General features: G+C 43.0%; 1 protein-coding gene and 1 pseudogene across 5 annotated transcripts; both read left to right on the top strand.

Moving 5' to 3' along the window:
• The first annotated feature begins 6371 nt into the window (after nucleotides 1-6371).
• Atg4c (autophagy related 4C cysteine peptidase) lies at nucleotides 6372-77224 on the top strand. Of its 5 annotated transcripts, none has more exons than XM_075944901.1 (11): nucleotides 6372-6744; nucleotides 27058-27192; nucleotides 32200-32283; nucleotides 34280-34513; nucleotides 37176-37506; nucleotides 38949-39019; nucleotides 39590-39726; nucleotides 52175-52253; nucleotides 52908-52984; nucleotides 58706-58825; nucleotides 75732-77224. In XM_075944901.1, exons 2-11 carry the CDS (start codon nucleotides 27117-27119, stop codon nucleotides 75897-75899), a joined length of 1377 nt encoding a protein of 458 aa, XP_075801016.1. In that variant the 5' UTR covers nucleotides 6372-6744; nucleotides 27058-27116; the 3' UTR covers nucleotides 75900-77224. The 5 variants fall into 5 exon arrangements, with proteins under 5 accessions (XP_075801016.1, XP_075801019.1, XP_075801017.1 ...); XM_075944904.1 differs by lacking the exon at nucleotides 75732-77224 and adding an exon at nucleotides 67606-67685 and having other exon boundaries at nucleotides 6406-6744; XM_075944902.1 differs by lacking the exon at nucleotides 6372-6744 and adding an exon at nucleotides 16390-16477 and having other exon boundaries at nucleotides 75732-76889.
• Nucleotides 77225-120033: 42809 nt separating this feature from the next.
• Nucleotides 120034-123029, top strand: LOC142833286 (E3 ubiquitin-protein ligase RBBP6 pseudogene; annotated as a pseudogene).
• Nucleotides 123030-125397: the final 2368 nt, after the last annotated feature.

Below are 125397 nucleotides of genomic sequence, written 5' to 3' on the forward strand. Positions count from 1 at the left end.
AACTAGAGTTACAGACTGTTGAAAACTGCCGTGTGAATGCTGAGAACTGGATCCAAGCCCTCCACAAGAGCAGCCAGCACTCTTAACAGCCGAGCCATCTCTCTACAGCCCATATCTCTCTCATGGAAAATAAAATAATAGGGGCTGGAGAGATGGCTCAGAGGTTAAGAGCACTGGCTGCTCTCCCAGAGGTCCTGAGTTCAATTCCCAGCAACCACATGGTGGCTCACAACCATCTGTAATGAGATCCGGTTCCCTCTTCTGGCATACAAACATACATGGAAGGAATGTTGTATACATAATAAATAAATAAATCTTTAAAAAAATAAATAAAATAATAGGGGCTGGAGAGATGGCTCAGAGGTTAAGAGCACTGGCTGCTCTCCCAGAGGTCCTGAGTTCAATTCCCAGCAACCATGTGGTGGCTCACAACCATCTGTAATGAGATCTGGTGCCCTCTTCTGGCCTGCAGTCAGAACACTGTAGACATAATTAATAAATAAATAAATTAAAAAAAAAGAAAATAAAATAATGAAATAAAAAGCAGGTGAAGTCATTCACAGTGGTAATTCCAGCCTTTGTGAGGCCGAGGCAGGAGGATCTTGCATTTGATGGCAGCCTGAGCTAGACAGCGAGACAAAGAAAGCAGACTCCGTATGGAGACTCTTCAATGTCCATCCTCATTTTGTGAAGTAGATTGGTACTGCCAGGAGCAGATAGATATGTCTCACTGTCATGAAAAGCCCCATTATTAAAACATTAAAGGGCCATATTCTGTAAGTCTCTAAAGCACTTAAAGATCACATATCTATCTATAATATATTTCTGTATGACCTTGAAAACATTCCTAACAAGACTGCAAGTTTGATTGTTATGACTACTAGCCTTTATTTTTTATTATCCTAAATAGCTTTTAAGGACTAAAACTTTACATTTTTAAATGAGCTGCATAAGTATAATACCTTAAATAAGAAATAAAAACATATAATACAGTAAAACAAAGATAACCTTAAATTTGTATCACTATACAAAAAGCCATGCCAATGTAAAATATTTAAGATTAGTTGTTGTTTAAAAGTAGATTCAACAATCTACCTTTTTATCCCATCATTTCTACATTATATTCTCCTTTTTTTCTTTCAGAAAGAGATCCTTACATCTAATCTCCTTTGTTCAGGTTTTTTTTTTTTGACCATGGCTAAGAACAACTTGTAACTAACCCCTAAACAATGACAAACATCCATAGTACACCAAATGACCAAAACCAACTTACACCCCACTTCTTGGGAATGTGGTCACTGTGATTTCTAGACTACTTCCTGTTGTTTGGGGGCACTGTCATCTTTGGGGGACCCTGAAAAAATTAGGATAATGGTTAAGTCCTGGCTAGAATAGTCTATGAGGCTGGACCATCTCAGCAGCCTTGACGCTGTTCTGGATGCAGAACACTGAGGAAGCTGCAGCAGAGGCACTATGAGAGGCTGGATCACCTGGGCTACCCATTTTCTTTGGTCCCATTGCTCTGAAAACATAAACTTTCAAAGTTAACATACATATCTACAGTAACACACATATGGGCTATGTATTGTACACAAACCAGCCAAAGATGATCTTTTTTTTTTAATTTTATGATTGAACAGGTAAAATATATGCCACCTGTCTTGTCTTTCTTTTAGGTTAATTTCTTTATGTCTGTAGTCAGCATTTTCAGGGGGTCTCCCCCAATCAAACTTGATTCTCTTTAACCTTGAATGAATTCACAGCCTTTTGTTTTCTGTGGGAAAAAAAAAGCATAACCTTTTCCCCAACATAATATTTTTTTGACTTTCATTTTGAAGACATTTAAAAATATACAGGCTGGTTTAATTTAGTAATTTTCATAATATGATGTCTCTTAGCAGATATTGTTTGCTCATCAGCAATTAAAAAATTTAAAGTCAATGCAACGCCATAAAGGATCCAGACCCCCTGTGCATTTTCATCTCTATATGACTTATTTTTATATCACTGTACTTCTCTCTTCCAAGACTTCACTTTATTATTTTTAAACTATCCATTTTTTCTATTACCGTCTATATCCTTTTTCTTTTTTTCTTAAGATTACACACATTTTCAAATACACTGTAATGTGTTTAGAGGTTTTTTTTCTTGTTTGAGTCTGCTTTGCTACATATCTGTAGCCTTTTCTGTCTGCATGAGCAAAATCTTAAACCAATGTACAGCTCAGCTCATGTTGTGCTGACAGGGCTCATGCTGGCAGCTCAAGCCCGCAGGCAGCGGCCAGCAAATGTCTCTCTGTACCATGACCATGCTTGGCTCCATTTTTTGTGTGTTTGAAACTTTTTAAAAAGCTTTTTCAGATCTTAAATGGAAATATGTGCCCCATGTTGGGCACCATTTGTTGATGAATTTTTCTTTCAGCTGTCAGCTCACAAAAATCTACACAGAGGCTTAATATTAATTATGAAAGCTCTGCTGATAACTTAGGCTTGTTCCTAACTAGCTCTTATAACTTAAACTAACCTATTTCTGGTAATTTATGTGCTGCCCTGTGGTTCATGGCTTGTTACCTTTCCTGCATGTCTTGTTTCTTCTTGTCTGCTGGTAACTTCTGGCATCTCTGCCCTTCTTCTTCCCAATGTTCTCTCTGCCCTGAAAATCCTGTTTAGCTATTGACTATTTAGTTTTTTATTAAACCAACTACAGAGACATATATTTACTCAGTATATTGGAATATTCTATAACAGTAGATAAAGAGAAATAGGTTAATTTAAGTTAAAAGAGCTAGTCAGAAATGAACTAAGACCAAGCATTTAAAACCAGTAAGTCTCTATGTCATGGTTTGGGAGTTGGCTAGTGGCCCCATAGAAAAAGCCAGATACATCACTTGTAATTTTTTTACGACTACTTCCTGAACTATGGGAGTCCCACTCATAGCTACATGCTTTATTTGTGGGTCTCCTATTCTGCTGGTCTCTGCATCTGTTTTTATGCCAATATCATGCTGCTTTTGTTCCTGTGGCTCTATGGTATAATTTGAAATTTAGTATCATGATGTCTCTGGGAATGCATATTTTTCCTTAGGATTGTTTTGTCTACTTGGGGGTCTTTGCACCTCCATGTCAATTTTAAGATTTGTTTCTAGTTTCGCAAAGAATATCAATGAGACATTGAATGGGAGTATACTGAATCTCTAGATTGCTTTTGGTCATATGGATTTATTCACAATTTTCTATCTGTCCATGAACATGGGTGGTACTTTTATTTTCTAATGTCTTCTTCAACTTCTTTCTTCAGTATTCTAAAGTTTTCACTGTAGAAGTATTTAACTTTTTTGTTAGATCTTATTTATTATTTTGAGGTATACATGTCTGTGTACATGCCAGGGGACACACATGGAGCTCAGAGGACAAGCTATGGACTAGTCCTAAGCTGATGCATTTTTATTCCTGAGTATTTCATTTTGTTCCCTGAGAGCTATTGTGAATGTGAGTGTTTTCCTGGTTCCTTCCTTAGCATGCCTCCTGCTATAGAAAACAGCAATTTATTTCTGCACATCAACTTTGTACCCTTCCACCTTACTGAAAGCCATTACTAGACCTAGGCACTTGCAGATAGAATCTTTAGGGTTTTAGATATATGATCATACTGTCTACAAGTAGGAATAGCTTGCGTTCTTACTTTCTCATTTGTAGCCCTTTCCTTTCTCTCTCTTGCCTTATTAGTATGGCAGAGAATTAAAGTCCTGGGTTGATAAGAGTTGAGAGCGTGAGCAGCCTTATCTCATTCCTCATTTGAGAAGAAACACTTAGCTTTTTCCAAGTTGATATTCTGTTGGTGATGTATTTGTTGCATGTAAACTATTATATTGAGGTCTGGTCCTTCTATTCTTTCTTTTCTTGAATGTATGCATATGTGTATGTATGTTCACATGTGTGTGTGTGTGTGAGAATGCACCTGCCCATGTGTGCCCACATGTGTGGAGGCCTGAATTTGACATCTAGAGTCTTCTCATCCGCTCTCCATTTTATTTATTTAGTCAGGGTCTTTCACCAACCCCAGAGCTTTCCAGTATGACTAGTCTAGCCCGCCAGAGAAGTTCAAAAGGCAATCCTTGCCTTTTAGAAGGTAGATCAGCTAATAAAGAGTTATAATTTAACAAACGTTTAAGTGATTATTTGTTCAAAGTTATATACACTTTTTGTTTAACTTTCTAAGAGAAGAAGCTCTCATTTTTGTCCTTCCCCCTTGAAATTTCTCCTAGTTATCAAAACTAACCCTGCTTCAGGAACAGCTAATGGTGCGTTGTCCCTAATCTGCTGAACTGAAACCAACAGTCTGTCCAGTTTTAACTCTTATGTATATGGCAACTGGATGAATTAGATAAAGACATTTGCAGGAAACTTGTGCCAAATGCTGCAGCCCTAGGAACCTCTAAAAAGCAGTCTGTTACATAAATTATGTCCTTTTAAACCTCTGTGCCGTGTTCATTTACACAATTGATCATGGAAACTGCTTTAGAAATGTGTCTTCCAGAAATGCCGCATATTTACAAAGCTTCCTTAACATCACTGTGAAGTGGGAGCAACTTAGTGTTTATTTCCTACAAACACCAATGAATCCCACTTCTCCCAACCATAGTTCATCAACCTTCCCATCAGATCATTGCTGGAAACGTTCTCTCCCACTGCGGTCCCCGTTTGGTGCATGAGTATGGAAAGCAGCAGACTGTTTTCCGTGATCATAGATTTTAAATATTTACTTGCTTGTGCTGCATAATTTAGCACACCGGAGTTGGAAAGCAGTTTCTATGGCAGCTGATTCCACGCCAGTGTTGGAGAATATAAGGCCCCTCCGTGGCTCCTATGCGGAACTGTAAAAACGAAAGGCATTCTCATTTCCTTTTCTAACCAATTAGTTTGTTTTACTATAAATCTGCAGAAAACCTATGCTTGCAGTATACACAGAATAGATCATTGTTCTATATAGCTACCATACAAACCCAAGCACTGATTCTAATGGCTTGTTAATATAGTATTCAGAAAATTTAAAAAAAAAAACCAGTCATTCTGGTAATACAAATTGATGGCTAATCTTGGTGGTCAATTTGACTACATCTGGAATTAATTCAGACTAAAGCTTCTGGGCACTATAGTGAGGAATTTCCTTAATCAGATTATTTGAAGCAGGAAGACCCACTGTACGAATGGATCACAATTTCTGGTGGCAGTCTACATAAAAAGACACGGAAAAAGGAACTGCTTCATGCCCATTTGGCCCCACTTTCCCTGGCAAATTCATTTGTCCTGTTGCTGCCAGTACTGAATCCAGCCTCTTTGGGATTCAAATGAAGAGACAGCCCTCCAAGAATCTCCCAGGACTCCAGTGCTACACTGGGCTTGCTGAGACCTTCAGCCTCACGGATTTAGCAACTACTAGAGTCTTTGCCTTTCCAGCATGAGACTGCCATTGCTGCCCAGACTTCATTCAGTCTAATAAATCCCCTTCCTGTATATATTCATTCTATCAGTTCTGTTCCTTTAGAGAACCCTCATACAAGTCCCTACAGAAGTTATAAAAGGCCCCGGGATAGCTTGTGAGATACAGACATGCTACCTCCTCTAAGTCATCAGAAAGTGTTCGGCATCTCAAAATAGGAAATAAACTATCCAAGTAGATAAGGGAGCAGATACTTAGTTATCTATGCTAATAAATCTTCCATTGGTTGTCTTGCCACACCCCTCCAGTGATTATTTGACTGTCCCATGTGAATGGTGAATATATCAATCTAATAACTCCAGGTAGCTGTTTTCATGAGAAGAACATTTAAAATAATTTTCCCAGTGTCATAGTACAGGTCTCTTATTCCAGCACTAGAGGGCTGAGAAAAGATCACAAGTTCTGGGCGAGCTTGGCTGAATTGCGAGAGTCTGTCTTAAAACCAAACATTATCGAATTATAATCGTGAAACACAGTTGAAAACAGAACATATTTTGTATGTTTTCCCTTCATTCTCTTGCGGTCCAGCTATTGTATTGGCTAGCAAAGACTCCCCCCCCCCTTCTAGTTCCTACTCTTATTTCTTTTGCATTGCTCCAACAGTCTGCGTTACTGAAAACGACGTATTAGTAGAATTACATTTTGTCATTATTTGGTATTTCTCTCCACATTTCTTAAGAGCAAGATCCTGTATTTCAATCCCTGACAAGAATCTGAAAGTGAAAACAACGCACACATCCCTAGATGCTCCACCAGGATATAATCTGCACCTCTAACCACAATTTGCCTTGGTGTAGAGATCTGAGTATTTTTATCCAAGAAGGTTTGGTCATAAGGACCCAGAGCTCTATGCATGCTGGATCTTGTAGTCCCGAGGCTGCAGACGCTCGCTGTGCGCGACAGCTGGTAGCTTAAATACAGCAGTTACAGCTGCGGGGGACAGCTGTAGATCCTAACACGGGGCTGCCGCTCACAGATGCACAACTCTGAGCCCTGAGCTTGCAGCCCGGGTACTTAGAGCCTGGGACAAGATTGCCGGCAGGATCGCGGCCTGCGGAGGCGTCGGCGTCCAGTGCTACGGTGGCCGCACAAGGCCCTGCCCCGTACGTCCCGCGGTGAATACGCGCTGCTCGCCGTGGCTGCTGGAGCCGGAGCGTGCCCTGGTGTGAGAACTCCTGTGCAGCTGTACTGTTATCCAGTCCTGTGTCGCAAAGGGGTCGGCTTGAGTCTGGCGGAGTGGAGAAGGTTGGAGCTTGGTGTTTGTAGTCTCCGAATGGCCTGTTCTCCGGGGCCCTGCCTGTGGTGCAGACCCTGGCCAACTGTCTGGGTTCCTGGAGGGTGTCGGAGCTTCTTTCGATTCTTCTTTCTCTTGCGGGTCATCTCCCAGTTCCCCCTCGCTCTTTGAACTGTAAGCCTTCCACTGGCCAGCTGTTCTATCCTTCTTGGCCAGACCAGGAGCTGTTTTATTCCCTAGCCACCTCATCCCACTGACTCTTCCTTAAGCCACTGGTCTTACTTCCCCATTTTCTTTCCATTTAAAAGAAAAAAGTGCGAGTGTGAAATGTTAGATCTCAATCTGCCCGTCTATAGCCCCATTACCCCTTTGGGAGTGTTTGTAACTCCGATCTGTACCACTCTCTGCTGACTTCACTAGTTTGGCGTTTCTCACTCGCACACGAGGCTTTTTGAAGTTGGTAACTCACTATACCAATCTTCTAGGTGATGACTCGCTCACCATGGCTTTGCTTGAGTTTATGTTTCTCAGGGTTTCTTTGTCTTACATTTTTGTTTTTTAGTGATTGCTTTCCCACATGGAGTTCAGTGCTTCCTTGGAGTTAAGAATACATTGCCTTATGGCTTTTTAATATTTGAATTACTTAGGTCGGGATTTTCTTCTGTTTACCGTTTCTGACCCTGCATTCCCTTGCAGTTTTGGATTGATTTTGTGTCACCTGACATAAGGAGTGATCTTTCCTGCCAGCTGCTTGTAATTTATAGTTTATGAGTCTTGGAAAGTACCCAGAGGGGCTGGAAAGACTTTTGAAATGTATAGTCTCTGTATTTTCTGAGTTTCAAATTTTAAAGCCCAGACAGGGAAGAGTCCTAATTAGTCCAATGTCAGTAGCTAATTGACTGGTTCACCTGCCGTAAGATTTTGAGAACTGAAGTTAAAAACTGGGCAATGTGAGGGACTGTATAATTTAGTAAAAAGAGGCTAGAGGCCACTTAATTGATGCTGTTTCTATAAAATGGGATGCATACATATTTAAAAATAATATTTTTTATTTCTTTGTGTGTTTTTCTACATGTGTCTGTTCACCATGTGTATGCCTGGTGCCCCTTGAAGTCAGAAGAGGGCGTCAGAACCCTTGGGACTGGAGTTACAGATGGTTGTGAGCCCCCATATGGGTGCTGGGAATCCAACTGAGGTCCTCTACAAGAATAGCCAGTGCTCTTAGCCACTGAGCCAACTCTCTAGCTTGGATGAAGATGTACTGAAAACTGTTCGGAAGCTTTGCTTGTTCTGTGTAGTCTGATAGCTTGGGTCAACATTTTTGTATTGCTGTGTGCTAATGCTACTCAGATATTTTGCCTCTTGTTTTCTGGGAACCCTGCAATTTAAGTGACTTTTGTGGCTCCCCTTATAATTACTGTGTTACAGAATTTCTGATAGGTAGTTTTCTTTCTTTTTTAAAAACAGTCTCACCATGCTGCCTGGGCTGGCTCCTCCATCTGTCTTCCCATTTCAGGGTCAGAGTGCTGGGTTTAGAGGTGTATGTCCTGTGTCATTCTTTAAAGGATACAATATGTAACTATCAGCAAAATTGAAACATACCCTTCCAGGTTGAGAATATTCCTAATTAATCTGAAATGTTTTCGGCTATGGTTAAGACTATAAATGTATAATATTTTAGAATTGGTGCATGCCTATAATTCCAGTGCTCAGGAGGCTGATGCAGGAGGAGTTCTGTGAGTTTGAGGCTAGGCTAGGGTGCCTAAGTTTGTTCTAGGTCAGCTTGGGCCATACAGTGGGTCTGTCCCAAAAAACATAACAAACAAAAAAATCCTAAACCACCCAACAAACATATGACCTCTTCAGACAAACAAAACCCAACATTTTTATTTTCAGAATTAATTATGCATGGAATTCTTTATTGGAAAAAAAGGCAAGAAGTTACATAACTATTATATATATATTTTTTTCTGAGAGTTTTGAGTTTCAAGATGACCTTTTCCTGAGATTTTAGTCATTTCCTAGGCATTTATTGGATTCTTCCTGTTTAAAGAAATCATGGCATTTGTTGATCAGAACACCCTGCTTTCAGGACTCATCTCTGTACTATATAATTTCAAAACATCGTCTCCACATTATGTGAACTCAGTGAGCAGTTATTATTGATATTTTTGCAAACGAGGACACTAACACTCGGAGAGTTTAAGTCCAGTTCTTTTTGATGCTTCCTGATACACTAAAGGGGCAAAGATTTGTTCTTTATCTTGGAGTGCATAGAGTGTTAACTCGGTAAATATGTGCAAAGCAGCCATTTTATATCTGCCCATATCTATCTATTTTATACCTATTCATCTGTGCTTATGATCTATCATCTATCTGTACTGCCATGTACCTATTTTATATGTATTTATCGTCTGCCTATCACCTATCACCGCCTGATGTGATTTCCTCTGTACCTTCTATGGTGTGAGGAAAGCAATTCCAGGGGGAAGCACAAAGTGAACCACAGGTTCCTGAAGCTGAACTGTGGAGGCTCGAGATTAGGAAGACACTCGTGGACAGTTCTGTGTGGGCAGTGTAGTGCACTTAGCAGGTGTACAATGCCTGCATTGGAAGAAAAGCTTTTGGCTGAACCGATGGTCACTTCAGACTGAAGCAACTGAGTTTCATAGATCCTGAGTTTAAGAATGGAAGGGATTTGAGCGCCATTAGTGAAGGAACCCTTGGCAGGTTTTTGCTATTGATCTGTGGCGTGGGCTCATAGCTTAGAGAGCTGTTAGGTTTGAAGGAAGCAGAGCAGGTAGATGACCTGTAGATACACCTGTCTTTTTTTCTGTTTTTTAAATCAAATCATAGGATTAAAAAACTTTCAAAATTCACTACTATCTCTTGAGTTACTGCCAGTTAAACAGTCCAAAGTTGTCAACTATATGATGTATTTCAGTTTCAGAGTAAGTTGCAAAATTCTGTTACCAGAATTTATGTCAGTAGGTACTCCTCATGTTGCCAATTGAGTCTTATAACTAATGTTTATTTTTAGGACTGTTTATGAATCCATTTGTAATCTTTACCTCACGTGTAACTTTTATTTGTTAACTAGGGATTCCTGTAGGTCCCACAGATAAAGTAGCGAGTGTCCTTGTCAGGGTTTCTGTTGCTGTGATGAAACACCATGACCAAAAGCAATATTGGAGGAAAGGGTCTGCGTGGCTTACACATCTACATTGTAGTTCATCATTAAAGGAAGTCAGGACAGGGATTCAAACAGGGCAGGAACCTAAAGGCAGGAACTGATGCAGATGCAGATGCAGAGGGATGCAGGTGGCTTGCTCATCATGACTTGCTCAGCCTGCAGTCTTTTAAAACCCAGGACGACAGCCCAGGGATGGCACAACCCGCAAAGGGCTAGGCCCTCCTCCCTTGATCTCTAATTAAGAAATGACCTACAGCTGGATTTTATGGAGGGCTTTTTCTCAATTGAGATTCCCTCCTTTCAGGTAGCTCTAGCTTGTATCAAGTTGTCATAAAACCAGCCAGCACAGTGAGTAAAATAGTACATTACAGTAGACTTTTCTGTGTACTAGAGAAGGCAGAACTATACCAGGTAGTCAAATTTGAAGTCAGCTGTGTCAAACGCTATTACAAAAGGACTCGATGCTCTTTTTTTTCTGAGGAAGAAATGTAGAGGGGAAGAGTGAAGCCGGGAGAGTGGTAGAACCCAACATGTGGGGTGAGACTGTCTGGAGGGAGAGGCGAGGGAGAAGACGCGACCACCCAGGTAGTTAAGAGACAAAGGTCTTAATAGCTGGATGGGTTGTGCTGCATGCTTTGAGACAAAGAACATTTAAAGATCAGGTTTCCAGGGCTAAACCTTTTTATTAGTATTTTTGTTGTGGCAGTGCTAGTAAAGATGAATTTTCATTATTAATTTATAATTAATTTATATTAATATATAAAATTTATATTTTTCTTGTGTATCATTACCTTAATGTGTGTGTGTGTGTGTTTGTATATAAGACAGTATGTCATTATGTAGTCAGGCCTGGAACTCACTGTGTAGACCAGAATGGCCTCAAACCCGTGGAGATCCAGCTGCCTCTGCCTCTTGAGTTCCTTATATTTGAATAATGGACTATCACTCAGATTCTTTCGGTGGGTTTTTATTCTTGAATGCAGAGGGGTGGAGCTGTAAGTGAGAGCATCTGAAGATGTGTTGGCATCTCTTCTGAGTCTACATGTGACTATGAAACTGCTCACGACAGTGTAGCTGAGTGTGGTGGTGTGAATGGAAACGATCTCTCCCGTAGGCTCCTAGAAAGCGGCATCATTTGAAAGGAGTAGGACGTGTGGCCTTTAGGTAGCCGTGCCCTTGTTGGAGGAAGTGTGTCATTGGGGGTGGGCTTAGAGACTTCAAATGCTCAAGCCAGGACCAGTGTTTCCCTCTGTGCCTGTTGCCTGTGGATCCAAATGTAGAACTCGCAGCTACCTCTCTCTCCAGCACCACGTCTGCCTGTGTGCTGTCATGCTTCCTACCATGATGATAATGTATACAACCTCTGAATGTAAACCGGCCCCGACATATAATGTTTCCCTTTACAAAAGTTGCGTGGTCATGGTGTTTCTTTATAGCAATAAAACCCTAATTAAGACACTGAGTGATACTTTATTAAATAACATTTTAGTTTTTTTTTTTGGCTCGAGATTTGGCAGTAAATAGGGCATCTGGCTAAATTCTAACTTTGCTTACTTGGCTCCTATATTAATACAAATGTACATAGAGGAATGCAGACAATCTACTTTCCTTTGGCTTCCCTCACTTGTGTGATTTCTGATGGGTACTGAGTCAGTACAGTCAGTTTAGATTTCGTATTTCACAGTGGTAATAATTAGAGTCTATGACCAAGTAGCTGGACTCTGAAGTCAGGACGTCTGAATTCAGGGTGTCTTGTTACTTTCTGGAATACAGACACACAGAGTTGTGCAAAGCAACGTAGACTCTGAGAATGGGAGAACTCACTTTATCCTTGTCATGAGGCTCAGAAGAGACAGTGCGCGTGCACAGGCTCCCCAGCGTCCCTCCCTGGTGCGAAGTTCCCGTGACTGTAGTTAGGAAGCGGACTCTGAGGTCATCTGACTTGGGTAACAGTGCTTTAGTTGTATTGCCTGATAGCTGTGTTTGGCTTGGGAGAAAACATCATCTAGCTTAGCTTGTTGTGGTCGTTGTGGTCCCGGGATGAGTTAGCAGAGTCCTCAGGCGAGTCTGGGAGACTCCAGGTGGATCAGAACACACACAGAGTTAGTTGGCAGTGGTTACTTATCAGTTGTTAGAATTATCACTTCTTTCTTTAATCTTAGTGAACTTTAGAACGTTGCATTCCTGTTAGCCCGTATGGGTAGAGGAGGAAGTAGTTAAGCTGCTCTGAGGTCAACTGCTCTCTGGTCAGTTTCCAGCTTTCCTTCCAGCCCAAACTTAGATCGCTAGCCCTCAGCACTAGCCCTCATTTGAGCTTCTGTTGGTTACTGTGGATGCGCTCTAAACACACATAGACACCTTTTTCTTACTGAGCTAGTTGAAGGTAAGATGAAGCCATTGTGACGCATCGCTCCAAGTACTTCCTCATGCAGGTTTTAATCATTAGCTCGTTTTCCCACAACCACGCCACCATTAGTATACTATAGTACTTTAACGTTTCTGTTTGCATTTAATAATTGCTCCGTGAGGTGACACTTGGAAGTCGTGTGGCTGTTCTATTGCCTGGCTGTTTTGTATGGTTTGGTAGCCATTCACAGTTTTTGCCCGAGTGCTGCTGTCTGTCTCGGCAGTATTTCTGTCTGTTAGTCCCTTTCATTCTCTGGCATCCTCTTAAAGGAGACATTTCCCATCCTGGTGACAGCCTGTCTTTCCCTCACTGTCCTTTAGTGTGTAGTCTTCAGCCACAGCAGCCTACTGAATGCTGGGATTGTAGTCAAGGGATGCCACACTCTGTGTTCTTCCTTTTTTTTCTCAGTACTATTACCTAAGAATTCTTAATTTTTATTTTTTTCTCTGTGTTATAATATGCTACCATCATTCTCCTTTTAGATGAACTTATTTTTTAATTTTATGTGTCTAGGTGTTTTGCTTGCATGTCTGTCTTTGCCCATGTGCATGCAGTGTCCTTCACGGCCAGAAGAGAGTGTGAGGTCCTGACACTGCAGTCACATGTAGTAATAAGGAGCGGCGGCAGGGCTGCGTCCCCAAACACCCCAGCCGCCTGCCCTGCCCGGCTAGCTTATGCCCCGAAATAATTACACGGACACTGTATTCTTTTAAACACTGCTTGACCCATCTCTATCTAGCCTCTTCTAGGCTAACTCTCGCACCTGGACTAGCCCATTTCTTATCATCTGTGTAGCGCCCCTAGGTGCGCTTACCGGGAAGATTCTAGCCTAAGTCCATCCTGGGTCGGAGCTTCATAGTGTGCGTCTTCCCTGGAGCAGGTAGCATGGCGTCTCTCCTGCATCTGCTCCGGAGAGCAGAGCTGTGGAGTCTGACCTCACTTCCTCTTCCTCCCAGTGTTCTGTTCTGTTTACTCCACCCACCTAAGGGTGGGCCTATCCAATGGGCCTAGCAGTTTCTTTATTGCTTAGCCAATGAAATCAACAGATTGATATATGACACTCCCACATCAGTCACAGGTGGTTGTGAGCCACCATGTAGGTGGTGGGAATCCAGCCTGGTCCTCCGGAAGAGCAATCTGTGCTCTTAAACAACCAGCCGTCTCTCTAGTCTCATCATCCTTTTGTTTTGTGTTCTTTTGATGATAAGTTATCTCAGATTGGTCAGTGGTGATCGCTCAGCTGGTTCCTCTTTCCCATGGGTATTCCCATCAGCTGTTGAGTGCTTTCCCACACATCCGTGCTCATCTGGTACAGTGTCTGCTGGAGATCCGAATCAGCCATTTCACCCTAAAGCCTGCTTTGTTTACTGTGAGATGATGCTTAGGAAGCAAGACCTAGGCATTGGATATGCTAGTGGGTATTTTTGTTTCTAAACATTTTAAGTAGTTCCTACCCAGCCACCCATGTGTGCTTTTAAGAAAAGAAACCATATCAAAGAATACTTTCTGTTCAAGCTCAGCGTTGAAGGGTTCTCTTCACGTCTCCAATTCATCTCTTTCTCTGTTTTTTTTTTTTTTAACCACAGGGAGAATTGAGGTTCTCAACCATATCAACATATCTACTTACCCATTCTATCCTATAACACACACAAGCTTTTAAGATTACTAGTTCTTAATTGTGCCCAACAACAAATCTACCAGATAAAAATTACTTGGCCATTTTACAGCCTTAGAGTATATTTCACTAAAGGTATTGTATTCAAAATTATTTGAAATACTTTTTTCCCCATGTGGTTATGTTATCAATTTAGCAAACTGCTTTTTAATAGATTATAAAATCAGTCAGCCATAAAATTACTATAGTAGACATGATAATGTAAACCTTGTCATAGTGTGTAGTTACAGAGAACTTGGGCTTATGTCTGCTGAAGAATGTGTAGTTTACAGGGTTTTTTCTTTTTAACCTTTGTTAAAGGTTGTGGGTATATTTTCCAATTGCTGTAATATTATTTAAAATTAAGAATGACTAAAAAATAAACCAAAACCCAAAAAACCCAGACAATTTCTGTTTGTAAGTCAGAGTGATTGTGTTTGTGTCTGTTGTAAACAGTGCTCTTCTTTGGGGTGGTGATCTGACTTAGCCATTACTCTTTCAACAATAGATACAATTGTTGAGAACACTAACGAGTTTCTGAGTGTTCTCTGTAGTGTTCCCTGCATTATGTTCAGAATAGAAAGATGCATTTGTGTGTCCTTGGTCTTTGTGTCTGAACAGCACAGTTGTAACTGTGTTGGCCTTGTAATACCGTTTGTGTGTAACGCCCTCACCGGGAAGGGGAACTAAGCTTCACCTGTCACACTTTGTATCTGTGTTGTGATACATGACTGTTCAGTGGTGTGCCGTTAGCATATAAGGTGGATGAAGGCAGGGACTGAGTTTCATGGCTTGCTTTAGCTCTCTTAGTGCCTTGGAGAAGGAGCATGATATTTTGTGTTTAAATGGTACGTAGTTACTACCTTTAACGCCAGTAAAGTTTTTCTTGGCAAAAGTGACTAATGAAAGTTGACTAGGGAAAGAGTTTAACCACTCTTGTTACAAACTTCAAACTCACTGTCTAATTTCACTTTAAAAACTCCTCCCTCCCTCTCTCCCTCCCTCCCTCCCTCTCTCCCTCCCTTTTGGGGATAGGTATTTTGCCTGCATGTGTTTCTGTGTACCACATGTATGCCTGGCCTATGGAGGTCGAAATATGGTGTTGGATCCCTGGGATTAGAGTTACAGATGGTTGTGAGCTGCCATGTGGGTCCTGGAATCCCCTGGGTCCTCTGCAAGAGCATGCAGTGCTCTTAACCATTGAGCCCTGTCTCCAGTTCCTCACTAGATTTTGTTTTTAATTTAGCTTCTCCATTTAGTTTCCTTGTTTCTGTTGATGTGACCATTGTCCTCCTAGATGCCACATTTCAAACTACTGAATTATTTAGGACTCTATCTTGTGTGTGTATACCTGCGTGACACGTTCTTGCCATGTTGCCGATCCCACTGTTTGAGCTTTCTGCAGGTATCCCCTTTCCAATCCCTTACCAGTACCATGGTTAGGTCTTCATTATTACTCATCTATAGTCCTCCAATCCATTAATGGGATTGGTGTAGTTTATACGGAAAAGAGAAGATTGGAGGGGATTGAAGAGATGTTTTAAGATATCTTTTGGGGGCCAGGTGTGGAGGCCTATACTATTAGTTCTATCACTGGGGGGCAGAGGTAGGTGCAAATCTTGTGAGTTGGAGGCCAGTCTGATCTGCATATCGAGTTTCAGGACAGCCAGAATTACATAGAGAGACCCTCTCTCAAAAAACCAGCACCAGCACCACCACCAACAGCAAAAAAGCCCAAACCAAACAAAAACAATAACAACCCAAAGCATGTACATACACACACACACACACACACACACACACACACACACACACACACCACACACACACACACGCACACCGGATGGGATTTAAAATTAAAGGATTAGTTTCTAAGCACCAAGCACAGCTGGTTATTGGAAATCATAGGGAAGAATTTCGGTTCCGTATCACAGGGCTTCTGGAGGTTGAACGGAAGTTCTCTTCCTTGCCAGGCTTTATGGATGGAACCATCTCCCCAGCCCTTCATATACCATCTTTTCAAGGAAATGTAGTTGTTAAACATGAGCACATACCCTGAAGTTAACATGGATTCTCCAGAACAGTTCCCCGGAGAATGAACAGTTTAAAACATTATCAGGCTTTTACAGTTCTAACCGGTACTTTGGGCTTACCACAGTACTGACACCCTTGTTCTGGAAGTGTCCAGCTAGAGGCTGAGGAAGTGTGGTTGGCAAGAGTGTTGCAAAAGAGCTCTCATCCTGTGGGTTCAGGCTGGGTCCTTGATTAGGGTAATGGCTTGTGATGGGTGTGTGTGAACCAGAACGCAGATTGGGGTTTTCGCAATTTGAATGGAATCTATTTAAAACCCTTTTTACTTCCACATTTTCTTCTATGACTCCTCTCTAGCAAACATTGTTGGTTAAGAGAAGTCACTGATGGTTTGGAGTGTATCGTACAGGACACACAGGTCCAGTGATCAAGATCTACTCATGATTTTAATGCCGCCTGGTTAGTAGATGTTCTGTAATTCCTTTTCAGTCTGGAGAGTCAAGTAAGCTTCAGTTCTTACAATGTTAATTTTTGTGTATAGACTCAATATTTAACAGCTTGGCACATTTCACTTAAAAGTATGAAATCTCTATATAATTTTGGTTGACTTGAATTGATCAGAAGCTACTGAGATAACATTTATCAAAATGTAGTAAATAATATATATTATACATATATTAGAGTAATATATATATATATATATATTAGAGATAAAATCAAGACAATACAGGTGCTATCTAGATAGTCCAGATATTAACTCCTTTAAAAGTCTTTATTTTATGTGTATATGTGTGTCTGCTTGTTTGTATGTGTACCACATGCATGCGCCTGAAGAAGCCAGGAGAGGGTGTTGGATCCTCTGGAACTTGAGTGACAGGTGGTTGTGACCTTCCCAGTATGGGTGCTGGGAGCTAAACTTGGGTCCTCTGCAAGAACATCAAGTACTCTTAACCACCGAGCTATCTCTTCAGCCTCCTCAATAGTAATTCTTACAACAATCGTCAAATAATCATGAGGTTCATTTAACCCTTGAGGCCCATGCAGGGTGGTTATGGTGATGGTTTACACAGCCTGTGAGATGTACTGTACCACGTAACACAGCTGTGCACTTGGGTCACAAGGCAGGTATGAAGGAAATGTGTGTCTGCCCGGTACTTAGACTCCTCTCTAGCTTTTGGTTTTAAGATAATGTTTGAGTGTTCCATTTCATTTAGGTCATCATTATGAAATAACTGTGTATCAACATACTGTTTTTAAGTGGAGAATGTGACCCTGAGGAGCCTTCAAAATGTTTAGGAGCATTCTTGGGGCAAAACTATTATACCATTCCTTTGCTCTTGGTCCTCCATTGTTTTCTAGCCTTGTTCAGAGAATACATGTCCTCCCTGACTTGTGTCCCTGTTTGTGTTGGAATTGTTTTTCTTTCTTTGTCTTAGTGCCCTCAGCTTGACCAGGAGCTCTAAGAGGAGACAGCCAGTGTAACTGTTAGCACCCCGGCCTCTTTTATGCATTTAAGGAGGGTTTGCATTTTCTAGCGTATAAGTTTAGTGACAATAAATGAGTGGCAGGCGGAGGAGGAGCAGAAGTGAGTGCAGCGCATGGATATAGAGCTGACACGGAGAGATATTAGAGAGCATAGGTGATCGCTGATAAGGGACTGATTTTTAATAAAAATATAGGCATGTAGGGACTAAAGAGAGGGCGCGAGAGTTAAAGTATGTCCTGATCTCTCGGAGGACTCTCAGACAGCCCCACCACCTACACTGGAGAGCTCACAATTGCCTGAAACTCCAGCTGCAGGAGGATCTGATGCCCCTGGCCTCCACTGGCTCTCACTCTGCACATATGTGTGTGCACACTCTCCCATTCCCTGCAGAATAATTAAAATAAAACAGCTTTAAGTGCAAGCATACGAAGGGTGATAATGAATGAAAAACTTAGAGTAGACTTTACTATTCATTTTATTTACTGGCTTAGCAAAAAGCACGTAAAATTCAAGCTGAGAGCTGGTGAGGTGGAAACCCGATCTGAGTGATCCCAGAGCCCACCAAGAACTGACTCCCCAAAGTCCTCCTGGGACCTCCCCCTACACAGTGCATCCCCCCACCTCTCCCTCTCTCCTCTCCTTGTCTCCTTCTCCTTCCCCACAATATTAATAAGTAAAATTTAAGAATTCTGAAGCAATTTTTATATTTCATTTTGCTACAGAATACCAGTTAAGGAAGGAATCCAGGCATATGCATTTGTACACCGTGACCAAGATCTGTTTTGTATTGTCTTTCCCTACAATTCTGTCTGCAGCATTCTGCCTTAAATCCTCAGTGGATAAAATATTCCATCTATTGCTGGATGGGAGAGCCTGAATACCTTCACCTGGTCTTCAAGGACCTTGACTTGAATAACCCTTTTACTTATTAGTTTGTAATTTATAACTATCCTAATTCGTAGTTACGGACAGAAAGATTACTCTGAAAAAGACCATTTTCCGGAAGAACTCTGCTTAGTCATCACTCCGCGTTACACATCATTAACAGTAACGTTTAAGAGTGAACTCCATCTCGCTCGCCCCCTTAATCTGTATTCACTGAAGTACAGTCCGAGTTCTCTCCTTTTTCATGTGATTACCCTCTAATTGAAAATGGAATTGTCACCAGGTGTGGTGGCATGTCTTTCATCCCAGTACTGGAAAGCAGGGACAGGTAGATCTCTGTGAGTTTGAGGATAGCCGGGGTACATAAGAGAGAGACTGTTTCCAAACAAACAAGCAAACAAACAAACATGCCTAAAAAAACAACAAAAGGATCTGTCAGAATGTAAATAGTGAGCATATATGTAGAGAGGATGGATCAGTTGTAGCAGGTATTAAAGATAACTATTTGAAAAAGGATTTACTGATAACCATACCATTTAAACTCTAAAAAACAGACAAACAAAAAAGAAAGAAACCATGCTTCTAAGAAGAAATCTGGTAGTTTGAGGTTTGTTATGTTGATGTTTTCCCATGCTGAATTTGCATAAAATAAAAATCGGTCTGATCATAGGGCCAGTCAGGCCAGGAGGTTTAGATACTAGGGGGATTGAAATACACTGGGAAATGGCTATTACCTAGACCCTCTAAGCCAATGGAATAATTTTCCTCTTCTTTAAATCAAGGTTTGCTGAGTAGTCCAGTGCAGCAGGTTTTCCAGATGACCAGGACCAAATCATGGCATGGAGACTTCTTATTGGTTATGAATGCTCAGCCTTAGCTTAGGCTTGTCCCACTAACTCCTAGAAATTATTTTAACCTGTTTCTCTTTATCTGTGTTCTACCTTAGGCTTTTCACCTTTCTTTCCTTCTGTAGGTACTACTGCCCTGCTTGCTCTGTATCTGTCTGTTTGGCGGTTGCCTGGCTGGCTGGTCTCCCTCTCTTTCTCCCTTGTTTTTGCTAGAACCTAGATTCCTCCTCTTACTTAATTCTCTCTGCCTGCCAGTCCCGCCCATCCCTCTACTGCCTACCTATTGGCTGTTTAGCTTTTTATTAGACCAATCAGGTACCTTAGGCAGGCAAGGTAAAACATATCTTTACATAGTTAAACAAATATTCCACACCATGGTTATTATGAATAAAACTGGTATGAACTCAGTTGAGCAAGTGCCCTTGGGTATGATTGAGCATCTTTTGTGGATATGCTCAAGAGTGGTTCTAGCTGGGTGCTGAAGTAGATCAATTCCCAATTTCCTGAGAAACCAAGTCAGGCTCTTTTTAAAGTAGTTGTCTATCTGATATTGATCTTGAGTTCTGTTCATCCTGAAGGCAGGGATGGGTGAGACAGTATGGGTCCAGAAGTGGTGTGATCGTGGCTAACCCCAGTTTGTTGCCCACATCAGTTGCCTAGCCACCTGTGACTGGAGTAAGCTGGGGACAAGTTTGGCAAAGTCTGTCTCTGATATCAGTAGGAAGACTGAGAAAACAAAACTGTGAAATCAAGTGGGATGGCTGCCTCCCATTGTGTCCCCAGTAGAAACCCTCCCATCTGGAAACACCTGTCCACAGTCATGTGGTCACAGTGGTCACAGCCTTTCTGTACTGCTGCTTGACCTTCATCCCAGTGGCTCCACTTTAAACTACTGCAGCCCAGCTGCTGGGACTGTGTAGTCTGGGGATTCTGGTCCCCAGACAATGGCTCTGTTGCTGCACTAAGGGTAGCTTTAACTAACTCTTTATCTTTCTAATATAGCTCAAGATTCAAAGGCTAGGTTAAAAACCTGGGAGCTCAGAGAGTTAGAGCAGGAATCTAGCCTCCAGAGAGAATGAGGGAGAAAGAAGGAGCTGCCTGGGGCCAGTCAGCCGGTCACACAGAGGAAGCAGGAAAGTAGGGCATAAAGAATGAAAGGAAGGTAAATGGCCCTGAGGCAAAACGTAGATGAAGAGAAACAGGTTAATGTAAGTTATAAGAGCTAGGGGACAAGCATAAGATAAGGCTGCACATTCATAGCTAATAATAAGTCTCTGTGTCGTGATCTGGGGACTGGGGTCTGAGATAGCCTGCTGCATTTGGCACCCAATGCGGGGTACCATTTGCATTTGGAATTTTTATTTGGGAGCTGGTTGGCTGCCCTAAGAGAGCCAGTTGGCTAGCTTCTGTCTACTAGCCCATGTGGCCCTTTCTGTCTCAACCTCCAGAGAGGCAGAAGCTCTAGCTGCGTGTAACTTGCCTTGAAGCTTACACAAATTTGCTGTAATTAATTAACTTTTAAAACCCTGGCTGGGCAAGGTAGCACAGGCCTGTCCTCCTGGTACTCAGGAGGTCGAAGAAAGAGGGTGGCAAGTTTCTAGTTAGTCTGGATTCCGTATTGTGACTGTCTTGAAGCAGATAAGACTTATGGATGTTTCCGGAAAGAGAAATGGAAATAGTGAGGGGAGTTCAGAATTTTATAGTGAGACAAATATTCAGTACTTCTCTTTAAAAATTATATAATACATATTACATAACATAAACATGGTATATTTATATGTTGTTATTTTGTGTGTGTGCGCTCGTGTGTATGAGATGTATATATCAAGAGACCAGGTGTGTGTGTGTATGTGTGTGTGTGTGTGTGTGTATGAGATGTATGTATTGAGAGATCAGGTATGTGTGTGTGTTTGTGTGTCTGTATGTCTATGTGTGTGTGTGAGAGAGAGAAAGAGGGGGGTATGTTTTGAGAGTGCATGTGTGTGTGTGTGTGTGCTGTGACTTGTTTGTAGAGGTCAGAAGAAAGCTTTGGGAAGTTGGCCATGGTGCCTGGGGATCAGGCCTGCAGGTTTGCCCAGCAAGCACTTGTACTCAGCTACCTCACTGGCCTCGCCCACCCTTATATTTAAGGTGAAACTAAGTTAGTGAATTAACAAAAGAGATCTCTGCGTAATTTTCTTTAGTCAAAGCTGTCATGGGAGTTTAATTAAGGAGGTGGTGTCTACATGACTGAGTAGCTGAATCTGACTGACTGTCTAGAAACTCGGTAGTGTCTTCGCTGTAAAGCCATGAAGGCGCTTCTGGAGAAACGGTGGCCACAAAAGCTGGATTCCATTGTCTCCATCTGTGTGAGTGTCTGGTGATGGAATCTCTAGAAGGGAACCACTGCTGTGACCCCAGGTAAACCTGGATGAAAGCTGCCTAAATGATAGAGAGAGCACGAGAAAGAGAGCACAAGAGTGAGAAACAGACAGAGAGAGAGAAGAGACATAGAGAGACAGAGCATGAGAGACAGAGGCAGAGAGACAGAGGCAGAGAGACAGCATTAGAGAGAGCACGAGAGAGAGAGGGAGACAAGAGACAGAGGACAGAGCATGAAACAGAGCATGAGAGGAGAGAGAGAGAGAGACAGAGAGAGAGAGAAGAGACATAGAGAGACAGAGAGAGGACAGAGCATGAAACAGAGCATGAGAGGAGAGAGAGACAAAAGACAGAAAGAGCATGAGAGAGAGAGAGAGACAGAGAGACAGAGAGAGAGAGAGAGAGAGAGAGAGAGAGAGAGAGAGAGAGAAGAGACATAGAGAGACAGAGAGAGGACAGAGCATGAAACAGCATGAGAGGAGAGAGAGACAAAAGACAGAAAGAGCATGAGAGAGAGAGAGAGAGAGACAGAGAGAGAGAGAGACAGAGAGAGAGAGAGACAGAGAGACAGAGAGAGAGAGAGAGACAGAGCATGAAAGAGAGGCCTTCCCAGAGACAGGGCTATTAAACTTTTGGTTTTTGTTTAAGATTTATTTATTTTTAATTATGTGTATGAGTGTCTTGCCTGTGTGTATGGAAGGTACCATGTGGAGGCCAGGAGATGGTGGTAGATCCCCTGGAATCCTGCTACAGACAGTTGTGAGCTACACCGTGTGGGTTCTGGGAATTGCTCAATAAGAGCAGACAGTGCTTTTAACTGCTGAGCCAGCTCTGCAACTCCTGACTGGACTATTTTAAGAAAAATAATCAAATAAAATGCTGAGAAAGAAAAAAAGAGTAGCTGTCAAGTCTTGTACTTTGTAAGAGGGGATTAGGAGAATGTTTTTGGAGGTGACAGACACATTTATTACCTTGATTTTGGTCTTATGAAACTATTACATATGTGCATATTTTGGTGTATAAGAAAACAACAGAAAAATAGTCATGATCTCAGGTCACACAGGGCCTGACCCATGGATAGGTACACTCTGCACATCAGGACCAGGCCTGCTGGGATGGATAGGTACACTCTGCACATCAGGACCAGGCCTGCTGGGATGGATAGGTACACTCTGCACATCAGGACCAGGCCTGCTGGGATGGATAGGTACACTCTGCACATCAGGACCAGGCCTGCTGGGATGGATAGGTACACTCTGCACATCAGGACCAGGCCTGCTGGGATGGATAGGTACACTCTGCAGATCAGGGACCAGGCCTGCTGGGATGGATAGGTACACTCTGCACATCAGGACCAGGCCTGCTGGGATGGATAGGTACACTCTGCACATCAGGATCAGGCCTGCTGGGATGGATAGGTACACTCTGCACATCAGGACCAGGCCTGCTGGGATGGATAGGTACACTCTGCAGTGCAGACCAGGGACCAGGCCTGCTGGGATGGATAGGTACACTCTGCAGTGCAGACCAGGGACCAGGCCTGCTGGGATGGATAGGTACACTCTGCAGTGCAGACCAGGGACCAGGCCTGCTGGGATGGATAGGTACACTCTGCAGTGCAGACCAGGGACCAGGCCTGCTGGGATGGATAGGTACACTCTGCAGTGCAGACCAGGGACCAGGCCTGCTGGGATGGCAGTGGTGAACTTTTGAGGCCAACTGACACAGAAGGGTTAGATTTAGAAACTGGGACTTTTTTTGTATATGAAAACAAATTATTTGTTCAGTTTGTCTTAGCAGGAGCATTTTAAGAAGGAAGCACATTTAAATATTTTTACTTTAAAAATGATCTGTGTTTCACTATAATATTTTCTTATGTTCTGATCATATTCTATTTTATTTGGGAAGATAAACTTATTTCTAATGGTATGAAATGCAATTTTTTTGAGGGGGGGTTTCGAGACAGGGTTTCTTTGTTTAGCTTTGGAGTCTGTCCTGGAATTCTATAAACCAGGCTGGCCTCGAACTCACAGAGATCTGCCTGCCCCCACCCCCCGGGGCTGGGATTAAAGGCGTGTGCCACCACTGCCTGACTTTTTTTTTCCTTCTTGGTGTGTGTGTGTGTGTGTGTGTGTGTGTGTATGTGAATGCAAGATTTAAAACATGCTAGTGCAGACTTAAGAACAATTAGTGAGAAGTCAATGAAGGTCCTTAAGTACAGAATGCTAGTTATGGGTCAGCTTCTGCTATTCTGGTTCTTCCCTGGTTCTTCCAAGGAAAACTTGGGAAATTTTCAACAGGATGACTTTTAAATACACTTCTGAGCAAAACACAATGTTTATGTACATAGTGTTTAGGTTTGATTGTTCTTGATTTTATTTGAAACCTAGATTTTCCCCAATCCATTATTACTATTTTCAGTTTTTCTTCTTCTTCTTCTTCTTCTTCTTCTTCTTCTTCTTCTTCTTCTTCTTCTTCTTCTTCTTCTTCTTCTTCTTCTTCTTCTTCTTCTTCTTCTCTCTCTCTCTCTCTCTCCCTCTTTCTTTCTTTCTTTCTTTCTTTAAATATTTATTTATTTATTAGGTATACAATATTCTGTCTGTATGCCTGCAGGCCAGAAGAGGGCACCAGACCCCATTACAGATGGTTGTGAGCCACCGTGTGATTGCTGGGAATTGAACTCGGGATCTTTGGTAGAGCAGGCGAAGCTCTTAACCTCTGAGCCATCTCTCCAGCCCTCTCTCTCTCTCTCTCTCTCTCTCTCTCTCTCTCTCTCTCTCTCTCTCTCTCCCTCCCTCCCTCCCTCCCTCCCTCCCTCCCTCCCTCCCTCCCTCCCTCCCTCCCTCCCTCCCTCCCTCCCTCCCTTTCTTTCTTTCTTTCTTTCTTTCTTTCTTTCTTTCTTTCTTTCTTTCTTTCTTTCTCAGGGCCTATGTAAGTCCTAGTTATCCTAGACATCACTATATTGATCAGGCTGGTAGTATACCACCAGGCCCTGTTCTCCCGGAGTGCAGGAAACCGTGGCTGGTCACATCTACTTGATGACAGACTCTTGCACATTAGGTGCCACGCGTGGCTCCAGCCTAGGCCCCGATCGTGCAATGTGTGGACGTGTCTCCAGAGGTTCTTCACACCTTGTCTTTGTTTATTTGAAGCTGAAGATTTTGTAATTTTACTGCCAGGCTCATGTTTTTCAGTTTCAAAGATGACTGATTCATTTTACCAGATTTCAAAGTCAGCAAGGTGCTGTGTGTGTGTGTGTGTGTGTGTGTGTGTGTGTGTGTGTGTGTGTGTGAGAGAGAGAGAGAGAGAGAGAGAGAGAGAGAGAGAGAGAGAGAGAGAGAGATCACAGGAAAACTTTCAGAAGTTATTTTTATTCCCCAACTATGGGGATTCTGGGAATCCAAGTCAAGTTGTCAGGCTTGGTAGCAAACACCTTTTACCTGCGGAGCCTCCTCACTGGCCCTAATTTTATGTTTTAAGAGACTTAGGTAAAGGTTTCAGCTTGTGCCTGTAATCCCAGATGAAGCTGAAACAAGAGGGTTATTCGTTTTAAGAAGTCATATGGGTATAAACAATTCTTTTTTTTTTTCCCCGAGACAGGGTTTCTCTGCGTAATAGCTCTGGTTGTCCTAAAACTCGCTTTGTAGACCAGACTGACCTCAGACTTACAGAGATCCTTCTGCCTCTGCCTCCTGAATGCTGGAATTAAAGACATGTGCCACCACTGCCTGGCTAGGTATCAACAATTTAAATAATAAAAATGAATTGCTAAGGTAGAAGTTTATTTTTAGAGATTTCCAAGTAAAGTATTATTGACATGTTATGTTGCTGACTTCCACCATTGGGATACGGTTTTCTTCTCCTTTCTGAGAAGCTGTAGCAGCCTTTCTCAGTCTCTCCTCCAGACACTGTTAGAATTAAACTAACCAAACCCCACGGAATTGTGGTCTTCAGGACCTGTGCACCCCACTCCTTTAACCCTTTAGCTTCACTGCAGAGTCACACTCTGGGAGTTCTTGTTCTGTTGACACATTCACTTTTAAAATGCTTCCTTCTACCCTAGAGCTATGATGTGTAATTAGTAGCTTTTATTTACTATAAATAGAATATATACTATAAATAGAATGTTGATTGCCATTCTGAAGACAGCCAACGTTTTCGTAAGGTTTCCAATGAGCATGTCTAAGTGTTCTTGCAAGCATTAAAGCTGAGCTATGCTTTTCAGCTGCTTTGTTATATTCAGTTGTGAGCTATTGAGGATTATTATTTAGTTATGTGATAATTTTGTTTTGTATAGTTTGTTATATGCTTTATGTAGTTAATTATTTATAGACTATCATATCTAGATAAGCTCTGTAAATGAAAAAAATATTTTTCTTTCTTTTTTTAAAGACAAGGCTATTATAGCTCAGACTAGTCTCAGATTTGAACTCACTGTGCAGCTGAAGATGAAGGTGAACTTCTGCTCCTCTTGCCTCTTCCTCCAGAATGCTCGGATCACAGACTGGGCCACAGTGCCTAGTTTATGTGGTGCCTGGAACTGTACCCAGGGCTACTACAGACTGGGCCACAGTGCCTAGTTTATGTGGTGCCTGGAACTGTACCCAGGGCTACTACAGACTGGGCCACAGTGCCTAGTTTATGTGGTGCCTGGAACTGTACCCAGGGCTACTACAGACTGGGCCACAGTGCCTAGTTTATGTGGTGCCAGGAACTGTACCCAGGGCTACTACAGACTGGGCCACAGTGCCTAGTTTATGTGGTGCCTGGAACTGTACCCAGGGCTACTACAGACTGGGCCACAGTGCCTAGTTTATGTGGTGCCTGGAACTGTACCCAGGGCTACTACAGACTGGGCCACAGTGCCTAGTTTATATGGTGCCTGGAACTGTACCCAGGGCTACTACAGACTGGGCCACAGTGCCTAGTTTATGTGGTGCCAGGAACTGTACCCAGGGCTACTACAGACTGGGCCACAGTGCCTAGTTTATGTGGTGCCTGGAACTGTACCCAGGGCTACTACAGACTGGGCCACAGTGCCTAGTTTATGTGGTGCCTGGAACTGTACCCAGGGCTACTACAGACTGGGCCACAGTGCCTAGTTTATGTGGTGCCTGGAACTGTACCCAGGGCTACTACAGACTGGGCCACAGTGCCTAGTTTATGTGGTGCCAGGAACTGTACCCAGGGCTACTACAGACTGGGCCACAGTGCCTAGTTTATGTGGTGCCTGGAACTGTACCCAGGGCTACTACAGACTGGGCCACAGTGCCTAGTTTATGTGGTGCCTGGAACTGTACCTAGGGCTTTGTGCCTGCGAGGCGGACACTCCACCATCTGAGCCTACAGCCTCAGCTTGTTTGGCTTATTTCAGTTTAAATTACATTTAATTTAATTTAATTTAAGTAACTTTAGCAATATGTGTTGATTACTTATTTGCCTTATTTTTTTTCTTTTAGGGCATTGAATTTTATATCAGAATGGAATCGAGTGATGGCTTTTTCTTTAGAATTTGAATATGGAGGCTTCAGGAACAGATGAAGTTGACAAGCTAAAATCTAAATTTATGTCTGCTTGGAACAACATGAAATACAGTAAGTATTGTGATTTAAGGATGTTGTAAGCCTGCTAGAGAAGGAAACACTTTACTGTGTCTGGAATGATCATGGGATGTGAACGGAATATAAGCAGTGCTGATGAGACTTCCTTGAAGAAAGTGGGATATAACCGTGAACATCGCTTAGAGAAGCGAGAATCAAATGTACCGTACAGAAGTGTGGGCATGATCTGTAATTCCAGCGTTCTGGATAGAGAGTTCAAGGACAGCCTACTCTACAGAGTGAGTTCAGCCCAGTGAGGACTGTATATGAGACCCTGTCTCAGAGAGAGAGAGAGAGAGAGACAGACAGACAGACAGAGACAGGGAAACTGAAGTGAATTTGTATCATGAAACTCACTTTTTTTCTAATTTGGTATACTATTTTGATATTCTCGTGGCTATGTGCATATGAATTTTCCCAGGTTATAAAAAATTCTAAAGTTCTTTGAATTTAATTTCAGTTAGTTTGATATGTAACCAGGAAGTAAACAGAATTGGTAAAATAGCTGGTGTCAAGTTTATTCACCAAGGTGTGTGCCTTTCTTCTTGGTGAAGCCCCTGGACTTGACTTTTAGCATTTTCTTGGCAAGCAAAATCCAAACAATCCAATCCAATCGGATTGTTGGGGATGATGAAGCCCCAGGGAGGGAGAAGCCCTTAGACTGAACTGTATTTTAGTGCTTGCCTAGTTGGTTTGAACAATGGCTCACAAGAGGACCGTGGGTGAGGAGGGGTTTGTCAGGCTCACGGCCTAGAGCACACTCTAGAAAGTGTGACATGGCAGCAGCCACGCTGCACCTGTGTCAGGGAGCAGAGTGAGACCAGTGTGCGCTTGGTGTGATCTGTGTCAGGGAGCAGAGTGAGACCAGTGTGCGCTTGGTGTGATCTGTGAGAGTGAGACCAGTGTGTGCTTGGTGTGATCTGTGTCAGGGGGCAGAGTGAGACCAGTGTGTGCTTGGTGTGATCTGTGTCAGGGGGCAGAGTGAGACCAGTGTGTGCTTGGTGTGATCTGTGAGAGTGAGACCAGTGTGTGCTTGGTGTGATCTGTGAGAGTGAGACCAGTGTGTGCTTGGTGTGATCTGTGTCAGGGGGCAGAGTGAGACCAGTGTGTGCTTGGTGTGATCTGTGTCAGGGGGCAGAGTGAGACCAGTGTGTGCTTGGTGTGATCTGTGTCAGGGGGCAGAGTGAGACCAGTGTGTGCTTGGTGTGATCTGTGTCAGGGGCAGAGTGAGACCAGTGTGTGCTTGGTGTGATCTGTGAGAGTGAGACCAGTGTGTGCTTGGTGTGATCTGTGTCAGGGGGCAGAGGGAGACCAGTGTGTGCTTGGTGTGATCTGTGTCAGGGGGCAGAGTGAGACCAGTGTGTGCTTGGTGTGATCTGTGTCAGGGGCAGAGTGAGACCAGTGTGTGCTTGGTGTGATCTGTGTCAGGGGGCAGAGTGAGACCAGTGTGTGCTTGGTGTGATCTGTGTCAGGGGCAGAGGGAGACCAGTGTGTGCTTGGTGTGTCCCGTACATTCTCCCTTTGGTTAAGTCTGGGACTGCCTCTCAAAACAGTGTTACCAACATTTAGGGTACCTCTTCCCCCCCAGTGAAATGTTTCTGGGAACACACACACACACACACACACACACACACACACACACGGTAATTCTACATTTAGTCAAGCTGACATTAAAAATTAGCCATGACAATTCCCTCTCTTGTCAACTTGACACCCAAACAAATCCATTTAAATCATAATATTCCACCCCTGAATCCTAAAGTCTCTTTTTCATCTCATTAATGCAAAATGCATTTTAGTCCATCTCTAGATGTACCCGCAGTCTTTGACAGTCCCAACACCGTTCAAAATTCCAAAGTCTGTTTTGAGATTTAAGGCAGTCTTTTAACTGTGAACTTGTAAACAAACATAGCCTACAAACAAATTATATCGTTCTGATGCACAGTGACACAAAATGACATTATATTCCAGAAGGGAGGCATGTAGGCATAAAAGGAACCATCAGATCTAAGCCACGCCGAAGCCCAGCAGGACAGATGCCAAATCCTGCAGCACCGTGCCGGGCGTCAGCGCCTAGGATGGTATCATCTAGGTTCTAACGTGCTTGGTTCCACTCCTCTAGCTCCGCCTCCTGCAGCACGCATAGCTTTTCTCTGCAGCTGGCTCCGCTCCACACCAATAGCTTTTCCTGATGGAAGTGGTCCTGGCTCTCAGCATCCTGGGATTTCCATTGCAACTGAGGCTTCATCATCACAGTTTCCTATAATGGCCTCCCTGGGTCTCCGGTCAGGGACTCTGACCCAGACATACATTACCTGGCTTCTGTAGCTTTCTGGGACCTGGTACAAGTCTCCATAGTGTCCTCATTCTTGCATCTTTCTTGCCTGAAAAGTCAGTACCGTGTGGATGATTCTGCCAAGTTCTTCTGCCAGTTTGAGCCACAGCCTGGCCCACTTGGACTGAAGCTGTAGTGGCTTATGCGTGCTTTGATGCCTGCTTTCAAGAAGGGAATCACATTTAGTGGTGTTCTCAATTTAGGTTCTTTCCTTTCAAATGGATTTCTTTTTTTTTCAAATGGCGGAGCCCTTGATGGGCGGTGCTATGTCTTTGGGGCTCTTTCCTGGAGGTTCTCTTAGCAATCATGGCTGCTTCTCAGTACCTACCTTATTTGCAGCTATAAGCCCCATTTCACCCTCCCAATTACACTTTATTTTGTGTTCATGTATACATGCTTTGTGTGTGTGTGTTTGTGCCTGCACACATACGTGTGGACAGAGGCCAGATATCAGGTGCCTTCTTCAGTCACTTTCTGCCTTAATTTTTAACAGAGGGTCTGTCACTGAACCTGGAGCTCAACAGTTGCTGAGACTGCCCGGGAAGCCCTGGTGACCCCGTTTCCACCTCCCAACTCTGGGATATAGATACATGTCTCTGCACTGACTTTTTCTGTGGGAGCTGGAGATCCAAACCGAGGTCTTTGTGCGAGCCCTTTACTGCTGATCCGTCTCCCCAGCCCCACAGCGTCATCTTACGGCTTTGTTCGGTCTCGTTGTAACCCAGGAGATGTGGAACTAGGGCTCTGACTTGTATCACTTTATGCAAAATCTTAAGTGAGTCCGAGAAGTTCGCGTGCATGCTAAGTCTGCTAATAGGATGTTTTTAAATTGTTATTTATTTTTAACTTGTATATTTTTAATTATGTGTACACATGTGTGTCTGAGTGTGGTTCTGTGCATGTGAAGGCCGGAAGAGGGCAATGGACCCCCAGGAACTGGGGTAACAGGCAGTTGAGAGCCACCTGCCATGGGATCAAGAAATTAAACTTGGGCCCTCCGCAGGAATAGCAACTGCTTTTAACCTCTGAGCTGTTTCTCTAGCCACTATTTGATTTTTTTATGTGTGTGTGTGTGTGTGTGTGTGTGTGTGTGTGCGCGCGCATGTGTCATGATGAACATGTGGAAGCCAGAGGACAGCTGTAGACTTGGTTGTCTCCTTTTACCATGTGGGTCTGGGCTTGAACTCAGGCTTCTCACTGGCCCGTCTCACTGGCCTGTCTCACTGGGTCATCTCATTGACTCATCTCATTGGCCCGTCTCACTGGCCTGTCTCACTGGCCCATCTCACTGGCCCATCAGAAGGATGCTTTTGAACAGAAAAATTATCTATCTAAGGCTGAGCCACTGCGAGTTTCAGTTGGCAGTGACATTTTGAGAGGGGAAAGACCATGAGCAGGGAAGCTATTTTTGACACCTCACAGTAACCCAAGTGAAGCCCAATGAAGGCCGGTTAGTTTGTCTGATGTCCCATTCTATCTTGTCCAGCTTAGAGCCTTTCTTGTATCATCATGATTTTAATACATATTTTTCATTATTTGTATAAAGTGCTTTAAGGGAGCACTACCATAAAAACCACTAGTTTTAAACTTTTGTTATCAACTGTTAAATGTAAAGACAGATAGCGTATTAGACCCATGTCTGTCAACTTTGTTTATTTATGTCCTTGTGTTTAAAAAAACCATTCCCTCTGCTTTCTTTCTGGAGAGGGTCTCTCTGTGTAGACCAAGATGGCCTCAAATTTGTTTCTCTTGCCTCAGTGTCCCGAGTCCAGAAGTTACTGGCACGTGCCGCTGTGGCGTGTTCAAGCCCAACCCTTAGTTACATGCCCTTGGCAGTGCTCAGTACTGTAGAGGACCGCTGCTTTCCGCGGGAGAGTCAGAGGTTAGTGCCACCATGGATGCCAGTGAGAACACCCTCTCCCACTGCTGACAGACGACGAGTTAGAGTTCGTGACTCCAGGTGGGGCTTAGGACAGGAGATTGAGCTCAGCTGAGGATGTCTGAGCACTCATGCACATCTAGACAGCTACATCAGAGAGCAGTTTCACCAGGCGTGCTAGGCTACTATGTGGTCTCTCCAGGAATTTTCAAGTACTTCACACCTTTAAAATATCTGAGCTAGGGACTGGAGAGATGGCTTAGCAGGTTAGAGTCCTGGCTGCTCTTCCAGAGATCCTGAGGTCGATTTCCAGCAACCACATGGTGGTTCACAATCATCTCACAGGGGTCTGATGCCCTCTTCTGGCATAAAGGCATATATACAGATAGAGCACTCATACATAAAATAAGCAAATAAATACATATTTAAAGAGTATCTAAGGTGGAAGACAACTTAAAAAGTTGATAATCTTTGCTTACTTGAGGAACGGAAGCCATGTGAGGGAAACCGGAGTTCCCACCTTTTCAGTTTACACCAGAGGAGTACTGGGACCCTTTTCTTTGTCTTCTGTGTTTCTTAAGTGGTAGATTTTGGTTAAAAGAAACCACAATTTATTAAAACTAGAAAAAATAGCCTCTAATTTTAGTTCATTGTCTTAAATACTTGTAACTTCTAAAAATGTATATTCATAGTATAACCATGACTTGAAGTCAATTAGGAGGAAAGAAACACTGTAGGGTTGTTTCCTTGAAACCTTAACGCCAGAGCCTTCTTTCTCTCCATGCAGGTTGGGTGTTGAAAACAAAGACGTATTTTAGTAGAAATTCACCTGTTTTATTACTTGGAAAATGTTATCATTTTAAATATGAAGGTAAGTGATAAACATGTAAAGCACTAAAAAAATCTTTGAAGAATTTCATTACTAAATTTCTGGATTAAACTGATTTGACCTGTCAACCACCTACACCTTGTATGACGTAATGTGTTACTGTATGGTGTGGTCCTTGTGCATCCCTGGAGGATAAGGAGCACAGCATCTTCTCACTGCAGCCCTCATATTTTGGACTTTGATTCTTTAAGTACTAAATATTACTTGTGTTGATGTGCTTGTATTCTTTTTTAAGTTCTGTGGTAACTTTAGCGTGTGATAATAAAGAAAAATGGTCACCTCAATGACGTCCCCAAGGGTCTGTCCAATAGTCACATCCCACCTCTCTACGATACTGAAATTCACGTGAATCAATCAGGCCTTGTTGGTGCCACCTCCTTCCAGAACTTTCTTCCCTGCCTGCCTTTCCGCATCCTTCATTTCCCCTCTTGTGGGTGGGCTTCATTCTCCCTACTGCTTTCATGGCGCATATATCCTGTTCCCTGCTCTTGTTCCCCCCTCTATCCCCTCTAGCCCCCCCCCACATAATTCCCCTCTGCTTCTTCTTAAATTGTGTTGCAGTGAAGTGACCCTCTGATGTGTTCTTCAGTCTCCATCTATTTATGTAGGTTTTGCAGCTCTTGTATTTCTTAGCATTGTGTAATCAGTTCGATCAGACCTCCAGTATTATTAACTATTTTATTCAATTTGTTTGCTTCCTTCCCCCACATTTATTGTGTGGTTTTTGAAGCATTTCTCCTTCTTCAAGCTCTTGGCTGTTTATTTAGTGCTGACGTTTCTCCGTAGTATTTAGTGTTGACCCGGTCTGAAGAAGGTGAAGAATGAGTTACTTCTTGAGAGGAGTTTGGAGCTCTGTGTTTGTAGGATGAGGCATGAGAGTCAGGAACTATTGCGTCATATTTAAAACAAATCTGAATGTCAAAAGTGGCATATTTAGACATACTGCAGTGCCATGTTTAATTTCCAGGCACTTTTATTTGTAACTAACTTCAAGTTCTATATAATACTGAGAGAGAATCATGTCAACAGAGGCTTGGCATTCATTGTTTATTATCATCTGCTGAATATGTGTGACGTTAAAGCGATGGGAATTTTTCACAATGAACTGAAGGCAAGGGATGGGTGCAGGAAGAATGAAGAGAGAGTGCATTGTGAAACTCTCAGCCTTTAACATCCTACTTTGGATGTTGAATTTGGAATTGAGAGGTGTAGCTTGTACACATCCAAGCCAGCCAGTACTAATACCTATCAGAATCTGCTAATGCTGAACAGTGTCTCCAGCTGCAGGTAAAAGGTAAGGTTGATGTCAGCTCATTTCAAGTATAGAGTTTTGTAAAGTATTGGGCAAACAATGGCTTTTTCATAGTAATTGTGCTAGACGTAATCAGTCTGTCAAGACCTTTAAAATGATACGTGTGGGTGGCAACAAATTCTGAAAAATTATATGTGAACCTAAGAGGACATTTGTGTTTTAAGAATTTTATATTCTTACTCCATAGCTTATTGGTTTTGACTTTATAATTTGAGTATAAATATTCATGTCAATACAATGCACACTTTACAAGTATTAACTCATGTGACTGTACATATTTTTTGCATATTGACAAGTCATGGCTTGTTATTTTCAAGAAACATTTCCCAGAGCTGTAATATGTGTGTCTTGGGCCATCGGAGGGAAAAAGAAAGATATTTTACATTGCCCCCTCATCTAAGAGTGATTTTACGAGAGTGTCAGATGGCCACTGTTAGGAGCAGCATCGCTGTTCATCCTTGGATTGATTTCCCACAGCGGACAAACACCTCAGGGTTCATTCTCATTTGATTAGACAGTGTAACACTTGTATTCCTTTTAAAATGAACAGAAAAGATCAGAAAGGTTGTTCTGTGATTTATAACAAAACAATGACGATATTACCATTATGCTTGCGTCTTTAACTGTCTTTATACTATATAACTTGCGTTTTTAAAAATTCTGTAGATGAAGACAAGATGTTGCCTCCAAGATCAGGATGTACCATTGAAGAGCATGTGATTGCAGGAAATGTGGAGGAATTCCGTAAGGATTTCATTTCTAGAATTTGGCTGACCTACAGGGAAGAATTTCCTCAAATAGAAGCCTCAGCCTTGACGACAGACTGTGGCTGGGGCTGTACGCTGAGGACTGGCCAGATGCTCTTGGCTCAAGGGCTCATACTACACTTTCTCGGTAGAGGTAAATCAAGTCTCTATTTCCGGCTGCTGCTGTCCTGACTGTGATCAACAGCTTGTGTAGAACATGCTGAGGTTAATCCTAAGAGCTGATCTGCCTTCTGCATTTGGATTGAGCTGACCTGACCATCTTACACATGCTCCTGACTCTCCTTTCAGAACCGTGCATACATCATGGCCATCTCACTGTTTAGCCCTAACTGACCTTGGATTCACAGAGATCCATCTGCCTCTGTCTCTCAAGTGTTGGGCATGTGCCACCATACCTGGCTATAATTCTTTATATTAAAAATTTAGGTATACTCTTAATAAGAACATTATGTTTAGAGCTTTAAAATGATCTATTAAAATAAATAAATGTGTGGAGGCCAGAAGAAGATGGCAGATCCTCTGGAGCTGGGGTTACAGGCACTTATGAGCTGTCCGGCATAGGTGCTGGGGACAGAACCTTTGTCCTCTGCAGGAGCAGCAACACTCTTGACTGCTGATCCATCCTCCAGCCCCTGTGCTTAGACTGTTCAATCCTCAGAAATCTCATTGATATTCTTTGCCATTGACAGCTTACTTGTATTTACTTTCTAGTGTCATTTTTCCTATCAGTTTTTTTCAAATAATGTATATATTTGTAAGAGGGTTTTGTTTTTACCACTTTAGGCTCTTATCTCTAGACACTACTAAATATCGGATTTCTTTAAATTGTTAGACAATATCCTTGTGCTATTAACTCTTCTGTAGATGATTGAAGTCACTTAGCAAAAAAGTTAATGAGTAGTGTGACAGATACGAGGGAATTTTTTTTTAATTTTTAAAATGTTTGTATGTTGGAGATTGAACTCAGGGTCCTGGTCATGTGCCAGAAGTGTGCCCTAAACACAGCTAAGTAAGACTCAGTTCAGACCAGTTTTAGGGGCCGATTTGTTTGTGGTCCTGTGTACTCATGAGCAGGGATGGGAATGTTTGTTCCTGAACAGATCTTTGAACTTGTGACTTAATCTAGATTCAAAATGATGTGTTTCGTTAATTTACAAATAACGTTTAACGTTTGAAGATTGCTGCATTATTAAAAACAGTAAAATAATGGTGATATTTGCTGTGTTTAGATCTTATAGCTTTCCTGGATTTATTCATTAACTTTTAATTTACTAGAAAACTATTATTCTCTAACCGAAGCTATTCTGTAACAAAGCATCATGGTGTTCTGAAGGAAGGGACCAGGGAAATATCTTAAAGAAAAGTAAAAATTTCAATCGTCTTCTCCTTCTCTTCTTTTTTTCTTCTTCCTCCTCCTCCTCCTCCTTCTCCTCTCCCTCCTCCTCCTCCTCCTTCTCCTCTCCCTCCTCCTCCTCCTCCTCCTCCTCCTCCTCCTTCTCCTCTCCCTCCTCCTCCTCCTCCTCCTTCTCCTCCTCCTTTCCCTTCTCCTCTCCCTCCTCCTCTCCCTCTCCCTCCTCCTCTTCCTCCTCTTCCTCCTCTTCCTCCTCCTCCTCTGCCTCCTCCTCTTCTTTAAAACAGGTAATCAAAACTAATCTCCTGTCTTAAGATAACTACTCAGAGTACTATAAAGGTTAATAAGTGTTTTCTTTTTTCTTGTACCTTTGAGAAGCCCAGTCTAGACCTGTGTCGGTGGAGTACAGGTGTTTTGTTATTGAAAGAGTGCCCGTTTGTACCCGAGTTCAGCAGCTCGCCGTTTTCAGCCTTTCTTTTTTGTGGCTTTCCCTTAATTACATGTAGTGTGTCCCCAGTTTAGAACATTTAGACGTTACAGAGTCGTTCAAATATATCATCGACATCACCATATTCTTGTCGCTCATATGTTTATTCTTTTGTTTTATAAGCAAAATCTTATATTTCTTGCTGTTTGGCTCAGTCTGGTCCAGAATGCCTTCCTGCCGTGCCGCGCCTGGGCCTCCCGAGCACTGCTGCCAGCACCCTTCCCATTCTTTCTCTTTTCTTCCTCCTTCCTCTTTTTTTCCCTGCTGTCTTTTTATTTTTTCTTCAGTACTGGGGATGAATTCCAGAGCTTTGAGCATGTTAGGCAAACACAAAGCTCTACCTCCATCCCACTGTTTCTGTTTTTTCTCAAAGCAGGTTCTCCCTGTGTAGGCAAGGCTGGCTTCAAATGCCCAGTTGTCCTGCCTCAGCCTAGCAAGTCCTGGAGTTAGTTACCATGCTTTTCTTTCCTTTCCTTTCCTTTCCTTTCCTTTCCTTTCCTTTCCTTTCCTTTCCTTTCCTTTCCTTTCCTTTTCTCTTCTTTTTCTTTCTTTTCCCTTCCCTTCCTTTACCCTTCCTTCTTCCTTCCTTCCCTCCCTCCCTCCCTTCCTTCCTTCGTTTCTTCTTTTTCCTCCCTTCCTTCCCCTTTTCCCCTCTCCTCCCTCCCTCCCTTCCTTCTTCTTTTCTTTCTTTTTTTTGAAACAGGATCTCACTGTGTATATCATGCTGGCCTTGAACTTACGGAGGTCAGTTTTTCTTAGCCTCCTAAGTACTGTGATTAAAGGTGTGCACCTTTGTGTCTGACATACTTTTTTTCCTCTTTCAAGGCAACTTTTACCAAGTGTTCATATACATACACTATATGCAATGAACAGGTTATATTTGCATACTTGCCTATTTAGGAATATGTGTTGTGCGTGTTGTTATATATGTGCATGTGTATATTTTTGATGCTATAGCTTGGACCTGGCCCGACGCACTGCATATTGAGAACTCAGACTCTGACTCGTGGACTTCCAACACCGTCAAAAAGTTTACCGCATCACTTGAAGCCTCGCTTTCAGGGGAAAGGGAGCTCAGAACTCCAGCAGTTTCTCTGAAGGAAACGATCAGGAAGCATCCTGACGACCTTGCAGCGCAGAACGAGATTTGTCACAGGAAAATTGTCTCTTGGTTTGGAGACTCCCCTGTATCTGTCTTCGGCTTACATCGACTCATAGAATTCGGCAAGAAGTCTGGGAAAAAGGCTGGAGATTGGTACGGGCCAGCCGTGGTTGCTCACATTTTAAGGTATCGTTGTTTCTGTCCCTTCTGTCTTAGAAATACCAGCTTTGACAGTGAGTGCAGACAGCTGAAGCCCCTAAAGACCGGCTGCATGAGAACCCTCTGCTGTCCTTTGCTAATGGGGAGTCAAGACATGGGACTACAGTTACATTTACTACGGACGGGGTTTTCTTCTCTTGCTTTTAGGTGCCGATATACAGGATCTCGTTCTAACTAGGTTCTCATTAGATTATTCGTTGCATGTTCTAAAAGCTTGGTAGCTCTTTCAACCTGGAGGCAGGCTGTATTATTATTATTTTGTAATGTAACTGTTTATTGATGGCTAGTGAGATGTCTAGAGCTAAAATTATTGCTTCAACATTTCCATGCACATTTCAGAGTCATATGAGTGGTGAGCAGCGAAGCCGACACTTATGAGAGCAGATTGTCTCCAGCCTGTAAGAGGTCCCCAGGCTCTCTGTGGCCTTCCTCCGGTGGCAGCTGGCAAATATCCGGGGCTTTGCAGGCCCTGCGGCTTCCGTTTTCCATTCTTCTTTCTCTTTCTTTTTTTAAATTGTCAAAACCGTTCTTAGCTTACAGTCTAAAAATCCAGGCTACAGGTTGAGTTTGGCCATCGTTATCTGGTGTTTCTTCTTCACTAGTATACAGGAGCCTACATAGTGGAACACTTAAGGTTATGCAGAAGTAAGGAGATAGGCAAATAAAATATTTTACTTGCCACATCTGTGTGAGTCCTCTTTGCAGATGTTGGGGTTTCGTCACAGCACCCGCCATTGAGAACACTCTTGCCCACAGGGGCTTCCCAGTTTGCAGTTTTGCTTACAGAATTCTGACGCTTTAAATTAGGAAATTCATTTGCTCAGGTCAAGTGAATTTTTTCTTCTTCCTTCCTTGCCCTGTGGCACTGGGTATGAAACCCAGGACCTCAGGACACTGTGCCAACGCTCTAACACCAAACTACATTCCAGCCCCTCAGCTGAGTTCTGATTGGTGTGAGGAAGCCAAGCTGTTGTTTAAAGAAAGAAGAAGAAGAAGAAAAAGAAAAAAAACGTGGACAGTTGTAGTTGGGGACCAGTGCAATATGCGTTCTTTGTGCTGAATGTCTGACTGTGAAGCAAACCTTGAGTACATGTGACTCCCTGCTTAGAAAGCCTTGGGTAGCCAAGGAGCTGACGAAGAAGGAAGTCTGTATATGGCTGGGAGATACGTTTCATAGCACAGGTTCTGAAGTCATGGTTTGTAACTTCATTTAGAGTGTCTAGTGTGATGTTCGCCTTGGAAAACGCAGCCGATTTCTGGCCCCATTCAGGTGATAACTTGGACAGCAGACATACAGGTCACATAGGAAGGGCTGGGAAGCAATGGATTGTTTTTCTTTTTAAACTAAATCCTTAGGTGCCATCAGGAAATTTTGACTAGAATTTTAAGGATGTTTATCATTTTCCTAGAAAAGCAGTAGAAGAAGCAAGACACCCCGACTTACAAGGACTAACTATTTATGTTGCTCAGGACTGCACAGGTATGGAGTGTGTGGAATTCTAGCCGTGTGTTGTGTTGGCTCACACCCTTCGTGTGTGCATTGCTCATCTCTTCCTGGTTTATATTGTATGGCTTTTTCTTTGTTTTTGAGACAAGGTTTCTCTGTAACTTTGGGACCTGTTCTGTTTCTAGCTCTTGTAGACCAGGCTGGTCTCGAACTCACAGAGATCTGCCTGCCTCTGCCTCCCGAGTGCTGGAATTAAAGGCATGCGCCACTACCACCCGGCTCAAAGAGCCTTCTTGCTTAGCCATCCCACTGGCCTGTATTTGGCATCTAATCAAGTCAAACACTTTCTGACTTATGCTTTTCCTTTTTATTGTTAGTCTTCCTGATAGAGCATATGCTCAGGGAGATCAATGCTTCAATACTTGTGTTTTGTTACTGTTGAATTTCTAGGGGCCATGTACTTGGCATTTGGAGCTTGTTGGTCCTTTGGTAGTGGTACCAGACACCAGATGACCAACCAGTGGAGGAGGGGGGCTAGAGTAAGTGTGTAGACAGCTGCTTTTATAATGCATAATACATACATGTTCATTATGTTTCTCCCAGTTTACAATTCTGATGTAATTGATAAGCAGACCGACTCTGTGACCTCTGGGGACGCCAGGGACAAGGCTGTTATTATCTTAGTTCCTGTTAGACTTGGTGGAGAAAGAACCAACACTGACTATCTGGAGTTTGTGAAGGTAAGAAGTGCTTTTGTTCTCAAGACAGCAGTAGTACTTAACATAAAAACTCTCCTCCACGAGTAAGTCATGACGATCCTACACTTATACATTGTGAAGTTTGGCACCAGGGGTTGTAAATTTCAGCCTTGGGGCAGCACACGAGTCTGAAGAACGGCATCTTTCTGTGACAGAGTGGGCACCCTGTGAGTCTTGGTGCGGTGTGCAAGTGAGGTGTGTGATGTGGCTGCTCCTCCAGTATCCTTTTCTTATTCAAAGATATTTGCTTAGTTATTCATGAAGCTAACATGTCACATTAACTATTAAACTTTAAAATGACTACTGTATTTCATCGCTTGTTATCATGGCACCATGATGCCGGTGAGGAATTGCTAAAGTAGACGGAAGTAACTTCCCCTTTCTTATGAATCAATTAAAACTCTGTTTGATTCCTCAGCACATAGTTATGTATGGTTAGATGCGTTGTCTTGTTTTAGGCACTAAGACATTTAGTTTTGAAGTAGCTGGTTAAGTCTGTAGCTTTAACAATACTTTCAGCTTTAGTAAAGTGACCTTCTTTCTTGCTGTGATGAAATACTTGGCAGAATGAACTTTAGGAAGGTGAAGTTTGTTTTGACTCACAGTACAGAGGCGTTCAGTCCTTAGCCTGCAGGGGACATGTAGCCCAGGATAGCTATGAATGCTAATCTTCACAAAACTGTGAGCTTACTTAAGACATTATATGATTTTTCTTTGTGTGTGTGTGTGTGTGTGTGTGCCTTTTCTTGTTGCTTTGGTAACTATATTGCATGGTCTATAACTATAGTGTGCACTTTGGTGGTGACAATGCTGTGTTGTAGTGTAATGCAGAACAGGTATGTATATGTTCTTCTACTTGTATGCATATGTGTCTTCCAGTGTGTTATCTTCCAAGTACAGAGAGTCCAATTATAGCACCAGACCTTACATGTGCTCATGGTGGCTTGAAGAGTGAAACACAGCAATCACCACCATCACAGATGGTAGGCGTTTAATGCTGTTTTGAAGCTAGAATAGTCTTCTTACTTGATTATTAGGGTTGCATCCACACCTCAGCTGTGTTTCCTCTGTTGCCTACCGTGCTTTGCAATTGGTTTCCCATTGCACTACATTAGCAGCTGGGATCCAGAAGGACCCCACCCCGCTTTCCACTTTCCTATCCATTAATTCTCACAGTGAAAGTCAATGCAGTCTCTTATGCATTACTGTGTTTTAATCCTAGCATGGGTCTTATGCAGGGTCTCAAAGGAAAGCAGAACTGGGCCTTGGAGACGACTTAGCTGGTAAAGTCCCATGAGGATCTGGATTTGAGCCCCACTTGCCCACAGCAGGTGGGCATGGTAGCATGTTCCCCAATCCCAGTGCTGGGGATGTGGAGGCAGGAGGATAAGGTCTCTAGGGCTTGTTGGCCAGCCGGGCCAGCCGGGCCAGCCAGTGAGTAGAAGGTCTACCTAGAGATCCTGTCTCAAGAAATAGGGTGGAGAGCAACTGAGGAAGATACTGTCATTCTCTGGCTTCCATGTGCACGCACACACACATGCACACACACTCACACACTCATGCACTTCTGGAGTGAGGGAGGAGAAGAGAAGCCCCAGAGAAGAAAAATTATGGCTGGTGGAAGATGGTTCAATGCAAAACGGCCAGATGGCTAGTTTTCTGTTGAGGTAAATAGTAAGGGAGTCTGCCTAGCTTGTGAGGAATTGGTGTAAGTTTCCAAAGACTGTAATTTAAAAAGTCATTATATGTAATACATGCTGTCAGATCCGATGTGTATCGGCATTGTGTCGGAAGGACAAAATAGTGGAGCTGAACAAAAGACTGGTCTCAACAAAATTGTTTCTGAAAGTTACGATTTGGACAGATGCTATTGTAAAAGCTAGTTTTGTGGCAGCATATTTAATAGCAAAAAATCAAAACCATTTACTGGTGGCTAGTTTATTAAGCGAGGCATGTAGAGTGTGGCAGGTATAACATTTTATGCTTTGAGAAAAGGGGTATTTCTAAAGTCAGTTTGTCTCGCCTGACTATAACCACGTAAAGTGGAGAAATTGGTAAAATTCTCTGAAAGAAGGTTGAAGAGAAGAGCCCCTAGTTTTGTTTCTTTTTTTTAAATATTTATTTATTTATTTGTTATGTAGACAATATTCTGTCTGTGTGTATGTCTGCAGGCCAGAAGAGGGCACCAGACCTCATTACAGATGGTCGTGAGCCACCATGTGGTTGCCGGGAATTGAACTCAGGACTTTTGAAGTGCAGGCAATGCTCTTAACCACTGAGCCATCTCTCCAGCCCCTAGTTTTAAGTTTCTTACATTGGTACTAGGCAACAGCTCAGCTGCAGGTATATCCTAACTTGCTGCTTTTAGTGGTGTTGGTGATGAATTAAAGTCACTGAAGACATGGCTTCTTTAGTGCCCTTAAAAGGCACAACTAAATCAAGAAGTTTCTATAAAGCAGTAAAAAACAAAGCTGTTTCTTTGTCACTGTATTGATGGCCTTTATCAGAGGTACTCATAATGGTAGGTAGAAGAGAGGGGTTTGTACAATTCACAGAAGATGATGTCGCCACTGCCCAGAATTTGTGCTGAATGAAGTATCACACAATACATCAAGAAAATATGTGTGCACACCATTAAGATTGAATAACATCATGAAACTCTTCATTAGGACTGAATTTCACTAAGGATCAAGAAGTTTAATCCTCACCACGAATTCCTTAAAAATGATAATGTTAACTGTGGCTACATCAGTAACCTTTTTGAAAGTAAGAGGCTAAGTCAAGGTCAGACGTTGAGAAGATTTTATGATTTACAACATGTATCAACTCCTTTCTGATATCAAAACCAAAATTTGTATCGAAAGTTGACAGTGAAAACTGGCTTACAGTTGTAGCATTATTCTTTTTTTAGTGGATTTAACCAATCCTTTAAATCATTAAACATGTGTCTTCAAGTTTATCAACACAGTGTTTCACATCATCTCACATTTTAAGTGCAACTAAAATTGTAGTAGTTCACTGGGCAGTGGTGGTACACACCTTTAATCCCAGCACTCAGGAGGCAGAGGCAGGCAAATCTCCATGAGTTCAAGGCCAGCCTGGTCTACAAAGCAAGTTCCAGGAAGCCCATGTTGGAAGAAGGCCACTTAGCCCCGAAATAATCACACAATAACTGTATTATTTAAATCACTGCTTGGCCCATTAGCTCTAGCTTCTTATTGACTAACTCTTACATATTAATCTAACCCATTTCTATTAATCCGTATATTGCCACGTGGCTGTGGCTTACAGGCAAGATTCCAACTGTCGTCTATCTCTAGCGTCTCCATGGCTTCTCTCTGACTCCACCTTCTGTCTCCCAGCATTCAGCTTAGTTTTTTCTGCCTACCTCTACTCCCTGCACAGGCCCAAGACAGTTTCTTTATTAACCAACGGTATTCACAGCATACAGAGGGGAATCCCACATTAATCCCAAGCCACAGAGAAACCTTGCCTTGAAAAAATATAAAACAACAACCATAAAAAAAAATGTGGCAGTTCAATCAAGTTCAGGCTCTTTAAACACTATCACACATTTCAGCACACCAGCCAAACCACAACCCGGGAGAGACCCAGCAGTATGTGACATAAGAACTTGAAAACACATTTCAAGAATTTTTGGGAAAATAATGTTTGTGTTTCCAATTTTAGTTGCCATAAATATGTTACCTGCCTATTTCCAGATGGGACAACTGGCGCTGCACCCTGGCATTCACCTTAAAGAGGTCAATGCCTCTTGACAAGTCCTGCAGAGGACTCTGTCTTCCGGAGACAAACATTGCCGGCTTCCCCTCACACCTTATCCTTGCTGTCGCTTTTTGCATCACTTGCACATTTGTGAGCAGCTGGAGTCAGGCTAGGACTGAAACCCCCAGCCAGCCACAGAGAAGCGCCATTACCTCCGTCCACCGGCTACTGGCACATTAGTTTCACAAACACAACACCAAGGACCCTGCAAGTTTATGTTGCCACCTCTTCTTTCTATATATAAATGTATTTTAGAAAATCCATGAAGTTGTATTGCTTTGGTATGTTCATTTTCTTGACCCACAACTGCACACTTTGCAGGTGCTCAGTGATTCTTAGAGACCATCCCAGTGGAGTGCTACACACTCGGGGTTGTAGCGTGAGGACCTGTGTGCACCTGCGGGCAGATGGTGTGAAAGTCACACGCATGCCTTCTCTTGCTCACCAGCCATTGGTAGTGTTTGTGTAGTGAATGCATGAGTTGTGACTGCTCTTCACCTGTGTGGTCCTGAGAAGTCAACAGGTTGGGTGCCCCTGGTTGGGAGGTTAAGGCAGGGAAGGTACGGTGTTGCGATTCGCTGCTGGCCCATTGTGGTAGGGGCATGAGGAAGCCTTTTTGCATCTTGGAGGATCAGGAAACAGACTGTTCAAAATGGAAATGAGGCCAGGCTGTAACCCTCAGAGGCCTGTGGCTAGGTTCCCCACTTCTAGCAGCCACTCCCCCTTCCCAAAGCTTCCAGTGCTTTCCCTAACAAACTGGCTGAGAACCAAGCGTTTAAACATTTGAGCCTGTGAGGACAGTTCACATTCAAACGATACCGGCTCCTTGAGCCAAAACCTTTTCTTGGTGGAAGAAGCTGCCAGGGCCTTCCAGGTGTGTTTCATCTGGCAGAGGGCTCTGCTGTTGGTAGTGCTGATGGCACGCGGCCCTGCCCGATGCGCTGGAGTCTGAACGGGTGGTTTCTTTCTGTGATCTCCTCGGTACCCGGCACGCGGGAGTCCCGTGACCAGTATTTGCTAACTCATTTGTGTTGTCCTTTCTGGTGTAATCCATCTCCTTTGCCCTCACAGCAGGCAGGCACTTTGTCTTTGTAAACCCGAAAGGGCCCAGGGAAATCAAGTGGTATATTCAAGTTCAAATATTGAACTGGAGAGAAGACCGTCATTTTGTTGCTGTAAAATCCCCCAATAAAGAGTTTCTAACCATAGTGTTTCCTTGAATGTCTGCTAGTTGGGTTTACACTGTAGTCCCCTAAAATGAGAGCCCTTTTGAGGTTTGAAACATTATCAGATAAAAATACCTGAAGTGGTTGTGTGAGAATTTTACGACAGGTGATATGCTCGGCCAGAGGGGGGCTGGTAAAGGTCTCCCCACCTGAAAGTGAAGGGTCAGTGTGTCTGAAAGCCCCCCGAGAAAGGCCGCTACTGGACCCCCCTCCTTCTCTCTCCGTCTTCTCTACTCCTCTTTTTGTATATGTGGTTAGCAGTTCTACCTCTCCCCCAAACCAAAGTACAGTCTAGTCTAACATGCAACATATAGCTATGTGTTTTCAATGTATTGTTCCAGGTCCTCCCACAGTGTCTTAGAGGTGTCTTAGCACATTCCTGAGAAAGATGTTTGCTGTGTGCCTTATCGTTCCTCACCACAGGAAGCTCACTCAGTTTTATTTCTGTAAGGACCCGAAATGAGGAGAACTCAAAAGTTCTTCCTTCCACAAGATGCATCAGGACTTCGCTTTTCAGTGGATTAGCTTCAGTTTTATCGATTGCTTTGTGGATACAACTTGGTAATTCCTCACACTAGCAAACGCGGAGAAGCACTCTGAGGAACTGAGAAGTGTTTAAAGTTTCTAAAGATGCAGCCCATTTTTCGCACGTTGTGGCGTTCCAGCCCCCAGGCCTAGGTGTGTATTGTGGGGTCCAGTCTGAAGCAGAGGAAATACAGACGCCCGAACTGAGTCTCCTTTCCGTGGCCACACTCTTGGGGTATACATAGGTCTCTTTCTTTTCTCAGCTGGGGGAGACTTGGGACTTTCACTTCCTCATTTGTCCACAGGACATACACATTTCATTCCGCTGACTGGGTTGCCTTGTGAAGCTGAGTTTTTATTTAAAGAGAACGGAACAGAAACCTTACTGTTAAGAAACCCTATTACTGTTAAATGATTGTTTTTCATAGGATAGGCATTATCTGTATTTGTTAGTTGGTTCAAGGCAGCTAAGGTTAGCAAAGAGTTTAATGTTTGTTTTATTTGTTCTTTATCAGTTACTGCTTTTCTTAATAAACCACCTCTGATATTTTTTCAAGATCGTAATTATTTAAGGCTTTCTTTTTTAAAGATTTAATTATTTCTATTTTTATCCGTATGAATATTTTGCCAGTGTGTATATGTGTGCACTGTGTGTGTGTGGTGCCCAAGGAGGGTGGCAGAACCCATGGAATTGGAGTTAAAGAGAGTTGTGAGCCACCACATGGGTGCTGGAAACTGAACCTGGATCCTCTGAAAGAGCAGCAAATGCCCTTAACAACTGAGCCCTCTCTCCAGCCCTTAACCATTGAGCCATCTCTCCATCCCTTAACCGCTGAGCCCGTTCTCCAGCCCTTAACCGCTGAGCCCATTCTCCAGCCCTTAACCACTGAGCCCTCTCTCCAGCCCTTAACCAGTGAGCCCTCTCTCCAGCCCTTAACTGCTGAGCCCTCTCTCCAGCCCTTAACTGCTGAGCCCTCTCTCCAGCCCCACGAGCTTGTTCTTCGGAGGCTGTTTTAGTCTGCGTTGTGCTCCTGCAGTGAAACACTTGAGATTGGATGATTCATAAAGAACAGAGATCCATTCTCTTATATTCTGGATACCTCATTCAGGGTCAGGGACCGGCTGCTGCTGAAGGGTCTTCTGAAGAAAAGCAGGACAGAGGTATCCATTCCCTCAGGCCCATTTTAGAGGACTATTAATCCATTCAGAAGGGTGGAGCCATCCGGATCCAAGTGTTCCCCAAAGATCTTAACTTTTACCGTTGTTTTGCTGTGGATTAAGTTTCTAGCATGTAGATTTTAGAGGAAATGAACACATTCGAATTGTAACAAAGGGGTTATTTAAAACACAAAGAACTTAGAACAATTCAAATATTCCTGAGGGTTTATGAGCATAAAACATAACCATTAGTTATCAAAGTGATATATGTATTTACTATATGAAAAAATGTTCCTGGCAAAATGAGCACTAAAAAGATAAAGTAGCATTGGGCTGGGAAGATGGCTCAGTGGTTAAGAACACTTACTGTTCTTGCAGGGGACCCAGGTTCAGTTCCCAGCACCCACATTAGGTGCTCACACTCTCTGTAACTTCAGCCACATGGGAATCATTGCCCTCTGGCTTTTGTAGGTACCTACATCCATATAGTATCTATAAACTCTCTCTCTTTCTCTCTCTCTCTCTCTCTCTCTCTCTCTCTCTCTCTCTCTCTCTCTCTCTCTCGCACGCACGCACATACACACACATACACATATAGATTTAAAAAAAATTCAAAAGAAGGAAAAGGTAGTATATACAGTGTTTAGCCACATATAAAATTGTGCTAGTAAATTTGTATATGTAATATTGTCAGATGCCAAGAAGATACTCCCCCAAATTTTAATAATAATGAGCTCTAAGCAAGATGTGGTGACACACACCTGCAATACCAGCCTGTGGGAGGTTAGTTCAGGGTCATTCTCAGCTTCTCAACTACTTAGTAAGTTGAGGCTGTCCTGGACAGTGTAAGACACTGTCTCAAGAATGAAAAAAAAAAATTAGAAATGATCTTTGGGTATTCTTTGTGTGTGTGTTTGTGTACATTTGTTTTTTTTCTTTTTCCTTTTCTTTCTTTTTTTCCCAGTGACCACATATTATTTTTTTTAATTTATTTCTTTATTAAAGATTTCTGCCTCCTCCCCGCCACTGCCTCCCATTTCCCTCCCCCTCCCCCGATCAAGTCCCCCTCCCTCATCAGCTTGAAGAGCAATCAGGGTTCCCTGACCTGTGGGAAGTCCAAGGACCACCCACCTCCATCCAGGTCTAGTAAGGTGAGCATCCAAACTGCCTAGGCTCCCCTAAAGCCAGTACGTGCAGTAGGATCAAAAACCCATTGCCATTGTTCTTCAGTAGTCCGGACTCATTGTCCGCTATGTTCAGCAAGACCGGTTTTATCCCATGCTTTTTCAGACCCAGTCCAGCTGGCCTTAGTAGGTTCCCAATAGAACATCCCCATTGTCTCAGTGTGTGGGTGCACCCCTCACGGTCCTGAGTTCCTTGCTCGTGCTCTCTCTCCTTCTGCTCCTGATTTGGACCTTGAGATTTCAGTCCGGTGCTCCAATGTGGGTCTCTGTCTCTGTCTCCTTTCATCGCCTGATGAAGGTTAATAATATTCAGGAGGATGCCTATATGTTTGTCTTTGGATTCACCTTCTTATTTAGCTTCTCTAGGATCGCGAATTATAGGCTCAATGTCCTTTATTTATGGCTAGAAACCAAATATGAGTGAGTACATCCCATGTTCCTCTTTTTGGGTCTGGCTTATCTCACTCAGGATAGTGTTTTCTATTTCCATCCATTTGTACGCAAAATTCAAGAAGTCCTTGTTTTTTACTGCTGAGTAGTACTCTAATATGTATATATTCCGTACTTTCTTCATCCATTCTTCCATTGAAGGGCATCTAGGTTGTTTCCAGGTTCTGGATATTACAAACAATGCTGCTATGAACATAGTTGAGCATATACTTTTGTTGTATGATAGGGTCTCTCTTGGGTATATTCCCAAGAGTGGTATTGCTGTGTCCAGGGGTAGGTTGATCCCGAATTTCCTGAGAAACCGCCACACTGCTTTCCAGAGTGGTTGCACAAGTTTGCATTCCCACCAGCAATGGATGAGTGTACCCCTTTCTCCACAACCTCTCCAGCAAAGGCTATCATTGGTGTTTTTTATTTTAGCCATTCTGACAGGTGTAAGATGGTATCTTACACCTGTCAGAATTTGTCTTGATTTGCATTTCCCTGATCGCTAAGGAAGTTGAGCATGACCTTAAGTATCTTTTGGTCATTTGAACTTCTTCTGTTGAGAATTCTCTGTTCAGCTCAGTGCCCCATTTTATAATTGGGTTGATTAGATTTTTACGGTCTAGTTTCTTGAGTTCTTTATATATTTTGGAGATCAGATTTTTGTCAGTTGTGGGGCTGGTGAAGATCTTCTCCCAGTAAGTGGGTTGCCTTTGTGTCTTAGTGACAGTGTCCTTTGCTTTACAGAAGCTTCTCAGTCTCAGGAGGTCCCATTTATTCAATGAGGCCCTTAATGTCTGTGCTGCTGGGGTTATACATAGGAAGTGGTCTCCTGTGCCCATGTGTTGTAGAGTACTTCCCACTTTCTCTTCTATCACCACATATTATTTTTAAGGACACAGATTATACTAGAAAATGTATTCTCTGATTTGGTTAACTTTCTAAAGGAAAAAGAACAGTGTCCATGCACAAATGTGTTGGTTACCTGCCCAGTGCAGTCAGGGACCTGGAGAGAGATGAACGCTTGTTCTCTGCTTGTGTTCTTTCCTTTATTCAGTCGGGGCCCCCAGCCCATAGAATGGTACTGTCCGTATTTAGGATTGTCTTCCCATGTCAGTTAAGCCTCTCTGGAGATGTCCTCACAGATATGCCCAGAATTGTGTCTCCTAGGTGATTTAAGTTCTGTCAGGTTGACAGTTGTCTGAGGATTGTTGTAGCTGTGATGAAACAGCTTGACCAAGAGCCGCTTGGGGAGGAAAGGGTTTATCCGGTTTATATATCCTGGGTCACAGTCTGTTGAGAAAAGCTTGACCAAAAAACAAAAAAACAACAACAACAACAAAAAAAAAACCAAAATGACAAACAAATCCCAATCAGGATAACAATTGGGATTAATTATTCCAACAGGTGCTCCTTAGTCTACAGTCTCAATGCTCTGGCGAAACCTTTGCAAGTTATTGTTGCTTCAAAATACACTTTAATTTTTTTCCCTGGTCCTCAGGATTTATTTTCTCTATGAGATACATTCTGCACTAAAAGCATTATCATTAATGCTTTGAATATCAAGATTCACACATACATATAGGGGCCTATGAATCTGCAATTGCTTTGTGGAAGCTAATCCACTTTGTGTATACACACATTCTGAAGTGTTTGAGATTGTGAGAGATGGATATGTCTACCTACCACATACCGTGACTGTTGGCAGCAGGGTGTACTCCTCAATCTTCCCAGGACCCAACTTACAGACAAGAGTGTATAGCAATGAGAAATTCCACCAAAGCGCCTACACTCAGAACACCAGGGAGATGTGCCAGGACACAGGCACCTCCAACCCCCTAGCCTCCTTGATTCTCTGATGGAGGAAGGTCATTGGCTAATAAAGGAACTGCCTTGGCCCATTTCATTGGTTAGAGATAGGTGGGAGGAGTAAACAGAACAAAACGCTGGGAGGAAGAGGAAGTGAGCTGAGACTCCACAGCTCTCCTCTCAGGAGCAGATGCCTCAGAGAGACGCCATGCTCCCCTCTCCTGGGCGGACATGAGAGCTCTGCTCTCTGAGGCAGACGCACGCAATGAAGCAAGCAGCCAGGTTAGACATGCTGAATCATTCCCGGTAAGACCGGTGCTCACAGATTATTAGAGATGGGTTGATCGGGATGTGAGAATTAGCCTGTAAGGGCTAGAGCTAAAGGGCCAAGCAGTGATTAAATGAATACAGTTTGTGTGTTGTTATTTCGGGCATAAGCTAGCCAGGCAGCCGGGGTGCTGGGAACGCAGCCCCGCCGCCCGAATTACTACAATTCTCTGCTTTTATTTATTTTTTTGACCTTTGTGAGGACAGGCTGCCCAGGGAGCCTTTCCTTCCCCAGACCTCTGTAATAGCCTCACCACACACAGGAAGGACGGGCACAGCTCTGTCTTGTTCTTTGCAGTGTTGACCCTTGTCTGCTCGCTGACCAGTATCTACAGTTTATCCAGGGTGACAGTTGGGCAGCAGTGCTGGCTCCTCTTTAAGTGGTAACGCCTCATCCCAGCTCTCCCAAAGTCCTCGGGATGGTGCTTGTGGAAGCTGGCTCCGTGGGGATACATGCCTCCAAGCATGGCCCTGGCCTCCTGGCTGCTTGCTCCTTCCCAATGAGGCAGTGGCTGAGTGGCCCCTGAGTTTCCAGGTCTTCCTCACTCTGGATGGCATGGCATGACCCCAAGCCTAAATACCTGTCAGGGATTATAGCTTTAGCAACATTGCGTACTTTCTTGGGGACATGTGCAGTAGACACCGGCAGACCAAAGAAACAATTCCATTTGAAGTGCGGTTGGTGAAGGGTTGAGACTACTTGGGTTCCTTACAGGAGCATTGTGAGTTGGGCAGCTTAGTCATCGCAGATCCTTACCCTCGTGTGCACGGCGACTTACAAATCTGTGTCACCAGAGTCCACTTCTAGCCAGCTTTCCACCTGTGCACCACAGCTAGGACATGGGTCCGGAGGGGACAGGAAGGAAAAACAGCTGGAATCTCCAGTTAGAGTCTGCTGCCCTTCCCTCTGCCTTCTGCTAGGGAGCGTGAAGAGGAGCTTGTGAGGGTGGCATTCGAGTGATCGCAGCTGGTCTACAAGGCTGTGTTGTATCACTCTCAGAAGAAAGAGCCTCACAACTGTAGACTGTCCGTTGTTTACCCTCATGGTTGGCCGATGGGAAGCTGCGGGTCACTCCCTGCTACTGCTTCACCTCAGAAGACAATACTGCATTTTTATATTATTAGCTCAGGAAAGATCAAAATCCAAGATCCAAATTGTGTGGGGTTTTTTTTTGTTTGTTTGTTTTTGTTGTTTGTGACTAAAGTTTTGCACTGTAGCCCAGGCTAGCTTTGAACTGGTAATCCTGCCTCAGCCTCTTGACTGCTAGGATTGTGTACATCTGCCGCTGCATTCACCTCCAGGTGTGGTTTCCGATGAACGTGAACAGCTTTCGCATTGTAGTAAACAGTCGTGAGCTGTACACTGTGAACGTGGGGGCTGAGACCCTTTAATAAAGGTCCACATGTGGTGACCCCTAACCATAAAATTGTTTTCGTTGCTACTTCATAACTGCAATTTTGCTAGAGCTATGAACCGTAATGTAAATATCTGATATGCAGGATGGCCTTTATTTATTTATTAATTAAAAATTTCCACCTCCTCCCCTCCTCCCATTTCCCTCCCACTCCCCCCCCAGGATGGTCTTAGGTGAAGGTGAAAGAGTCGTTTGATTCCCAAGGGGTCTCAGCCCACAAGTTGGGAGCCACAGGTCTAGATGGAAGAGAATGCTCTCCCTAAGGGAAGAACTAGTAGCTCACCTTGGCAGGACATTTTTGCTTTGTGATGTTATTTATTTTCCCTGTGGCACATTGTAGCCTGTCTGTATTGTTGAGCAACACGCTCTGAATTAATGCTGAGTGGTTTAAAGGAAAGGGGAGCCAGTTTTGGAAGACAAGGACTCCAGGACACAGAGCAAATGTAAAAAAGTAGTAACTGTTGGTGAGAAGTTGGGATGCTTCTAACATGGGCAGTACAGACTCGGCTGCTTCCGACTGTCAACGCTTCCCACCTGACCTAAATCTCTTCATTTCCTCTGACAGGGTGTGTTAAGCCTTGAATACTGTGTAGGTATTATTGGCGGCAAACCTAAACAGTCGTATTACTTTGCTGGATTTCAAGGTTAGTGGCTAAGTATGATGTTTCTTTATTGTTTTCTTTTAAGAGTGGAAAGTTAATACGAGATCGTTTGGAAACGTGATGGTTAACAGAGCCCAGTGGGGACCTCCTATGGCTGTCAGTCCTTCCTCAGCTGCTGCCTTGTCGCTTGATCCACGCCGTAATTGGATTCCTAAGATGTGTGGTTAATTTCTGGTACTGCATAAACAAAGCCTAATTTATTGGTCTCCCCGAATTCCAGAAAACACCGCTGCCACGTTCTGGCGGTTGCTATTTACATATTTACTTTTTGCCGTTTCTTTAGTGGTGCTCGCTGGTGATGAAATGACAAGCAATATGTTCTTGCTGTCAGAACAAAGACGGCAATGCATTTTTCATATGCAAACTGTAGAATATAATTGTGTGTTTGTGAAAGTAATTTTATCACCAAAAATTAAATGACAGTCTCATCGCTTTATAAAATTCTGCTTATACAAGCATATTTGATTATGCAAAGTTAATCTATGCTGCGCAGCCCCGCGTTTCTGTCAGAGAGTGGCAGGCTGGCAGGCTGTTACACCTCAACTTTTTTCAGCTGCTCTCCATAGAAATTGGATTGTAAGCAGTGTCATAATAAGGTGTTTTGTGAATTACTTGTCTTCTGTTTTGTCCTTGTAGATGACAGTTTGATTTACATGGATCCTCATTACTGCCAGCCTTTTGTAGATGTCAGCATAAAGGATTTCCCTCTCGAGGTACTGTACATGGAGAGTCGGTATTGTTTCCTTCCCGTGTGAAGTGGGCTCATCTTTAGGGGTGTGCGAGGTGGCCGAGCTTTTCTAGAATCACAGTCACATTGCCAGCTTATAAAACCCGTCAGCTTCGGTCAAAAGCTCAGTGCTTGGCAGCTGAATTTTAATTTGTTGCTTGCCATCTTCGCTACATCCGTCTCCAACTTGTTAGATCCCTTGATTGTACTGAAACGAACGCCCGAATCTCTGAGTAGTTTTTGTAGCCAGATAACTAAGTAGTGTATAAGCAGAAGAATTCATAGTGTTAGGTCTGTCCTGGAGTGGGGGGCAAAAGGACAGTTTCCCAGAGGAAAGCCGACTGGCTCCGTGAGCCTCCGTCCTGCTTAGATTTTCAGGGGCTCATTTGGATTCCTAGCCATCGCTGAAGCCCATTTTCATAGATTCTGCTTTCCCTATAGGTGGTCATTTTGTCATCCAATATTTTAAGTCAGAAACGTTTGAGTTCTAAGTGAGACAGGTAACTATTATATCATCTTACTTGGCTTTTCTTAATTGATGCTTTTATGGATTAGAATGGTTTGATCACGGTGGCAAGAGCACCAATAGTAAAGGAAGGGTCAGTGGGAAGTGTGCTAAACGCTGTGTTTTAGAAATACCTTTTGAGCTAATATTAATATTAATGCCTAACAGTTTTCAAAGAGGTGTAGATATGATAACAAACTGCAAGATTAAAGTGTGGATTAGAAAAATGTGTTTTCAAGTGACCTAGCCTCTTTTGTAAGTTAATGCCTCAGCTGTGTTCCCCCCTTCACAGGATGCTGTGTGTGAACAGTAGAAAGAGGTCTGCTGGGCAGCTGGGCTTAAGAGGGCTAGGGCCTCACCCTTGCTAGGCGAGAGCTCTACCACTGGCCTAAATCTCTAAAGCTGCAGAGACTGTGCCTATATTCCGCTCTGCCATAGGCCAAAGCAGCTCCTTTATTATTAGCCAGTGGTGATAAAACCTATTCACAGCGTGCAGAGGGGAATCCCACATCATAAAGCCTCTCTTATACTTTGTTAGAATCACTTTTGCAGACTCTTTTTTTATAGATGAGGAAATTAAAATCGCAAACCTTTTCATCTGGCTCCATGTAAATAATTATAGCCATGAGATTTTAAATGAGTGATCTAAATCTAACAGGATTGTGAAATTTTAAATAGAATATCTGCACCTTAAGATTAAAGAAGATATTTAAATATATCTTTTGCTATTATTCTTACATGTTGATTTCTTACATTTTTAGAGTTGAACTTTGAACCTTTTGAAACTAAACTTTTTTCTGAACTATCATTTGTTGAGTTTCTAGATGAAAGTCTATAGGCCTCTCTTGAACTTTTCCATGCATCTCTAAATGTTTTTGTTATGTCTTTATATTAATTTTCATCTTTGTGATATTATCTCACAAATATGTTAGGATATATGCCCCCTGACAGGGACCGGACTGAAGGTGTGCATCACCACACCTAGCTGAGGGCAGCTTTCAATGTATAAAGCGCCACGGTGTGATTTTCAGGAAGAGAGTGGGGTTCAGAGGAGCAGTTCAGCAACTTTAGAGGAAAGGTGGGGAAAAGTCAGTGAGAAACTAGAAGAGAATGAGAGGAATGCGGGGACCTTAGAGGTGAGTACAGGTTCAGTTGCCGGTTTTCAACGTCAGTTACCTGAATAAGACAGAATTTTAGTTGTTGGAATGGAAGGAGTATGATACGTGTGTGTGTATTCATGTATTTATACATATGTGCACATGCATATCTTATAAATGTAATTTTATGTGCCCATGTGTATCTGCGTACACACATGAAATGTATATACAGTGTTTCTCCTAGTCTTCTCAGCTCAGAGTTACCTGAAGGAGTCAAGTTGGGGGCAGTGGCTAACTCAGTTGGCTTGCCAGCATGGCTGTGGGTATTTTCTTGATTGCTGATTGATGTGGGAAGGCCCCACCCACCGTGTGTGGTACCACCCCTAGGCCCCGCCCACTATGTGGTACACCCATAGGCCCCGCCCACTATGTGGTACACCCATAGGCCCCGCCCACCGTGTGGTACCACCCCAGGCCCCGCCCACCGTGTGGTACCACCCCTAGGCCCCGCCCACCGTGTGTGGTACCACCCCTAGGCCCCGCCCACCGCGTGTGGTACCACCCCTAGGCCCCGCCCACCGTGTGTGGTACCACCCCAGGCCCCGCCCACCGTGTGTGGTACCACCTCTAGGCCCCGCCCACCGTGCGTGGTACCACCTCTAGGCCCCGCCCACTGTGGTACACCCTAGGCCCCGCCCACCGTGTGGTACCACCCTAGGCCCCGCCCACCGTGTGTGGTACCACCTCTAGGCCCCGCCCACCATTGTGGTACCACCTCTAGGCCCCGCCCACCGTGTGTGGTACCACCCCAGGCCCCGCCCACCGTGTGGTACCACCCCAGGCCCCGCCCACCGTGTGGTACCACCCCAGGCCCCGCCCACCGTGTGTGGTACCACCCCAGGCCCCGCCCACTGTGTGGTACACCCCAGGCCCCGCCCACCGTGTGTGGTACCACCCCAGGCCCCGCCCACTGTGTGGTACACCCTAGGCCCCGCCCACCGTGTGTGGTGCCCTCCCTAGGCAGGGGTCCTGGGCAGTACAGGAGAGTTAGCAGAAGCTGGGGGTGAGCAGTAGCAGCATTCCTCTGTGCTTTGGTCTGTAAGTTCCTGCCTTGAGCTCATGCCCTGGCTTCCTTCATGTATGGACTGTGACCTGTGATCTGAAATCAACGCCTTTCCAAGTTACTTTTGGTCCTGCTGATGTCAGGCAACAGAAAGCAAACCAGCACAATAGTACATATGTATTATTAATGAAGTTTCTTAATTTAGACACTGTGAACCCTTATTTCATATACTTCCAGAATTATAGACCACACTATATATTTCTTAAAAATACTGTTCTGTTTATTAAAAATACTGTTTTTATTTTATTTTTTAAATTATTTTTGAAGTGGGGGTCTCACTATATAACTATGGCTGGTCTAAAACTCACTTTGTAGACCAGGCTGGCCTTGAACTCAGAGATCCACTGACTGCCAAGGGTTGGAGTTAGAGGCGTTTGCCACCACCCCTGGCAAATACTACATTCTTAAAGGTCAGAAAAGCCCTGTTCCTGGGCACGTGAGTCAGTTCCAGCTCCAGACTTCAGACCCTGGGAGGATCATGCGGTGGCAACTGTTTCAGCCACCACCAATAAGTTAAGAAAGATGGTGGGCAGATGGACAAGGGAGTAGTGGACAGATGGACAAGGGAGTCGTGGACAGATGGTCAAGGGTGTGGGTGACTCTGCCAGGGAAGGGCTTTCTTCATGACTCGCGCATGCGAACTGTAGCTGGTGGACAGCTTGTTCTCTGACTGCTCAGGAAGCTTCATCCCAAGGTCCAGAATCGTGTAGGCAAGCCTGAAAGCAGCTGTCCCGGTATTGTTCCCATACTTAGGTAATAAAATGCATTATGCCAAACAATTACCATTCTTAATGCATATATAGAGTATGAACCCACAGTGTCTCCCTCAAGAAATGAATTACATAATTAAACATCTAATCATGTCTTGCATTAGGTGCCTAATAGTTATTTGTTCAGGCAATGACTAAATGATGCATTAAAAAATGAAATAAATAGGAGTTGACTCTTTTTTCCCCCCAGAAATATATTTCATTGTCACAGAAGAAACTATCCATAGTTATTATTCCCTAAAATGTGTGTATGAGGTAGAGGCTGCTATTACCAGACACTAGAATTTTAATATTAAGTCATACATGCATAGCTTAAAGAATTACCATAAAAGGAGCATGGCCTAGCAATACCACTTTAGAAAATATTTAAAAGGTGAACTTACGTTGTAATAAATAGAAAAGATTCAGAATTTAAGTTAATGGTTTGACCTCAGAACCTGGGGAGAACAAAGCAGCCTGACCTCAGCTTAGGGCAGCACTAGCGCTAGCTCCCTTCCTGGGCCCTGCTCCTCCAGTGACAACCAGAGATCCGTATCTGTGCTCTGGGGGTAATTAGCAAGTTCTTTGTAGATAGCAAGATAGCCGCAAGTTATAGTTTAGCCTTGTGGTTCTTATCTATGGTGATTGCGGTGAGACACACACTGCCGCAGTTGCTGGTTCTGGAAAGGCCTTAGTCACCGCTTTGTACAGAGGAGAGCACATTCGCAGGCGAGCTAGATGTGTGTGGTTGCACCTCTCACAGTCTTTCTGACTCTCTTCCTATCAGGTAGGAAAACCTGAAGAATCAGTTCTTGTTACTGATTTTCAAAGTTAGGACAGATAATTTTAGACATTGCGTGTAAAAGATCTTCTCATAAGTATGACCTAGAGCTATGCCTTGCACCCCGTCCACTCCTCCATATCACAGCTAACAGTTTACCTAGCCTTCCTGTTCATTAAAATAAAATAGTTGTAACTATATTAGCGAAAGTCCAATGAGACAGAGCTTGTATTGGTTAGTACCTGGAAGATCTGGTGTAGCTAGGTTAGACTCCACTAATTGAAAAGAGTGTTAACTAAGCATTTTGTGCAAGTCAAGGGTTGGTGTATGTTTACTGAGGTGTTGGATTTGAATCTAACACACAGCTGGCCTGCTCAGAATGTACATTTTTTAGAGCCCCTCATGAATGAGTGAATTTCACCCCCCTTGTATCATGTTCTATATGGGAATGAACAAGACTATAAAACAATAAAAAGGAAAATTGGAAGACTATTCAATTATGTGTCAATAATTTCACACTCAGGAGGCAGAGGTAGAGGTAGGTGGGTTCCTGTGAGGAGGAAGCCACCTTGGCCTACATAGGCCAGCCAGAATGACACACTGAAAGCCTGTCTCAACAACCAAATGAACAAAACAACAACAACAACGAAATCAAACAAAACCTCTGAAGTTGACTATGTTAGTATAGGACATTTACTATGTCTGTGTGTTAGATGTAAGAATAATAAAGGAGTTTTGAGCTTTAGAAAGAACCTTCATTTATCCATGTGTACAGCAAGATTAAAAAGGAATTTCATTCACCCATGGCCACATGCATGGTATTTGTTTTATTTTAATTCGAAGTAAATTTTTTACATCTTAAAAAGACTTAGATATTTGAGTGTGTGCATCATGTGTGCAGTGCCCATGGAGGCCAGAAGGGGGCATTGGATCCCTTAGCACTGGAGTTACAGGCAGTTGTAAGCCATCTTGTAGGCGCTGGTTCCTCTGCAACAGTAGCTAGTGTTTGTAACAGCTACCAAGCCATCTCTCCAGCCCCTGCAGCTAGGAATTTTAATTCAGTCCCTGTTTATGGATATTTGGCTCATTTTTAGCTTTGACTATATGGCTAAAACTGCTATGAGTATTTATTTATAAACAGTAAATAGCTCAGTCTCACAAAGATGCTGGCTGACAGGGTTCTAGACTAGACTACACAGGCCAACTTTGGTGACTTGTGTTTCTTCTTTTCTTCAAGTGTCAGAAATGTATCCCACACTTGATAAACAGCGTAGGTAACATAGGATGAAGGTTTGGTTAAATATGCACCATCCTGGTTCTTGTGTTTTATGTCCTAAGAGAATGGGATGTAAGCTGCTCCTTGGAAAATATATTTATAGTTTTCAGAAAAAGTATTTACTTCAGTCCATCAGGTAAAGATAAATTAATCCCGAACTATTCTAAACATTACAGACATTCCACTGTCCTTCTCCTAAGAAGATGTCATTTCGGAAGATGGATCCTAGTTGTACGATAGGATTTTATTGTCGAAATGTCCAGGACTTTGAACGAGCATCTGAAGAAATCACCAAGGTACCGTATTAAAAGCATGGCGTATCCCAGCACTCGGGAGGCAGAGGCAGGCGGATCTCTGTGAGTTCGAGACCAGCCTGGTCTACAAGAGCTAGTTCCAGGACAGGCTCCAAAACCACAGAGAAACCCTGTCTCGAAAAACCAAAAAAAAAAAAAAAAAGCATGGCGTTTAATGCCTGTAAATTACCTGATTTATATTCTATAACAATAAATGTAAACTGTTTTATGTTTGTAAAATCCTCTTTGAATGTTGCTAACTTTGGGGAGCCAGCATTTGAGACAAGGTTCCAGCGACTAGTTGAAAGTGTTGTCCACTAGGTGGCAATGTTGAAACAAAAATCGTGCCAGCTCTGTCCCTGGGCAAGCAGTTAGGTTACATCCTATTTGAAGAGGGTTTTAAAGGGCACTCCCTTAGGGGTAGAAGAAAAAATTAATGAAGTATTTGATCAAGTCAAATTTCATTTCTCTTTACTCCAAGTGCTCCTTTTATTTATTTATTTTTAAAGAGAAATGATATTTTTGCGTTTCCTAGAACTGCTTTATCAAACAAAGTGTGTTGTTACTTTTCATAACTGCGTCTTGTCTGGTCTGTCTACCTAATGGCTCTTTGAAGTAGTTACGCAGCTTCTTTTTGCATTTAAACTGGTGGCTGTTTTAGGTGCGTGAGTACTCCTGAAACACAGACACAGCTTTAATGCCCCCAGTATTTGGTACTTTGGGAAAGAGATAAGATTAGCTGCCCAAGAAGCCAGAGTAGCCGGACGGGTGTCTTTATCAGCAGCTATGTAGCCTGTCCTTTCGTGGTAAGTCAGAGCAGCACCGGACTCACCGCAAGGCGCTCAGAACGTGTGCCCAGATGGACTAGGGGTTGTAGTACTGTTTAGCGCCGAGTTGAATTTATTCCTTCAGGAAAGTAGGTATTATACTTCCACAATGTAAAAATAGCATTAAGTACAAAGTCTCAAATGAGAATTTTAGTTTACTCGACCTGCCAAAAAGAATGAGAAATTGAACAGGAGAATGAGAGAAAAACGAGCAAGGAGATATTGAGATCCGGAGCCCTACCTCCGTCCTGCCCACAGTCCTCACCTGCTCGCTCCTCCTGGTAATAGGAGGCCAGTGAACACAGCAGAACGTGGGGTTCCCATCGCCTCCTTCCTGGAAGTCCGGATTGACAGGGTATATTCTGGTTTGATAGTCCTTTGTCTTTATAAAATACCATGCATGTGCTAAAATATATAAATCTAGGCGATTCAGTGATAGATGTTGATATTGATGAATAGTTCCTACATCAAGGTGTATTTCTCTGTTTTCATTAGCTTACTTTCTGTTTGGATCAGAATAAGTGTGTTTGAAAGAGGAGCACAGTCTACTCCTGTGGCAAAATGAAGCATTTACAGAGGAGTTGCGTTTTGACCTTTCTGATTAAAAATAGTAATTATGGTTTCCTTTACCAGAAAAGTGATTAGAATTATTGCTGATGTATTGGAGACTGTGCAGTGCTAAGGCAAAGGGGGACCATGCTGCCGTGTTTTCTTGTTGTACCGAGAGTTTTTAAGACCCAGTTCACTGCTTTCTTAAGAGAATGCTTTTCAGTAGTGCCCAAACCTCACTTTGTCAGTTACTGTTAATTGGGCAGTTCTAAGTTAAGCACACACATCCCCAAACCAGAATTTGGCATTTTTAGTCAACGTAATTATTTTCCATGTTTCTTTTCTAATAGGATTTATTTTCTGTTTTCTCACTTTGAAAATTAAGCTAGGCAGTCTAGAATGTCATGTTTAATTTGTCATGTTCTGTGGGCGAATAGTCTCCTTATGCTGTGTGATTGAAAAATGTTAATAAAAATTGTTAAGCTAATTATTGGACGGAGTTCATTTTGTCAGGTACGTATGCAGCTACTGTATACAAAGCATAATGGGACCAAGATGGAATTCCTGCTTTGAATGAGACATAAAGCTTCTAGCCTCAAGTAACATTTATGCTTAAGGAGGGGGAATACGACAAGCAGACATATATATTACATTGAATATGATAAGCGTCCATATGAAAGTAGAAATAAATTGATGAGAAAAGAAGCAAGTTGAGCCCAGAGAGATGGCACATCCAAGTCAAAGTATTTTATTGTGATGGTGATATTTAAGCTGAACCTGAAAGTGTATGCATATTTCCATTGCTTAGTGATAGGCACAGTACTTAAAGGGACTAGTCAGAGGGAAGGCCAAGAGAAGCGGCTGTGGTGCCCAGCCAGAGAGGGGTCCACTCTGGTGGATTTCTAGAACTTAGAGGACAGGATGTCTGTCCCCTGATGACCTGAGCCAGAACCCCGAAGGGTGTGGCCTGGTGATTTCAGTTTCTAACAGAGCAATCTTTACACCAGAGCTGGAGAACTGCTTGTGAGTCAAGCCAGGGCGGGATACTTGATATCTTCAGGTGTCACTAAGACATTTAATACATATCTTTATTTCTCTTCATAGTGGAAAACATGGGGGTAGAGTAAACTTATGATTTCCCATTTTCATTTATTTTACAAAGTTGTTTAAGTTATAAATGATGAAGAGTGTTCATCAGTCACACTGGGGCAACACAGAAAAGCAGCAAAGGCCGTGTAGACTGCCTGTGGCTTAGGAATCAGCGCAGGCTGAGCGACCCTGGAAAGTTCATTGACACAACATTGCAGAGAAGCATGAATCCCAGGCCGAAGCAGCACATTAATAATGTGTTTTGTGACATTAAAATTTAAATTTCAGGCATATAGACATATGAAGAAAAATGCCTGTATTCTACCACTGTGAAAAATTACACATATAATATAATTGGCGACGAATCCAATGGATGTGGCTCTTTCCCACATCTCCCATTTCTCATTCCTCTTCTTGTGGGTACTGGTAACGTCATCCAGGATCAGCCTGTCACACCCACGCTCTACACATCTGCACACGTCATATACTACTCCGTACGTGGTCAAACCTCTTAGGCTTTCTTTCATTGATAGTCATTTAGCTTGTTTCTAAGATCCTAAAATTGCTTATTTCGGTTTTTGTTTTTGTTTGTTTGTTTGTTTATGAGACAACATTTTCTTGTGTAGTCCTGGCTGTTCTGGAACTTGCTTTTGAGACCAGGCTGGCCTTGAACTCACACAGATCTGCCTGCCTCTGCTTCCCAAATCCTGGGATTAAAGGTGTGCACCACCACCACCTGGCACTAGAGAATTGTGCCCATCTGAGCCCTTTAGGATTGCATTAGACATACTGTGTACATCAGAGTCGAAATGCTGGGCACAGGGATGCATGGTTCCATGTTTGTCACATGCTGTCCAATGGAATCCGAAGGCACTGAATGCAAGAATTCCCAGCGCCTTGCATGATGACGCGGGAAACTATCTGACCCGTAATTTTAGTCAGTCTATTGGGTAGAAGTGGTATCTGTTTGGGGTTTTAGTCTGTGTTTCTCCGACTGATAGTGAGGTTAAACATCCTGTCAGGGTTAATTGGCCCATTTGGTTCCTCTTTTGTGCATTTATGGCTCCTTTTCTTTCCCCATTCTTCATGAGGGCTACTTATGAGGGAAGGCTTTGTAAATTTGGACACCGCTGCTTTGATGGCTTTATATTTGGTAAATAATTCTGCCAGGCTACTATTTTACTTGTTAATGCTATCTTTAATTTTAAGATTCCAAATAACTGTTTTTTATGTTTTTTAAATTTTGTATCAACAGAATGTTTACTAACCAAAGATTACAAACATACTGACTTCTTCCAGAACTTTCCTGCTCCTGCTCTAAACTTAAGAACTTCCATGTTTTCCCTACACAGATAAATGGTTGACCTGGCGTCATTTGTCAAGTGTAGCCTTTCTTCATTGATTTGTAATGCCCCTTTCAAGGATTCCTGGCTGAGAACCAAAGGCGTGAGGTTGGAGAGGAAGGACTTGGTGTGAGGATGTCTCTGAAGAATCAGCAATATCAAGCAGACACTCACACTTAGATCAAGGGAAAGAGAGAACAGAAGCAGGCCTAGAGGACTAGATGAGAAAGCGGGTCATTAATACAGTCGGCCACCTACTCAGGAAATATTCGAGTGCTTTACGCCTCCCATTCCTGCAGAACTCAGAGCTGCTGAGCCCATGTGGTCACACCCACTGATATAACCTATCTTCTCCTCTTCTTGTCCTAACAGGAATTAAAAACCCAGTCCCTTTGCACAGTCAGGTTTTCTGGAATGCAGACACAGCAGCTGCGGGCTTCCTAAGACTTATGGAGTCACTCTCTCTAGCTCTGTCTCTGGTCTCTTTGCCGTTATCCCTTCCTCCCATCCGTTGTCCCTCCCTTACATTTTTTTATGTCCTTTATTTTCCTACATGCTTTTTAATTTCTGGAAAGATAAGTGATTGTCATGGTTCTAATCCAAGATGTTCCCCACAGGCTCATGTGTTTGGACACCTGATCCTCAGCTGGCGACATCATTAGTGGCAGAGGTTGGAGAAGCTTTAGGGCGTGAGACCCTGCTAGTGAGGAGGCTTCTCTGGGGGCTATAGTCTGGTGCTGTTTCTGTGCCCATTCTTCCTCATACCTGTGCCTCCAGGAGCAGAGGGGCTCCTCCCTCCCTGGTTCCCTGCCAGGATGGACCGAATCCTGAAACCATGAGCCCAGATCAGTCCTACACGGCTTCTGCCAGATGTTTGCCACAGCGCTGAATGGTGTGGGTGTAGGAGCAAGAGGATCAGTGGGCAAGGGGGCCGCTGCCGGGCCTCACAGCCTGAGTTAGATTGTGGGATAACTTTCCACCTGGGGTATATAATTCTCTGTTTCTTCTTTTTATTTGGTTCCTCTTTATTTAATATATTTTGTGGCACTATCATTAATTATGTACAAATTTAGGATTATTAGGCCTTATTCTTCAATGGAATCTACTGATTGATTAAAAGTTTTCTATTAGTGGGGGTCGGTGGTGGCTCACGCCTTTAATCCCAGCACTCTGGAAGCAGAGGCAGGCGGATCTGTGTGAGTTAGAGGCCAGCCTGGTCTACAAGAGCTAGTCCCAGGACAGGTTCCAAAGCTACAGAGAAACCCTGTTTTGAAAAACCAAAAGAAAAAAATCTATTGATTTATTTAAGAGTTTTATTAGATTTATTTGTCCTATTCTATGTGTGATTATTTTGCCTGCATGATGTCTGTGCCCCACAGATGTGCATAGTACTCAAGGCAGTCTGAAGAGGGCATCAGATCCTCTGGAACTGGAGTTACAGATGGTTGTGAGCCACCTTGTGGGTGTTGGGAATCAAACCTGGGTCCTCTGGAAGAGCAATTAGTGCTCTAAACACCAAGCCACCTCTTCAGCCCCTGGATTGTTTTTTTTTTTTTTTGAGACAAAACCTGTGGTCTTGAAAACTATGTAGCTGAGGCTGGACTTATTCTTTCTATTTAAAAAACAATTATCATTTGTGTGTGTGTGTGTGTGTGAGTGTACATGTGTAGATCAGAAGACAGCTTGAGGGAGTCAGCCCTCCTTCCGCCACATGGATTCCCACAGTCTTGCTCAGGCTGCCAGACATGGCAGCAGCCCCCTTTACCCGCCAGCTATCTTGATGGCCCAAATTCCAGATCCTCCTGTTTCTGCATCGCAAGTGTTGGGATAAGGCCTGCACCACCTCGCCTGGCCCAACTGGATCCTCTACCATGATATAATTGCGTCCCCTGTCTCTGTAATACTTCCTGCCTCATGCTCTGTTTCTGGGCTTTGCTGTCCACAGTTTGAATCTTGGAGGGTGCTGGATTCCCTGTGTTGTAGCGAGTGTCACCCTTCCCGATGCCCTTGTTCTTCCTGTCTCACGCTGCTTTCTTCTGGGGTCTTTCTTAATTGCTTTCATGGTTATTTCTTTCCGTGCTGTTTATTGGTGAAAAAAATATACTGCTTTTGTTTACGTCTTTATTTTGCCTCCATTTAACAGAAACAATTTGAAATCTTAAAGAAGAGTTGAGAATATAATACAGCTAACTTCTTGCTGGAACCGTCTGAGAGTAATTGCTAGCATAATACCTCATAATTGAGTGTGCAGTTCTTACAAACAAGGACATTCTCCTGCATCAGCTCAGTTCAGCGGTCACTGTCAGGGAAGTGACACAGTTTATCATGTTAGCATCTGAGCTCTAGAAGGCACGGTTTGGCCTGGTGTGGCTGAGGGACCAGTTGACGGCTGTGCACGGCAGCTGTGTCTCGAATCCGCTCAATCTAGAGAAGTTCTCCATCCTCCCTGGCTCTCACATGAGCGTGTAGTTTTAAAGATGACTAGACCTGCTTAAAACAAAAACAAAAAACGGGACATCTTTGATAATTTTTCAGCTTGCGCCCACAGGGCAGGTTTGCCTCCTGTTTCCTCAGAATTTTGAGGTCCCCCACATTTGTCTGGTGTCTTACAGCAGGTGACACAGAATATGGTATTCTTACTGAATTTCAGTGGCTGGCACATGGTTTCAGTTTGTCCCTTTGCTGGCATCTAACTCCCATCACTTATGGTGATATCTACTGCATCACTGTACTAAGTAGGCCAGAGAGATTTCTCCCACCCCGTCGTGGAAGCCTGCTGTGCCCAGCCCCACCTAGTGGCCTCAGAAATGAATTGTCTTGGAGGTATTTTCCTCCCCTTGTTTCCTGGCTCCTGACTAATCCCCTTTCCTCATCAGGGTTCTCACTCCATAGATACGCTCATCTCATTGCTTTCAAAGTTTTTCAACAAGGCTCTTTTTTAAAAAATCTATTTATTAATTCCTTATGATTGCTCTTAGTGGTAGAGTTATTTTGACACACACTGTTTCATTGGGCTCTCCTAACAATGATATTTATAAAGTGGCTTTTAGCTATTTTTTAAAGCTGTACGACTTGACTATAAAATGAAAAGATCAATTTTAAAAATCATAAAATTATTTTTATTTTTTATTTCACTAGAATTTTGCCACAGGCACTATGTATAGAAAAAGACCTGTTGCATTTTATTTAATATCCATCCCAAGGCAAGTGGCCACTAAAGTAAGTTATAAAAGCCCGACAGTAGAGCACAGCAAATGGGAAAGAAGTGGGTGACTGTGTACATCAGCAGTGCTATTCCATGGGCTCTGCCTCAAGCTGGGTCTTTCTCCACCTCACGCCTACGTCTGCAGCATAGGGAACTCCTCCCATCTCTCCTGACCAGGCATTGAGTGGTCACTTCTGTCCCCTCTCATCATGCTGGCCCATCGTGACATCTTCCTGTTTCTTAACAGTCACCGTGCCACACCTCCAGTCTGCTGCAGCTTAGGTGCCACAGTCATTTCATTTAAAACGGAGAGATGGCTCAGTGGTTAAGAGCACTGGCTGCTCTTATAGAGGCCCTGGGTTTGATTCTTCACTCCCCTGTGGTAGCTCATAACCCTCTGTCTAGTTCTAAGGGATCCAATGCTGTGTTCTGGCCGCCATGGCTACTGCACGAATGTAGTGCACAGATAGACACACAGGCAAAATACCCATACTCATAAAGGAATAAAATAAGTTAAATTAAAAATGTGATTAAGCTTGTGCTAATAACTTCTCATTCATACCTTTATAGTTTCTTTCCAACCCACTCAGTGTCAAAGCCCAAATGTGTACTAACCCATGTGGCTTCATGGGGCCTGAGAGCAATCCCTGCTTCCTGCTCATCAGGCCCCGACCTCACCTTCTACCCTTTTCTACCAGCCCTTGTCCAGCCACCGCTAACTGAGCCTCTGCTTGTTCATGGAGTTCTCTCTGTATGTAGAATTCTCTTCTGACAGATACACCTGTGTTCCCTCCTTTGCGTCTTCCAGGTCTGCGTTCATGTTCCCTGCTTAGACTCCTAGCCAGCTGCCTGTAGCGGCCCCTCCCTCTTTGGTCTCCTTAGCACGCTTGCTATCGTTCATTTTACACATGTGTAACGCGTCTGTGTGTGTTCTGCTGCTTCAGGCACACACATGTCTTTTCCACAGCAATGCCACCTTGGCCAAGTTAAGGAAATGGGCTGAGTTCATTGCTGAATCACCAATGCTTACTTAGACTTGCCTATCCCATTCTACAGGCCAGTAGGTGTTTGTTGAGAGGAAGAGACCTTGTTGAAAGCTTTTCTCAGCCATTCTCAACGAGTTCCATGGTCGAGCTATGTAGAAAGTCTGGTATATGTTCACCTATTCATCTTAAAATGTACAGCAGTCTGCTTACTCAGCACTGTTAGCATGCGCAACTCAACATACACTTCTTCAGAAAGCTGATTTGTGAATGTGCCAAGGAAACATGCACATACATCTTAAAAAATCTGTCGGTTGAGTCCATGTTTCCCTGTTTAGGAACAGAGTGCTGGCTGCTGTGGAGTTGAAACCAGCTTGAGTGAGTCTTGCTTTCCACACCTGCTCCCTGGCCCTCCGCTCCCTCCCCTCTGTGTTTCCTGCTCCTTCCTGGGAATGACGAGCCCAACCCCAGATGATCTCTCTTCTGTTCCACAGACCTGCATCTCTGTGTCCTGTAGGGAACTGCTGCTGACATGTTTGATTGTCCCCTCAATGAGAACACCTTTCTTAGGAAGTTCTCAGTTTTGAATTCTAATTGCTATAGCCTAACTGCTCTGATACGCTGTGCCTCTGTGGACACCGGGTATATATGTGGGGTGCAGCCTTACAAGCAGGCCAACTCTCATACACATAAAATGTCTTCAGAAGACATGGGCACCTAGAAGACTAAGTGGCAGTGCCAAGCCACGCCCCTTGCCACACCTCAAGACTGTGTTCTTCCTTCTCAGCCTCCCGCTTACACGTGAACCCACCTTCCCGCGGCAGACCAGCTGTTCCCAGTTGCACAGAGAACACACATTCCCGAAAGTCTTTTCGATTGTCAGGTAAATCCTGCTGTTGAAAAGTGGCTTGCTTTTTGTTGTTTGTCTTACGTTGGGTTGGAACTTGCCTCTGTAGGCCTTGTCCTCAGTAGTCACAGAGGGAGAGAGTTTGCTTTTTTGTCTCGGATCAAGATTCCTGTTATGGCTTCCTGAGTCCATTACAGTTTCACCTCTGTGAAATCGCTCTTGTGTTTTAGGCACATGTTTATAATATTTCCCAAAGACGCTCTTTCTAGCTCTGCATTCTCCAACTATACCCTTTTCCTTCTGGAATCCAGTGATGAGGACTCTTGATTCTTATGTACTCTTCAGTGGTTTCGAGTTTCATTAGGAAGACAAGAGTAGACATTAACAATAAATGACTCTGTATGTTTAATAAATGCCAGAAGATTAATATTATGATAACAGCAATATCAGTGATAAAACCAACACATTAGACACCAGACAGTCTTGTAAGAACTTTAAATACATTAACTATCCGTCTGTACAGCAACTCTCTGGGGTAGATGCTAGCATTTCTGGCATTTGCCTATCTCTAGGTAAGTGAGGCAAGACAGTCTGGTCAGGTAACTCGCTCAGGCCCACACAATTCACAGGTATCTGGCTCTGACCAGAGTCTGCCCAGTGCCACAGTTAATGTTAGTCACCTGTACACCGTACTGGACAAGTCTGTGGGTCCTAGAGGAGCCGTCAGTGTGGTCTGAGGTAGTGTCAGGAGAATCTGGGCTAGAACTGGACAGACTGCTCCTGTGCAATCGGGAAAGAAGGAAGGACTAGCCAGCACTGTGGGTAGAAGCTCTCTGAAGAACGTTGTGAGAAGTTTGTGCTAGAGTGGTTATCAATCGAGTGTTTAAGCAAGCAATGAAACCCAAACCACCTTTCATCCGATTCATCAGGACCCGAGATCTGCCCTCAAGGGCCTTGCTTTCCTGTCTTCTCTCATCTGTGTGCTCAGATGTGCTGAGGATGTGGGCATCCACAGTCTTCAATCCCTCCGGCTCCTCTGCCAACAGGGCTTGCTTCGTATCATTTGGGTCTCAGCCTCAGCCTGGCCGCTTCTGACCACAGAGCCTGAAGACGTCCTTAGCGCATGGCCTTGCTTATTTTTACCACTCTTCTCATTTGTGAATGGTACACAAATACCACTGCGTAATTGTTTAATCCTCATCTTGCTTCCTTTTTTGCAAGGAGAATCCTAATTGTATCCGTGATGATAATGCGCCCTTCTACTCATGTTACTAGGGTCTCAGTCTGGATACAGTTTGAGCAGTGAAGCATGGGTGGGCGTGGACCAGGAGTTTGGGGGATGTTTTGCTGATGAAATGGGATCTGTGTGCAACGTTGTCACTCTCACGTCCCCCTGCCCCTCCCTTGAAGGCAAACTAAACCTATGGGATGTTAGTAATCTTCTGTAATTGGGAGAGCAAGGTCAGGGAATTATAGAAACTGTCTTTTGATGTCTGCTAAACAATGCAAACTTTAAAAAAAGACTTCTTGTTACCTTTATTAATTGTCTTTGTTTTGTTTTTGTCTTTGTTGCTTACAACAGCTCAACTACTAATTCATATAAAGGTCTCACTGTTAACAGGGAATTCTGGAAGGGAATAATCTGGGGAGGAAGAACTTGTTCTATTTTGTTAGGATTGATTTGATCCGATGTTGCAATGGGCCCTCCTTGTTGTACGCTGTATAGCATAGTAGTCATGTTAGAATTAAGCTGCCGGCGATCAAAACCTGGCTGTGTCCGTCCCTTCTAGCCATACAGCCTTAAAGAAGTCACCTGATCCTGGAGTCTTCACTCGCCTCTGCTGCATACAGTTGGGTGACGATAATGCTTAGCAGAGAAATAGTTGAAACTGAGAGCAGGTAATACTTTAAGGGGGCGAATATAGGATGAGCTAATGTGTAGGAGAGGTGAAGGGTTTATTTTATATCTGTATTTGGGGATGTGAAAATACACAGAGACAGTGAGTAAAGGAAGGGATGAAAGATCATTCTGAAAACACCGGGAAGATAACATTACAAAACCAAAAGAAACCATTTAAGAAAGAAATACTCAGTGTTGGTCATCATAGAAACAAGGCAAGAATAAGAACATTATAGGGTGTTTATTTGAGAGGGAGAAGAGCGGCTGGATTTAAGGGTGAGCAGTGAGGGGACAGGCATAAGAGGGCTGACAGCACCTGCATCTTTAGCTCCACCACACGGCCCTGTAGTAGCAAAGGGGCATCTCCACGTGTGCATTTGATTTCGTGTGTGTGGGCTTGTCACCTGTGTGTGTCTGTGTCTCGTGTGTGCCTGCTGCCCATAGCAGCCGGAAGAGGGTGTCAGGAATTACAGATGGGAATCAAACCTGGGACCTCTGTAGGAGCAGCTGGTGCTCTTAACCACTGAACCATCTTCTCGGCACTCTTTAATGTGTGTGTGTGTGTATACATACTTAGTTTTAGTTTTGGTATTTTAAGACAGTATCCTGATAGAGTCAGTCTAGGCTGGCATCTAACTCTTGATCATCCCAAGTACTTGGGAGTGTGCCACACTTATGGGTGTGTGCTATCATTTCTGACATTACGTTAGTCTATATTGTACATTTGCACATGTCACCGAACAAGTGTGTATGTGAGATTATGACTGCCTTGCTTTAAACAATTGAAAGGCCTTTCAAGGTGATTTTGACAATTCTTTTATTTCTCATGCTTTTGGCCGACTTTGGAATGTGGCCAGCACGCCCAGTGCAGCTATTACGGACAGTCTCAGCAGACTGCTGCCGGCTGCAGTGATTGCCATGTTTGCTGGGAGGCCATAGTGGAATGGACTTTGGCATGAGGAAAGAGATCATCCCTTGTTTTACCTCTGTTCTTCTAACTAGCTTTATGATGAAATAAATTACTCCACCCCTGTCTTCTAGATTTTTTCTTTCTAAATTCTGAAGCCTGTCCACCCAGTGCATAGATAAAGTATGATCATAATTCTTTCCTGTAAAGGAATCTATGACTTGCTTTTCAGGTAATAAAGCAGCTTCAGCATGTATTTGGCTATGCTGTAAAAACAGAATAGAATTTAAACTTGTCTAAAGTTGAAGGGCAACCGCCCTAGCCCCTTTTAGAAATAAATTATGCTATAGTAAATTAATTTATCTTAAAAATTTAAAAATGCTATTTTCTTAACATGAAAAATGTGTGTTTAAAAGTTTAGGAATATATATATATATATATATATATATATATATATATGTTATATATTCCAACAGGAAAAAAGCCAATTGTTAATTTTCCACTCTAGAGACAAATGTTAATATTTTCAATGTATTTCTTCCAGCCTTCAAAAGGCATACAATTATTTTAATGTGCTTTAGGCTAAGTTTTATAAATAGCTTTATATTCTGTTTAAAGATATACAGTAGGGCAGGGAGATGGCTCAGCAGGTGAGGGCATCTCCGAGAAGCCCTGGTGATGTCGATTCCGTTCTTGGTACCACACAGCTGAAGGAAAGAGTCGACTCCAGAAAACTGTCCTCTCACCCCACAGGTGCCTTCACACGTATGTAATAAAGCTTGTAAAAGATTATATAACGAACATTGGGGCCTGGAGAGGTGGCTCAGCAGTTAAGGGTGCTTCTGCTCTTCCAGAGAAGCCGAGTTCAGTTCCCAGAACCCACATCAGGAAGCTCACAACTACTGGTAACTCCAGCTCCAGGGGATCCAGTGCCCTCTCCTGCCCGTCAGCAGCACTTGCACACATGTGGCATATGCATGTGCGTGTGCAAGCACACACATATAAATACAAATCTTAAAAAGATATACAGTAAACAATTCCCTAAATAATTAAGTAATTGATGTTGTATTTAACTTGGAATAATATTAAATTAGTGATATATTGTCTCACATAGATAACCTAATTTGGAATTTTTAAATGTAGATTTTGTATTATCTACTTTGGAAAATCCCAAAATTTTGACAAAATTGTCAGTGTTCCAATTAAAAAAGAATACCAGACTTTTCTTTCTTTCTTTCTTTCTTTCTTTCTTTCTTTCTTTCTTTCTTTCTTTTTTTAAAAAAAACAATTTCCTTAAGATGTATTTCTTTTTTTTTCTTTTTTTTAAAAAATATTTATTTATTTATTTATTATGTATACAATATTCTGTCTGTGTGTATGCCTGCAGGCCAGAAGAGGGCACCAGACCCCATTACAGATGGTTGTGAGCCACCATGTGGTTGCCGGGAATTGAACTCAGGACCTTTGGAAGAGCAGGCAATGCTCTTAACCACTGAGCCATCTCTTCAGACCCCCTTAAGATGTATTTCTATTTTTATTTATGTACCTGTGTTTGTCTGTGTGGGTGCACACTGAGACCAGAAGAGGACATTGGCTCCCCTGGATCTGGAGTTACTGGTGGTTGTGAGCCACCTGATGTGAGTGCTGGGAACCAAACTTGGGTCCCTGGAAGAGCAGCAAGTGTTCTTCCTCACTGAGCCATCTGCCCAGCCCTCAGTTTTTCAAATCAGTACTTTGTATTTTTAAAGCTGTCTTGCTGCGCTGCCCTTAGCCACGGGAAGTATCTGGAAGGTATGTGGCAGGTGTTTGGAGCTGCGTGTATCCATGATGAACCGCTGATGTGGTACTCATATTCTCTGGCCGCGTGATCATTTGAGTGCTTGAATTCGTCTGTTTAGAAGCGAGAATGAACTAGACAACTTACAGAGCCTCCTTTGGTTTTCATTTCCAGTTTTCATTTGTCTTGAAATGATGACTCACTTTCCATAGCATGTTGTTGATCGGGTTTCATTTAGCTTCATCTTCTAGGTAACTGTCGGTATAGTGCCTAGTTTTCTCTTTTATTAATTAAATTTATCATTTGTTTTGCATCCCAACTTCAGTTTCCCTTCCTTCCTCTCCCCCCATTCCCTCCTGCCACTTCTCTCCCCCCCCCCCCATAGAATGTTTTAATAGGCTGGATAATCTTGAGCGTTTACCTTTAGCTTCACAACAAAACTGAGCAGGAAAGTTCCCCCCAGACCTTCCTCCCCACCATCAGTCTTCCACAGCAGGGCAGTGTGTCTGTTACAGCCAAGGCACTCAGATTGACACGTTGCTATTGTCCCAAATTCAGAGTCTTAAGATTTACACTGTGCGCTGTATATTCTGTGGCTTTTGACAGACATATTGAGACACATGTCATTATAATATCATAAACAATAGCTTAACTGTCAGAACCCTCTCTGCTCTGCCTGATCAGCCTCTGTCCTCCTAGACACCGAGCTTTTTTCTGTGCCCATCATTTGCCTTTTCCAAAATGTCCTCCAGCTGAGGCCATGCAGTACGTAGTCTCCTCGGACTGACCTTCTCCGCGTGGTGATATGCACTTGAAGTTTTCACATGTGTTTTGAAAGCTTACTTCTTTCTATCACAGACTAGCATTCTGTTTTTTGGATTACCACAATTTATTTGTTCTCTCATTAAAAAAGCAGCAACAGCATCGTGATTACCTTCAAGTTTTGACGAAGAGAACTGCTGTAGACATACAGATGCAGGGTTTACATAAGTGTATTTATTTTATGTATACGAGTGTTCGCCTGCAGGAATGTATGTGCACTACATGTGTTCCTGGTGCCTATGGAGGTGAAAGGGTTGGATCCTGTGATAGCTGAGTTATATAGGCAGTTGAAGATGCCACATGGGCGCTGAGTCTGATCTCTGTCCTCTCAAGAGCAGCCAGTGCTCCTAACTGCTGAGTCCCCTCTCCAGCCCTCTGCTGAAGGGTTTATGTGGACACTGCATTTTAACTAACTTGGATAAACCTTTATTTTTAATTTTATGTATGGGTGTTTCCCACATGTATGTCCACGGAGGGTAGAAAGAAGGCGTCAGATCTCCTGGACCTGGAGTTTGAGATGGTCATGAGCTACCATGTGGGTGCTAGGAATTGGATCCTGGTCCTCTGGGAAAGCAGTCAGTGTTCTTAACCCTGAGCTGTTTCCCCAGCTCCCTGGATAAACCTTTAATATGTTTCTCATTTGAGAGCTTTTAATTTTACTATAGATAAACTCAGAGAGATTGTGCCATTACTAGTTCTCAAAGCTGGAACCGACATTTTTTTTTTTGTGTGTGTGTGTGTAGGAGGCTTAGATTGCAGGAGGGTAAACACACTTTATAAAGGGTAAAAGTTTTCTTTCTGACGTTTTCCCTGTGGTGCAGATTTAAATCTGATGATCGATGAGCATCTTGGCCATAGCCAACAAACCCAAAAGTCTCCTTTCTGATCTTGGAAGGAAAGGTGACGATTCTAAGGTTAGCCGTGCTGTGTTGATCTGAGAACAATGTAATATGGACGCTTGCCCATCAGATACCGGACTTCACAAGTGACGCGGAATGGATATAAAGTGACAGGCAGGTCTGGCGTGGTTCCCAGCTGTTGGCTGGTGGAGGATGAGTCCTCAGATGCCAATCCTTTCCGCCTCTTGTTCTTTATTTTCCATATTTTTGTCCTTCTCCTCATTTTTTGTAGGATGCAAATCAAATAAACTAGAGCAAAGTATAAATTAGAAGCCTGCTATGAATTACAGGATCTGCTGTCATCACCTCTGTTTTAGTACTTGGCTGTTTTAACAGGGTTTGTTTCCATGCAACAAAAAATGTGTTTTATGCTAAATGTCTCATTGAAATGTTTTTTACATTGTCTCTTTTGCCAGAGCTCCCTATTTAAGCCATGTTTTGAGAGAGCTTACAAATGTGTGTGTGTGTGTGTGATAAATCTACAGGTAATAACAAACCATATTTAACTGATGACTGGTGTATCTATGTACAGTTGGTATTCTCTCAGCCTTTTCTGTGTAACTTGAACTTTTCAGAATTTTAATGGCATTTATTGGCAACAAAACTTGGTTTCTTCTGGGCCTGCTGGTACATGCCTGTAATCCCAGTATTCTGGAGACAGGGCTGTTTTGAGGTTGAGGCCAGCCTGGGCCATCTTATCTCGAGCGAAAAAAGAGAAAGAAAATTTTCTGTTCAAATATTCTTCAGAGAAAGTTTTCTATTCATTTTTATGAACATTATTTACATGTTACTAGAATTTGTTTAACAGAAGATTTAAAATTGTTCAAAGTATACTTGAATCTGCAACGTATAAACATTTATTTTGTAATACTTGCACGTTTCCCACAAGATTGTAGGGGCTGCTTTTTTTTTTTGGTAAGGAGGCACTGTGTTATTGCTGTACAAGAGGTCATTGTTCCATGTTGACTGTATCAAAGCAGAAACATTTCAGTCACAATTGTTGGTATAGGAATCTTTGAAAATACCAAACCTATTTTTTAATTTTTTGTTACATTTTTAAAATGTGTGTGCCATTTTTTACAAGTAGAAGTCAGAGGACACCTGTGGGAATTAATTCTCTCCACCCTGTGGGTGTCGGCCATTGACTGAGCTCGGGTTGTCAGGCTTGGTGGCAAACATCTTTACCCACTGAGCCATCTCATTGGCCCTCAAACTGAGTTTTTAAAAGAGCTTTATATTCTTGCTTTCAGTCTTTTAAAAACAGTTCTCTCCTAGGGAAGTTGACTAACTTTGGCTGTCTCATAGATGATGAGGGTGAGGGATTTTTAAGGCCACCTTGAGGTAGTTGCAGAACTGAGCCCGTACCGCGCCATCTGACTTGGTGTCGCATTTGAGGTAACAAAAAGTGTGCGTTACCTCAGCAAACCATTTTCACAACAGTTCACCGCAGTTTTGTCACGTTCTGCCTGCTAGCTAAAAGAAGATACATTTGAGCTAGTTCTTCAGCATGACTACAAAATAATGGGGCTAGAAGGCTGTGGGAGACCTTGGGGTGGAAGAACCCGGTGATCTAGCTTGTGTTTTTATGGGTAAACTGATCCTCTTTAACCCTGTAGGCAGGACGGTTAAAACAATAGCACTGGGTGAGTGTAAGGGAGAGACACACAAGACAAAGCCGGGGCTGAAATGTTTAGTTTTGTCATGTGGCCCTACTATGTGCAGTTGCCTCCAGTGTGTGATTCGTTGTGCTGTCTCTTGCAGATGTTGAAAATTTCCTCTAAGGAGAAATACCCATTGTTTACTTTTGTGAACGGCCATTCCAGAGACTTTGATTTTACATCTACTGCAGCCAGTGAAGAAGACCTTTTCTCAGAGGACGAAAAGAAAAAATTCAAAAGATTTAGCACAGAAGAGTTTGTCTTGCTTTAAAGACGAGTGCATTCGTGTTTCCGAGAATCGCTTGACCACAGGAGGGCCACGGAGAGTAACAAGCAGGCATGAGATCCTCTGCCGTCCAATCCTAACTGTGCGCCGTCCTAACAGTGCGCATTTGAAAACACCCAAACATGAAAGGATTTTTCTGAAGGAAATGACTTGATGGCCTTGCTTTCGAGTGATAAATAACAGTGGTTCCGGTTGCATTCCTACTTCCCAAAGACATGCTGATGAAACACTACCTTAACCATAAGCCTTTTGGTCCCCAGCATCTTCTACCTGAGCCCGTTGGTCCCCTGGAGGTTTTGTGATACAGGTTCCCTCAAAGATTGGGATCACCAAACTAATTTTCAAAGCCTTGCTTGGTGTTAATGACAAGAGACCAGAGACTGGATCTTCAGAACTACCCAGGCTCCTGCTGTTAACGGAACCAGAGGATGCTTTGGATTTGTGTATCTGGATAACTAAATGGACATGTCAAATCATGTAAGCAGGAGTTTATGGCAATACTTAACAACATGGTTTTATAGTAGCTACTCCTTATGCTTGTGCAGATCAGTGAAGAATGAATATAAAGCATTGTCTTTTCTTTTCTTTCTTTGCTTTTTTTTCCAATCCTGGCGATCGAGCCCAGGGCCTTGTACATGCTAGGCAGATGTTCTACCTCTGAGCTGTCCTAAAGTGTAGATTTTCCCCATGTATTTAAAAGTTAAGTTTTTAGTAGTATCTATATTTATTTTAATTAGATAAAGGAAATTGTTTCCTATCTTAAAAGTGAACTTTTGTAGTATGATAGGGCATCTCTTGGTTATACAATGGCACTGGGTTTTGATCCTACTTCATGTTCTGGCTTTGTGGGAGCCTAGCCAGTTTGGATGTTCACCTTCCTAGACCTGGATGGAGCGGGGAGGACCTTGGACTTTCCACAGGGCAGGGAACCCTGACTGCTCTTGGGACTGGAGAGGGAGGGGGAGAGGAGTGGGGGGAGGGGGAGAGGAGTGGGGGGAGGGGAGGAGGGGGAGGGAAATGGGAGGCTGGGAGGAGGTGGAAATTTTTTTAAAGAGTGGTAAAAAAAAAAAGTGAACTTTTGTGGAAATCTAATGTATTACCCAATTTTTAAGTCTAAAGATGAATAGCAAGAAAGATGTGGATGTTTTTGATTTTGCTGTTTGTTTAAAGTGTTGCCATGGTGTTTAGAGGTTAAGACTGTTTACAGGTTAAATCTGCCTTAAGTGTGTTGAGAGTTTACTTAAAGACAAATTTGTGATATAAAGACATGCCAGGATTATAAAATAAGTACTTTAATAAACATGTGAGAACATAAAATGCTTTTGTTTTGGTTTTGATGTTTGGATTATTTTAATTCTCTTATTGAAAAAATCATTATCTCAGATGAATTCTCTTTGCTTCTGATGAGTGGAGATAATGTTGCTTGGGAAGCAGAGCTTTAACTGTTTTATGAAGCCTCTGTGTTTCCTTGTGGAATGGTGACCTATAATGATGTAACAGTTTGTATCCTGTAGCCATTGCTAGTCTATATCAGAGAACCCCTGTGTTTACAGTTGCATGAAAAGCCAAAAAGAGGGCGGGACACAGCTTCAGTAAGCCTGAAGACTAAAAACAGGTTTGACATTTCCCATTGAGAATGGTTTATTGAATTGAAGCAGTCTAAAATCTAAATTTTCCCTTTGCCCTAGATAAATCTGGACATATTAAGTTCAATACTAATTTTCCTAGAATGTCAAGGCAGTATAAGAATGAGAAGCCAAGAATATGCCAGGTTTTATGCGCTGCGTATTGCCTGCGTCTCAGACACCGTGGGATTGGATGGTAGACGCAGCTCATGCGCCCTTAGACCGTCCTGTGGATCAGTACTGACTCTTAAGTGTTTCTGCATAAGAACTCTATAAAAGCGTGACTTACAGAAGAACCTCTGTACTTCCCTAACTCTTCAAAAGATAATATTAAAGGAGAATCTTGGAGCGAGACAACATTCTACCTGGACAGTGGTGAGAAGGGAGGAGGTAGCAACTCTTTAAGTCTATCTAAAGTGCTGCTTCGGAATAGTGTGTACTCACAGCAAATCTACCTGGCTGGCAATAACTATCTAGAATCAGGAACTTTTAGCATAATAATATGCATCTAAAACATATTTAGTAATGTGTAGGGGTGAATGAATGTATGGGCGGAAGTTAAGAGTGATGGGTTTATCTTGGTTATTTACCGAGGCACCTTCATCTGAGGACCAGCTGAGGCTAGGTTACTCTCTCATAGGGAAGCAGCGCTGGACTCTACCATTAGGTCAGGATAGAAGCATTTTTGCTTTGAACACAGACTTTAAGTTCTGTGAGCCGAAGTAGGATCAGGGATGCTTCAGAGTACTCTCTTCCAGCCCCAAAGCCCAGAAGCAAGGTCAGGGATGCTTCCGAGTGCTCCCTCCGAAGGCAGGTTCTAAAATGAGCGCTTTTTAGAGGCCTGGTGGAGGGGAGTCTCCTATTAAATATACCAGACCTTACCAGGAATGTTTCAGAAATCGCTTTGTACAAGTTTTGATAGAACTTTTAAACACAGGTCCTTTGTCTTCTTTATAAGGCTTGATGTTGTAAATTGATTTTTTTTTGCCACCAGCAAGCAAGTTTAAAAGTCATTCTTTACTGAATAAATGGATTAATAAATGAAAAGATCCTTTATCGTGTGGATATTTCCAAAAATTTCCCAGAGGTATTAATTTTCCTGGTATTACATCAAACCAACCCCATTAACCTGTATTAATGAGGAGATAATCTTAGAAATTTACTAACCCAGATCATTCTGGGATCTGTCCACCTTAGAAGTTGACGCTGTCTGCGGCAAACAGAACTTTATATGCTAATTCTAACCCCAGAGAAGCTGACATTAAAACAGAAAACAACAAAGTGACTTCCCTGTGTAATCCATCCAATTTGGGGTTAGAAACCTCCTTTTTGGTGATCTCTAGTTATCCTCTATCCGTCTGTGCCAGAAAGCGCCGTGTTCCGGTCAGCATGTGGCAGCCCAGCTTTCCCGTTTGTTAGAGATCACCTTCAAAAGCTATATTTGACATATAAGTGTTTTTGCCTATATGTTCAGGTACAAGCATTAAAGGAAAAAGAAACAGCCATAAAGGATTTTCCAAAACCAGGAAACAAGAGGAAGGGCAGGTAAATAACGAAGAAACAATTTATAAAAATAAAATCACTAAGTGTGTTATTATTGAAGCAGACACAAGAAGAAGAAACTACATTTAAAGCATTGGTGAGAGACACTAGACATGAAGACGTCATGACAGAAGATGCGGGGAGCTGGCTCAGTGGGCAGGAGTGCTTGTTGTACAGTCATGGGGACCAGACTTTGCACCCCAGAACCTGTGTAAAGAGTATGTTCTGTGTACTTCTGTTACCCTTGCACTGGAGGCGGAGATGGGATTGTTGGGACTTGCTGTCTTGCCAAGATTTAGTGAGAGACCCAGTCTCAAGAGAACATGGCTGAGAGTGGTAGAGAAGAACACCTAAGGTCCTCATGTGGCCTTTGCACATGAGTACATGGGTGTGTAGGCATCCCCCATACCGCGTGGGTGTAAGCATTCCCCATACCACATGGATGTAGGCAATCCCCATACTTCATGGGTGTAGGCAGTCTCACATACTTCATGGGTGTAGGCAGTCCCCCACACCACATGGGTGTCAGCATCCTCCATACTACATGGGTATAGGCATCCCCCATACCACGTGGATGTAAACATCGCCCATACCACATGGGTATAGGCATTCTCCCATACTGCATGGATATAGGCATCCCCCGTACCACGTGGGTTTAAGAGTCCCCCCATACTTCATGGGTGTAGGTGGTCCCCCATACTGCCACACCCTCTCCCCAACAAAGAATATATGAGAAAAACAGTTTCCTGGAAATAAGGGATTCTTGTTTTTCCTTACAGTAAAAGCATATCTCTTCCCCCCAAAGCCACATTGGGCAGCTCCAGAGGCACTAGGTAGAGGATTCCCACTCCCCGACTTGTGCAGTGTGTTTACATACAGCTTTTCATTTGCTGATGTTCCCATCAGCTTGCTGGCTTTAAAACACAGCAAATGAATACGTGGAGATTAGGTCTGGTTAGGAAATCCCGCTGTCAGGAGTAATTAGAACGGGTTTTAGTGTGATGACGCCGCACATGTACGTTTAAATTATCTACTGTATTTAATAGATATCCAAGAAAAAAATACACCCACCCCTTGCTGCCTTAAAATGTTGCTTTCACCTTTCTGTAGGCCATGTCTATAAGAGCCCTTGAAACATGTTCAGTTGATTGAATTTGGCTTTTTATTTGATTAATCTGTTTCTTCTTGGTGAAGAGGGCCACCACAATTCAGCATTTTATGTTTTTATTTACGAAGCAGTGTTATCTTAGCCTCTGGCTTATGTAGTGTTCATTCTTGTGACCCGTGACCTATGGCCTGGGACGGCTTTTTAGCTATAACCCTTATGGCTACTTGCCCAAGTCTACACCAAGAGACACCCTTATTTTCGCTTATAACTTGTTCCTACAAAGACTTTACCCAGTTGAATCTGAAGGGACTGAATAATACATGTTTTAAAATAATAGTTTAAGAAGATTTAAAATATTATAAAAGGGAATTTAAAATATTTAAAAATATTTAAAGCCCAAGTTATTTTTAATCATATAGGCTTGACATGATCTTGCTATAGCTGTAACTCATTTTCTTATTCTTTTGTACAATAGAACGTATACTTGTCCACCTTAAAATAGATAGACATTTGCCTGAGGATATCCCAGAGGCTGATTATTTCTGTCTGTATATTAATTAAATTTATGAGATCTGCATTTCTTACCAGTAGTTTTTATCACTTTTATTTTTCTGCCTTCATGACATCGTTACAAAATCACTGGTAGTAAAATCCCAGAATGGTGTAGTCTGTTATTTAAGGTAATCGAGGGGTGCAGGATTATGTATCTCTTGTGCATCTAAGCCCCAGACAAGTCTATGTATTGTAGTCATTTGAGTTAGTAATTTTTTGCTGCAGCAAAATACCTGTATAATTCACTTAAAAAATGGGAAGGCTATTTTAGCTCATAGTTTGTGAGGTTTCTATCCGTGGTCAGTTGACCTGTGTAAGCATGTCAGCACAGTGGGAGCAGAGAGGAGGGAGGGACAGGACACAATATCCCCTTCAAGAGTAATTTCTCTTCACTAGACCTCACCTCCTGAAGCTTCTGCTATCTCCCAGTGGTGTCTTGGGCCTAGCCTTTAATTCACCCTTGGCCTATGGGACCACTTACCCAACCAGAGGTGATCACAATGATGTGAAATACACCTCATGGCTCACAGTTGGGTTTCTTTTTTAAACAGCAGCCGTCAATCCCACCCCTTCCTGCTTGGTTCTAAGGCAGATTCTCACTATGTAGCCCTGACTGACTTGGAACTGGCTGTGTAGGGTAGGTCAGCCTACAAGGCTCGCAGATCTGCCTGTCTCTGCCTCCTACGTGCCAGAATTAAAGGCATGAGACACCATGCCTGCTTTAAACTATAGCATTGTTGAGATTCATGTTTTGACACTCATCCTTTTTGTAAGTTGGCTTAAAGTTTTTTTTCTATGTGTGTGTGTGTGTGTGTGCCTACCTGTATTTGTGACCGTGTGAGTACCACTGGGCATGTATGGAAGTCAGAGGACAACTTGAAAGAGTTAGTTCTTCCCTTCCATCTTGTGAGTTCTAGGGCTCAAACTCAGGTAGTCAGCCTGGTGGCCACTGAACCATCTGCTCGTCCCCTGGTTTGTTACAGTCATCATAGAGCAGTGTAAGGATTAGCATTTTGTGACATGCCAGTGTGTGTTCATTATCCTGAAAAGGTGTTCTGTTCTTGCTAACCATACTCTGGTCTCTGTGCTTGCTATATTCTGATCTCTGTGCTTGCTAACCATACTCTGGTCTCTGTGCTTGCTAACTGTACTCTGATCTCTGTGCTTGCTAACTGTACTCTGATCTCTGTGCTTGCTAACCGTACTCTGGTCTCTGTGCCTTTGCTTCTCACTTCCAGCCCTTGATTTACTTTATATGATTCACCTCTTCTGGGCTTTGCTTCTGATTTCTTTATTTATCATGACCTCTTTTTAAAGGCATTTTGTTTGTTTTTATTTTTCAGGAAAGGGTTTCTCTGTGTAACATCCCTAGCTGTCCTGAAACTCTCTCTGTAGACCAGGCTGGCTTTGAACTCTCAGAGATCCACCTGCCTCTGCTGAGATTAAAGATGTGCATCACCACCACTGGGCCTTGCATGACTTTTTTTTTTTTAACATGGACATGTACTTCACTCTTTTTGATTGATTAATATTCTAGTAGATTGAGAAACCACATTTCATTTGTTCATAAATTGATGGGCATTTGCATTATTTATATGTCTCAGCCTCTATGAAAAAGGTGCTGTTGCCAGCCATGTCCTTGATTTTATATGGGTGTGTATTTTTGATTCTCCTGGTTATGTGTTTAGGAGTTGAACTTGCTGGTTATGTGGGAAACTTTTTAACTATTTGAAGAACTTCCAGACTCTTTTCCAAGGTGGCTACACCTTTTTATAGTTCTATAGCAGTGCTGAGGGAGGGGTGCTTCCAGCTTTTGCTCTTCCTTGCTCACCGTGATTTTCCCAGCTAGTGGCAGCATTGGGCTTTTTCCCATATGCTTTTCAGCTTCCATCCTCCACTGTACTAACTGGTCTTATGTGTCAACTTGACACAAGCTAGAGTCATCAGAGAGGAAGAAACCCCAGTTGAGGAAAAGCTTCCATGAGATCCAATTGTAAGACATTTTCTCAAATAGTGGTCAGTGAGAGAGGGCCCAGCCCATGGTGGGTGGTGTCATCCCTGGGCTGGTGGTTCTGGGTTCTATAAGAACAGGCTGAGCAAGCCATGATGAACAAACCAGTAAGCAGTTTCCCTCCATGGCTTCTGCATCAGTGCCTGACTCCAGGATCCTGCCCTGCTTGAGTTCCTGTCCTGACTTCTTGGGTGATGAACAGCAGTGTGGAAGTGTGAGCTGAATAAACAAACCCTTTCCTCCCTAGTCTGCTTTTTGGTCATGGTGTCTCATCACAGTGATAGAAACCCTACCTAAGGCACTCCAGAAGCTGGGACATTTGTCTTTATATTATTGAGTTGTAAGCACTCTTTCCATGTTCTGGATCTAAGGTATTTGTCAGTCATATGATTTCTTGGCATTTCCCCCATCTGTGGATTGTCTTATTTTTGTGATGAAGCTTCCTGTTCATAGACAGTTGGCCCCATTGTTTCGGGTCCTGTGTCAAAGGACCAAATGGACGGAGGGCATGGTGGAGGAAGAGCACAAAGTGGTTTTAATTTTAACCCAAGTCGAATTTCTGTTTTCTGTCTTCCCCTCTGGTTTGTGCTCTTGGTGTCATATTTAAGAAGCCATTGCTTGATATATGATAAAAGAATGGATCCTATACTTCTTTTTAAGAGTTTTGTAATTTTAGTTCTTATATTTTACTCATTTTGAGTTGATTTCTGTCTATGCTGTGAAATAGATATCTGGATTCATCCTGGTGCCTGCGGCTATCCAGCTGTCTGAGAGCCAGTGTTGAAAAGACTACTGCTTCTCCTGTTGCGTGGTGTTTGCAGTCCTGCTGAAAATCAGCTGACCATGAATGTCAGGATTTGGTTCTTGACCCTCAGCTGAGTTCCGGAGGATGATGGAAGTAGGGGAGGGGTTAGGGTCGGAGGAAGCATTGAACCCAGGGCCTTGACTGTGCTAACCACGCACAGCATCACTGATCTGTACCTCTGGTTCTGTATTCTCAAGCCCATTCTCTGTTCTTTACTGTAACTTTGCTAGAAAATTTGAGAGGGGAAAGTCAGTTCTCCAGCTTCTTTCTCTTTCAAGATTGCCATGTTCTTTCTTGTTTCCTCTATTGTTTGAATCTCTTCCTCTCCCATGCGGTCTCTCTTTTTTCTTCTCCTCTGCCCTGTCTGCCTCTTGTCTCACTATGTAACTTATAATGATCTAGAACATGCTAAGGGAATATATACTGTCTCTGCTTTAGTTGCGTGCTGTGAGTATAGGGATTCCCTCCACACCCAGCTGCCTTGACAATTCTTGATCCTTGTATCTTCATAGTTTAGGATTTTGTCAGTTTCTGCCAAAATTTCCTCATTTTTCAGTATTCATTTTAAAACATATGATATTACTAAACTTTTTCATGACATAAAATTGATCCCAAGCACGGAAGGTAGATGCTTAGAAAGTAAAACGGACTGCACAAGGACACCACATTCTGGTAGCTTACGCTGCCAGGGCATTCCCCAGAACCAGCTTTTATGATGCTGTTTTGTTCGTTTACTTAGTGCTATTGGTTTGATTTATTTTTCAAAAAGGTAATCTTCATGTTTAGGGGAAAAATGCATTTGACTTTTTTTTTTTTGCCAAACTTTCATCATTCCGCAATAGAGATGACAGAGTGACCTGATGTCACACTGGCTCCTTCAGCAGTCACTTCATCCCTAGTAGAAACATGGCTGTGAGGAATAATACCAACTACAGAAGTAGGAATAGCAAGGGGTGTGCCGGCTTTCCATGGGGAATGTGCCTGGCCACGCTGATCAATAAGTGCTAACTACGCTGTTGGCGTTCCTTAATGTCTGTCTTAAGTGTGAAAAGGCTCTAAGAGATTTGTTTGAACTGGTGTTGGACTATAAGCATTCGAAATTTACTTAAGAGTGGAGAATAGACACATAAAACTTTAACATACAACTGACCCCCTGAAAAGGCACATTAGAAATTCTACAAGGTAAAATGATGTTTTGTCCCAAACAAGCTAACATGTGTTACAGGAGTAGATGGGAGGGGTGGTGTTTGAGATGAAGAATCTGGGAATCTGATATATGTATGCAGAGATGAGTTAGTTATCAGCTCATGGCTAGAGACCATGGCTCCGCAGTTAAGAGTGCCCAACACTCTCCCATAGGACCAGAGTCAGGCTCCCAGCACCCACATTGACAGGTAGTTAACAACAGCTTGTAGCTCTGGTTCTGGGATCTGATGCCCTCTTTTGGCCTCCATGATCACTGCACCCACATGCACAAACCCTTCCCCCACAAAATACAATTAAACAAAAATAAAATCTTTTTAAAAAGTAGTATAAATACGCAGAGTTGGTGTCCAGAGGCATGTGTTCTAAATGGAAGTGGGGCTGGGAAAGGACCCATCCCATAGGAGTTTTTGAGGTGCATGTGTCTGGCTTTGACACTGGGTAGGAGATCCACTGCAGGCGTTAAGAGAGATGCTTGGAACATGGCAGTGGTATGCAGAGGAGAGCAAGTAAGAGGATTAAAGTGTGTTGAAGCCAGATGGCTGAGGCCTGGGAGGCTTGGGCTGGACCCATGCACTTAAGTGGGTGCCTGGAAGAAGACACAAAAGGAGGGACATTGTGAAGGAAGAACATGATAGAAATCAGAATGGAGGTTTAGTCTTTACACTTTATGTCATGGTGAAATGATGCAGCACAGCTCCCCAAGAGGCTGCAGTGGGCCACTGTGTTAGGTTTAGGGCAGCGACAGATGGGAGACCACGAGGACACCCAGTCTCCCACTGGGTGGGAGGTAGCAGGTGAGAGGCCTGTCCCATGAGGAGATGCAGTGGATGAGAGACAAAGACAGAGACAGGGAGGCAGGTCATGCAGAGAAAGTGGGTATTTATTTAGTGAGTTATGGAAGGGAAAGGGAAAAGGGAAGGGGAGAAGGTGGATGAGGAAAGAGAGAGAGAGAGAGAGAGAGAGAGAGAGAGAGAGAGAGAAGAGAAGAGAGGAGAGGAGGAGAGAAGGGGAGAGGAGAGGAGATGCTACCTCTTTGGGAGAGAGATGGAAAAGAGAGCTCAGGCTGGAAGTGGAAGGAAGATCCTCTTGCCTCACTGGATGGAGGAGGTCATGGGCAAGGCTTATCTCTTAAAGGGATAAGAGAGACCATTACATTTTAATCCATGAAAGCTTAAAACCAGAAGATTCCTCAAGCCCTTCTCTATGGGGTCTGTTTTACTGAGGTATATACACCTACAGTTTCTGTGTAGGTATGTACTGAATTTATACAGGGCTAAGAAAGAACAGGCAGGCCACTTACTGCATTCTATTCTTAACCTGATGAACCTCTGAATCAGAGATCTGTGAACTTGGATGGGGAAACTTGAATCTATGTTTCCACTAACATGCAATTTAAGCATAGAATTTCTTTTATTTTTATCTTGTGAAGTTTTTGTTAGTAATGTAGGAAGCAAAGTACAGTGTTATCAGTCATGATAATAACCTTGTCATAGATGGGAACCTGTCGGGGGCCAGTCCCTTACAAAAATACCATTTTCCAGAGTAGGGGTGTGGAAATTTAGAAATATAGTAAAGAATATGAAGATGTGAACGGAAATAATAAAACAGAGAAACATATATGATAGTATGGGGAGGGAATTCTAGTGAGTACTGAAAATTCACCCACATTTAATTTCCAATTGCTTAAAATACCCTTTACCCCAAAAGGTAGGAGTAAGACAAAAGACTGCATGAACATGGTACAAAGAAAAGAACATATCAATTGAAAGTCACAGGCTACATTCATAGTTGAACTAAAATGTTCTGTAGGCAAACCACTCCCTGGGTGGAATCCCAAGTTATTTCCATAAAGGGAGCTGGAACTTAGTTGGATCTTTAGACTTTTGTTTTAGGTAGGAATAGATCTACTTCTCTATTCCTGGAGCACAAGGTCCTGGCAATTAGCCACACCTGTTGACAATAAACTTGAGAGAGCAGAACTCTGATTTTCAACTAGATGGGACCTTTGTTTTGAGGTAGAAGCATAATAACCTTGAAGGAACTAGAAACAAGTTCCAGCTCTCTGAACTTTGGCCTTTTGGGGTCTCCACAATTCCTCCCTCCCCCCCCCCTTTTTTTTAATTAATTTTAATAAAACCTGTGCTTCTGCAACAAGACAGATGATCTTGTCTGCCTTGGGTTGAACACTTTTCCATTTCCCAGATTTACTCATCTTCGGAACATGCATTCTAACCATGCAAGTCCTGGCCTTAGGTGCCTTGGGGGAAAAGGATCAAAACCTGTCCTTGATTGCCAACCTTGGTAAGCAAAGGATTAAAGGAGAAAGTACTGGACTCTGTGTCTGAGCCAAGTTTCTGTCAAGAGAGTTCATCAGCAATTAGCTAGTGGTAAGCAAGCAGATAATATTTTGTGCTGTGTATACTTCAGTGGCTAATATATCTCCTTATTAAAGGAGTGGAGGATCACCAGGGTTGGGAATGCTCACTTTTGAATCGGTCTAGAGCATTCAGCTGTATCAAACTCACATGTAAAACTCAAAAATTCCTTGCTAGTGTCAAACTTTTCTTAGACAAGTTCTTAACATTTTCTAATCGTTAACATCTTATAGTGAACCAAAGCATTAACAGGTCAATACCATAACATGATTTAACAAGTCAATACCATAAACACGACTTAGCAAATCATGATTCTCTTAAATCCATTCTAACCAAAAGACAAGAAAAGATTTTGTAATGAGTGAGAGTCTGAATGCAGTGCTGCTGTTTAAGCAACTGTCTCAGTCTCTGAGCAGCAGAGAAAACCCTTAGGCTACCCTCTCACATCTGAAGAGGAGATGTAGTCACTCCTTGAAATAAGTCTTTCTCCAGAGGGGAAAATCGAGGTCTCAGTTCTCAGGTTCTCTCAACATTTCAATAGCAGACTGAATACCTCACTGGCAATCTGAGTTCTGTGTCCAAAAACAGTCAAATGTTCAGTGGTTTGCCTACAGAATGTTTTGGTCTAGGGTGTAAGTGTGACTTGTTTTGTCCTAGTAACAGAATGTTTAACTATGAATGTAGCCTGTGACTTTCAATTGCTATGTTCATTTCCTTGTATCATGTTAATGCAGTTTTTTTTCTTACTCCTACCTTTTGGGGTCAGGGGTATTTTAAGCAGCTGGAAGTTAAACGTGGGCAAATTTTCAGTACCCAGTGAAAAATTCCCTCCTGATACTATTCTATATATTTCTCTGTTTTATTATTTTTATTCGTGTCTTCGTATTCTTTACTATATTTCTAAATTTCAACACCTTTGCTCTGGAGAAAGGTATTTTTGTTGAGGCTGGACCCTGACAAAATGGAGCCCAATGTGGGGCCAATAGCCAACAGGAACCAGATGTTTTCATATCATAGTTAATACAGATGTCATGAAATAATTACAGATCTTTGAAATTCTGATAGGGTTTGCTGCTTAGACTTATTAATGTGTTGATAAAGAAGCAGATATTTTACTATACATCACATTTCAAAAATATTTTAGTAATTTCCTCTTAATCATTCATTTGTTTTTCATTTGAACTTAAATGTTTCCTGGGACATCCTGTATGTTTTGCCACACTCGGAAAGGATTTAACGTAAGGAAGTTTTGAGAAGTAGAAGCCATTGAAAATGATAGGAAGAGCAGAATTCAGGCTGGAGTCTAGAGCTGGGGGTTGTGGTACACAATCCAGACGGCATGAGCTCCACGGGAAAGGGCACAGATACGGTGGAGCCAGTATCTGGAAATGGACGTGCAGAGTTGTGCTCACCAGAGGAACGCAAACACAAGAGGAGCCCGTTGGATGCATGAGAGAGAGAGTTAATATCCTCAGACAAAAGAAAACTGGAGTTCTCAGTAGTCCTCATTGCCCGCTATGTTCAGCTAGTCCGGTTTTATCCCAGGCTTTTTCAGACCCAGGCCAGCTGGCCTTGGTGGGTTCCCGATAGAACATCCCCATTGTCTCAGTGTGTGGGTGCACCCCTCGCGGTCCTGAGGTCCTTGCTCGTGCTCTCTCTCCTTCTGCTCCTGATTTGGACCTTGAGATTTCTGTCCGGTGCTCCAATGTGGGTCTCTGTCTCTGTCTCATTTCATCGCCTGATGAAGGTTAATATTCAGGAGGATGACTATATGTTTGTCTTTGGATTCACCAACAATGGCAGTGGGTTTTTGATCCTACTGCACGTACTGGCTTTGTGGGAGCCTAGGCAGTTTGGTTGCTCACCTTACTAGACCTGGATGGAGGTGGGTGGTCCTTGGGCTTCTCACAGGTCAGGGAACCCTGATTGCTCTTGGAGCTGATGAGGGAGGGGGACTTGATCGGGGGAGGGGGAGGGAAATGGGAGGCGGTGGCGGGGAGGAGGCAGAAATCCTTAAATAAATTAATTAATTAAAAAAAAAGATATATCCGGGAAAAAAAAAAGCTGAACACAGTAAGAAAACTGGAGTCAGCGTGAAGAGGTAGAGTGTGAGGGACCACCGTGATGGTGTGCATGACAGTGACTGCCGCGTACCACATGTTATAACACACACACAGAGTTCATTCATCACACACCCCTGGGAGGCAGAGCTCTTCATCATCTCCCATTTTTACAGACCAAACAAACAAACAAACAAACAAATAAATAAAATTTGAGAGTCAAATGCTTGGTTATTTGCAGATCTGGGATTTAACCCACTCCAGATTCCACAACTGATTCTAGGTGTTCCTGCACCGTACTGAGAGTTAGATGTTCTGAAGGACAGAGGGGAAATCTAGAGAAAGTGGCATATAGGTAGTGGAGGAGGGCGGGGCCAGATAGGGCAAAGAGAGGATGGGGTGGAGGAAAGAAAGTCTTGGATGTAAGCTCAGGACGAATTCTGGGTTAAAGATGCAGGCAATGTGAAGGGCATGGATGGAGGGGATGAGGTGCACTTGACGGAATTGCTTCTCTTTAGGGAACACTGAGAATCCAGTCCCTCTTTTGAGAAAGCAAATTATGTGCTAAGGGGGACATTTATGTTACATATTCCTTTCTTTCTTCCCTTTTTCATGGCTTATCTTGCCCACCCTGAGGTGAGGAGCCTGGTCCTAGCAGCCTTGTGAGGAAACATTTGTGCTTTCTCTTCTTTGGCTGCCCCTCAGACCCCAATTTTCCAGACACAGTGAATTGCAAAGACCTTTTGTTACTGTACAAAGTGGGGGAAACACCCAGTGGCACAAAACAGACCCAGGGCTTTGCAAAATATAGCAAGTTCATGTCTGCTAATATGTTAAGTTCTTTAGCCTTCCTAGTTTAAGTAGCAATTTGTTGTTTTCATGCTAATACAAATTCTTGTATTAATAGGAGCATGGCCCTGGGTTTCTTCATCCGCCTGGGAAAAAATTACTCGTTTGATGGTAAACAAAGAACAGAGGGACCAATTCACTGTCCTTGTTTAAAAAAAGATGTTATGAAGCAATAGTGGAGTCATTTTAATTGTGCCCGTCTAACACTTGCAATGAGTAAGAGCATTTGTGTTCTGTTTTTAGGAAATGAAGTATTGAAGCGTACATAGTACATCAGAAATGCAAAACATGACCACATGTTCTCAGGATTTTGTCAGTGGTACATGAAAGAGCACTTGTGTTGGGATGCCCGGCTCTGAGTGTATTCTCTGTTTCAGCTTGTATTTACAGAGATGTATGAATATTTGATTAATGAGTCATGGTCTCTGGAGAAATTTAATAACTGTATTGCTGTACAAAGCCAGGCCCTTAGCTGTTAACGCAGATGCCGATAGTGTCATCACCACTGAGGCCCCTTCTGACTCTGAACGATTCTGTGCTGAGCATTCCTTGATTCTCTAATCCTTGCTTAAAGAAAGGATCTGTGCGTGGCATTCCGTTGTCTGTTTTGAACTTGTTCAATGCACAGGCAAAGGTTTGTAAAGATTTTCCCAGTGAATGCAAGCAGCCCTAGGAAAACTTTGAAGTGAGGTTTGTATTTTTTAATAGTTATTTTCTCCAGAAATCAGCCGGTAAAATCACTAGTAAATAAAAGAAAATCTCTTCAAGGTTATCTGTTAAAGATTCAGTTGTCATTTTGGCCTTTCTCTTTTTAAAAAAAAATACCCACAAGAAGAAGGGACACGAGGCACAGGTCTGATTTAGGTACGTAGATTTGATGTCTGCTTGAATGACACCATCTGAACTCATCATTAAAATAATAGAACGATTTTTGGGTAATAAGTAATGGCTAATTGATCCTTTCTCCCTGTCTTTCTCTCTCCCTCCCCTCCCCCCCCTCTGTTTTGTTTTAAATGGCTGTGGAGAAATCAATTCTAACTTTCAAAGTTTGGTGGATGTTTTAGTGATGTTACCTCTGTTTAACTGCTGGAGTAACAGGAAGAAATGTCAAAAAAAGATAAATTCAGTGTGGGAGCTTTTGCTGGAAGCTGCAACCTCGGGTTAGAATTATCCATGCTATGCAGAATTTCCTGCGACACCTCTCCTTAGGGCCACAATGCATTATAGCAGACGTGTAATGAAGCTGCTATAAAGTCTCTGGTAATTAAGGGGATTTGACAGTAATTGCAACAGTGAATCAACTTCATTATCACCTGCTTCGAAGAGAGCTAACCTGATGTTATAATCTAACCTTTTCTACTTTTCAAATGGGAGATTAGACAAGTATATGTAGCATTTAAGAATTAAATGTGTTGAAATAGAGTTGTATTAATATACTTCTAATATACATTTTAATGCCTGTATACATATCAAGTTCTGAAGAGCTCACATTTGGCTCTCTGTGATCTATTAAGATTATTTCATATGCTCTGGAAATGGAACCGGACTCGCATCTTTTATTCAAATCAGCTTCTTCCCAAGCTACAGACAGACCTTGATGGTTCTGGTGACTCTGTCTGGCACCAAATAAAGGATATATTCTTCATGCCATAAAGGAAACGCTGAAGCGGTTATAATTGTTTGCCTTTGGTAGAGCATCTTTTAGAATCTCATACATTCATCAAGACCACAAGCACACCAAAGGTGAGGAGTCTGAATTTTCTGGAAGACCATAGCTCACTCAGTACACACAGCCTCAGGACAAGAACAAAGACACAAAGTTTCCACTCAGATGAGGCTTGCGGTGATGCTAGAAAGGGCCCTTTCTGTTTCCTGTCTTGCTGCTTGCAGAAATCAGAGTGGGAAAAGGTGATGAAGTCAGTACTGCTCTGATATGAATTCACGTCATACACATGCTCTTATCAGACCAGTACTGTGTGTGGCCCAGCATCCTTCCTGCAGATTTTCTCAGTGCTCTCTGTTTTTTTTTTCTTGTAGGCCTGATCTTATTTGCGTCTTCATTGCCTTTAACTTTGCTAATAGCTGTGCTAATTACAATGATAGCAATTAAAATTCTATAAAGTCTGCTCTGCGGTAGTTTTATTTTGGAGCGTGTATGCTTTTGTTTGGTTTTGTGTTACTGTGTTGAGGGAGCGAACGGAGTGGCTCGTTTGGCTGGGGATGAGTCACTGGCCACAAGTTTAGAGCCGGAGCAGGACCCTTGTTGATGTTCTCAGGACCCTAGGTGCGATCATATGGAAGGGAACCAGAGGTATGTCCTCATCACGGGCAGCAGTGTGTCGCTGGCCACCATTGTGGGGCTTTGGTCATTGATCTTGTGTTGCAAAATCAACGAATTCCCTGAAGAAGGCTTGAGATATGTATTATACACCTTGTTTTCTGAAACTGCCTCATGCCCCTGACCACAATTTCTCTCAGTTTAAGTACAGTAATGATGAATGCCAGGCAGTGGTGGCACACGCCTTTAGTCCCAGCACTCAGGAGGCAGAGACAGGTGATCTCTGTGAGTTTGAGGCCAGCCTGGGCTACAAAACGAGTTCCATGACAGGCTCCAAAGCTGCACAGAGAAACCCTGCCTCGAAAAACAAACAAACAAACAAACAAGCAAACAAACAAACAAAGCCCAATCAAACAAAAAATTAATAATGTATGGACTTTGGGTCGTGTGCATTTTGAGTTTTATTTGGTCACTGACTGACCAGGAGCAAGGTGTCTGGAGCCTGTCTCAGTCGTACGCCTTAGCAAACTGAGTTATAGCTCCACAGGGTCTCTTAAATCCCAAGGTCTTTGGTTCCCAAGAGAACTTTTACAGAGCTAGTTGTGAAGGCAGTAGCTTTGACAAGTCCAGCTTCCAGAGCTACCCTCTTTCCAAGTCTCCTGTTCCACAGGTGCCATGAATGTCTTTAAGTCGGCTCAGAAGATTTAATTCACTGTCAGAACCCTTGTAGTGGCAGATAGACTTTTATTTTAAAGGTGGCTTATTTCTTGTTAGCTGAGGCGAAAGGATACAAAACTCAAACCATGTGATTTCTATGAGCTAAACAGTGTTAACACTGTCATGAGAGTCTGGAGACGACGGCCAGATTAAGAGTCTTTCTTTAGACATCACATCTGTGTGCTTGAGAAAGAAAATGGAAACAGTCAGAGCTCTTGCTCTGGTGAATCCATCCTAATTGTTTAATTGTATGGCTAATTACATAATTGTATAACTCGTTCAGTGTTTGCTGTTCTGGGCACTGTATTGTGTGCTTACTACCTAAGCCCTCTGCACGCACTGAGTAGTGTTACGCTGCACACAGAAACCTATACTTCCCAGGGAAGACCATGAAGGCGTAGGTTAAGAAGAGTGCCCAAGAGTTCCTGGCTGGTGAGAAACACATTCATTCCACAGCGGGTGACTTCATTGGTGCCTGAAACCGCCAAGCTGGCTGTGTGGGTGGGGTTTGGAATCAATGAACTATTTTGTTACTCTTTTAGATACAGGTGAGTATTTTCAGTGTTTTGCAGAGACACCCCTGAAATTCAAAGTCACTTCCAGTGTCAGCATTTTCGATGTCAGACATGACACGGGAAAGAGTGAGTTATGAAGCCATCACTCTTTTCAAGTCCCCTCAGGTCTTTCCCATGGGGCAAAATGCCTACTAACTTGCCATGAACTTTTAGGGACCTCCCGGTAAAGACGAATGCTCGCAGTTCTTAATGTGCTTGTAGCGCAGTGGAGTGAAAAGGATCACGATTGCACTTTCTCAGAGGAAATCACGGTCACCTCAGCTTTTGAATATTAGATTATTAGAGCTAAATTATTAGATTAAGGATGGACTCATTTCTGCCTTTGGGCAACAGAGAAGGAATTTGGGGTTAGTACTAAGGTGATTGCAATAAGGGATTAATTAGGGCCACCTGGAAAACAATGGCGTGTCTTTGAAAGGCGGCAGAGTTTGAAAGGACTTTTAAAATGTAATCAGTCCAATGAGGTCCCAACAAGTAAAGTTACTTGCTGAGGTCGCACACCTGTGTATGACAGTGTTATGGTCTGTTTACAGAGATTTCTGTCCTGCCTGGTCCCGCAGCCTTTCAGTCCCAAGGAAACACACAGAGGTCTACATTAATTATAAACTGATTGGCCTAATTAGCTCAGGCTTCTTATTAACTCTTATATCTTTCATCTTAACCCATAATTTTTGTCTGTGTTAGTCACATGACTTGGTACCTTTTATCAGCAAGGCAGTCTCATCTTGCTTCCTCTGTGTCTGAATGATGACTGCAGACTGACCCTTTCCTCTTCCCAGAATTCTCCTGTTCTCATCGCCCCACCTCTACTGCCTGGTCACCCCACCTATACTTCCTGCCTGGCTACTGACCAATCAGCATTTTATTAAAACAATACAATATAAGCGACAGGGTACAAGACCATTGTCCCACAGTAATGGTCTAATTTGTTCATTTAGCTCACAGAAAATTTATTGTAATAAATTTGGTTTCTGGGGCTGGAGAGATGGCTCAGAGGTTAAGAGCACTTGCTGTTCTTGCAGAAGACCCAGGCTTGGTTTCCAGCACTCACCATGGTGGCTCACAACCATCTGCAACTCCACTTCCAGGGACTCTGGTGCTGTAGTCTCTGCAGGCACCAGGTGGGCACATACACACATGTAGGCCAAGCACTAATACATGTAAAATGAAAACCATGATCTTTAAAAAAGGTTTTAGTTTTTGTTTGGCAGTTTTAATATAATCAGCACAAACAACTTCCCATATGCTGGTATCAGAAGCCTTCTCTCTCTCTCTCTCTCTCTCTCTCTCTCTCTCTCTCTCTCAGTAAATTGGGTCATTACAAGTCTCCATTCCTAAATGTGGCTGGCGTTCTTGTCTCAGAAACGGCTTCACTTCTGGTGTTCAGTTGGAGCATTGATGCGGAGTTGGCGTGGAGAGCTATGGGGAGCCCAGAGAAGCAGAATCAACCTATGCATCTCTTCAGAAAGATTTCTACCCTCCCCCTTCCAGTTAACATCTTCACTTCCTGTTTTTGTTCTTTCCTATCGCAAGAGGCATAGGAATGTGGGATTGATTTCCAACCGCCACACTTTCAAAGGGATTATGAATTTGAGAAAGAATGGGAGTTTCAGTTATGGTTTGCCGTGAAACAAATCTCCCCCAAACGTAGTTTTGATTCTTTATTAAACATCCATGACAGTGTTAGGACATCTGTATTTTTGAAATAAATTAAAATAAAGTATAATATATTGCATAATTTCCAAACACAATAGTCGTAACTATATTGGGCATTATTCAAGGAGTATCAGTTTGTGAGCGTTCAGCTCTACGTGTTCTTTAGAAGGATTCGCTACTCTTCATGGTTCTGTGGTCTGGATGGACTCAGCTGTGAGGTTCCTCTGTTGTATTCGGTGATGCAGTGGCCACTCATCCAGCTGGGGATGTGGGTGATTGAGATTTCAAAATGGTCTTTCATCTTTCGGGGCCTTCTCCAGTGCCCCTCCCTCCTCAGTAGGTAGTCTAATGGAGTGTTCCTACGGCTTGGCAGTGGACTCTGAAAAATGCCAAAACAATAGCTTCCGGGCATTTTAAAGGTTTGGGATAGGCTAGACATAAGATCTCTTTTGCTATAAAATAGTTTGGGAAAACAAATTTGAAGACGAGCCTAGACTCAGGTGTAGAGGAAGAAATGGCATTTCCTGATGGCAGAAGCAGCCATCTTTAGTCCACCACAATCTCGGTTTTTAGGGATCTTAATTTTTGTTTTACAGACAATGTTTAAACTTTTTTTTGGTTGTGTGTGTGTGTGCACGCGCGCGCGTGTGTTTGTTTGTTTGTTTTGTTTTTGTTTTTCAACACAGGGTTTCTCGATGTAGCCCTGGCTGTCCTGAAACTCACTCTGTAGACCAGACTGGCCTTGGCCTTGAACTCAGAGATCCGAGGGCTGGGATTAAAGGCGTGAGCCACTACTGCCTGGCGTGTTTTAACTTTCTTTACTTTTCCACATAAAATACTCAACAAATGCCAAGATCTCTTTAGCAGAAACAAGAGCATTTCCCGTTTCCCTCAAAGTCTCAGACATGCCTGACTCAGGAACAAGCCAAACTCCTAGGATTACGGCTTCAGGAAGCCCGGATGTCAGAGGTGACCTGCACTAAAGCTGAGATAGAGTTTCCCGCCTTATTACCTGTCTGGCATATAAAATTGAGTCTCGAGTCCTAGACAATTTAAATTTCAGAATAAAAAGAAACAGGAACACATGATTGTGCCAGAAAAAGAATTTTGGCTGGGAATTGAGATGGGTAATTTCGTTCTGCGAAAAGACCCTATCCATTTTCTCCTTGGCTGCTTAATTCTCATTCCTCTATCAGAGTCTGAATTTAGAGTCATCTCCGACCAGGTCCTGCTCTGCCAAAACAACAGAAAGTGCCAAACTGCCCGAACCATGATGGCCAATTTGACATGGAGGCATTGTAAAAGCAAGAATGAGGGATCAGCTTTGAATTCCCTAAACTTTTTTTTTTTTTTTTTGTAAATACTTACAAAGGATTTATACACAGGCAGCATGCTGGCTTCTCTGAAAATGCAGTCAGCACGTAGCCAGCCAAGCCTCCTGCCAAAAGCCCACAGACAATGGTGGGAACCGCACTAGGGGGTGGATTGCACTGTAAAGACAGCGATGTGATTCTCAATCCCCCTTTCCCTGAAGGCAGCAGCAGAATCACCAAGAGGCGCCTGCCCCCTTCAAATAAGATACAGCAGTTCATCATGTCAGACGCCGCCACCGAGGGTTAAGGCTACGGGGCTTCTGGCGGTCTGAAGCAGGATTTCATCTTGGGGCCCCTTAGGCCATATGGAGGAAGTCTAAAAAGTTCACTCTGCCATTTCCATTGTCTGGCATCTTGTCTCCATTTAGCACCCCAGTGTCCTTTCGACCAGCCTTGTAACCAAAATCATGTTCGTATTCAAGAAATCAGCATCCTGAGACGTCCCTTCTCTTTAGTAAAACTCCAGTTCATGTTCAAATAAGCGTACTAACGGACATCTAAAAGGATTGGCTTATTTTCACATGAAAATTTTAATCCATTTCTACAAACTTAGAGAACTGTCTTTTAATATTTAGGTTCATTCTGTGAGGAGAATTTGAAATTATCTCTGCGGAGATAAATTTACGGTAGAGGCAGCATCGTAGAGGAAACGTAAGCCATTCTGTGGCATTACAATGTTGAGATTCTGTTCACAGCTGCTATAGACGCCATCAGCTCTCAGTTCAGATTTTGCACACAGTAATTGTTTCATTGTAGAAATCTTTGGTGTCTCTTTTCGGAATTGCTACATTGTCTATAAATATTTAGCGATAATCCATGATTGGGTTGTATTTACCCAGGTAGTTCTGTATTGCAAACGCATCTGGTGAAATGAAAAGTGGCCACATTCTCACTCGGGCTTAATTAAATGCCAAAATTTATCTACATTAACAACGAAGTAGTGAAATTTATTGATCAATTCACATGATGTAAGTTGACAAATGGCTTAAGCAATTTCCATAATTTTCTACACATGTTAAAATTTGTAATGAAAAAGAACACTATATTCACAATAATGAGAGCTGAGAGGGGAGCTTTGTCCCAGGGCCGGTGCCCTGGAGCGGTGTGTGCTGTCTCCCTGCCCTGTCCAGGCTCGCCGTTGGAGCTGTGTACAGATGGGGCCCTGACAGTCCTACAGCTGTTCTCCTAATTGTCCATTAAGTGTTCTATTGATTCTCTGATTCAAAGTACATGTCTTTCAGCCCGAGCTATCCTGTGAAGTGGCAGGCGCATTCCTTGCAGAGTGACAGAGCTGCTGGAAAGCTAAAAATGTGCTCTGCCAGTTTCAATCGAGGGTGCTGCTTTGAAAGAGAAGGCTTGGTTAAAGACGCTCTCTGATCAAGGGTTAGGCTCTATTTGCCAAACTCTTAGCATCAATCAATTAAAGTAGCAGCAGCACGGAGAGTTTTAATTCCTGGTTAAGGATGTTCAGATTGCACCTGACTGACACAGGGTAGGGCCAAGAGATCAGTATCAGTAACAGATCAGGTAGGTGGCTGAGCTGTATGCAGATGCCCCCCCCCCCACTTGGCATGCACAGATCAGGTAGGTGGCTGGGCTGTATGCAGATGCCCCCCCCACACACTTGGCATGCACAGATCAGGTAGGTGGCTGGGCTGTATGCAGATGCCCCCACTGCATGCACTTGACATGCTCAGTCATTTTCATTTTACCTGCAAGTTCACGTTTAGCACTTAAAAAAAAAATTGGTATCATCTGCAATTCCAGATTATGCCAATCAGAAGCATGATCAGAATCACCTGTAATCTGGAAAATCAAAGATCAAATAAAAGATCTAAGATGTGTCTCTGTTGCAAGGCCCGCAAATCTTCAGAGGAAGAAGGAGTCCTAGTCAAAAGTGCAAAGGTTCTTTAGGTCCGGAAGCGGCTCTTGGATGCTACACTTCCGGTCACTGCATTGTGATCAGCTTAGCGCTTGATCTCATTTCGGCCGCTCTACCTCAGGCACTGGGCTGCTCTCCTTAGAGTCCATCAGTTGTGTAGTCGGCCACAGGCCATGATTTGGGAATGAAGCGAAGTTCTTACCCCTTCTGGTTCAGGTTGCCCAGAGTAGCGTTTGCTTTCTTGTCTTATTGAGAGGACACAGACTAAGGTTCTTATCAACTGGGTGTGGCTCTTAATGACCCTCCACCGCGACACTTAGCTGGAAACAGTCCTGTGACCTAGTGCTCCTTCATCTGTGAACAAGATGCACAAACAATGTTTGTTGCCGCCTGTGTCTCATTAATTTAATTAGGAGCAACCTCCATGGCCTTCATTACGGTCGAGGTTCTCTGGTGTGATGTTAACTACTGAATAAGTTTTGACATTTATCTAAATTTTTAAGGGAGGGGGGAGACTATCAAACACATCTATGTGTGTTTTATGTACTAAGGATGCTAAACGTGAAAAAATAAGAAACTAAGATGATACGAAGGAAAATCACCTTAATAAGAAGAATGAATAAAAGCTATTTCTCGTGATTTCTTCTTTAAATGCCATTTTTTTTCATCTTCTCACAGTAGCTTCTTTTGAGCAATCTCCTCCTCTCCACTCTTTTGTTCGTTGGGGAGTCTGTCCTTTCACAGTGCCGGCTGAAGTACGGCGCCCGTGATCCTGGGCTCCTTGGCCCCTGCACCGGAAGCCAGAGGTGGCTGTCTGCAGAGAACTGACCAAGCAGGGAACCGAGTATCAGCGCTGGCAGTGTTTTCTCACCGGCGACGTCTTCAGGGTTTGGGGGCTGCAGAAGTCACACCACCTGTTTGCTTTCAAAACATTTGTTTTAAAGTTTAAAATTACGAGAGCAAATGAAATATCACGACACATACATACTACAGAATTGAACCCCAGTTCAGGGATTTATGTCTTTTCAGAATGTGGACCCTTCAACCAAAAGCCCCCTACTGGCGGATAATAAATTCTCCCTATCTGCTTTCTCTTGGAAAACAAGAGAAAAATCCATTTCGAGCACCGTAATATAGTATATATTGATACCGGCAAAACATTATGTGAATCTACTTAGACACCAGCACTTTCAATTACAGTGTTAGCCACCTTTTTAAAGAAGATTTTTAGAAGCTTTCAATGGTAGACTTTTGTCTTGTTGAATGAACTTCAGCTACACTAAATTTTAAGTAAATTTGTGATGACTGAGCAATATACATTGGCTGAGCTAGAATCCAATAACCCACAGGACAAATTAATTTTCAACATAAAGGGCAGAACCCTTCAGTGCCATGAGTATATGGAGTCTCATTCTTCCTCTCTGGAGCCATCTTTGCAAATCACTACAGCTATTCATAATCCGAATCCGTCTCCGTTAGCAGCACAAAGCTCTTTTCTCATGGCAAAACAGAGAATGACATTCATTAGTGCTAACTTGCGTAAGCTACCTTAAATTTATTGGTGCTCTTCCACTTACCTAGGTGAGAATTCCTTTGTCTCCTGCTACAGGGAAATTCCAACTATACTGCTTAAAAATATCAATTGCCACTTTTCTCACAACTTTTGGCAGTTTATTTTAGAAGTAAAACTGGTGGTTCAGGTTTTAAGACTTCCAATGGGTGCTGATTCAATAATATTTAATAGGTGCCTAGGATAGCAATACGATTAGGTGTAAGTTCTGTGCTGTGCACACGCGCGCGCCTACACACACACACACACACACACACACACACACACGATCCCTATTTCCATCCATGTAATCCATGTACTGCTGGTGAGATGGTGGGGAAACTAGCCTTTTCACGGTAGCCGTGGCATTACCTGCTAACTGTGGACAGACTATAAACCACCCGGTTTGTGCACTTGCTGTATTCAAAGCTTGATCAAAAAGAGAGGAGATGCTTAGAGGATGTAGCATTGCACTGTCCACAAACTACCCCAGGCTTTTGCATCAGTCAGTGGGACACAGCCTTATATGCTCCTGGTCTTCCTACTGGAGTCTTTCTTTTGTTGGTCAATATTTCTTTCCAGGCTTTAAAGAACTGGTTAAAAGGCTGCCTGAAGAATCATGTTATTACATCGTTAGGGACTATACTTTTTTTTTCTGTCCCCTCCCGCCCATATCCTGGCTAAAAAGGAATGAGGAGAAACTGAATATACATATATGTGGTGATAAATTGGCTAGTTTGTGTCTAACAAGCAGATCTGTGGCACAGTGGAGCAGCGAGGACAACTAACCCAAGAAATGTCATTTGTGGTGTGTCTATGTGCAGGGGAGTATGATATGATTGGCCTGAACTTGAGATGAGCCCCAGGGAGATGTAAAGATTGATGTTAATTTCTGAGTAATTGAGGGAAAAGAAATTTAAGGAAGGCAGACCCCGAAAGACTCATCCACTAACCCTTTTTCTTTTCCCCTGTGATCACATGGCAGGCTGTTAATGTCTGAACCCACACTTTTATTTGCTTTTAGCCATCATTTGTCATAAATAGAGGTGTTGAGGTGAGTCTTGGCTATGACCTGGAACAAAAGGAGAATTGAATAAGGACCATGGTGTTGTGACCCACAGTTGCAAAGAATTCTGGTTTTCAGTTATTTTGACTGTTGACAGAGGTTTCTGTCCTGCACAGTCCTGCAGTTGTTCAGTCCCTAAGAAACACATAGAGGTCTACATTAACCATAAACTGGTTGGCCTATTAGCTCAGGCTTCTTATTAACTCTTATAGCTTACATTAGCCCATAATTCTTGTTTGTGTTAGTCACATGACTTGGTACCTTTTATCAGCGAGGCATTCTCATCTTGTTTCCTCTGCGTCTGAATGATGACTGCAGACTGAACCTTCCCTCTTCCCAGAATTCTCCTGTTCTCATCGCCTTGCCTATACTTCCTGCCTGGCTCCTGGCCAATCAGCATTTTATTAAATCAATACAACAGACAAATCTTTACAGGATACCAAACCAATGTTCCACAGCACTTCCTCCTTTTCTTTCAAAACAAAAGCTCTGAAACTAATCTCCTTTGTCTAGCTTTCTTCCTGACCAGTATCCATAGCAACTTGTAACCAATACTCCAAATAAAGACAAACATTCATAATCCATTGTTTTGAGAATGTGAGCATAGTTTTCTAGGCTAATTCCTACTGATTGGGGGCACTGATAATCTTAGGGGAACCTAAAGACAATTTAGGATTATGGTCAAGTACTGACTGGAATATTCTGTGAGGCTTGACCATCTCAGCTAACAGTCTTGAGGCTGTCCTGGATACAGAACTCAGAGGAAACTCCAACAGAGCTCCTCTGAAATGTTGGATCATCCGGGCCAACCGCTCCTAATGGAGATTCTTCAGCAGGTTTCCTTAATCAAACCTGATTTTTCTTAATCCAGGACAAATCCACAGCTTCTCATTTTTTTGTGGAAACAAAAGCAAAACCTCTTCTCCAAAGTAATGTTATCCTTTGACTTAAATTTTGAAGTCAAAGCATTTTTTAAAAGTATATATGTTGTATTAATCCAGCACCTTTGTTATCAAATGTCTTTGAGCAGCTGTTGTTCCTTCCTCAGCCATCTCACAATTTAAAGACAACACAATAACAAACAATATCCAGACTCTCTGTATATTTTTCATCTTTCCGTGGCTTTATTTTAAACTCTATTTCTTTTATTTTTATTTTTAATTTTTGGTTTTTTGAGAATAGGGTTTCTCTGTGTATCTTTGGCTGTCCTGGAACTCACAGAGATCTGCCTGCCTCTGCCTCCCAAGTGCTAGGATTAAAGGTGTGTGCCACCACACCCTAAACTCACAGGGATCTGCCTGCCTCTAAGTGTTGGGATTAAAGGGTGTGTGCCACCATACCTTGACCTCACAGAGATCCACCTGCCTCTGCTTCTCAAGTGTTGGGATTAAGGGTGTATGCCACCACACCCAACTATTTTCTCTCTTTTTTTATTTTAAGAACTTTATCCTTTTTCTTTTCTCTCCCAAGCCAACATATATTTTTAAACATACTCTTAACAATTTAGAGGTTTTTTTTTTTTATCTGAATCTATCTCTACTGTATCTCTCTTTTTCTGATCACATGAGTCTTTAATTTGGTAAGTGATATGGCTAGAATTAAAGTCATGGCTTTGATGGCTGGATCTACCCCAGTCCTTAGCTTTCTGAGAGCCTAGCTTCATGGTGGAGGTATTGGCCAGAGTCATGTTCATTGCCAGAACTCTATGGAGTTTCAAGGTCCCTGCCACCACCAAGAAGCATGCTGTCTGCTATTCATCAACACCTGTAAGTGTTTGGTGGTGGGGCCTCTTAAAAGATTGCAAGGTTTTTTCAGCTAAAGCTGAGTCAGGAAGCCTCTCTTAAATGAGACGTGCTTCTGTTGAGAGTTCTTTGTTTAGAGTTGATTTCTAAAATTACTCTCAGTATCCTTTCTTTCTCAGAATTAGTCACAGCTCCATCTGGGGCATGGTTCTGATCTTTGCTGATTTTTTGTTTGTTTGGTATTCATCCGATTGCTCATTCCCAATAGTCCTTTACTACCCCAAATCTAAGCATTCCTTTAAAATTAGAGTTATTTGGGGGAAGCTTTTGTCTTATGATGTGAATATGAGAACTGTATTATCCTTCAACACTGAGGGAAGAAGCAATATCTTTTTCTAGGTTGGAAGATGGCCTCACTATGTAGCCCAGGCTGGTCTGGAACTCTCTAGCTTATGGCAGACATGAACTCAGAATCCTCTTTTCTCAGCTACCTAATGCTGGTATTACAGTGCATGCCATCATACCCAGCTTAAAGTTACTGAAAAAGAAGGAGAACCTAGTGCCTTGGTAGTAGAACACAGACTCCTTCCCCCACTGACAGGATACATGACCACATTGAACCTGCATATTAGACATTTGTTCAGAACAAAACATTAGGCACATGCCCTCAAGACCAAGCTGCACTTCAGAGCTGACGGACACATTTGGAGGCATGTACTTGTACCCCCAGTCAGTCATTACAGTCCCTGCAACTGAGGCAGTCATGCATACCGTGCACTGTGGGCATAAAGTCCTGTAAGAACTTGCAAATGTCCCCTGGAACAAGCTGTACAGCAGACTGTGCTGTGAGAATGGGGGCTGCTAGCGCTCTGGTACAATAGGTTAGAAACATCCCAGGCTGCTCCCTCCCCTCCAGCTGACTTCCTGTAAAAGGTTTCTACCAGTTTTTCTTATTTTCCCAGGCAGTGTGCACTTTGGAAATACACAACCCTGCCAGGCAGGCCCTTGATATGTGTTCTGTGCAAACTGTTTGTCCCCCTCTACCTTTCTTTCTCTCTAGGAAATAGTCTGCATTGGTCGTGAAGACTTGTTAGGAATTCTAAATGAGACCCCACTCTTCGTGTCTGCCTGCTTCGTGTGCTTCTGTGTAGATTACGTGCAATGGTCAATTCATAGTTGGTGTTGTTTGTTTTGTTTTTACTTGGCCCACTAGGGCTGCATTTTTTCATCCCTCTTCCTTCCACACTACCTGGCTTCTGAGCTACCCTGATTCCTGGCTTTCCTCCTCATCTTCACTTTTCCCATCACTCTGTAAGCGTGAGGTGCTCTGGATTCTGTGCTTAGTGTTTTTTTCCCCTCTTCTGTGCTATCGCCTGTGATGATTTCCTTCAGACTCACATCTGTGAGGCTCATCTTTACAGCAGCCACTCCCAAGGGAAGAACTCCATCTTGGATGCACCCCGGCACCACCGGCTAGCTGCAGGAGCTCCCCAGTTGCCTAGCAGATAGCGTCTGGACCTCAAGAACAGTGAAGAAGTCTGAGATGGGTAACTGAATTTCAGAAGAATATACATGCTACAATAGAGCCATGTAGAAAGTCACAGAGGTGCCAAATAGGAAGGAAAAATGAACTCTGGAAGATGGTGGAGGTTATGTAGTTTTTGTTGTTGTCTTTAAATAAACTTATTTATAAAAAAGGCATGCCCAGACAAAGTTATTATCTGAAAATATAAAATAGGATTCCCCCTGACATAACCCACTTTGCAAGGTTGAAGCCAGAGAAGGCAAAGGCATTTTAAGCAGTGAGGATAATATTTGGAAGGAAAGATGTAGCTGGGCTTGTGGTGTACACTTTTAGTCTCAGAACTCAGGAGGCAGAGGCCTCTGTGAGTTCAAGGCCAGCCTGAAGGACAAGTCAAGGACAGTCAGAGCTACATAGTGAGATCCTGACTCAAGAAAGAGAGAGAGAGAGAGAGAGAGAGAGAGAGAGAGAGAGAGAGAGGAAGGAAGAGATTTGTCCCAGTATACCATGTGCAGAAAATTTCCCATAAATTGGCATTCTAGAAGGACGAGGTGTGTGTGTGTGTGTGTGTGTGTGTGTGTGTGTGTGTGTGTGTGTGTGTGTTAGTGGGGTGGGTACACATTGAGAAGTCATAGAACACGAGGCTCTAGGTTTTCCATGCATCAAGAGCTGGCACGGTCTATGTGGTCAGTTGGGGAGGGGGCTATAACAGAAGGAGCATGGCTCTATAATAATTGTGCTTTCTGAAATGACTGTGTGTTGGGAGGAGTTTCTGTCCCACCCAGTCCCGCAGCCATTCAGTCCCAAAGAAACACACACAGCTCTACATTAATTGTAAACTAGTTTCCCTATTATCTCAGGCTTCTTATTAACTATTATAAGTTACATTAACTCATAATTTTTGTCTGTGTTAGCCATGTGGCTTTGTACATTTTATCAGTGAAACAGTCTCATCTTGCTTCCTCTGTGTCTAGATGACAACTGCAGACTGAACCTTTCTCTTTCCAGAATTCTCATGTTCTGGTCACCCCACCTATATTTCCTGCCTGGCTCCTGGCCAACCAGCATTTTATTAAACCAATAAAACAGACAAATCTTTACAGGGTACAAGACAATGGCACTCCCCCACCTTTTATTTTTATCTTTTCAAAACAAAAACTCTGAATTTAATCTCCGTTGTCTAGCTTTCTTCCGGACCATTATCCATAACAATTGTAACCAATACTTTAAACAAAGGCAAACATCCATAATCCATTTTTTTGGGAATGTGGGCAGAGTTTTCCAGGATACTTCTTGCTGATTGGGGGCACTAATAATCTTATGGGAACCTAAAGACAATTTAGGATTATGGTCAAGTACTGACTGGAATATTCTGTGAGGCTTGACCATCTCAGCTAACAGTCTTGAGGCTGTCCTGGATACAGAACTCAGAGGAAACTCCAACAGAGGTCCTCTGAAATGTTGGATCATCCGGGCCAAGCGCTCCTATTGGAGATTCTTCAGCAGGTTTCCTTAATCAAACCTGATTTTTCTTAATCCAGGACAAATCCACAGCTTCTCATTTTTTTGTGGAAACAAAAGCAAAACCTCTTCTCCAAAGTAATGTTATCCTTTGACTTAAATTTTGAAGTCAAAGCATTTTTTAAAAGTATATATGTTGTATTAATCCAGCACCTTTGTTATCAAATGTCTTTGAGCAGCTGTTGTTCCTTCCTCAGCCATCTCACAATTTAAAGACAACACAATAACAAACAGTATCCAGACTCTCTGTATATTTTTCATCTTTCCGTGGCTTTATTTTAAACTCTATTTCTTTTATTTTTATTTTTAATTTTTGGTTTTTTGAGAATAGGGTTTCTCTGTGTATCTTTGGCTGTCCTGGAACTCACAGAGATCTGCCTGCCTCTGCCTCCCAAGTGCTAGGATTAAAGGTGTGTGCCACCACACCCTAAACTCACAGGGATCTGCCTGCCTCTAAGTGTTGGGATTAAAGGGTGTGTGCCACCATACCTTGACCTCACAGAGATCCACCTGCCTCTGCTTCTCAAGTGTTGGGATTAGGGGTGTATGCCACCACACCCAACTATTTTCTCTCTTTTTTTATTTTAAGAACTTTATCCTTTTTCTTTTCTCTCCCAAGCCAACATATATTTTTAAACATACTCTTAACAATTTAGAGGTTTTTTTTTTTTATCTGAATCTATCTCTACTGTATCTCTCTTTTTCTGATCACATGAGTCTTTAATTTGGTAAGTGATATGGCTAGAATTAAAGTCATGGCTTTGATGGCTGGATCTACCCCAATCCTTAGCTTTCTGAGAGCCTAGCTTCATGGTGGAGGTATTGGCCAGAGTCATGTTCATTGCCAGAACTCTAGGGAGTTTCAAGGTCCCTGCCACCACCAAGAAGCATGCTGTCTGCTATTCATCAACACCTGTAAGTGTTTGGTGGTGGGGCCTCTTAAAAGAGCTGCAAGGTTTTTTCAGCTAAAGCTGAGTCAGGAAGCCTCTCTTAAATGAGACGTGCTTCTGTTGAGAGTTCTCTGTTTAGAGTTGATTTCTAAAATTACTCTCAGTATCCTTTCTTTCTCAGAATTAGTCACAGCTCCATCTGGGTCATGGCTCTGATCTTTGCTGATTTTTTGTTTGTTTGTTTGGTATTCATCCGATTGCTCATTCCCAATAGTCCTTTACTACCCCAAATCTAAGCATTCCTTTAAAATTAGAGTTATTTGGGGAAGCTTTTGTCTTATGATGTGAATATGAGAACTGTATTATCCTTCAACACCGAGGGAAGAAGCAATATCTTTTTCTAGGTTGGAAGATGGCCTCACTATGTAGCCCAGGCTGGTCTGGAACTCTCTAGCTTATGGCAGACATGAACTCAGAATCCTCTTTTCTCAGCCACCTAATGCTGGCATTACAGTGCCTGCCGTCATACCCAGCTTAAAGTTACTGAAAAAGAAGGAGAACCTAGTGCCTTGGTAGTAGAACACAGACTCCCTCCCCCACTGACAGGATACATGACCACATTGAACCTGCATATTAGACATTTGTTCAGAACAAAACATTAGGCACATGTCCTCAAGACCAAGCCGCACTTCAGAGCTGACGGACACATTTGGAGGCATGTACTTGTACCCCCAGTCAGTCATTACAGTCCCTGCAACTGAGGCAGTCATGCATACCGTGCACTGTGGGCATAAAGTCCTGTAAGAACTTGCAAATGTCCCCTGGAACAAGCTGTACAGCAGAGTGTGCTGTGAGAATGGGGGCTGCTAGCACTCTGGTACAATAGGTTAGAAACATCCCAGGCTGCTCCCTCCCCTCCAGCTGACTTCCTGTAAAAGGTTTCTACCAGTTTTTCTTATTTTCCCAGGCAGTGTGCACTTTGGAAATACACAACCCTGCCAGGCAGGCCCCTGATATGTGTTCTGTGCAAACTGTTTGTCCCCTCTACCTTTCTTTCTCTCTAGGAAATAGTCTGCATTGGTCGTGAAGACTTGTTAGGAATTCTAAATGAGACCCTACTCTTCGTGTCTGCCTGCTTCGTGTGCTTCTGTGTAGATTACGTGCAATGGTCAATTCTTAGTTGGTGTTGTTTGTTTTGTTTTTACTTGGCCCACTAGGGCTGCATTTTTTCATCCCTCTTCCTTCCACACTACCTGGCTTCTGAGCTACCCTGATTCCTGGCTTTCCTCCTCATCTTCACTTTTCCCATCACTCTGTAAGCGTGAGGTGCTCTGGATTCTGTGCTTAGTGTTTTTTTTTTCCCTCTTCTGTGCTATTGTCTGTGATGATTTCCTTCAGGCTCACATCTGTGAGGCTCATCTTTACAGCAGCCACTCCCAAAGGAAGAACTCCAGCTTGGATGCACCCCGGCACCACCGGCTAGCTGCAGGAGCTCCCCAGTTGCCTAGCAGGTAGCGTCTGGACCTCAAGAACAGTGAAGAAGTCTGAGATGGGTAACTGAATTTCAGAAGAATATACATGCTACAATAGAGCCATGTAGAAAGTCACAGAGGTGCCAAATAGGAAGGAAAAATGAACTCTGGAAGACGGTGGAGGTTATGTAGTTTTTGTTGTTGTCTTTAAATAAACTTATTTATAAAAAAGGCATGCCCAGACAAAGTTATTATCTGAAAATATAAAATAGGATTCCCCCTGACATAACCCACTTTGCAAGGTTGAAGCCAGAGAAGGCAAAGGCATTTTAAACAGTGAGGATAATATTTGGAAGGAAAGATGTAGCTGGGCTTGTGGTGTACACTTTTAGTCTCAGAACTCAGGAGGCAGAGGCCTCTGTGAGTTCAAGGCCAGCCTGAAGGACAAGTCAAGGACAGTCAGAGCTACATAGTGAGATCCTGACTCAAGAAAGAGAGAGAGAGAGAGGAAGGAAGAGATTTGTCCCAGTATACCATGTGCAGAAAATTTCCCATAAATTGGCATTCTAGAAGCACAAGGTGTGTGTGTGTGTGTGTGTGTGTGTGTGTGTGTGTGTGTGTGTGTGTGTTAGTGGGGTGGGTACACATTGAGAAGTCATAGAACACGAGGCTCTAGGTTTTCCATGCATCAAGAGCTGGCACGGTCTATGTGGTCCGTTGGGGAGGGGGCTATAACAGAAGGAGCATGGCTCTATAATAATTGTGCTTTCTGAAATGACTGTGTGTTGGGAGGAGTTTCTGTCCCACCCAGTCCCGCAGCCATTCAGTCCCAAAGAAACACACACAGCTCTACATTAATTGTAAACTAGTTTCCCTATTATCTCAGGCTTCTTATTAACTATTATAAGTTACATTAACTCATAATTTTTGTCTGTGTTAGCCATGTGGCTTTGTACATTTTATCAGTGAAACAGTCTCATCTTGCTTCCTCTGTGTCTAGATGACAACTGCAGACTGAACCTTTCTCTTTCCAGAATTCTCATGTTCTGGTCACCCCACCTATATTTCCTGCCTGGCTCCTGGCCAACCAGCATTTTATTAAACCAATAAAACAGACAAATCTTTACAGGGTACAAGACAATGGCACTCCCCCACCTTTTTTTTTTTATCTTTTCAAAACAAAAACTCTGAATTTAATCTCCGTTGTCTAGCTTTCTTCCGGACCATTATCCATAACAATTGTAACCAATACTTTAAACAAAGGCAAACATCCATAATCCATTTTTTTGGGAATGTGGGCATAGTTTTCCAGGATACTTCTTGCTGATTTGGGGCACTAATAATCTTAGGGGAACCTAAAGACAATTTAGAATTATGGTCAAGTACTGACTGGAATATTCTGTGAGACTTGACCATCTCAGCTAACAGTCTTGAGGCTGTCCTGGATACAGAACTCAGAGGAAACTCCAATAGCGCTCCTCTGAAATGTTGGATCATCCGGGCCAAGCACTCCTATTGGAGATTCTTCAGCAGGTGTCCTTAATCAATCCTGATTTTTCTTAATCCAGAACAAATCCACAGCTTCTCATTTTTTTGTGGAAACAAAAGCAAAACCTCTTCTCCAAAGTAATGTTATGCTTTGACTTAAATTTTGAAGTCAAAGCATTTTTTAAAAGTATATATGTTGTATTAATCCAGCACCTTTGTTATCAAATGTCTTTGAGCAGCTGTTGTTCCTTCCTCAGCCATCTCACAATTTAAAGACAACACAATAACAAACAGTATCCAGACTCTCTGTATATTTTTCATCTTTCCGTGGCTTTATTTTAAACTCTATTTCTTTTATTTTTATTTTTAATTTTTGGTTTTTTGAGAATAGGGTTTCTCTGTGTATCTTTGGCTGTCCTGGAACTCACAGAGATCTGCCTGCCTCTGCCTCCCAAGTGCTAGGATTAAAGGTGTGTGCCACCACACCCTAAACTCACAGGGATCTGCCTGCCTCTAAGTGTTGGGATTAAAGGGTGTGTGCCACCATACCTTGACCTCACAGAGATCCACCTGCCTCTGCTTCTCAAGTGTTGGGATTAAGGGTGTATGCCACCACACCCAACTATTTTCTCTCTTTTTTTATTTTAAGAACTTTATCCTTTTTCTTTTCTCTCCCAAGTCAACATATGTTTTTAAACATACTCTAAACCATTTAGAGGTTTTTTTTTTTTATCTGAATCTATCTCTACTGTATCTCTCTTTTTCTGATCACATGAGTCTTTAATTTGGTAAGTGATATGGCTAGAATTAAAGTCATGGCTTTGATGGCTGGATCTACCCCATTTCTTAGCTTTCTGAGAGCCTAGCTTCATGGTGGAGGTATTGGCCAGAGTCATGTTCATTGCCAGAACTCTATGGAGTTTCAAGGTCCCTGCCACCACCAAGAAGCATGCTGTCTGCTATTCATCAACACCTGTAAGTGTTTGGTGGTGGGGCCTCTTAAAAGAGCTGCAAGGTTTTTTCAGCTAAAGCTGAGTCAGGAAGCCTCTCTTAAATGAGACGTGCTTCTGTTGAGAGTTCTCTGCTTAGAGTTGATTTCTAAAATTACTCTCAGTATCCTTTCTTTCTCAGAATTAGTCACAGCTCCATCTGGGTCATGGCTCTGATCTTTGCTGATTTTTTGTTTGTTTGTTTGTTTGTTTGGTATTCATCCGATTGCTCATTCCCAATAGTCCTTTACTACCCCAAATCTAAGCATTCCTTTAAAATTAGAGTTATTTGGGGGAAGCTTTTGTCTTATGATGTGAATATGAGAACTGTATTATCCTTCAACACCGAGGGAAGAAGCAATATCTTTTTCTAGGTTGGAAGATGGCCTCACTATGTAGCCCAGGCTGGTCTGGAACTCTCTAGCTTATGGCAGACATGAACTCAGAATCCTCTTTTCTCAGCTACCTAATGCTGGCATTAAAGTGCATGCCATCATACCCAGCTTAAAGTTACTGAAAAAGAAGGAGAACCTAGTGCCTTGGTAGTAGAACACAGACTCCCTCCCCCACTGACAGGATACATGACCACATTGAACCTGCATATTAGACATTTGTTCAGAACAAAACATTAGGCACATGCCCTCAAGACCAAGCTGCACTTCAGAGCTGACGGACACATTTGGAGGCATGTACTTGTACCCCCAGTCAGTCATTACAGTCCCTGCAACTGAGGCAGTCATGCATACCGTGCACTGTGGGCATAAAGTCCTGTAAGAACTTGCAAATGTCCCCTGGAACAAGCTGTACAGCAGACTGTGCTGTGAGAATGGGGCTGCTAGCGCTCTGGTACAATAGGTTAGAAACATCCCAGGCTGCTCCCTCCCCTCCAGCTGACTTCCTGTAAAAGGTTTCTACCAGTTTTTCTTATTTTCCCAGGCAGTGTGCACTCTGGAAATACACAACCCTGCCAGGCAGGCCCTTGATATGTGTTCTGTGCAAACTGTTTGTCCCCCTCTACCTTTCTTTTCTCTCTAGGAAATAGTCTGCATTGGTCGTGAAGACTTGTTAGGAATTCTAAATGAGACCCTACTCTTCGTGTCTGCCTGCTTCGTGTGCTTCTGTGTAGATTACGTGCAATGGTCAATTCTTAGTTGGTATTGTTTGTTTTGTTTTTACTTGGCCCACTAGGGCTGCATTTTTTCATCCCTCTTCCTTCCACACTACCTGGCTTCTGAGCTACCCTGATTCCTGGCTTTCCTCCTCATCTTCACTTTTCCCATCACTCTGTAAGCGTGAGGTGCTCTGGATTCTGTGCTTAGTGTTTTTTTTCCCCCCTCTTCTGTGCTATCGTCTGTGATGATTTCCTTCAGGCTCACATCTGTGAGGCTCATCTTTACAGCAGCCACTCCCAAAGGAAGAACTCCAGCTTGGATGCACCCCGGCACCACCGGCTAGCTGCAGGAGCTCCCCAGTTGCCTAGCAGATAGCGTCTGGACCTCAAGAACAGTGAAGAAGTCTGAGATGGGTAACTGAATTTCAGAAGAATATACATGCTACAATAGAGCCATGTAGAAAGTCACAGAGGTGCCAAATAGGAAGGAAAAATGAACTCTGGAAGATGGTGGAGGTTATGTAGTTTTTGTTGTTGTCTTTAAATAAACTTATTTATAAAAAAGGCATGCCCAGAGAAAGTTATTATCTGAAAATATAAAATAGGATTCCCCCTGACATAACCCACTTTGCAAGGTTGAAGCCAGAGAAGGCAAAGGCATTTTAAACAGTGAGGATAATATTTGGAAGGAAAGATGTAGCTGGGCTTGTGGTGTACACTTTTAGTCTCAGAACTCAGGAGGCAGAGGCCTCTGTGAGTTCAAGGCCAGCCTGAAGGACAAGTCAAGGACAGTCAGAGCTACATAGTGAGATCCTGACTCAAGAAGAGAGAGAGAGAGAGAGAGAGAGAGAGAGAGAGAGAGAGAGAGAGAGAGAGAGAAAGGAAGAGATTTGTCCCAGTATACCATGTGCAGAAAATTTCCCATAAATTGGCATTCTAGAAGCACGAGGTGTGTGTGTGTGTGTGTGTGTGTGTGTGTGTGTGTTAGTGGGGTGGGTACACATTGAGAAGTCATAGAACACGAGGCTCTAGGTTTTCCCTGCATCAAGAGCTGGCACGGTCTATGTGGTCAGTTGGGGAGGGGGCTATAAAAGAGGGAGCATGGCTCTATAATAATTGTGCTTTCTGAAATGACTGTGTGTTGGGAGGAGTTTCTGTCCCACCCAGTCCCGCAGCCATTCAGTCCCAAAGAAACACACACAGCTCTACATTAATTGTAAACTAGTTTCCCTATTATCTCAGGCTTTTTATTAACTATTATAAGTTACATTAACTCATAATTTTTGTCTGTGTTAGCCATGTGGCTTTGTACATTTTATCAGTGAAACAGTCTCATCTTGCTTCCTCTGTGTCTAGATGACAACTGCAGACTGAACCTTTCTCTTTCCAGAATTCTCATGTTCTGGTCACCCCACCTATATTTCCTGCCTGGCTCCTGGCCAACCAGCATTTTATTAAACCAATAAAACAGACAAATCTTTACAGGGTACAAGACAATGGCACTCCCCCACCTTTTTTTTTTTATCTTTTCAAAACAAAAACTTTGAATTTAATCTCCGTTGTCTAGCTTTCTTCCGGACCATTATCCATAACAATTGTAACCAATACTTTAAACAAAGGCAAACATCCATAATCCATTTTTTTGGGAATGTGGGCATAGTTTTCCAGGATACTTCTTGCTGATTGGGGGCACTAATAATCTTATGGGAACCTAAAGAAAATTTAGAATTATGGTCAAGTACTGACTGGAATACTCTGTGAGGCTTGACCATCTCAGCTAACAGTCTTGAGGCTGTCCTGGATACAGAACTCAGAGGAAACTCCAACAGAGCTCCTCTGAAATGTTGGATCATCTGGGCCAAGCGCTCCTATTGGAGATTCTTCAGCAGGTTTCCTTAATCAAACCTGATTTTTCTTAATCCAGAACAAATCCACAGCTTCTCATTTTTTTGTGGAAACAAAAGCAAAACCTCTTCTCCAAAGTGATGTTATCCTTTGACTTAAATTTTGAAGTCAAAGCATTTTTAAAAGTATATATGTTGTATTAATCCAGCACCTTTGTTATCAAATGTCTTTGAGCAGCTGTTGTTCCTTCCTCAGCCATCTCACAATTTAAAGACAACACAATAACAAACAGTATCCAGACTCTCTGTATATTTTTCATCTTTCCGTGGCTTTATTTTAAACTCTATTTCTTTTATTTTTATTTTTAATTTTTGGTTTTTTGAGAATAGGGTTTCTCTGTGTATCTTTGGCTGTCCTGGAACTCACAGAGATCTGCCTGCCTCTGCCTCCCAAGTGCTAGGATTAAAGGTGTGTGCCACCACACCCTAAACTCACAGGGATCTGCCTGCCTCTAAGTGTTGGGATTAAAGGGTGTGTGCCACCATACCTTGACCTCACAGAGATCCACCTGCCTCTGCTTCTCAAGTGTTGGGATTAAGGGTGTATGCCACCACACCCAACTATTTTCTCTCTTTTTTTATTTTAAGAACTTTATCCTTTTTCTTTTCTCTCCCAAGCCAACATATATTTTTAAACATACTCTAAACCATTTAGAGTTTTTTTTTCATCTGAATCTATCTCTACTGTATCTCTCTTTTTCTGATCACATGAGTCTTTAATTTGCTAAGTGATATGGCTAGAATTAAAGTCATGGCTTTGATGGCTGGATCTACCCCATTTCTTAGCTTTCTGAGAGCCTAGCTTCATGGTGGAGGTATTGGCCAGAGTCATGTTCATTGCCAGAACTCTATGGAGTTTCAAGGTCCCTGCCACCACCAAGAAGCATGCTGTCTGCTATTCATCAACACCTGTAAGTGTTTTGTGGTGGGGCCTCTTAAAAGAGCTGCAAGGAATACTGAGAACTCAAGAACAATGGCAATGGGTTTTTGATCCTACTGCACGTACTGGCTTTGTGAAAGCCTAGGCAGTTTGGATGCTCACCTTACTAGACCTGGATAGAGGTGGGCGGTCCTTGGACTTCCCACAGGGCAGGGAACCCTAATTGCTCTTTGGGCTGACGAAGGAGGGGGACCTGGTTGGGGGAGGGGGAGGCAAATGGGAGGCGGTTTTATAACTTTCAAGCCCTGGCCAAAAGACAATGTGAAATATAAGTCAGAGCCCTGCTCGGAGGCAGATACACAGTCAGTACTCAATGCCCAGAGTCTTGCCCTCTTAACAGTATCCCTGACTTCAACTAGCAGCCTCACACGACTTAAGATGACTTCTGTCTCTTCCTTTGTTTTAGCCTTTCTTGGAGTTAGGAGTTGGAGAACAACCCTTCTCCCTGCCCTTGGCCAGGAGTCTTTTCCCTAAAAACATCCCACCTCAATGACTTCTCTTCGGACTATTGCCTTTTCACACAGAGTTTTCACTGCAGACCTTATACTCATTGATTCAGAGGTGGGTTCAAGGCCGTCACAGGATCAGAAGGTTCTAATTTGATAGTAAGGATGAGGCCTGAGAGATGGCTTGGCAGATTCCTCCATTTTGCCGATGAAAATGTGAGACCAGAGCGGATCAGGGCACCAGCTTCCTCTTCACTTGAGAGCCCCTCATGTCAGAGGAGCTACTTGGAAGCCACCGCTCTGGTGCTTGGGAAGGAGAGTGGCCTGGTCGCGCTCAGAAAACGGGTCCTGCCTTTCTCAAGATCGGAGAAACCACCGGCCTGTCTACGAGGTGGATTATTATTTTTAACCACTTTTCCACGGCTTCCTCTGGCTCACAGGCTCCTCCAGGCCCCACCTGTTTCCTATAAGGAGCAGGATTTCCCAAGCAAACACAGCCATGTTGTTGTTTGTGTCTCAACAGCTCTGCTGTGCAGGGAATGAGGGCTCCACACTTGATGAGCCCAGGGACTCCAGTGCCAAGCCTCTGATATATAGTACAGGGACTGCAGGGCATCCGAGTTGTAACAAGCACAAGATGAGCTTGTGGCCTCGGGCTCCTAACCTGCTCCTCAACCCACACTTCAAAGAAAGTTATTACACAGGAGTTAGACTAAATCAAACCAAACTGCAATGTTTGCGCACTGTGACCCATTTTCAGATCTCGGCGCATCTCACCACTAGTCCCTCAGAAACCCAGTCAGGAACCAAACAAAACGACCCCAATGATAATTTAGTTGTAAGTCTTTAAAAAATGAGCCCGGCTGATTTATTTTGAAATTTCAGTTAAGCACGATGTCAAGAAAATCTCGGCGGCTATTTGTCATTTTTCTCCTCTTAGCGTAGTCCGAGCGGGCGGAATAAAATTAGAAGCTGGCTGCTCATAGGCTCCTGCTCTTATTGTAGGCTTTGACTTCACTACTAGGATAGCCGAGATGCTTTGATGACAATCTTCTGACGGAACACTTGTCATAGCAAGGAAGACCTTTCTTCTGCCACCGGCTCCTTTTATGAGCCTTGTTATACAGCTGCAGGAGGGAACGCGATGGATCATCGAATAGATATATATTTCACGTTGGCTAGACCTACTACTCTCTTTTTTTTTTCATACCATAACCTGAAAAGCATAAAAAAATCAGATTTTTCTTTTGTAGTTTTGAAAAATGGAAGGTTCAGCTTTTTGAATTTCAAAAGAAATAAAGCTTATTTATATTTACCTCTCTCTACTATTACGTTTTAAAGGGCTTGATATTTGTTTGTGTGTGCACGTGTGTGTGTGTGTGTGTGCATGTGCAAAAGCTATGGCACATTGTCGCCTATCGTGTGAGCTTTCAGGATGGAACCCAAGTCACCAGGCTTGGCGACAGCCATATTTATACAGAGTCATCTCTTTGACCCCTATTAAGTGTATTTTGTAGGCCATGTTAGACAATTTTGTGTGGTAGATGTGGCAACTTCCTTTAATCTAATGATTGAATCATTAAGGCCAGTCTCCCAGGTCATTCCACATACATTTCTTGTGTTTCAAAAAACCTTTTAGTTCCAAACTATGGGTCATGGCAGTCTCATGATCATCTAGGGTCAGTTCTGGGAGAGACCAGCAAGGTATGTGAAAAAGGATGCTGGGATTCTCAGGACAAGTCATCTTCCCTGGGCCCAGCACTGGTTGCTTAAGGCCAAGGCTAAAGCTATGGCTTTCGGCTTTCAGACCTTAAATAGCTCCTTTCTTGTAATAACGGGCAATACAGAGCCCGACAGTGGTGCATGTCTTTAATCTCAGCACCCAGGAGGTAGAGGCAGGCAGATCTTTGTGAATTTGAGGCCAGCTTGGTCTACAGAGCTAGTTTCAGGACAGCCATGGCTACACAGAGAAACCCTGTCTCCGGGGGTGGGGGTGGGGGTGGGGTGGGAAGAACATGTAAAAAAAAGGTGTTGGTAAAAACCAAAGAATTTTGCTTTGGCAGAGATAAAAATAAACTTTTCATTCAGCACATAGTTGATTATTTTTGACAAATGTATACAGTTGTATAAATCACCATTACAATCAAGTTACACGGTATTGCCACACCTGAAGAAGTTCCCCAGGCCTGTGGCAGTCATTGGAATCAGTCATAGTAGTGAGTGTTGTGAGGAGCAGCTGGCAAATGGGTTTAACAGCCGGACAGAGCATGGCCGGTCTAAGGAACGAACAGCCTTGGTGTCTTATCTAGATGCCTTATGCAAGGACGTAGTCATTGCTTTATTCAGCCCTTGCGACTCCGTGGAGTCTTCCATTCTACAGAAAAGGTAACTACAGCCCAGGGAATTTCAGTAGGGAGCCCCATGGTTGCGTCCATCCAGCTTGTGTTTCCCACAGCACTGCTTTCTACAACCAGCGTTCAGAGAAAAAAAAAATACAGAAAGAAACACAGAAGCCAAGTATGCAGGACCAGGTGCTATATGGTTCTAGATATCTGAAGTCCCAGAGAAGGTAAAGGCAGTGGTCAAAGGCTGGCGCCACGGGCAGGGAAGGGTCCACTAGGAGAGGATTTTAGAATGATGGTTAGAACTTATTGACTAGAATTCCTCGGCTGTGCACATTGCCCCAAACTCAACAACCTGTGTGCTTAAGATTGAACATTAGATATAAACTATATTTCAGTAATGCCATTTTTAAAAGAGAGTATTAGAGGAACACAATGCCAAAAGACTTGGCCGACATCCCTTTGTTCAAAACTCCAAACAGGAGTAGTGGGGTGGCCCAATGGGCAAGGGTGCTTGCTGAGCAAGCCTGACAGCCTGATCACCAGAAGTCATGGGAAAGGTGAGAACTACCTCCTAAGGGTTGTCTTTTGACTGCTTTGTGGGCGCTCGCGCATGTGCGCACGCACACACACACAACAATCGTTTAATAGTTACAACACCATTATCATGTTCAGAAATATAGCTATTGTTTCCAGGGATATAGTGCAGGGATATTTTTATGCAACTTATGCACTGAGAAAATTTTAAATCTGGCCAAAGATACATTAGTGGCCACTGTGACTTTGAAATCGAACCAGTAAACTCGATTTTCTTGCACTGAATGACCAATTTAAATATGCGCGTTTCTAAGTCCATTGCAAATGCCTGCTGGCTGAGGATCTGATTAAGCATGGTCCAGAAAGAGCTTGCAAGTAGGACTGTTTACTAACATTTCAATTTCTATGGCTCATTTGTTAGACTTAGAATAAAAAGGTGAGAAGGCTGTTTGGGATTGCCTTTAACCTTGATGATATTTCCACTGAAGCAGCATAATGGCTCTTAATTGCTTAAGTGAGGAGAGTGTGTTGACGTGTCCTTCTTTGGGCTAAGAGCTTTGAGCCTAGACTATTATGCTAATTCAAGCATTATATACACCTAAGTATTTATGAGGCTGACACCGGTGATGTCGCAGGTAAAGGGCTGTGAAATGGTCTGTAAACAGAGAGAATTGATTTGAGGCCCAAAAGCAGTGCTGGTAAAAGTCACAGCCAGTGAACAGCCAACCCTACAATTTCTATCCAGATTGTCAACCTAGGTCAGACCGTGTCAGCGAGGCTGTCGTTGGAGATCAGATGGGTGGCTAAATAATATATAAACCAACCACACAGGCACTTTGAGGGTGGCAGTCTAGTCCCATCTGGTGTGGCCATGTGTAGATGCCTCCATGCGCATGAACTTTGCTTAGGGACGTTCCCCAGTGCTGTAGTCAATGTGTTGGTATCTGATGAGAGAAAGGCTTTTAGCCAGACAGTAGTGTGGCTTATCCAGGGATTGTGCCGCATAAAGAGACACGGGGAAAGCAAACATCAGAAACCCCAGAGAATAAAACAAGGATGGCCGTCGGATCTCAGTGCTAGATCTTCTGTATCCTTAGCATCATTTGTGTTTCATGTCTTTTCAGTAATAGGATGTACAAATAAGCCTCAAGAAAATTAGGCAAAAAATGGGTAGTAGTGTGTAGTGGTATTTTGTTTATGTTTTAACAAATAAAACCTGCCTGAAAATCACAGTGCAGAGTTAAGCCACTAGAGGCCAAGGAGAGGCACACACCTTTAATCCCCTCTAATCCCAGCAGAGGCAGAGGGATCTCTGTGAGTTTAAGGCCACCCTGGGGATTTCACACCTTTAATCCCCACCCTGGGGATTTCACACTTTCAATCCCCACCCTAGGGAGGTGGAGTCAGGCTGGGCAGAGAGTATATAATGCCGGAGGAGACAGGGGTTCATTGCAGTCAGAAGTTTGGTGGAGAGCGTTGCTGTCTGAGGATTGCCGCTCCAATCCGAGGAGTAGTCCGAGGAGAAGTCCGAGGAGAAGTCCGAGGAGAAGTCCGAGGAGAAGTCCGAGGAGAAGTCCGAGGAGAAGTCCGAGGAGACGATCTGAGGACAGAATTGCTCCTTGGGTCTGAACATCGGTAGAGAGAGGTTCTCTCTCATGGCTGTCCACACTGCTTCTCTGATCCTTCAGCGTTTACCCTCTAACGTCTGACTCCGGGTTTCATTTATTAAGACTATCAGAATTTATGTGTTTTGCGCTCTTGGATTGCTTAGCAGTTTTGACTTAAACATATTTCTGTTAGGTAGAGTGGAGTTTGAGGATTCTTGAAGACAGGATCTTGCCCCATTTCGGTCTGAGGTAGAGCGTCTTTGAAGAGACGAATTACATCAGAGTCCCGGGGGCTAACTTCAGACCCTGTCAACTCAGTCCCTGAGCTGCAAACGTCCGCGGTTACCGAGGTGCCTAGCACGCGGAATCCTCTGCCACAATGCCCTGCGTGCACTATAAATTCGCCTCTAAACTCAACTACGAAACCATCATCTTTGATGGGCCCCATATCTCCCTCTGTGACTTAAAGAAGCGGATTATGGGGAAAGAAAAGCTGAAAGCTACCAATAATGAGCTTCAGATCACCAGCGAGCAGACGAAAGAAGAATATACCGATAATGCGCTAATTCCTAAGAACTCTTCTGTAATTGTGAGAAGAATTCCTATTGTGGGTGTTAGTTCCACAAGGAAGACATCTGTGATAAGTCAAGTTGCCAATCTGGCTGAAACCAATGCTTCTGAGGAAGATAAAATTAAAGCAATGATGTTGCAGTCTAGCCAGATGTACAGCCCAATCAATTACGTGAAGAAACCTCTTCATCCGCGCCTTCCGTTTCACATCCGTTTCCATAGTGATAAACCTGGTCATTACAATAAGAATTGGGCAACAAACAGGTATCAGAACTTTGGCCGTAGACTCAGAAAGAGCTCTGGAATCCCTCGAAGCTTCATGATGGAAGTGAAAGACCCTAACATGAAAGGGGTAATGCTTACAAACACTGGCAAATACGCAATCCCGATGATAGATGCAGAGGCCTATGCAATCAGGAAGAAACAGAAACCACCCTTCTTACCAGAGGAACCGTCATCATCTTCAGAAGAAGATGATGCTATCCCAGATGAGCTCATGTGCCTCATCTGCAAGGACATTGTGACTGATGCTGCTATCATCCCTTGTTGTGGAAACAGCTACTGTGACGAATGTATTAGGACAGCACTCCTGGAATCAGATGAACATATGTGTCCAACATGCCATCAGGACGATGTTTCTCCTGATGCTTTAGTTGCCAACAAGTTTTTACGGCAGGCCGTTAATAACTTCAAAAATAAAACCGGCTATACGAAACGTCTACAGACACAGTTACCTCCACCGCCTCCCCCAATAGCATCACCAGGACAGCACAACGAAAGCTCACAGAAGACTCAAGGCCCATCACTGCCAGCAACACCAGCCGCCGTGCCTGGTCCACCACCTCCTTTGGATCCACCGCCTCCCCATATGTGGCCTCTTCCTTCATGTCTACCTCCCCCACAGTACTCTCCTCAATTTCCTCCTGGCCTGCCCCCTCCTGCAGGATACAGTGTCCCTCCTCCAGGGTTTTCACCAGCTCCTGCCAATATACATGGGGTGTCACCAGGATTTCAGACTGCTCATTCAAATACCATCCCTACAACGCAAGCACTACCCTTGTCCAGGGAAGAATTCTATAGAGTACAACGACAACTAAGGGAAGAGGAAAAGGAAAAGTCCAAGCTAGAGTTGGCAAATAATTTTGCTAAGGAATTGATGGAAGTCAAAAAGATTCGAAAGGCGCATAGGCGCTCATCTTCCAGAAACTCCCACAGTTACTCCAAGCCAAGGTCTGGCTCCACACGGTCCTGCTCTTACTCTCGATCCTTCAGCCGCGTGCATTCTAGCTCCTATTCACGATCATCTCCGTACCCCAGGAGAGGCAGAGACAAGAGCCGTAATGACCGCTCACGGTCCAGATCTCGTGGCTATCACCGATCTAGGTCAAGGTCACCTCAATATAGATGTTACCATTCACGGCCAAGATCTCCTCAAGCATTTAGGGGACAGTCTCCCACTAAACGTAATGTACCTCGAGGAGAAATAAAGCATAGGTATTTTAATAGATACAGAGAAGTTCCACCCCCTTATGACACCAAAGACTATTACAGACGGAGTGTTGACTTTAGAGACCCATTTGAGAAAGAACGCCGCCAAGAATGGGAGAGGAAATACCCAGAGTGGTACGAACAGAAATACAAAGGGTATGCTGTGGGAGCTAACAGAGAGCACCTCCCTCCAGAGACACCTCTTAATATCAGAAATTCACCCTTCATAAGAGGACACAGAGAAGACTATGCTGCTGGACAAAGTCATAGAAATAGAAATGTAGGTGGTGGCTATCCAGAAAAGCTTTCAACAAGAGATAGTCACAATCAGAAAGATAATGTCAAATCAAAAGAGAAGGAGAGTGATTCCATTCCAGGAGACAATAAAGAAAACAAGCATAAGAAACACAGAAAACAAAGAAAGGGGGAGGAGAGGGAGAGCTTACCGAACCCCAAACTGTTAGACACGCCCAGGAAATCCAGGGAGTCGTCAGGCGTCGATGACACGAAGACAGATACACTGTTTGTTCTCCCACGTAGAGATGATGCCACACGGGTTAGGGGTGAACCGATGGAGGCAGAATCTACCAGTTCCAAATCAGTGTCTGAAACAGACAAGGGAGAAAAAGATAAGACAGAAGTTAAATTTGACAAAACCAAATGGAAAAGTCATGGGTCTGCTACAGCCAAGAAGAAAAGTCATTAAGACCATGGAGGAATATGATATTGATAATACAGCTCCTGCTGAAGATGTTATAATTAGGATCCAGGTTCCTCAGTCCGAATGGGATAGAGATGACTTTGCATCTGAAAAAGACATTAAATCCACACAACCGATACAGAGTGTAGGGAAACCATCTAGTACTATGAAAAATGTTACTGTAAGGCCCTCAGTTACAGTCAAGGACACTGAGGAAGAATTGCAGTCAGAAAATCCAGAAGCTCACCAAGGAGGTGAGCCACGAAATGACACAGCATGCAGCCAAAAGCTCAAAAGGCTCTTGCCTCCAGTGAGAAGGGGAAAACCAAAGACAGGGACCACTCAGTGTTAGAGAAGGAAATCCCCGACATTGCCCATCCAGAGAAGGAGAGCACCATGGACCGTCTGAATGAACGAGGAAATTGTAAGAACCCGTCTCAGTCTTTCAAAGAGACCAGGACTTCAGATAAACGTGAATCCATTCGTGGTTCCTCAAATAAAGACTTTACTCCTGGTAGAGACAAGAAAACAGACTATGACAGCGGAGAATATTCCGGCTCCAGCGAAGAGATGAGAGACGTGAGCTAGCAAGAAGAAAGGACTCTCCTCCTCTGTGAAGGATGAATGTTTTAATTGACTTAATTGCTAAGTCATCTGTATTAAACTCTGTTATAGTGTAAAGAAATCCCAGCCTTGTAAATAATAAATTGAATACCCTGTGTTACACTTAAACTATTTGCTTCTTGATTATTTCGTTTTTATATCAGAGCTTTATAATGAACTTTTGTACAGAATTGTCAGTTGTGACCATGGAACATGAGAGGTTTTGCTAGGACCTATTATTTTTAACCACCATTAATTAGTTGGGGTGGGTTTACTGTACTGTAAAATTTCCACATTTGAGTTTTTTTTTTAATTGCCTGGCAAAGGCTGGTATCAGTTCAGAAATATCAGCAGAATGATTTGCTGAACTCATTACAGCCCCGTAATGTCACTTTTTGATTACAATAAAAGTTTTCAGTAAACTTAAAAAAAAAAAACTCTATCAGTAGACACCTAATCAGACATTGTGAAGAAATTCAGAACTGTGAGTAATGACATTTAAAGTGATATGGTATGAAGCCAGGTCAATATAACCATCAGGTGGCTTTTGATTGCCCTTTTCGCTGTTTTCTTTATCATATACATTAATGAAAAGGTTTTACTTTAATTTTAATCAGCTCAGGGGCTCAATAGTATTACATTTTCTAGAACTTTAACATGTGCGGTCACCTCAAGTATGACATAATCGATAGTTACAAAAACGTCTGTTTCAAAAAGCTGGGATGCTATAAATGTCCATTTTAGAAAATGCTTAAATTTGCTCACGTGACCTACTTTGGTTGTAAGCGAAAGGTTTCCCAGTTTCTTTAATGACCGGCTTGAAGTCAGGGTTTCTTTAAGCCTCTGGACACCCAGACGTTTGTTTCAGAGCTCTTGTTATTTTATTCCTGTGGAGGCAGAAAAGGCCAGTAATAGGACGCAGACCTTTTTTAGGATTATTTTGTTTCAATCCTTCCAGGGACAAGGCTGATTTAACTCATTCTAAACAATAGTACCAGATTATTCATTAAGGCATCTGAGGGCGTTCAGAGTCTCTGAGTAACCCATTCAGGTCCCACAGGTAAGGGTTCCATCAGAGTGGTCAGTCCCAGAGAAGAGCTTTAAGATCTCATCTCCAAGTGTATCGATTCTGATAGGTTAATGGGAGTTGCTTGGAGGAAGTTACTCCAGGACTCTGGAGGGGCTTTGTGTAGGATTAGCCGGGAAGCTGCTGTGCTCCATTAGGAATGCCTGCTGTAGTGAAGGAGTAGAAGAAGGGAACATTTCACTCGGGGCACGCCATTTGAAGTGAGTACACTATGCGTTCTTCCCTGGCAAAGTTGAACCTGTCTAGATCATTACGTCCTGGGTCCATTTCTATTCCTGTTTTTCTGTCTCTGTCCCTCTCTGTGTCTCTGTCTATAAGTCTGGCTCTTCCCCTTCCCTCTCCTTCTATCTCCTCCCCTCTCTCTTTCTCTCCTCCTCTTTTCATGGGAAAAGAGAGAATAAGAGATCTTCCTGAGAATTATACACAATTCCTTGAACAAATATGCCAAGCAGTTGTTAAGTACTAGACACTTGCCAGGTATGTATGAAGAATAGGCATAGGTGGTCTCTCTTATTTGTTCAAAATTATTTTACTAAATTAGAATATGAAAACTCACTAAAATCAACATACTAGCTATTGATCCCTTGCTTGACAACGCTATATTTTAAATATAGATTTATTTGTATTTCATTTTATGTGTATGGGTGCTTGCCTGCATGTTTGTACATGCATTTTGTGCATGACCGATGCCTACAGAGGCCAGAAGAGGCTATTCAGTTACAGGTGGTTGGGGGCTGCCGTGTAGGTGCTAGAAAATGATCCAGGTCCCCTCTACAGGGTGGCAAACACTCTTAACCTCTGGACCATCTCTCCGGCCTCACCTTGCTGTTTGTATATGCTCAGGAATGTGGTGATGTTTTATATGTTGTCAATATAATTTCTCACATTTGCTAATGATTACCAAGTGTCATTATATAGTTTCGTTAATGCCTTATGCCGCATTTTGGAGAATACTGATGGATACGATCTTTAAATCACTCTTTAGATTTAATTCTCACACACACCGGGAAAGATGGATATGAACGCCAGAGAAGGCTTTGGGGACCTAGAGAAGTTAACTCGTTACTAAGGTTACTGGATTAAGACATGATTACTCCCAGAGAAAGATTACACGACTCTGACTTCAAATTCCAATACTAGTAAGATGGCAGGCACACTCCATCACTGCTGCCCCTGTTCTGTATGCTCTCTTGACCATTAAACGCTTTCTGTGTGGTACTGGGTATCAAATCCAGGACCTAAAAGAAGCCATGGCTCTCCCTGAGCTCCCTGCCCCCTTCTTTCACCTTTCATTT

Source organism: Microtus pennsylvanicus, chromosome 13 (assembly GCF_037038515.1).
Source record: "Microtus pennsylvanicus isolate mMicPen1 chromosome 13, mMicPen1.hap1, whole genome shotgun sequence".
NCBI classification, from domain to species: Eukaryota; Metazoa; Chordata; class Mammalia; order Rodentia; family Cricetidae; genus Microtus; species Microtus pennsylvanicus.

Excerpts from the sequence above, each read along its gene's own strand:
- Atg4c (XM_075944901.1), top strand. The coding sequence starts at position 27,117 with ATGGAGGCTTCAGGAACAGATGAAGTTGACAAGCTAAAATCTAAATTT. Across the intron at positions 27,193-32,199 it reads TTGGAACAACATGAAATACA|GTTGGGTGTTGAAAACAAAG; the intron begins GTAAGTATTGTG and ends CTCTCCATGCAG. Across the intron at positions 39,020-39,589 it reads TGTTGCTCAGGACTGCACAG|TTTACAATTCTGATGTAATT; the intron begins GTATGGAGTGTG and ends TGTTTCTCCCAG.